The following is a 144,179-nucleotide window of genomic DNA, read 5'->3' as shown; positions in this document are numbered from 1 at the left end:
GACGAAGGCATACTCCCATCACAAGCGGAGAGCAAATGAAGAACTGCAAATTAATGGTGTAACACTTGAATGGGTTGACCACTATCGGTACCTTGGCGTCACTGTCGACTCTAACAAGGGAAAGAAAGAGGAGCTCAATCAACTCATAGGAACATGCAAAAGTCGACTCAGGGCACTGAAAGCTATGACCTGGAATGGACATGGAGCCTCTATTGCCGTGCTCAAAATGATGTACACAGCCTATGTGCGCTCCGTCATAGACTATGCCGCACCAGTACTGTGCACCTAATCCCAAAGCGATATGAAAAGGCTTGAAAGCATTCAAAATGAAGCCATGACAATCATTCTTGGAGTCCCAAGAACTGCCAAAACGTCTAATCTACGAGAGGAGTTGTCCCTTCCCAGTATTAAAAGCAGAATTCAGGAGCTGAATGCTAAGCTTGCAATTAGGATAGCCAGAGATCCCCATTACAATGACATTGCCAAGAAAAAACTGAGCTCTGTGCTACTTTCAGGGGGAAACAGGAGAAGCAAAAAATGGCATCACAGAGCAGTCTGCTACCTTGAAGAGCTTCACCTGCTTGAGCAAGCCCGTGAGCTCCTGCCTGTAGAGAGGTTACCTCCCTGGGAGGATGACTCATGCAAGATCATCATCAATGAAATGGCAATGAAAAAATCCAACATGATACCACAAGAAATGAGGCACAAGTATCTCGAGGACATTTATAAAGAAGCCGGAGATGAACTAGATCAAATCTACACTGACGGGTCATCTAATCCTATCAATGGCAGGGCTGGTGCAGCATACACGGTAATCAAGGATAATACCTTCCAACGCAGAAATGAAGAAAAAGCACGTATTGAGAACTATGCCTCTTCAACGCAAGCAGAGCTAACTGCCATTGTTATGGCGTTAAGGTTTCTTGAACGGAACACTAATGGTGCAGTGATTTGCACCGATTCAAAAGCAGCACTGCAAAGCCTAAGTAAAAATCAGGCAGAAAATCTTGCAATAGTCGCTGAAATCAAGAGAGCTGTGAGAGTACTTACCAACCAGGGAAGAGTCATCAAGTTTCTGTGGATCCCCTCCCATGTTGGAATATGTGGAAATGAACGAGCAGATGTGCTGGCTGCTGAAGGCGCTGAAGGAGACCATATTGAATACTTCATACCCAAGACTCAACTACAAATTAGAGGTATTATCAGGCAACATCACCGTGATAAGGTAACTGAGGAAAGGAGGATAGAAGCACAAACCAGTGAATCTGTACGATGGTACAACATGGTTGCAGCTGGCAATCCCAATCATTATGGACGAAGAGGAGGAGGACGAGGGAGAGAATCAATAATAGCGAGAATCCGTCTTGGATGCATATATCCATGGAGATTTGGAGTGGAAACAACAGTTGAGCAGCGGAGTTGAGGAATCTGTGATGAGAGTGACAATTCAATTTCTTTCTTTATTATGCACCCCATACCCATCCCGTGGGCGGTGGTGTAAAGGGTTACAGAGGCACATAATCGGTTCAGGAACTGAACCCTCTAGTTCGTTTAGCTAAGCAAATAACAATCTTTTGACGCACATTACACAATGAGAGTGACGGACACCGCCTTAACCACTTCCTGAGAGAATGTGAACACCTGAGGGTCATTAGAACTATATGTAGAATAATAAAGCTCACATTGTTTGAGTTAGGAAAACACTATTTGTCAAATATTGATACTGTTCTTAAAAGATTCCCCCATTTTGTACCCGCATGATAACGTAAGCTATTAAAGGTTGACAGATGTTAATCTTCTTGTTTGAGGAGCTGTTCACTTGAGACAGTTAAGCAAGTCCCAGCTGTGTCTGGGTACATGTGACAGGATGAACAACCCAGCGGGTTTTCTTCCTATTGGGGAGTGTTGTACATGTTGCTATGGCGGTGTCCACTCACAGGATGAGTGGCGCTGCCCAATACTGTCACAATGGCGGTGTGTCCATTCACAGGATAAGTGACGCTGCCCAATACTGTCACTATGGCGGTGTGTCCACTCACAGGATGAGTGGCGCTGCCCAATACTGTCACTATGGCGGTGTGTCCACTCACAGGATGAGTGACGCTGCCCAATACTGTCACTATGGCGGTGTGTCCACTCACAGGATGAGTGGCGCTGCCCAATACTGTCACTATGGCGGTGTGTCCACTCACAGGATGAGTGGCGCTGCCCAATACTGTCACTATGGCGGTGTGTCCACTCACAGGATGAGTGACGCTGCCCAATACTGTCACTATGGCGGTGTGTCCACTCACAGGATGAGTGGCGCTGCCCAATACTGTCACTATGGCGGTGTGTCCACTCACAGGATGAGTGGCGCTGCCCAATACTGTCACTATGGCAGTGTGTCCACTCACAGGATGAGTGACGCTGCCCAATACTGTCACTATGGCGGTGTGTCCACTCACAGGATGAGTGACGCTGCCCAATACTGTCACTATGGCGGTGTGTCCACTCACAGGATGAGTGACGCTGCCCAATACTGTCACTATGGCAGTGTGTCCACTCACAGGATGAGTGACGCTGCCCAATACTGTCACTATGGCGGTATGTCCACTCACAGGATGAGTGGCGCTGCCCAATACTGTCACTATGGCGGTGTGTCCACTCACAGGATGAGTAACGCTGCCCAATACTGTCACTATGGCGGTGTGTCCACTCACAGGATGAGTGATCTATAGTGACCAGTGCGGCACGTGGTGGTGCAGTGACCAGGGCGGCACGTGGTGGTACAGTGACCAGGGCTGCACGTGGTGGTACAGTGACCAGGGCGGCACGTGGTGGTACAGTGACCAGGGCTGCACGTGGTGGTACAGTGACCAGGGCTGCACGTGGTGGTACAGTGACCAGGGCGGCACGTGGTGGTACAGTGACCAGGGCTGCACGTGGTGGTACAGTGAACAGGGCGGCACGTGGGGGTACAGTGACCAGGGCTGCACGTGCTGGTACAGTGACCAGGGCTGCACGTGGTGGTACAGTGACCAGGGCTGCACGTGGTGGCACAGTGGCCATGGCGGCACGTGGTGGTACAGTGACCAGGGCGGCACGTGGTTTTACAGTAACCAGTGCGGCACGTGGTGGTACAGTGACCAGTGCGGCACGTGGTGGTACAGTGACCAGTGCGGCACGTGGTGGTACAGCAACCAGTGCGGCACGTGGTGGTACAGTGACCAGGGCGGCACGTGGTGGTACAGTGACCAGGGCGGCACGTGGTGGTACAGTGACCAGGGCGGCACGTGGTGGTACAGTGACCAGGGCGGCACGTGGTGGTACAGTGACCAGGGCGGCACGTGGTGGTACAGCAACCAGTGCGGCACGTGGTGGTACAGTGACCAGGGCGGCACGTGGTGGTACAGTAACCAGTGCGGCACGTGGTGGTACAGTGACCAGTGCGGCACGTGGTGGTACAGTGACCAGTGCGGCACGTGGTGGTACAGTGACCAGGGCGGCACGTGGTGGTACAGTGACCAGGGCGGCACGTGGTGGTACAGTGACCAGGGCGGCACGTGGTGGTACAGTGACCAGGGCGGCACGTGGTGGTACAGTGACCAGGGCAGGAGGAGTGTGGACCATAAGGCAGGCAGGAGCTACACTCTTGAGCGGTGAAAGCAGCAGCGGCCAACAAAAAGAGAGAGAGAGAGAGAGGGGCTGGAGCGGTCAACTGACCGGAGGGTGGCCGCGTGTGCTGCTCCAGTCAGCCCCTTCAACTGCAGCTCCGGATGGTCAGCGGCGCTGGTCAATGATGCTGCCCGCGCCTGCATTGTCGGCCACGCGACTCCTGCTTAATCTACCCATGCCCGCTCGTGCCCAGTGGGCATGGGCAGGTGGTGGCGGGGACCATGCTTGGCCAGTGGTGGACGAGCTACCATGCTACCACCTTCACGATCCCCTTAAGTGGTTTATGTCTCTGTCATATGTCCCCTTTCTCCCTCCTTTCTAGCGTCGCCAGGTGTAGTTTCTTCAGTCTCCCTTCGTCCCTCATCCTTCCCAGTTCCGGGGCGACACTTGTTCAAACCTTCTTGAGTTTCCTTATGTGTGTTTCTTTACATGGGGGTTATGTGATGGTGGTAGGTACTGCTATACTGCAGGTACTGCTATACTGCAGGTACTGCTATACTGCAGGTACTGCTATACTGCAGGTACTGCTATACTGCAGGTACTGCTATACTGCTACTGCAGGTACTGTTATACTGCAGGTACTGCTATACTGCAGGTACTGCTATACTGCTACTGCAGGTACTGTTATACTGCAGGTACTGCTATACTGCAGGTACTGCTATACTGCAGGTACTGCTATACTGCAGGTACTGCTATACTGCAGGTACTGCTATACTGCAGGTACTGCTATACTGCTACTGCAGGTACTGTTATACTGCAGGTACTGCTATACTGCAGGTACTGCTATACTGCAGGTACTGCTATACTGCAGGTACTGCTATACTGCAGGTACTGTTATACTGCAGGTACTGTTATACTGCAGGTACTGCTATACTGCAGGTACTGCTATACTGCAGGTACTGCTATACTGCAGGTACTGTTATACTGCAGGTACTGTTATACTGCAGGTACTGCTATACTGCAGGTACTGCTATACTGCAGGTACTGCTATACTGCAGGTACTGCTATACTGCAGGTACTGCTATACTGCAGGTACTGCTATACTGCTACTGCAGGTACTGTTATACTGCAGGTACTGCTATACTGCAGGTACTGCTATACTGCAGGTACTGCTATACTGCAGGTACTGCAATACTGCAGGTACTGTTATACTGCAGGTACTGTTATACTGCAGGTACTGCTATACTGCAGGTACTGCTATACTGCAGGTACTGCTATACTGCAGGTACTGCTATACTGCAGGTACTGCTATACTGCTACTGCAGGTACTGTTATACTGCAGGTACTGCTATACTGCAGGTACTGCTATACTGCAGGTACTGCTATACTGCAGGTACTGCTATACTGCAGGTACTGTTATACTGCAGGTACTGCTATACTGCTACTGCAGGTACTGTTATACTGCAGGTACTGTTATACTGCAGGTACTGCTATACTGCTACTGCAGGTACTGTTATACTGCAGGTACTGTTATACTGCTACTGCAGGTACTGTTATACTGCAGGTACTGCTATACTGCAGGTACTGCTATACTGCAGGTACTGCTATACTGCAGGTACTGTTATACTGCAGGTACTGCTATACTGCTACTGCAGGTACTGTTATACTGCAGGTACTGTTATACTGCAGGTACTGCTATACTGCTACTGCAGGTACTGTTATACTGCAGGTACTGTTATACTGCTACTGCAGGTACTGTTATACTGCAGGTACTGTTATACTGCAGGTACTGTTATACTGCAGGTACTGTTATACTGCAGGTACTGTTATACTGCTACAGGTACTGTTATACTGCTACTGCAGGTACTGTTATACTGCAGGTACTGTTATACTGCAGGTACTGTTATACTGCAGGTACTGTTATACTGCAGGTACTGTTATACTGCAGGTACTGTTATACTGCAGGTACTGTTATACTGCAGGTACTGTTATACTGCAGGTACTGCTATACTGCAGGTACTGTTATACTGCAGGTACTGTTATACTGCAGGTACTGTTATACTGCAGGTACTGCTATACTGCAGGTACTGTTATACTGCAGGTACTGTTATACTGCAGGTACTGTTATACTGCAGGTACTGTTATACTGCAGGTACTGTTATACTGCAGGTACTGTTATACTGCAGGTACTGTTAGGTACTGTTATACTGCAGGTACTGTTATACTGCAGGTACTGTTATACTGGCAGGTACTGTTATACTGCTTATACTGCAGGTACTGTTATACTGCAGGTACTGTTATACTGCAGGTACTGTTATACTGCAGGTACTGTTATACTGCAGGTACTGTTATACTGCAGGTACTGTTATACTGCTACTGCAGGTACTGTTATACTGCAGGTACTGTTATACTGCAGGTACTGCTATACTGCAGGTACTGTTATACTGCTACTGCAGGTACTGTTATACTGCAGGTACTGTTATACTGCAGGTACTGTTATACTGCAGGTACTGTTATACTGCTACTGCAGGTACTGTTATACTGCTACTGCAGGTACTGTTATACTGCTACTGCAGGTACTGTTATACTGCAGGTACTGTTATACTGCAGGTACTGTTATACTGCTACTGCAGGTACTGTTATACTGCAGGTACTGTTATACTGCAGGTACTGTTATACTGCAGGTACTGTTATACTGCTACTGCAGGTACTGTTATACTGCTACTGCAGGTACTGTTATACTGCAGGTACTGTTATACTGCAGGTACTGTTATACTGCTACTGCAGGTACTGTTATACTGCAGGTACTGTTATACTGCAGGTACTGTTATACTGCTACTGCAGGTACTGTTATACTGCTACTGCAGGTACTGCTATACTGCTACTGCAGGTACTGTTATACTGCAGGTACTGTTATACTGCAGGTACTGTTATACTGCTACTGCAGGTACTGTTATACTGCAGGTACTGTTATACTGCTACTGCAGGTACTGTTATACTGCAGGTACTGTTATACTGCAGGTACTGTTATACTGCAGGTACTGTTATACTGCAGGTACTGTTATACTGCAGGTACTGTTATACTGCAGGTACTGTTATACTGCAGGTACTGCTATACTGCAGGTACTGTTATACTGCAGGTACTGTTATACTGCAGGTACTGTTATACTGCAGGTACTGCTATACTGCAGGTACTGTTATACTGCAGGTACTGTTATACTGCAGGTACTGTTATACTGCAGGTACTGTTATACTGCAGGTACTGTTATACTGCAGGTACTGTTATACTGCAGGTACTGTTATACTGCAGGTACTGTTATACTGCAGGTACTGTTATACTGCAGGTACTGCTATACTGCAGGTACTGTTATACTGCAGGTACTGTTATACTGCAGGTACTGTTATACTGCAGGTACTGTTATACTGCAGGTACTGTTATACTGCAGGTACTGTTATACTGCAGGTACTGTTATACTGCAGGTACTGTTATACTGCAGGTACTGTTATACTGCAGGTACTGTTATACTGCAGGTACTGTTATACTGCAGGTACTGTTATACTGCAGGTACTGTTATACTGCAGGTACTGTTATACTGCAGGTACTGTTATACTGCAGGTACTGTTATACTGCAGGTACTGTTATACTGCTACTGCAGGTACTGTTATACTGCAGGTACTGTTATACTGCAGGTACTGTTATACTGCTACTGCAGGTACTGTTATACTGCAGGTACTGTTATACTGCTACTGCAGGTACTGTTATACTGCAGGTACTGTTATACTGCAGGTACTGTTATACTGCAGGTACTGTTATACTACTGCAGGTACTGTTATACTGCAGGTACTGTTATACTGCAGGTACTGTTATACTGCAGGTACTGTTATACTGCAGGTACTGTTATACTGCAGGTACTGTTATACTGCAGGTACTGTTATACTGCAGGTACTGCTATAACTGGCAGGTACTGTTATACTGCAGGTACTGCTATACTGCAGGTACTGTTTAGACTGCAGGTACTGTGTTATACTGCAGGGTACTGCGATACTGCAGGTACTGTATACTGCAGGTACGTTACTGCATATCTGCAGGTACTGTTATACTGCAGGTACTGCTATACTGCATGGTACTGCTATACTGCAGGTACTGTTATACTGCAGGTACTGTTATACTGCTACTGCAGGTACTGCTATACTGCAGGTACTGTTATACTGCAGGTACTGCTATACTGCAGGTACTTGCTATACTCAGGTACTGTTATACTGCTACTGCAGGTACTGCTATACTGCAGGTACGGTTATACTGCAGGATACTGCTATACTGCAGGTCCGTGTTATTACTTGCAGGTACGGTCTATACTGGCAGGGTACTGTTGATACTGCAGGTACTGCATTACTACTGCAGGTACTGCTATACTGCAGGTACTGTTATACTGCACGGTACTGTTATACTGCAGTGGTACTGTTTATACTGCAGGTACTGTTATACTGCAGGTACTAGCTATACTGCAGGTACTGTTATACTGCAGGTACTGTTATACTGCAGGTACTGTTATACTGCAGGTACTGTTATACTGCAGGTACTGCTATACTGCAGGTACTGCTATACTGCAGGTACTGTTATACTGCAGGTACTGTTATACTGCAGGTACTGTTATACTGCAGGTACTGCTATACTGCAGGTACTGTTATACTGCAGGTACTGTTATACTGCTACTGCAGGTACTGTTTACTACTGCAGGTACTGTTATACTGCAGGTACTGCTTATACTGCAGGTACTGCTATACTGCAGGTACTGTATACTGCAGGTACTGTTATACTGCAGGTACTGTTATACTGCAGGTACTGCTATACTGCAGGTACTGTTATACTGCAGGTACTGTTATACTGCTACTGCAGGTACTGTTATACTGCAGGTACTGCTATACTGCAGGTACTGTTATACTGCAGGTACTGTTATACTGCAGGTACTGTTATACTGCAGGTACTGTTATACTGCAGGTACTGTTATACTGCAGGTACTGTTATACTGCAGGTACTGTTATACTGCAGGTACTGTTATACTGCAGGTACTGTTATACTGCAGGTACTGTTATACTGCAGGTACTGTTATACTGCAGGTACTGCTTATACTGCAGGTACTGCTATACTGCAGGTACTGTTATACTGCAGGTACTGTTATACTGCTACTGCAGGTACTGCTATACTGCAGGTACTGTTATACTGCAGGTACTGCTATACTGCAGGTACTGTTATACTGCAGGTACTGTTATACTGCAGGTACTGCTATACTGCAGGTACTGTTATACTGCTACTGCAGGTACTGTTATACTGCAGGTACTGTTATACTGCAGGTACTGCTATACTGCAGGTACTGTTATACTGCAGGTACTGTTATACTGCAGGTACTGCTATACTGCAGGTACTGTTATACTGCAGGTACTGTTATACTGCAGGTACTGTTATACTGCAGGTACTGTTATACTGCAGGTACTGTTATACTGCAGGTACTGCTATACTGCAGGTACTGTTATACTGCAGGTACTGTTATACTGCAGGTACTGTTATACTGCAGGTACTGTTATACTGCAGGTACTGCTATACTGCAGGTACTGCTATACTGCAGGTACTGTTATACTGCAGGTACTGTTATACTGCAGGTACTGTTATACTGCAGGTACTGTTATACTGCTACTGCAGGTACTGTTATACTGCAGGTACTGTTATACTGCAGGTACTGTTATACTGCTACTGCAGGTACTGTTATACTGCAGGTACTGTTATACTGCAGGTACTGTTATACTGCAGGTACTGTTATACTGCAGGTACTGTTATACTGCAGGTACTGTTATACTGCAGGTACTGTTATACTGCTACTGCAGGTACTGTTATACTGCAGGTACTGTTATACTGCAGGTACTGTTATACTGCAGGTACTGTTATACTGCAGGTACTGTTATACTGCAGGTACTGTTATACTGCAGGTACTGTTATACTGCAGGTACTGTTATACTGCAGGTACTGTTATACTGCAGGTACTGTTATACTGCAGGTACTGTTATACTGCAGGTACTGCTATACTGCAGGTACTGTTATACTGCAGGTACTGCTATACTGCAGGTACTGTTATACTGCAGGTACTGTTATACTGCAGGTACTGTTATACTGCAGGTACTGTTATACTGCAGGTACTGTTATACTGCAGGTACTGTTATACTGCAGGTACTGCTATACTGCAGGTACTGTTATACTGCAGGTACTGCTATACTGCAGGTACTGTTATACTGCTACTGCAGGTACTGTTATACTGCAGGTACTGTTATACTGCAGGTACTGCTATACTGCAGGTACTGTTATACTGCAGGTACTGTTATACTGCAGGTACTGTTATACTGCAGGTACTGCTATACTGCTACTGCAGGTACTGTTATACTGCAGGTACTGTTATACTGCAGGTACTGTTATACTGCAGGTACTGTTATACTGCAGGTACTGTTATACTGCAGGTACTGTTATACTGCTACTGCAGGTACTGTTATACTGCAGGTACTGTTATACTGCAGGTACTGTTATACTGCTACTGCAGGTACTGTTATACTGCAGGTACTGTTATACTGCAGGTACTGTTATACTGCTACTGCAGGTACTGTTATACTGCAGGTACTGCTATACTGCTACTGCAGGTACTGTTATACTGCTACTGCAGGTACTGTTATACTGCAGGTACTGTTATACTGCTACTGCAGGTACTGTTATACTGCAGGTACTGTTATACTGCAGGTACTGTTATACTGCTACTGCAGGTACTGTTATACTGCAGGTACTGTTATACTGCAGGTACTGCTATACTGCAGGTACTGCTATACTGCAGGTACTGTTATACTGCAGGTACTGTTATACTGCAGGTACTGTTATACTGCAGGTACTGTTATACTGCAGGTACTGTTATACTGCAGGTACTGTTATACTGCAGGTACTGTTATACTGCAGGTACTGTTATACTGCAGGTACTGTTATACTGCAGGTACTGCTATACTGCAGGTACTGCTATACTGCAGGTACTGCTATACTGCAGGTACTGTTATACTGCAGGTACTGTTATACTGCAGGTACTGCTATACTGCAGGTACTGTTATACTGCAGGTACTGTTATACTGCTACTGCAGGTACTGTTATACTGCAGGTACTGCTATACTGCAGGTACTGCTATACTGCAGGTACTGTTATACTGCAGGTACTGTTATACTGCTACTGCAGGTACTGCTATACTGCAGGTACTGTTATACTGCAGGTACTGCTATACTGCAGGTACTGCTATACTGCAGGTACTGTTATACTGCAGGTACTGCTATACTGCAGGTACTGTTATACTGCAGGTACTGCTATACTGCAGGTACTGTTATTCTGCAGGTACTGTTATACTGCAGGTACTGTTATACTGCAGGTACTGTTATACTGCAGGTACTGCTATACTGCAGGTACTGTTATACTGCAGGTACTGTTATACTGCAGGTACTGTTATACTGCAGGTACTGTTATACTGCAGGTACTGCTATACTGCAGGTACTGTTATACTGCAGGTACTGCTATACTGCAGGTACTGTTATACTGCAGGTACTGCTATACTGCAGGTACTGTTATACTGCAGGTACTGTTATACTGCTACTGCAGGTACTGCTATACTGCAGGTACTGCTATACTGCAGGTACTGCTATACTGCAGGTACTGCTATACTGCAGGTACTGTTATACTGCAGGTACTGTTATACTGCTACTGCAGGTACTGTTATACTGCAGGTACTGTTATACTGCAGGTACTGCTATACTGCAGGTACTGCTATACTGCAGGTACTGTTATACTGCAGGTACTGTTATACTGCAGGTACTGTTATACTGCAGGTACTGCTATACTGCAGGTACTGTTATACTGCTACTGCAGGTACTGTTATACTGCAGGTACTGTTATACTGCAGGTACTGCTATACTGCAGGTACTGTTATACTGCAGGTACTGCTATACTGCAGGTACTGTTATACTGCAGGTACTGCTATACTGCTACTGCAGGTACTGTTATACTGCAGGTACTGTTATACTGCTACTGCAGGTACTGTTATACTGCTACTGCAGGTACTGCTATACTGCTACTGCAGGTACTGTTATACTGCAGGTACTGTTATACTGCAGGTACTGTTATACTGCTACTGCAGGTACTGTTATACTGCAGGTACTGTTATACTGCAGGTACTGCTATACTGCAGGTACTGTTATACTGCAGGTACTGCTATACTGCAGGTACTGTTATACTGCAGGTACTGCTATACTGCTACTGCAGGTACTGTTATACTGCAGGTACTGTTATACTGCTACTGCAGGTACTGTTATACTGCTACTGCAGGTACTGTTATACTGCTACTGCAGGTACTGCTATACTGCTACTGCAGGTACTGTTATACTGCAGGTACTGTTATACTGCAGGTACTGTTATACTGCAGGTACTGCTATACTGCAGGTACTGCTATACTGCAGGTACTGTTATACTGCTACTGCAGGTACTGTTATACTGCAGGTACTGTTATACTGCAGGTACTGTTATACTGCAGGTACTGTTATACTGCAGGTACTGTTATACTGCAGGTACTGTTATACTGCAGGTACTGTTATACTGCAGGTACTGCTATACTGCAGGTACTGTTATACTGCAGGTACTGTTATACTGCAGGTACTGCTATACTGCAGGTACTGTTATACTGCAGGTACTGCTATACTGCAGGTACTGTTATACTGCAGGTACTGTTATACCGCCATAGTGACAGTATTGGGCAGCGCCACTCATCTTGTGAGTGGACACACCGCCATAGCAGCATGTACAACACTCCCCAATAGGAAGAAAACCCGCTGGGTTGTTCATCCTGTCACTTGTACCCAGGCACAGCTGGGACTTGCTTAACTGTCTCAAGTGAACAGCTCCTCAAACAAAAAGATTAACATCTGTCAACCCTTAAAATCTTTCGTTATCTTGCGGGTGCAAAATGGGGGAATCTTTTAAGAACAGTATCAATATTTGACAAATAGTGTTTTCCTAACTCAAACAATGTGGGGTTTATTATTATACACATATTTCTAATGTCTCTCAGGTGTTCACATTCACGTAGATAGTGGTCAAGGCGGTGTCCATCACTCTCACCACAGATTCTGCAACTTCGCTGATCAACTGTTGTTTCCATTCCGTATCTCCATGGATATTTGTATCCAAGACGGATTCTCGCTATTACTGATTCTCTCCCTCGTCGTCCTCCTCTTCGGCCATAATGATTGGGATTGCCAGCTGCAACCATGTTGTACCATCGTACAGATTCACTGGTTTGTGCTTCCTCCTTTCCTCAGTTACCTTGTCACGGTGATGTTGCCTGACAATACCTCTAATTTGTAGCAGAGTCTTGGGTATGAAGTCAAGAAACAATATTGTTTAAAATAGCAAGACATGGGTTGACATTTAGGGGTAAGGAAGGTTATATGGAGTATATTAGGTAGTATTTAGTTTTCATCTTAAACTGGTTGAGAGAGGTACAGCCTTTGACATGATTGCGAAGGTCATTCCAAATTCTGAATCCCTTGATTTGCAGAGCATGTCTAGTTTGGATCAAATAGGTATTTGTTTCTGGTGTGGTGCCCATGGGTTCTGGTACAACCTTCTAGGAAGCGTTGAAGGTCAGGACTGACCTTACAGTTCAGATGGTTCAAATTCCTCCAACCCCTCTGTGCTGACCCCCACCCGGACCCCTCTGTGCTGACCCCCACCCTGACCCCTCTGTGCTGACCCCCACCGTGACCCCTCTGTGCTGACCCCCGCCCTGACCCCTCTGTGCTGACCCCCACCCAGACCCCTCTGTGCTGACCCCCACCCGGACCCCTCTGTGCTGACCCCCACCCGGACCCCTCTGTGCTGACCCCCACCCGGACCCCTCTGTGCTGACCCCCACCCTGACCCCTCTGTGCTGACCCCCACCCGGACCCCTCTGTGCTCACCCCCGCCCTGACCCCTCTGTGCTCACCCCCACCCTGACCCCTCTGTGCTGACCCCCACCCTGACCCCTCTGTGCTGACCCCCACCCTGACCCCTCTGTGCTCACCCCCGCCCTGACCCCTCTGTGCTGACCCCCACCCTGACCCCTCTGTGATGACCCCCACCCTGACCCCTCTGTGCTGACCCCCACCCTGACCCCTCTGTGCTCACCCCCACCCTGACCCCTCTGTGCTCACCCCCGCCCTGACCCCTCTGTGCTCACCCCCACCCTGACCCCTCTGTGCTGACCCCCACCCTGACCCCTCTGTGCTGACCCCCACCCTGACCCCTCTGTGATGACCCCCACCCTGACCCCTCTGTGCTGACCCCCACCCTGACCCCTCTGTGATGACCCCCACCCTGACCCCTCTGTGCTGACCCCCACCCTGACCCCTCTGTGCTCACCCCCACCCTGACCCCTCTGTGCTCACCCCCGCCCTGACCCCTCTGTGCTGACCCCCACCCTGACCGCTCTGTGCTGACCCCCACCCTGACCCCTCTGTGCTGACCCCCACCCTGACCCCTCTGTGCTGACCCCCACCCTGACCCCTCTGTGATGACCCCCACCCTGACCCCTCTGTGCTGACCCCTCTGTGATGACCCCCACCCTGACCCCTCTGTGCTGACCCCCACCCTGACCCCTCTGTGATGACCCCCACCCTGACCCCTCTGTGCTGACCCCCACCCTTACGCCAGGTCCTCGCCTGCAACCATTATCTGGTCACACTCCGCCCTCTCCACCGGTCACTTGCATTGGTGGAGGTGAATGCAGGCGCGGGGCGGCGGGCAGGACAATGGTGGCGCGAGGCCAGGGGGCGCCGACCCCAGCCAGCGGCGCCCCGGGACCCGTCCCCCGCCCCTCTGGTTCCCCTGACGTCTGTGGAGGTGGGGGGGAGGGGGGAGGGGGAGGGGGGAGGGGGAGGGGGAGGGGGAAGGGACACACTATAGTGTATGCGTGTGGACACCTGCTGGGGGAGTGGGAAGGGTGCGGTGGGGGTGGGGGGGGGGGGGGGGGACGGAGGTGCACAGTCAGTGAACAAACGGCAGTACTCACCTAGTTGTGCTTGCGGGGGTTGAGCTTTGGCTCTTTGGTCCCGCCTCTCAACTGTCAATCAACTGGTGTACAGGTTCCTGAGCCTACTGGGCTCTATCATATCTACATTTGAAGCTGTGTATGGAGTCAGCCTCCACCACATCACTGCCTAATGCATTCCATCCATTAACTACTCTGACACTGAAAAAGTTCTTTCTAACGTCCCTGTGGCTCATTTGGGTACTCAGTTTCCACCTGTTTCCCCTTGTTCGCGTACCACCCGTGTTAAACAGTTTATCTTTATCTACCCTGTTAATTCCTTTGAGAATTTTATAGGTAGTGGTCATGTCTCCCCTAACTCTTCTCTCTTCCAGTTTCGTGAGGTTTAGTTCCAGTAATCATTCCTTGTAGCTCGGGGACTAGTCTGGTGGCACATCTCTGATCCTTTTCTAACTAAGTTTTGTGTTTGACTAGATGTGGACTTCACGCTGAAGCCGCATATTCCAGTGTTGATCTGACATATGACGTATACCAGGTTCTAAATAATTCCTTATACAGGTTTCTGAAGGCAGTTCTTATGTTCGCCAGCCCTTCATATGCCGCTGATGTTATCCTTTTGATGTGGGCTTCAGAGGACAGGTCTGGTGTGATATCAACCCTCAGATTTTTCTCTCTTCCTGATTCATGAAGGATTTCCTCTCCCAGCTCGTACCTTGTGTTTGGCCTTCTGCTCCCTACGCCTATCGTCATCACTTTGCACTTGCTTGAATTTAACTCTAGTAGCCATTTGTTGGATCATTCCTTCAGTCTAACCAGGTCATCTTGAAGCCTCTTGCTGTCCGCCTGTCTTAATCCTTCGCATAATCTTAGCATCATCAGCAAACATTGAGAGGAATGAGTCTATACCCTCTGGAAGATCATTCACCTATATCAGAAACAGGATAGGTCCGAGTACAGAGCCCTGTGGGACTCCTTTGGTGACATCACGCCATTCCGAGGTCCCCCCGCACCCCTCACAGTTTTAAATTTAAATTTAAATTTTGCCCCGAGGGGCGAGTTTATTGGGCAGCGCCACTCATCTTGTGAGTGAACATACCGCCATAGTGACAGTATTGGGCAGCGCCACTCATCTTGTGAGTGAACATACCGCCATAGTGACAGTATTGGGCAGCGCCACTCATCTTGTGAGTGAACATACCGCCATAGTGACAGTATTGGGCAGCGCCACTCATCTTGTGAGTGAACATACCGCCATAGCAGAATGTCACAGTAACTCTCTACTTCCTGTTGCTTAGGTACTCCCTTATCCACAGGAGCACCTTACCAGTTACTGCAGTTTGTTTCTCCAACTAATACAACAGTTTCTTCTGGGGGACTTTTGTCAAAAGCTTTCTGACAGTCTCAAAAAATGGCAGAGCTCGCAGTGTTCAGAAACCTGACTGGCAGGATATGTACAGCACCTGCAATATGACAGTATATAAGGAACTGCAGTAATGGCATGACTTACAGTGTACACAAACATGAAATGTGACAAGTCCTGCACTGTGGCAGAGCTTAAAGTGTACACAGACCTGCAGGGTAACTACAGTGTACAGGAATTTATATTATAGGTAATTACAGTATAGAGTGATCTGCAATGTGGGTACCTGCAGTGTACAGGGACTGGTTATGTGAGTACCTGCAGTGTACAGGGACTGGTTATGTGAGTACCTGTAGTGTACTGGGACTGGTTATGTGAGTACCTGTAGTGTACTGGGACTGGTTATGTGAGAACCTGTAGTGTACTGGGACTGGTTATGTGAGTACCTGCAGTGTACTGGGACTGGTTATGTGAGTACCTGTAGTGTACTGGGACTGGTTATGTGAGTACCTGTAGTGTACTGGGACTGGTTATGTGAGAACCTGTAGTGTACTGGGACTGGTTATGTGAGTACCTGCAGTGTACTGGGACTGGTTATGTGAGTACCTGCAGTGTACAGGGACTGGTTATGTGAGTACCTGTAGTGTACTGGGACTGGTTATGTGAGTACCTGTAGTGTACTGGGACTGGTTATGTGAGTACCTGTAGTGTACTGGGACTGGTTATGTGAGTACCTGTAGTGTACTGGGACTGGTTATGTGAGTACCTGCAGTGTACTGGGACTGGTTATGTGAGTACCTGCAGTGTACTGGGACTGGTTATGTGAGTACCTGCAGTGTACTGGGACTGGTTATGTGAGTACCTGCAGTGTACTGGGACTGGTTATGTGAGTACCTGTAGTGTACTGGGACTGGTTATGTGAGAACCTGTAGTGTACTGGGACTGGTTATGTGAGTACCTGCAGTGTACTGGGACTGGTTATGTGAGTACCTGCAGTGTACAGGGACTGGTTATGTGAGTACCTGCAGTGTACTGGGACTGGTTATGTGAGTACCTGTAGTGTACTGGGACTGGTTATGTGAGTACCTGTAGTGTACTGGGACTGGTTATGTGAGTACCTGCAGTGTACTGGGACTGGTTATGTGAGTACAACATGTAACCACAGTCAACATGTAACACAGTCAACATGTAACCACAGTCAACATGTAACCACAGTCAACATGTAACACAGTCAACATGTAACACAGTCAACATGTAACCACAGTCAACATGTAACACAGTCAACATGTAACACAGTCAACATGTAACCACAGTCAACATGTAACACAGTCAACATGTAACCACAGTCAACATGTAACACAGCCAACATGTAACCACAGTCAACATGTAACCACAGTCAACATGTAACCACAGTCAACATGTAACCACAGTCAACATGTAACCACAGTCAACATGTAACACAGTCAACATGTAACCACAGTCAACATGTAACCACAGTCAACATGTAACCACAGTCAACATGTAACCACAGTCAACATGTAACCACAGTCAACATGTAACCACAGTCAACATGTAACCACAGTCAACATGTAACCACAGTCAACATGTAACCACAGTCAACATGTAACACAGTCAACATGTAACCACAGCCAAGTGTGGGGCAGTGACTGGTTCACGGAATACCAAATCCCAGAAGACATTGATACATATGTTGGTGACCTTAATTAATAACGAAATTGAGATGTCTCAGAGTTGCGCGCCGTATGACTGGGCGCAGTAACCCTTAGAACAATACACTAGAATGGAATGAGAACTGTTACATAAAGATGCTCAATGCAAATGTAAGGGACATGAGTAGAGAGTACCGGAGACATCCCACTGAAAGTAACCAAGAGTTGTTTAAAACTGTGTGTCAAGTAGCCAGGGAAGAGAAGATTGAAGAGCGGGAAAGACAATGGCTTGAGTTCACTAGCTCTATTGGACGGGAAACATCTGCAAGACAAGTGTGGGCAAAAATTCAGATAGCTAAGGGGGGCAGAGCCCGGCCTGCGGCTCACAACGACCCCCAGGGTAAGGCTGAGGAACTAATTCACAAGTGGAGTGATGCAGCATCCTCCTCCTCCCTCCCTGCAGGCGTAAGCAGGGAACAGCTCCTGCGACATGATGACACAAGAATTAGGATAACAAGAGCACTGTCTAGTGAGGACGAATATGGGGAACTGATCACAGCCCAAGAAGTAAGGGGCGGTATGAAAAAGGGTAAAAGTACAGCACCTGGTGAAGATGGCGTCACCTACGACATAATGCACTGTGTGAAGTGTCTGGGAATCCACTACTCCACCTGTTTAACAAGTCATTCCTAAGTGGAGTGTTGCCCACACAATGGAAACACGCAATAATTGTTCCCATACCGAAGCCTAATGACCCTGGTAATTACAGACCTATCAGTCTCATGTCATGCACTTGCAAGATGCTTGAATGGATCATCCTAAACCGACTGTTGCACAAAGTAGGCAGACTAGGGGGGGGGGGGGGTCAATGGACTTGTTAAAGGACGGAGCACTGCAAATTGTATAGTTAATTACTTGGCTAATGACACGGCTAGGTACTCTGTATTTGTTGACATCAAAGGAGCCTTCGACAAAGCACAGGGGATTGCGATCCTGGACGAGCTTGCATGCATGGGTGTCGAGGGGAGACTCATGAAATGGGTTGAAGACTACCTCACAGGGAGGAAGGCCAAGGTCTGCTTCAATGGAGCAGTCTCCAGAACAATGAATATGGAACTCGGGAATATGGAACTCGGGACCCCTCAAGGCGGAGTCTTTTAAGCCCTACACTATTCAATGTACTTATGAATGCCATTGCAAATATTGATTTTCCGGAAGGAACACGACAAGTGGGATATGCAGATGATGTCTTAATACAAGCTCCCATCTTGGGAAAAATTGAACAGTCCATTGAACTCCTTGGAAAGAACAGTGTTGAGCTCGGTTTCACTCTCTCCACAAACCAGACAAAAGCATACTCTCATCACAAGCGGAGGACAAATGAAGAACTACAAATTAATGGTGTAACATTTGAATGGGTTGACCATTATCGGTACCTTGGCGTCACTGTCGGCTCTAACAAGGGGAAGAAAGAGGAGCTCAACAAACTCCCAAAGCGATATGAAAAGGCTCGAAAGCTTACAAAATGAAGCCATGACAATCATTCTTGGAGTCTCAAGAACTGCCAAAACGTCTAATCTACGAGAGGAGTTGTCCCTCCCCAGTGTTAAAAGCCGAATTAAAAAACTGAATGCTAAGCTTGCAATTAAGATAGCCAGAGATCCCCATTACAATGTTATTGTCAAGAAAAAAATGAGTTCTGTGCTACTTTCAGGGGGAAACAGGAGAAGCAAAAAATGGCATCACAGGTCAGTCTGCTACCTCGAAGAGCTTCACCTGCTTGAGCAAGCCCGTGAGCTGCTGCCTGTAGAGAGGTTACCTCCCTGGGAGGATGACTCATGCAAGATTATCATCAATGAAAAGGCAACGAAAAAGTCCAACATGTTACCACAAGAAATGAGGCACAAGTATCTCGAGGAAATTTATAAAGAAGCCGGAGATGAACTAGATCAAATCTACACTGACGGGTCATCTAATCCTGTCAATGGCAGCGCTGGTGCAGCATACACGGTAATTAAGAATAATGTCTTTCAGCGCAGAAATGAAGAAAAGCACGTATTGAGAACTATGCCTCTTCAACACAAGTGGAGCTAACTGTCATTGTTATGGCGTTAAGATTCCTTGAACGAAGCATTAACGGTGCAGTGATCTGCACTGACTCTAAAGCAGCACTGCAAAGCCTAAGTGAAAATCGGGCAGAAAATCTTGCGATAGTCAAAGAAATTAAGAGAGCTGTGAGGGTACTAACCAACCAGGGAAGAGTCGTCAAGTTTCTGTGGATCCCCTCCCATGTTGGAATATGTGGGAATGAACGAGCAGATGTGCTGGCTGCTGAAGGCGCTGAAGGAGACCATATTGAATACTTCATACACAAGACTCTGCTACAAATTAGAGGTATTGTCAGGCAACATCACCGTGACAAGGTAACTGAGGAAAGGAGGATAGAAGCACACACCAGTGAATGTGTACGATGGTACAACATGGTTGCGGCTGGCAATCCCAATCATTATGGCCGAAGAGGAGGTGGACGCGGGAGAGAATCAGTAATAGCGAGAATCCGTCTTGGATACAAATATCCATGGAGATATGGAATGGAAACAACAGTTGATCAGCGGAGTTGCAGAATCTGTGGTGAGAGTGACGGACACCGCCTTGACCACTATCTACGTGAATGGAAACACCTGAGAGACATTAGATATATGTGTAGAATAATAAACCCCACATTGTTTGAGTTAGGAAAACACTATTTGTCAAATATTGATACTGTTCTTAAAAGATTCCCCCATTTTGTACCCGCAAGATAACATAAGCTTTTAAGGGTTGACAGATGTTAATCTTCTTGTTTGAGGAGCTGTTCACTTGAGACAGTTAAGCAAGTCCTAGCTGTGTCTGGGTACAAGTGACAGGATGAACAACCCAGCGGGTTTTCTTCCAATTGGGGAATGTTGTACATGCTGCTATGGCGGTGTGTCCACTCACAAGATGAGTGGCGCTGCCCAATAAACTCGCCCCTCGGGGCAAAATTAAAAACAAAAAAAACTCTGAGGGGGGGAGTCAGGTTAACAGTAATTCTGTATTCATCTACTTGTGCTTGTGGTGAGTTGAGCTTTCGGCCCGCCTCTCAACTGTCAATCAACGATCAATTTTTTTATTTTTTTTTATTTTTTTTCACCCACACACACACACACAGGAAGCAGCCCGTATCAGCTGTCTACCTCCCAAGTACCTATTTACTGCAAGGTGAACAGGCGCATCAGGGTTAAAGAAACTCTGCCTATTCGTATTCCCCAGGATTACGAGTGCTGAGTGCTGTTCACTCAGCCACCAGGCGCCCCCTGTGTGGGGGAGAGTAGGGGTGATGGGAGGGTAAAGAGGCCGGTAACTTTGTGTGTGAAGGGGATGGAAGGGGAGGGGGAAGGGGGGCGGGTATGGAGCGAAAAAGGTAGGGACATTGTGTGTTGATGATGGTGAGAGGGGGGGGGGACCGCTGGGTGTGGGGACAGGAAGGGCATGAATAACGGTCGTAAAAGAATATCTGAATTGTATGGGTCGTCAACGGGGTCTGGGGGAGGGGTTGGGGGAGGAGGGGCATGGGGTGGGGGAAGCTGTGGGGGCAGCGGGCGAAGTGGGGGGGGGGGGGGAGGGAGTGGGGGGCACGGGACACTGTAAACCAGATATAACAACCTTCTACAACTCATAACACAACACGGGTGGACGGATGAGCGCAAAAGACTACAAAGGGAACTACAAGATGAGCTGCAAGATCTATGCAAAACAGAGTACACCAAACAATGGGATGACCTAATAAGCAATATCCAAGTCGACTACAGAAACCCGGGAAAGTTCTGAAAAAAGTAAAGACCCTGATGGAAACTTCAGCTTAGGAAACACCCTACATCATAGACGCCTCAGGAAATAAACTCTACGAGGAGAGAGAACAAGAACAGGAATTCAGGAAGTTCTGGGAAAAAAATATTTAGGATAAACCCGGAAGAAAGTTTAAACTTTTGCCCCATTAATGAAAGGGAAATTACAACTCAAGCCGATAACAGAGCTGCAGCACTACTCCCGACGCAAACAATAGACCTTAACAACATACGCGATGACTGCCACCTTATGAAACACATAACCATTGCAGAGGTCCATAAAACAATAATGGGTTTCAAGAACAAGGCGCCGGGCAACAGCAAGATAAATAAGATGGTATTATCCAACCTACCAGTGATTGCACTCCATCAATACACATGTATAATAAATGCAGCTCTTGCATCTGGACTATTCCCCACATACTTCAAGAATGCCACAATAAGATTACTCCCCAAGCCAGGTAAACCCTCAACCCAAACTGAAAACTACAGGCCAATTTCCCTCCTCGAAGTACCAGGCAAAATATTCGAAAAAAATAATCAACCAGAGACATGTGAAGTACATGGAGGAGGACGAGAAGTATAACACCAGGCAGCATGGGTTTAGACACCGCAGAGGGGACCATACAGCTATAGCCCTGATCTACCAGCATATAGCAGAGGGGCCCATACAGCTATAGCCCTGATCTACCAGCATATAGCAGAGGGGCCCATACAGCTATAGCCCTGATCTACCAGCATATAGCAGAGGGGCCCATACAGCTATAGCCCTGATCTACCAGCATATAGCAGAGGGGCCCATACAGCTATAGCCCTGATCTACCAGCATATAGCAGAGGGGCCCATACAGCTATAGCCCTGATCTACCAGCATATAGCAGAGGGGCCCATACAGCTATAGCCCTGATCTACCAGCATATGGCAGAGGGGCCCATACAGCTATAGCCCTGATCTACCAGCATATAGCAGAGGGGCCCATACAGCTATAGCCCTGATCTACCAGCATATAGCAGAGGGGCCCATACAGCTATAGCCCTGATCTACCAGCATATAGCAGAGGGGCCCATACAGCTATAGCCCTGATCTACCAGCATATAGCCAACGCAGTGTCGGAAAAGATACATAGAGAATACATCACATACGCTGACGTTGTCACCCAAATAATATGCCAACCAGATCAAAGCCGCTACTAGCCAACAACACCAAGGTTGCAATTGAATTCATAAAAAAACTGAGAAGCAATGGAAAATTAGCAGAGAAACCCAGACCCCATCATCCTTGACAATATCCGATCCAATATGCGGAGGTAGGCACTATACTGAAGCAGCCTTAGGAAAACTGAGGAGATTCCGAAGCCTCAGTACAAACATTCAGATCCACCTATACAAGGCTCTAGTTCAGCCGCATCTAGAGTATCCCCCAGTACCACTACACTCCATAGAGAAAACTAACATGCAGAAACTGCAAGCAGTGCAAAATAAGGCGCTAAGGAGAGCAGCAAAACACCGTCCACCATATGATCAGACAATCCAGGAGCTCCATGAACTCCTGAACATACAGCCACTAAACATCAGACTGCAGCACCAAGCCATCAGGGTGAGGAACACCATCGTTATGTTAGAGGACCCAATGTTAGAAAGATTACTCCAAGATGAGAAGCCCCACTCCCACAGCTGGTGGCCCAAGATGAGAAGCCCCACTCCCACAGCTGGTGGCCCAAGATGAGAAGCCCCACTCCTACAGCTGGTGGCCCAAGATAAGACGCCCCACTCCCACAGCTGGTGGCCCAAGATGAGACGCCCCACTCCCACAGCTGGTGGCCCAAGATGAGACGCCCCACTCCCACAGCTGGTGGCCCAAGACGAGACGCCCCACTCCCAAAGCTGGTGACCCAAGATCAGACGCCCCACTCCCACAGCTGGTGGCCCAAGATCAGACGCCCCACTCCTAATAAAATAAAGATCCTTAAACAGAACAACATGTGTGGAAGCATCGGAGTGTGAATATATGAATGCTACACAGTATTCATCTATAGACATCCATATATGGTGAAACACATGTGAAGAACCTCTCACACACTCACAGCTCCCTGATAAGAGGGAGCCAGCTTAGCTTAGCTGCCAACACCCACACATGGTGTCAGCAAGGCGGACAGCCCGCCTGCTTTCATACCTCTCACTGTATTTCCCACTTCTATACTTCCCTTCACCTATGCCTCTCCTTCCTCTTTACTCCCCCCCCCCCACAAAAAAGGACACGTGGAGGGTGGTGGGGGCAGATGGCGTGGGCAGGGGGGGGTGGAGGGCAGGGGGCAATGGGCAAGGGGGGGGGGTAGGGGGGGGTCGAGGCAGGGGGCGATATGGGGGGTGGAGGGGGGAAGGGGGAGAGAAAAACGGGTGCAACTATGCAAATTAGCAGTACTGTGATTATGCTAACCTGACTGGTCCATAGGTCTGCTGGTCCATAGACCTACTGGTCCATAGGTCTGCTGGTCCATAGGTCTGCTGGTCCATAGACCTACTGGTCCATAGGTCTGCTGGTCCATAGGTCTGCTGGTCCATAGACCTACTGGTCCATAGGTCTGCTGGTCCATAGACCTACTGGTCCATAGGTCTGCTGGTCCATAGACCTACTGGTCCATAGGTCTGCTGGTCCATAGACCTACTGGTCCATTGGTCTGCTGGTCCATAGGTCTGCTGGTCCATAGACCTACTGGTCCATAGGTCTGCTGGTCCATAGGTCTGCTGGTCCATAGACCTACTGGTCCATAGGTCTGCTGGTCCATAGGTCTGCTAGTCCATAGGTCTACTAGTCCATAGGTCTGCTGGTCCATAGGTCTGCTGGTCCATAGGTCTGCTGGTTCATAGACCTACTGGTCCATAGGTCTACTGGTCCATAGGTCTGCTGGTCCATAGGTCTACTGGTCCATAGGTCTGCTGGTCCATAGGTCTAATGGTCCATAGGTCTGCTGGTCCGTAGGTCTGCTGGTCCGTAGGTCTGCTGGTCCATAGGTCTGCGGGTCCATAGGTCTGCTGGTCCATAGGTCTGCTGGTCCGTAGGTCTGCTGGTCCATAGGTCTGTTGGTCCATAGGTCTGCTGGTCCATAGGTCTGCTGGTCCATAGGTCTGTTGGTCCATAGGTCTGCTGGTCCATAGGTCTACTGGTCCATAGGTCTGCGGGTCCATAGGCCTGCTGGTCCATAGGTCTGCTGGTCCATAGGTCTACTGGTCCATAGGTCTGCTGGTCCATAGGTCTGCTGGTCCATAGGTCTGCTGGTCTATAGGTCTACTGATCCATAGGTCTGCTGGTCCATAGGTCTGCTGGTTCATAGGTCTACTGGTCCATAGGTCTACTGGTCCATAGGTCTACTGGTCCATAGGTCTACTGGTCCATAGCTCTGCGGGTCCATAGGTCTGCTGGTCCATAGCTCTGCTGGTCCATAGGTCTGCTGGTCCATAGGTCTGCTGGTCCATAGGTCTTATAGTATTGGGCAGCGCCACTCATCCTGTGAGTGGACACACCGCCATAGTGACAGTATTGGGCAGCGCCACTCATCCTGTGAGTGGACACACCGTCATAGTGACAGTATTGGGCAGCGCCACTCATCCTGTGAGTGAACACACCACCATAGTGACAGTATTGGGCAGCGTCACTCATCCTGTGAGTGGACACACCGCCATAGTGACAGTATTGGGCAGCGCCACTCATCCTGTGAGTGGACACGCCGCCATAATGACAGTATTGGGCAGCACCACTCATCCTGTGAGTAAACACACCGTCATAGTGACAGTATTGGGCAGCACCACTCATCCTGTGAGTGGACACACCGCCATAGTGACAGTATTGGACAGCGCCTCTCATCCTGTGAGTGGACACACCGTCATATTGACAGTATTGGGCAGCGCCGCTCATTCTGTGAGTGGACACACCGCCATAGTGACAATATTGGGCAGCGCCACTCATCCTGTGAGTGGACACACCGCCATAGTGACAGTATTGGGCAGCGCCACTCTTCCTGTGAGTGGACACACCGCCATAGTGACAGTATTGACCAGCGTCACTCATCCTGTGAGTGGACACACCGCCATAGTGACAGTATTGGGCAGCACCACTCATCCTGTGAGTGGACTCACCGCCATAGTGACAGTATTGGGCAGCGCCGCTCATCCTGTGAGTGGACACACCGCCATAGTGACAGTATTGGGCAGCGCCACTCATCCTGCGAGTGGACACACCGCCATAGTGACAGTATTGACCAGCGTCACTCATCCTGTGAGTGGACACACCGCCATAGTGACAGTATTGGGCAGCGCCACTCATCCTGTGAGTGGACACAATGCCATAGGAACAGTATTGGCCAGCGCCACTCATCCTGTGAGTGAACACACCGCCATAGTGACAGTATTGGGCAGCGCCACTCATCCTGTGAGTGAACACACCGCCATAGTGACAGTATTGGGCAGCGCCACTCATCCTGTGAGGGGACACACCGCCATAGTGACAGTATTGGGCAGCGCCACTCATCCTGTGAGTGGACACACCGCCATAGTGACAGTATTGGGCAGCGCCACTCATCCTGTGAGTGGACACCGCCATAGTGACAGTATTGGGCAGCGCCACTCATCCTGTGAGTGGACACACCGCCATAATGACAGTATTGGGCAGCGCCACTCATCCTGTGAGTGGACACACCGCCATAGTGACAGTATTGGGCAGCGCCACTCATCCTGTGAGGGGACACACCGCCATAGTGACAGTATTGGGCAGCGCCACTCATCCTGTGAGTGGACACACCGCCATAGTGACAGTATTGGGCAGCGCCACTCATCCTGTGAGTGGACACACCGCCATAGTGACAGTATTGGGCAGCGCCACTCATCCTGTAAGTGGACACACCGCCATAGTGACAGTATTGGGCAGCGTCACTCATCCTGTGAGTGGACACACCGCCATAGTGACAGTATTGGGCAGCGTCACTCATCCTGTGAGTGGACACACCGTCATAGTGACAGTATTGGGCAGCGTCACTCATCCTGTGAGTGGACACACCGCCATAGTGACAGTATTGGGCAGCGTCACTCATCCTGTGAGTGGACACACCGCCATAGTGATAGTATTGGGCAGCGTCACTCATCCTGTGAGTGGACACACCGCCATAGTGACAGTATTGGGCAGCGTCACTCATCCTGTGAGTGGACACACCGCCATAGTGACAGTATTGGGCAGCGTCACTCATCCTGTGAGTGGACACACCGCATAAACACATGAATGATCTCCTAGGTTTACAAATTTGGATGAGAATTTTGTAGGTTGTGATCATATCTTCCCTAACTCTTTTCTCTTCCTTGGCGTGAGGTTTAATTCCCGTAGCCTTTCCCCGTAACTCATACCTCTCAGTTCTTGGAGTAGTCTGGTGGCATACCACTGAATCTTCTCTAACTTTGTCCTGTGTTTAACTAGGTATAGACTCTAGGATGGAGCTGCATGCGCCAGGATTGGTCTGACATAGGTGGTATACAAGGTTCTGAATTATTCCTATTGTTAAGTGAAGTAGGTACTCTGAGAGAGTACCTACTCTCCACATCAGAGAGTACTGGATAGTGATGTGGATAGCACTATCCAGATAGCACCTACTATCAACATCAGAGGCCCGAGACTGTTCAACACGCTTCCACTACACATAAGGGACATAACTGGCCGACCCCTCACAGTGTTCAAGACAGAACTCGATAAGCACCTTCAAAGAATTCCTGATCAACCAGGCTGTGATTCATACGTCAGGCTGCGAGCAGCCGCGTCCAACAGCCTGGTTAACCAGTCCAACCTGATCATGGATGGTGTGACGGTACGCCATCAGTTGTGTGACGGTACACCATCAGTAGTGTGACGGTACACCACCATCAGTAGTGTGACGGTACGCCATCAGTTGTGTGACGGTACACCATCAGTAGTGTGACGGTACACCACCATCAGTAGTGTGACGGTACGCCATCAGTTGTGTGACGGTACACCATCAGTAGTGTGACGGTACACCACCATCAGTAGTGTGACGGTACACCATCAGCAGTGTGACGGTACACCACCATCAGCAGTGTGACGGTACACCACCATCAGCAGTGTGACGGTACACCACCATCAGTAGTGTGACGGTACACCACCATCAGTAGTGTGACGGTACACCACCATCAGTGGTGTGACGGTACACGATCAGTTGTGTGACGGTACACCACCATCAGTAGTGTGACGGTACACCATCAGCAGTGTGACGGTACACCACCATCAGTAGTGTGACGGTACACCACCATCAGCAGTGTGACGGTACACCACCATCAGTAGTGTGACAGTACACCACCATCAGTAGTGTCACGGTACACCACCATCAGTGGTGTGACGGTACACCATCAGTTGTGTGACGGTACACCACCATCAGTAGTGTGACGGTACACCATCAGCAGTGTGACGGTACATCACCATCAGTAGTGTGACGGTACACCACCATCAGTAGTGTGACGGTACACCATCAGCAGTGTGACGGTACACCACCAGTAGTGTGACGGTACACCACCAATAGTGTGACGGTACACCATCAGTAGTGTGACGGTACACCACCAAGTGTGACGGTACACCATCAGTAGTGTGACGGTACACCATCAATAGTGTGACGGTACACCACCATCAGTAGTGTGACGGTATACCACCATGAGTAGTGTGCCGGTACACCATCAGTAGTGTGACGGTACACCACCAGTAGTGTGACGCTACACCACCAGTAGTGTGACGGTACACCATCAGTAGTGTGACGGTACACCATCAATAGTGTGACGGTACACCATCAGTAATGTGACGGTACACCATCAATAGTGTGACGGTACACCACCAGTAGTGTGACGGTACACCATCAGTAGTGTGACGGTACACCACCACCAGTAGTGTGATGGTACACCATCAGTAGTGTAACGGTACACCACCAATAGTGTGACGGTACACCACCAATAGTGTGACGGTACACCACCAGTAGTGTGACGGTACACCACCAATAGTGTGACGGTACACCACCATCAATAGTGTGACGGTACACCACCAATAGTGTGACGGTACACCATCAGTAGTGTGACGGTACACCACCAGTAGTGTAACGGTACACCATCAGTAGTGTGACGGTACACAACCATCAATAGTGTGACGGTACACCACCAATAGTGTGACGGTACACCATCAGTAGTGTGACGGTATACCACCAATAGTGTGACGGTACACCACCATCAATAGTGTGACGGTACACCACCAGTAGTGTGACGGTACACCATCAGTAGTGTGACGGTACACCACCAATAGTGTGACGGTACACCACCAATAGTGTGACGGTACACCACCAATAGTGTGACGGTACACCATCAGTAGTGTGACGGTACACCACCAGTAGTGTGACGGTACACCATCAGTAGTGTGACGGTACACCACCATCAATAGTGTGACGGTACACCACCAGTAGTGTGACGGTACACCACCAGTAGTGTGACGGTACACCACCAGTAGTGTGACGGTACACCATCAATAGTGTGACGGTACACCACCAGTAGTGTGACGGTACACCATCAATAGTGTGACGGTACACCACCAGTAGTGTGACGGTACACCACCAGTAGTGTGATGGTACACCATCAGTAGTGTGACGGTACACCACCATCAATAGTGTGACGGTACACCACCAACAGTGTGACGGTACACCATCAGTAGTGTGACGGTACACCACCAATAGTGTGACGGTACACCACCAATAGTGTGACGGTACACCACCAATAGTGTGACGGTACACCATCAGTAGTGTGACGGTACACCACCAGTAGTGTGACGGTACACCATCAGTAGTGTGACGGTACACCACCATCAATAGTGTGACGGTACACCACCAGTAGTGTGACGGTACACCACCAGTAGTGTGACGGTACACCACCAGTAGTGTGACGGTACACCATCAATAGTGTGACGGTACACCACCAGTAGTGTGACGGTACACCATCAATAGTGTGACGGTACACCACCAGTAGTGTGACGGTACACCACCAGTAGTGTGACGGTACACCATCAGTAGTGTGACGGTACACCACCATCAATAGTGTGACGGTACACCACCAATAGTGTGACGGTACACCATCAGTAGTGTGACGGTACACCACCAATAGTGTGACGGTACACCACCAATAGTGTGACGGTACACCATCAGTAGTGTGACGGTACACCACCAGTAGTGTGACGGTACACCATCAGTAGTGTGACAGTACACCATCAGTAGTGTGACGGTACACCATCAATAGTGTGACGGTACACCACCATCAGTAGTGTGACGGTACACCACCATCAGTAGTGTGACGGTACACCACCAGTAGTGTGACGGTACACCACCAATAGTGTGACGGTACACCATCAGTAGTGTGACGGTACACCACCATCAGTAGTGTGACGGTACACCACCATCAGTAGTGTGACGGTACACCACCAATAGTGTGACGGTACACCACCATCAGTAGTGTGACGGTACACCACCAATAGTGTGACGGTACACCATCAGTAGTGTGACGGTACACCACCATCAGTAGTGTGACGGTACACCATCAGTAGTGTGACGGTACACCACCATCAGTAGTGTGACGGTACACCATCAATAGTGTGACGGTACACCCCCACCAGTAGTGTGACGGTACACCCCCACCAGTAGTGTGACGGTACACCACCAGTAGTGTGACGGTACACCACCATCAGTAGTGTGACGGTACACCCCCACCAGTAGTGTGACGGTACACCATCAGTTGTGTGACGGTACACCACCATCAGTAGTGTGACGGTACACCACCATCAGTAGTGTGACGGTACACCACCATCAGTAGTGTGACGGTACACCACCATCAGTAGTGTGACGGTACACCAACATCAGTAGTGTGACGGTACACCACCATCAGTAGTGTGACGGTACACCAACATCAGTAGTGTGACGGTACACCACCATCAGTAGTGTGACGGTACACCACCATCAGTAGTGTGACGGTACACCAACATCAGTAGTGTGACGGTACACCAACATCAGTAGTGTGACGGTACACCACCATCAGTAGTGTGACGGTACACCAACATCAGTAGTGTGACGGTACACCACCATCAGTAGTGTGACGGTACACCAACATCAGTAGTGTGACGGTACTCCACCAGTAGTGTGATGGTACACCACCATCAGTAGTGTGACGGTACACCATCAGTAGTGTGACGGTACACCACCATCAGTAGTGTGACGGTACACCACCATCAGTAGTGTGACGGTACACCAACATCAGTAGTGTGACGGTACTCCACCAGTAGTGTGACGGTACACCACCACCAGTAGTGTGACGGTACACCACCACCAGTAGTGTGACGGTACACCACCACCAGTAGTGTGACGGTACACCATCAGTAGTGTGACGGTACACCACCATCAGTAGTGTGACGGTACACCTTTAGATAACGGGCCTAGCACAATAGACCTATCCTGGTGGTAGGCGCCCCACTACCCTCCCTAGGGTATGGCTACCCTAAGCGGGTACATGTACCCTATTTACCCTCCCTACATGACTGTGTGGGCACTGGGCACGTGGTATGAGGCTCCGGGCACGCCACCATGGGCATCTCCCAGGACCGCCATAGCTGCATTGCTGCCCCAAACACGCCCATCAAAATCGTGGTTGGTGTGGCGTGGGCAAGTGGGTATGGGGCACGGGGCAAGAGTCCTGAGGAAGGCGGTGAGGGTGGGATATCAGGGTACTTGTGCCCCCTCACACGTGCCCCACATGCCCCCTCTCCTCTCACTCTCACCGCCCCGCAGGAAAAATGGAGGAGGTGCAGTGTGGGCACGTCGTGAGTGGGTATTGGTGTGGGCATCACGCTCCCTGGTGGTGTGATCCCGCCGTGGCCCAGCCTGATGCCCACCCGGACTCCCCACAGTGCCCTGTGCCCCAAACATGTCACCTTGGGCCTGGCCGACGGGTATTATCGTGTCAAGATTGTTATTTTCTTGAACCTCCATTTTGTTTTGGGTTGCAAGACGGTGGTGTTGCATGTGCGGGTGCAGTGAGGCGGCCGGGAGGTTGCAGACGAGCGGCCAATCACAGCCCGTCTCGCGCCGCCACCCGCCCCACACCGACCTCGATAATGCAACCAACCAACCTCACTGCCACCTTATCTCCTCCCTAACCAAGACTCGTCTGGTATTTTCCCTCTCAACAGTAACACTCAGCTGTTCACTGCACGGGACGTAACAGCCAGCAGTGCAATGCAATCAAAGACCCAGAGAGCAGTGCCTACAACCCGATGCAGCGCTGCTCCCAGCCGACCAGCTGGACTATAGACAGTGACGTAATCAAGTGGGCGGAGTTAATGCACTTTCTGACCAATAGTGTGTCCGGAGGACCTTTGATAGCCGAGGCCGTTGGCAAGTTCAGCCAATCACAGCGCCCAATCACCCATCAACTGCATGTGATAGCAAGCAATGCCCACGTCAACAACAGTTAGCTGACATTTGACTTTCTGTTAAATAAACGGGAAGCAAAATTAACCTAAAAGATTTTAGGTACATTGTCCAGCAGTCACCAGGTGGAGAAGCTGGTGGAGGACCTTCCTTGTTTATATAATATTTATAATTTTAATCCACAGGAAATTATTAATATTAATCACAAATTAAGTGATGTTATGGTACACCTGGAGTGTGGTTATGGTACACCTGGAGTGTGGTTATGGTACACCTGGAGTGTGGTTATGGTACACCTGGAGTGTGGTTATGGTACACCTGGAGTGTGGTTATTGTACACCTGGAGTGTGGTTATGGTACACCTGGAGTGTGTGGTTATGGTACACCTGGAGTGTAGTAATGGTACACCTGGAGTGTGGTAATGGTACACCTGGAGTGTGGTTATGGTACACCTGGAGTGTGGTTATGGTACACCTGGAGTGTGGTTATTGTACACCTGGAGTGTGGTTATGGTACACCTGGAGTGTAGTAATGGTACACCTGGAGTGTGGTAATGGTACACCTGGAGTGTGGTAATGGTACACCTGGAGTGTGGTTATGGTACACCTGGAGTGTGGTTATGGTACACCTGGAGTGTGGTTATTGTACACCTGGAGTGTGGTTATGGTACACCTGGAGTGTGGTAATGGTACACCTGGAGTGTGGTTATGGTACACCTGGAGTGTGGTTATGGTACACCTGGAGTGTGGTTATGGTACACCTGGAGTGTGGTTATGGTACACCTGGAGTGTGGTTATGGTACACCTGGAGTGTGGTTATGGTACACCTGGAGTGTGGTTATGGTACACCTGGAGTGTGGTTATGGTACACCTGGAGTGTGGTTATTGTACACCTGGAGTGTGGTTATGGTACACCTGGAGTGTGTGGTTATGGTACACCTGGAGTGTAGTAATGGTACACCTGGAGTGTAGTTATGGTACACCTGGAGTGTGGTAATGGTACACCTGGAGTGTGGTTATGGTACACCTGGAGTGTGGTTATGGTACACCTGGAGTGTGGTTATGGTACACCTGGAGTGTGGTTATGGTACACCTGGAGTGTGGTTATGGTACACCTGGAGTGTGGTTATGGTACACCTGGAGTGTGTGGTTATGGAACACCTGGAGTGTGGTTATGGTACACCTGGAGTGTGTGGTTATGGTACCCTGGAGTGTGGTTATGGTACACCTGGAGTGTGTGGTTATGGTACACCTGGAGTGTGGTTATAATACACCTGGAGTGTGTGGTTATGGTACACCTGGAGTGTGTGGTTATGGTACACCTGGAGTGTGGTTATAATACACCTGGAGTGTGTGGTTATGGTACACCTGGAGTGTGTGGTTATGGTACACCTGGAGTGTGTGGTTATGGTACACCTGGAGTGTGTGGTTATGGTACACCTGGAGTGTGGTTATGGTACACCTGGAGTGTGGTTATGGTACATCTGTAGTGTGGTTATGGTACACCTGGAGTGTGGTTATGGTACACCTGGAGTGTGTGGTTATGGTACACCTGGAGTGTGTGGTTATGGTACACCTGGAGTGTGGTTATGGTACACCTGGAGTGTGGTTATGGTACACCTGGAGTGTGGTTATGGTACACCTGGAGTGTGTTGTTATGGTACCCTGGAGTGTGGTTATGGTACACCTGGAGTGTGTGGTTATGGAACACCTGGAGTGTGGTTATGGTACACCTGGAGTGTGGTTATGGTACACCTGGAGTGTATGATTATGGTACACCTAGAGTGTGGTTATGGTACACCTGGAGTGTGTGGTTATGGTACACCTGAAGTGTTTGGTTATGGTACACCTGGAGTGTGGTTATGGTACACCTGGAGTGTGGTTATGGTCCACCTGGAGTGTGGTTATGGTACACGTGGAGTGTAGTTATGGTACACCTGGAGTGTGTGGTTATGGTACACCTGGAGTGTGGATATGGTAAACCTGGAGTGTGGATATGGTACACCTGGAGTGTGGATATGGTACACCTGGAGTGTGTTGTTATGGTACCCTGGAGTGTGGTTATGGTACACCTGGAGTGTGGTTATTATACACCTGGAGTGTGTGGGTATGGTACACCTGGAGTGTGTGGTTATGGTACACCTGGTGTGTGGTTATGGTACACCTGGAGTGTGGTTATGGTACACCTGGAGTGTGTGGTTATGGTACACCTGGAGTGTGGGTATGGTACACCTGGAGTGTTGTTATGGTACACCTGGAGTGTGGTTATGGTACACCTGGAGTGTGTGGTTATGGTACACCTGGAGTGTGGTTATAATACACCTGGAGTGTGTGGTTATGGTACACCTGGAGTGTGTGGTTATGGTACACCTGGAATGTAGTTATGGAACACCTGGAGTGTGGTTATGGTACACCTGGAGTGTGGTTATGGTACACCTGGAGTGTGTGGTTATGGAACACCTGGAGTGTGGTTATGGTACACCTGGAGTGTGGTTATGGTACACCTGGAGTGTGTGGTTATGATACACACTGAGTGTGTGGTTATGGTACACCTGGAGTGTGTGGTTATGGTACACCTGGAGTGTGTGGTTATGGTACACCTGGAGTGTGTGGTTATGGTACACCTGGAGTGTTTGGTTATGGTACACCTGGAGTGTGGTTATGGTACACCTTGAGTGTGGTTATGGTACACCTGTAGTGTGGTTATGGTACACCTGGAGTGTGGTTATGGTACACCTGGAGTGTGTGGTTATGGTACACCTGGAGTGTGATTATGGTACACCTGGAGTGTGGTTATGGTACACCTGGAGTGTGGTTATGGTACACCTGGAGTGTGTTGTTATGGTACCCTGGAGTGTGGTTATGGTACACCTGGAGTGTATGGTTATGGAACACCTGGAGTGTGGTTATGGTGCACCTGGAGTGTGGTTATGGTACACCTGGAGTGTGGTTATGGTACACCTGGAGTGGGTTATGGTACACCTGGAGTGTTGTTATGGTGATTCCCCCATCTTGCGGGTGCAAAATGGGGGAATCTTTTAAGAACAGTATCAATATTTGACAAATAGTGTTTTCCTAACTCAAACAATGTGGGGTTTATTATTCTACACATATTCCTAATGTCTCTCAGGTGTTCACATTCACGTAGATAGTGGTCAAGGTGGTGTCCATCACTCTCATCACAGATTCTGCAACTTCGCTGATCAACTGTTGTTTCCATTCCGTATCTCCATGGATATTTGTATCCAAGACGGATTCTCGCTATTACTGATTCTCTTCCGTGTTCTCCTTCTCTTCGTCCATAATGAATGGGATTGCCAGCAGCAACCATGTTGTACCATCGTACAGATTCACTGGTGTGTGCTTCTATCCTCCTTTCCTCAGTTACCTTGTCACGGTGATGTTGCCTGACAATACCTCTAATTTGTTCATTTGCTCGTTCATTCCCACATATTCCAACATGGGAGGGGATCCACAGAAACTTGATGACTCTTCCCTGATTGGTAAATACTTTCACAACTCTCTTGATTTCAGCGACTATTGCAAGATTTTCTGCCCGATTTTTACTTAGGCTTTGTAGCGCTGCTTTTGAATCAGTGCAAATCACTGCACCATTGGTGTTCCGCTTAAGAAACCTTAACGCCATAACAATAGCAGTTAGCTATGCTTGCGTTGAAGCGGCATAGTTCTCAATACGCAAATTTTCTTCATTTCTGCGTTGGAGAGCATTATCCTTAATTACCGTGTATGCTGAACCAGCTCTGCCATTGACAGGATTAGATGACCCGTCAGTGTAGATTTGATCTAGTTCATCTCCGGCTTACTTCTGGGGTGTGAGTTTTTAGTTGCATATAGTCCTGGGGGACCATTCAGGCTTGTTCGCATTTATGTTCCTCACGTGTTCCCCAGAGAATGAGGTGATTTGATAAAATATCATGGCCATGATTACCAACCGAGTGCCGTCGGGGGGATGGAAATAGCCTCGGCTACCATCCTCTTTTGTCCGGTCGTGTTGGTCGAGCGGTTAAGGGATCCTGTACGCCAGCAGAGTGCTCCTGGCAGAGTGCTCCTGGCATAACAGGTACGCCTTTAACTCACTGCACCAAACTCTTTGGTGCAGGGATCTTTGGGGGTTTAAATACCCCGTAATTACCATCTCTTTTAAGGGTCTGAGTTTGGTGCAGTGGGTTAAAGGCGTACCTGTTATGCCAGTTGCTGTTAGGCTTCTGTGCTGGCTAGGGTTCGAGTCTCCTGGTGGGAAAGTGTTCTAAAGTTTATATATATATATATATATATATATATATATATATATATATATATATATATATATATATATATATATATATATATATATATATATATATATATAATATATATATATATATATATATATATATATATATATAATAGATATTATATATATATAAATATATATCACCCCAGGATCACCCCTAAACGTACACAATACCGTGACCACTGCACCAATAATCCCGAATTGTATTGGGAACTATGTACTGTGGGGCTGGGTTTTCATCTAGTAAATTGATGATGGTGGCTCTTGGGCCACCAGCTGTGGGAGTGGGGCGTCTCATCTTGGGCCACCAGCTGTGGGAGCGGGGCGTCTCATCTTGGGCCACCAGCTGTGGGAGCGGGGCGTCTCATCTTGGGCCACCAACTGTGGGAGTGGGGCGTCTCATCTTGGGCCACCAACTGTGGGAGTGGGGCGTCTCATCTTGGGCCACCAGCTGTGGGAGTGGGGCGTATCATCTTGGGCCACCAACTGTGGGAGTGGGGCGTCTCATCTTGGGCCACCAGCTGTGGGAGCGGGGCGTCTCATCTTGGGCCACCAGCTGTGGGAGCGGGGCGTCTCATCTTGGGCCACCAGCTGTGGGAGCGGGGCGTCTCATCTTGGGCCACCAGCTGTGGGAGTGGGGCGTCTCATCTTGGGCCACCAGCTGTGGGAGTGGGGCGTCTCATCTTGGGCCACCAGCTGTGGGAGCGGGACGTCTCATCTTGGGCCACCAGCTGTGGGAGCGGGGCGTCTCATCTTGGGCCACCAGCTGTGGGAGCGGGGCGTCTCATCTTGGGCCACCAGCTGTGGGAGCGGGGCGTCTCATCTTGGGCCACCAGCTGTGGGAGCGGGGCGTCTCATCTTGGGCCACCAGCTGTGGGAGCGGGGCATCTCATCTTGGGCCACCAGCTGTGGGAGTGGGGGGTCTCATCTTGGGCCACCAGCTGTGGGAGCGGGGCATCTCATCTTGGGCCACCAGCTGTGGGAGCGGGGCGTCTCATCTTGGGCCACCAGCTGTGGGAGCGGGGCGTCTCATCTTGGGCCACCAGCTGTGAGAGTGGGTCGTCTCATCTTGGGCCACCAGCTGTGGGAGCGGGACGTCTCATCTTGGGCCACCAGCTGTAGGAGCGGGGCGTCTCATCTTGGGCCACCAGCTGTGGGAGTGGGGCGTCTCATCTTGGAGTAATCTTTCTAACATTGGGTCCTCTAACATAACGATGGTGTTCCACACCCTGATGGCTTGGTGCTGCAGTCTGATGTTTAGTGGCTGTGTGTTCAGTTCATGGAGCTCCTGGATTGTCTCCCCCTTTCCCTCCCTCCCTCCTCCCATCTCTCCCAGTACCATCCATCCCCCAGCCACCCAAAACTCCCCTATACCCTACCTACCTCCGTCCCTTCTCCCGCCTCCCAACTCTCTATAGGCCTATGGTCTGTCGCAGAAATATAGGCCTACCTGATAACAGGAGCCTGGAGAACAGCAGAGCATAAGCTACTGTTTCTGTCGAGGAATGCAGTCACTGGCGACATCTGAGGTTGGCCTTCCACATTACATTCCACTGGGTACAAGTGGGAGAGATGAACAACCCAGCGGGCATTCTTCCTATTGGGGAGTGTTGTACATGCTGCTATGGCGGTGTGTCCACTCACAGGATGAGTGGCGCTGCCCAATACTGTCACTATGGTGGTGTGTCCACTCACAGGATGAGTGGCGCTGCCCAATACTGTCACTATGGCGGGGTGTCCACTCACAGGATGAGTGGCGCTGCCCAATACTGTCACTATGGTGGTGTGTCCACTCACAGGATGAGTAGCGCTGCCCAATACTGTCACTATGGCGGGGTGTCCACTCACAGGATGAGTGGTGCTGCCCAATACTGTCACTATGGCGGTGTGTCCACTCACAGGATGAGTGGCGCTGCCCAATATTGTCACTATGGCGGTGTGTCCACTCACAGGATGAGTGGCGCTGCCCAATACTGTCACTATGGTGGTGTGTCCACTCACAGGATGAGTGGCGATGCCCAATACTGTCACTATGGCGGTGTGTCCACTCACAGGATGAGTGGCGCTGCCCAATACTGTCACTATGGCGGTGTGTACACTCACAGGATGAGTGACGCTGCCCAATACTGTCACTATGGCGGTGTGTCCACTCACAGGATGAGTGGCGCTGCCCAATACTGTCACTATGGCGGTGTGTACACTCACAGGATGAGTGGCGCTGCCCAATACTGTCACTATGGCGATGTGTCCACTCACAGGATGAGTGGCGCTGCCCAATACTGTCACTATGGCACACAGCTACATTTGAAACTGTGTATGGAGTCAGCCTCCACCACATCACTGCCTAATGCATTTCATCTGGTAACTACTCTTACACTGAAAAAGTTCTTTTTAACGTCCCTGTGGCTCATTTGGGTACTAAGTTTCCACCTGTGTCCCCTTGTTCGTGTCCCTCCAGTGTTAAACAGTTTATCTTTATCTATCCTGTTAATTCCTCTGAGAATTGTATACGTGTCACGCCAGACATATCCTGTATGTTTGGTGAACTATGGCTGGTATGTCTATGTAACATATTCTGCATGTGTGTGTGAATGCATGCGTGCGTTCGTGCGTGCGTGAGGGAGTTCGTGTGTGTGCGCTCTTTGGTCCTGCATCTCAACTGTCAATCAACTGATATACAGGTCCCTGAGCCTACTGAGCTCTATCATATCTACACTTGAAACTGTGCATGGAGTCAGCCTCCACCACATTACTTCCTAATGCATGCCATTTGTCAACCACTCTGACACTAAAAAAAGTTCATTCTAATATCATTGTGGCTCATTTGGGCACTCAATTTCCACCTGTGTCACCTAATGCGTGTGCCCCTTGTGTTAAATAGCCTTTCAATTCCTTTGAATTGTGTGTGTGTGAGTTCGTGCGTGTGTGAGTGTGGGCGTGTGTGAGTGAGTGAGTGCGTGTCGGAGAGGCCGAGGCAGGCCGGTGCCTCCCCCCCCCCCCTCACATAGGCCTGGGAAACTCCCCGGATGCCACACACAACCACACAAAATAATCCCAAGTACAATATTTGGTAGTTGAAGAAGAACACAACCAGAGCACACAACACAGTGTTCCCCCCCCCCCCACCCACCTCCCCACCACAAACAACCCACCAAGTCCCTTGTAACACAACACAAACCCAGCGAAATATCCCTCAGCTGGAGAAGGCCTATAGAGATTTAGGCCGGAGTGATGGGCCTATAATCGCCCCCACCTTATGGAGCGCTGTGTGAAGGCAATGGAAAAAAATTCTAGGCCTACCTACCGTCTGTGTGTCGAGCTCAGGTATGTTGTTATATGTGTTGTGAAGCTTGAATGATGTCTTTATAATTAATAACACCTGCCGGAGGTCAGGTGTTGACGTGTAGGCCTACGCGGGAAACACTGATAGATTGGTTACTAAATGAGGTATCTGTTGCCTGCTTAGCGGCATGATAACTGGCTGACTAGGCTGTCTTCCCAGCTGGGTGGCTTGTACGGCAGGCTGGGTGGGTTGTACGACAGGCTGGTGGCTTGTACGGCAGGCTGGGTGGCTTGTACTGCAGGCTGGGTGGCTTGTACTGCAGGCTGGTGGCTTGTACGGCAGGCTGGTGGTTTGTACGGCAGGCTGGTGGCTTGTACGGCAGGCTGGTGGTTTGTAATGCAGGCTGGTGGCTTGTACGGCAGGTTGGGTGGCTTGTACGGCAGGCTGGTGGCTTGTACGGCAGGCTGGTGATTTGTACGGCAGGCTGGTGGCTTCTACGGCAGGCTGGGTGGCTTGTACTGCAGGCTGGTGGCTTGTACTGCAGGCTGGGTGGCTTGTACTGCAGGCTGGTGGCTTGTACGGCAGGCTGGTGGTTTGTACGGCAGGCTGGTGGCTTGTACGGCAGGCTGGTGGTTTGTAATGCAGGCTGGTGGCTTGTACGGCAGGCTGGGTGGCTTCTACGGCAGGCTGGTGGCTTGTACGGCAGGCTGGTGGTTTGTACGGCAGACTGGTGGCTTGTACGGCAGGCTGGTGGCTTGTACGGCAGGCTGGTGGCTTGTACGGCAGGCTGGTGGCTTGTACGGCAGGCTGGTGGCTTGTACGGCAGGCTGGTGGCTTGTACGGCAGGCTGGTGGCTTGTACGGCAGGCTTAGTGGCTTGAACGGCAGGCTGGTGGCTTGTACGGCAGGCTGGGTGGCTTGTACTGCAGGCTGGTGGCTTGTACGGCAGGCTGGTGGCTTGTACGGCAGGCTGGGTGTCTTGTACGGCAGGCTGGGTGGCTTGTACGGCAGGCTGGGTGGCTTGTACGGCAGGCTGGTGGCTTGTACCGCAGGCTGGTGGCTTGTACGGCAGGCTGGTGGCTTGTACGGCAGGCTGGGTGTCTTGTATGGCAGGCTGGTGGCTTGTACCGCAGGCTGGTGGCTTGTACGGCAGGCTGGGTGGCTTGTACGGCAGGCTGGTGGCTTGTACCGCAGGCTGGTGGCTTGTACGGCAGGCTGGTGGCTTGTACGGCAGGCTGGGTGGCTTGTACGGCAGGCTGGTGGCTTGTACGGCAGACAGGTGGCTTGTACCGCAGGCTGGGTGGCTTGTACGGCAGGCTGGTGGCTTGTACGGCAGGCTGGTGGCTTGTACGGCAGGCTGGTGGCTTGTACGGCAGGCTGGTGGCTTGTACGGCAGGCTGGTGGCTTGTACGGCAGGCTGGTGGCTTGTACGGCAGGCTGGTGGCTTGTACGGCAGGCTTAGTGGCTTGTACGGCAGGCTGGTGGCTTGTACGGCAGGCTGGGTGGCTTGTCCGGCAGGCTGGTGGCTTGTACGGCAGGCTGGGTGGCTTGTACGGCAGGCTGGTGGCTTGTACGGCAGGCTGGGTGGCTTGTACTGCAGGCTGGTGGCTTGTACGGCAGGCTGGTGGCTTGTACGGCAGGCTGGGTGTCTTGTACGGCAGGCTGGGTGGCTTGTACGGCAGGCTGGGTGGCTTGTACGGCAGGCTGGTGGCTTGTACCGCAGGCTGGTGGCTTGTACGGCAGGCTGGTGGCTTGTACGGCAGGCTGGGTGTCTTGTATGGCAGGCTGGTGGCTTGTACCGCAGGCTGGTGGCTTGTACGGCAGGCTGGGTGGCTTGTACGGCAGGCTGGTGGCTTGTACCGCAGGCTGGTGGCTTGTACGGCAGGCTGGTGGCTTGTACGGCAGGCTGGGTGGCTTGTACGGCAGGCTGGTGGCTTGTACGGCAGACAGGTGGCTTGTACCGCAGGCTGGGTGGCTTGTACGGCAGGCTGGTGGCTTGTACGGCAGGCTGGTGGCTTGTACGGCAGGCTGGTGGCTTGTACGGCAGGCTGGTGGCTTGTACGGCAGGCTGGTGGCTTGTACGGCAGGCTGGTGGCTTGTACGGCAGGCTGGTGGCTTGTACGGCAGGCTTAGTGGCTTGTACGGCAGGCTGGTGGCTTGTACGGCAGGCTGGGTGGCTTGTCCGGCAGGCTGGTGGCTTGTACGGCAGGCTGGGTGGCTTGTACGGCAGGCTGGTGGCTTGTACGGCAGGCTGGGTGGCTTGTACTGCAGGCTGGTGGCTTGTACGGCAGGCTGGTGGCTTGTACGGCAGGCTGGGTGTCTTGTACGGCAGGCTGGGTGGCTTGTACGGCAGGCTGGGTGGCTTGTACGGCAGGCTGGTGGCTTGTACCGCAGGCTGGTGGCTTGTACGGCAGGCTGGTGGCTTGTACGGCAGGCTGGGTGTCTTGTATGGCAGGCTGGTGGCTTGTACCGCAGGCTGGTGGCTTGTACGGCAGGCTGGGTGGCTTGTACGGCAGGCTGGTGGCTTGTACCGCAGGCTGGTGGCTTGTACGGCAGGCTGGTGGCTTGTACGGCAGGCTGGGTGGCTTGTACGGCAGGCTGGTGGCTTGTACGGCAGACAGGTGGCTTGTACCGCAGGCTGGGTGGCTTGTACGGCAGGCTGGTGGCTTGTACGGCAGGCTGGTGGCTTGTACGGCAGGCTGGTGGCTTGTACGGCAGGCTGGTGGCTTGTACGGCAGGCTGGTGGCTTGTACGGCAGGCTGGTGGCTTGTACGGCAGGCTGGTGGCTTGTACGGCAGGCTTAGTGGCTTGTACGGCAGGCTGGTGGCTTGTACGGCAGGCTGGGTGGCTTGTACGGCAGGCTGGTGGCTTGTACGGCAGGCTGGGTGGCTTGTACGGCAGGCTGGTGGCTTGTACGGCAGGCTGGGTGGCTTGTACTGCAGGCTGGTGGCTTGTACGGCAGGCTGGTGGCTTGTACGGCAGGCTGGGTGTCTTGTACGGCAGGCTGGGTGGCTTGTACGGCAGGCTGGGTGGCTTGTACGGCAGGCTGGTGGCTTGTACCGCAGGCTGGTGGCTTGTACGGCAGGCTGGTGGCTTGTACGGCAGGCTGGGTGTCTTGTATGGCAGGCTGGTGGCTTGTACCGCAGGCTGGTGGCTTGTACGGCAGGCTTGGTGGCTTGTACGGCAGGCTGGTGGCTTGTACCGCAGGCTGGTGGCTTGTACGGCAGGCTGGTGGCTTGTACGGCAGGCTGGGTGGCTTGTACGGCAGGCTGGTGGCTTGTACGGCAGACAGGTGGCTTGTACCGCAGGCTGGGTGGCTTGTACGGCAGGCTGGTGGCTTGTACGGCAGGCTGGTGGCTTGTACCGCAGGCTGGTGGCTTGTACGGCAGGCTGGGTGGCTTGTACGGCAGGCTGGTGGCTTGTGCCGCAGGCTGGTGGCTTGTACGGCAGGCTGGTGGCTTGTACGGCAGGCTGGGTGGCTTGTACGGCAGGCTGGTGGCTTGTACGGCAGGCTGGGTGGCTTGTACGGCAGGCTGGTGGCTTGTACGGCAGGCTGGGTGGCTTGTACGGCAGGCTGGTGGCTTGTACGGCAGGCTGGTGGCTTGTACCGCAGGCTGGTGGCTTGTACGGCAGGCTGGGTGGCTTGTACGGCAAGTTGGTGGCTTGTACCGCAGGCTGGTGGCTTGTACGGCAGGCTGGTGGCTTGTACGGCAGGCTGGGTGGCTTGTACGGCAGGCTGGTGGCTTGTACGGCAGGCTGGGTGGCTTGTACGGCAGGCTGGAGGCTTGTACGGCAGGCTGGGTGGCTTGTACGGCAGGCTGGTGGCTTGTACGGCAGGCTGGGTGGCTTGTACGGCAGGCTGGTGGCTTGTACGACAGGCTGGTGGCTTGTACGGCAGGCTGGTGGCTTGTACGGCAGGCTGGTGGCTTGTACGGCAGGCTGGGTGGCTTGTACGGCAGGCTGGTGGCTTGTACGGCAGGCTGGTGGCTTGTACGGCAGGCTGGGTGGCTTGTACGGCAGGCTGGTGGCTTGTACGGCAGGCTGGGTGGCTTGTACGGCAGGCTGGTGGCTTGTACGGCAGGCTGGGTGGCTTGTACGGCAGGCTGGTGGCTTGTACGGCAAGCTGGTGGCTTGTACGGCAGGCTGGTGGCTTGTACGGCAGGCTGGGTGGCTTGTACGGCAGGCTGGTGGCTTGTACGGCAGACAGGTGGCTTGTACCGCAGGCTGGGTGGCTTGTACGGCAGGCTGGTGGCTTGTACGGCAGGCTGGGTGGCTTGTACGGCAGGCTGGTGGCTTGTACGGCAGACTGGTGGCTTGTACCGCAGGCTGGGTGGCTTGTACGGCAGACTGGTGGCTTGTACCGCAGGCTGGGTGGCTTGTGTAATAATTATTTATTAGTGAAAATATATGTTTAAATAATTTGGTGAAGGGAAGTATAGAAGTGGGAAATACAGTGAGAGGTATGAAAGCAGGCGGGCTGTCCGCCTTGCTGACACCATGTGTGAGTGTTGGCAGCTAAGCTAAGCGGGCTCCCTCTTGTCAGGGAGCTGTGAGTGTGTGAGAGGTTCTTCACATGTGTTTCACCATATATGGATGTCTATACATGAATACTGTGTAGCATTCATATATACACACTGATGCTTCCACACATGTTGTTCTGTTTAAGGCTCTTTATTATTATTATTTATTGAGTTATTCATACATGCACTTATACATATATACTCGTATACATATGCATACACACACATACATACTCAATTTTTCCAATTATTGGGGGAAGGATTTCTGGTCAGTATTTCATCTGGGAATTATGTACTGTGGGGCGGGGTTAGCATCTAGTAAATCGCGGCTCTTGGGCCACCAGCTGTGGGAGCGGGGCGCCTCATCTTGGGCCACCAGCTGTGGGAGTGGGGCGTATTATCTTGGGCCACCAGCTGTGGGAGTGGGGCGTCTCATCTTGGGCCACCAGCTGTGGGAGTGGGGCGTCTGATCTTGGGTCACCAGCTGTGGGAGTGGGGCGTCTCATCTTGGGTCACCAGCTGTGGGAGCGGGGCGTCTCATCTTGGGCCACCAGCTGTGGGAGTGGGGCGTCTCATCTTGGGCCACCAGCTGTGGGAGCGGGGCGTCTCATCTTGGGCCACCAGCTGTGGGAATGGGGCGTCTCATCTTGGGCCACCAGCTGTGGGAGTGGGGCGTCTCATCTTGGGCCACCAGCTGTGGGAGCGGGGCGCCTCATCCTGGGCCACCAGCTGTGGGAGTGGGGCGTCTCATCTTGGGCCACCAGCTGTGGGAGCGGGGCGTCTCATCTTGGAGTAATCTTTCTAACATTGGGTCCTCTAACATAACGATGGTGTTCCACACCCTGATGGCTTGGTGCTGCAGTCTGATGTTTAGTGGCTGTATGTTCAGGAGTTCATGGAGCTCCTGGATTGTCTGATCATATGGTGGACGGTGTTTTGCTGCTCTCCTTAGCGCCTTATTTTGTACTGCTTGCAGTTTCTGCATGTTAGTTTTCTTTATGGTGTGTAGTGGTATTGGGGGATATTCTAGATGCGGCCGAACTAGAGCCTTTTATAGGTGGATCTGAATGTTAGTACTGAGGCTTCGGAATCTCCTCAGTTTTACTAAGGCAGCTTCAGTATTCTGCCGACCTCCGCATATTAGATCGGATGTTGTCAAGGATGATGGGGTCCGGGTTTCTTTTCGCAATGTGAATTATCTGAAACTTTTGTTTGTTGGTGCTAATTTTCCATTGCTTCTCAAAGTTGTTTATGAGTTCAATTGTTGCCTTGCTCTTGTCGGCTAGTAGCGGCTTTGATGGTCCCGGTTGGCATATTATTTGGGTGACATCGTCAGCGTATGTGATGTATTCTCCATGTTGGGGTTGGGGTAGGTCAGCTGTATATATGTTGAATAGAGTGGGGGAGAGGCAGCTTCCTTGTGGTACTCCACTTTTCAGTTCTATTAAGTCACCCAAGTAGCTGCTGATATTAAGCCTAGCAGTTCTGTTGTCTATAAAGCTGCAGAGAGTAGCAGTAAATCTCTCGGGAAGTCCTAGCTCAGATATCTTATATTTTAGGCCTGTGTGCCAAACTTTGTCGAAGGCTTTCGAAACGTCTCTAAGCTCTATATTACACTGAACTTTTTTCGACACTGCGTTGGCTATATGCTGGTAGATCAGGGCTATAGCTGTATGGGCCCCTCTGCTATATGCTGGTAGATCAGGGCTATAGCTGTATGGGCCCCTCTGCTATATGCTGGTAGATCAGGGCTATAGCTGTATGGGCCCCTCTGCTATATGCTGGTAGATCAGGGCTATAGCTGTATGGGCCCCTCTGCTATATGCTGGTAGATCAGGGCTATAGCTGTATGGGCCCCTCTGCTATATGCTGGTAGATCAGGGCTATAGCTGTATGGGCCCCTCTGCTATATGCTGGTAGATCAGGGCTATAGCTCTATGGGCCCCTCTGCTATATGCTGGTAGATCAGGGCTATAGCTGTATGGGCCCCTCTGCTATATGCTGGTAGATCAGGGCTATAGCTGTATGGGCCCCTCTGCTATATGCTGGTAGATCAGGTCTATAGCTGTATGGGCCCCTCTGATATATGCTGGTAGATCAGGGCTATAGCTGTATGGGCCCCTCTGCTATATGCTGGTAGATCAGGGCTATAGCTCTATGGGCCCCTCTGCTATATGCTGGTAGATCAGGGCTATAGCTCTATGGGCCCCTCTGCTATATGCTGGTAGATCAGGGCTATAGCTGTATGGGCCCCTCTGCTATATGCTGGTAGATCAGGGCTATAGCTGTATGGGCCCCTCTGCTATATGCTGGTAGATCAGGGCTATAGCTGTATGGGCCCCTCTGCTATATGCTGGTAGATCAGGGCTATAGCTGTATGGGCCCCTCTGCTATATGCTGGTAGATCAGGGCTATAGCTGTATGGGCCCCTCTGCTATATGCTGGTAGATCAGGGCTATAGCTGTATGGGCCCCTCTGCTATATGCTGGTAGATCAGGGCTATAGCTGTATGGGCCCCTCTGCTATATGCTGGTAGATCAGGGCTATAGCTGTATGGGCCCCTCTGCTATATGCTGGTAGATCAGGGCTATAGCTGTATGGGCCCCTCTGCTATATGCTGGTAGATCAGGGCTATAGCTGTATGGGCCCCTCTGATATATGCTGGTAGATCAGGGCTATAGCTGTATGGGCCCCTCTGCTATATGCTGGTAGATCAGGGCTATAGCTCTATGGGCCCCTCTGCTATATGCTGGTAGATCAGGGCTATAGCTGTATGGGCCCCTCTGCTATATGCTGGTAGATCAGGGCTATAGCTGTATGGGCCCCTCTGCTATATGCTGGTAGATCAGGGCTATAGCTGTATGGGCCCCTCTGCTATATGCTGGTAGATCAGGGCTATAGCTGTATGGGCCCCTCTGCTATATGCTGGTAGATCAGGGCTATAGCTGTATGGGCCCCTCTGCTATATGCTGGTAGATCAGGGCTATAGCTGTATGGGCCCCTCTGCTATATGCTGGTAGATCAGGGCTATAGCTGTATGGGCCCCTCTGCTATATGCTGGTAGATCAGGGCTATAGCTGTATGGGCCCCTCTGCTATATGCTGGTAGATCAGGGCTATAGCTGTATGGGCCCCTCTGCTATATGCTGGTAGATCAGGGCTATAGCTGTGTGGGCCCCTCTGCTATATGCTGGTAGATCAGGGCTATAGCTGTATGGGCCCCTCTGCTATATGCTGGTAGATCAGGGCTATAGCTGTATGGGCCCCTCTGCTATATGCTGGTAGATCAGGGCTATAGCTGTATGGGCCCCTCTGCGGTGTCTAAACCCATGCTGCCTGGTGTTATACTTCCCTTCCTCCTCCATGCACTTCACAAGTCTCTGATTGATTATTTTTTTCGAATACTTTGCCTGGTACTTCGAGGAGGGAAATTGGCCTGTAGTTTTCAGTTTGGGTTGAGGGTTTACCTGGCTTGGGGAGTAATCTTATTGTGGCATTCTTGAAGTATGTGGGGAATAGTCCAGATGCAAGAGCTGCATTTATTATATATGTGTATTGATGGAGTGCAATCACTGGTAGGTTGGATAATACCATCTTATTTATCTTGCTGTTGCCCGGCGCCTTGTTCTTGAAACCCATAATTGTTTTATGGACCTCTGCAATGGTTATGTGTTTCATAAGGTGGCAGTCATCGCGTATGTTGTTAAGGTCTATTGTTTGCGTCGGGAGTAGTGCTGCAGCTCTGTTATCGGCCTGAGTTGTAATTTCCCTTTCATTAATGGGGCAAAAGTTTAAACTTTCTTCCGGGTTTATCCTGAATATTTTTTCCCAGAACTTCCTGAATTCCTGTTCTTGTTCTCTCTCCTCATAGAGTTTATTTCCTGAGGCGTCTATGATGTAGGGTGTTTCCTAGGCTGAAGTTTCCATCAGGGTCTTTACTTTTTTCAGAACTTTCCCGGGTTTCTGTAGTCGACTTGGATATTGCTTATTAGGTCATCCCATTGTTTGGTGTACTCTGTTTTGCATAGATCTTGCAGCTCATCTTGTAGTTCCCTTTGTAGTCTTTTGCGCTCATCCGTCCACCCGTGTTGTGTTATGAGTTGTAGAAGAATGTTATATCTGGTTTGCAGTGTCCTGAGCGCCTCCGTGGCTGGGGGGTGTGGGAGCGTTATGTGGTGAGCTACGGGGATGTGATCAGTCATGCATTTTTCTATGGTGTTAATCCATGTATTTTGTTCAGTGTTTATGCATGATGTTTCCTTTCCATTAAAATCTGTGACACTGATTTCCTGTGCATTTTCCCCAGCCCCCCCTACCATCCCTCAGCCCCCCAACCATTCCCCAGCCCCCCAACCATCCCCCAGCCACCCAACCATCCCCCAGCCACCCAACCATCCCCCAGCCACCCAACCATCCCCCAGCCCCTCAACCATCCCCCAGCCACCCAACCATCCCCCAGCCACCCAACCATCCCCCAGCCACCCAACCATCCCCCAGCCACCCAACCATCCCCCAGCCACCCAACCATCCCCCAGCCACCCAACCATCCCCCAGCCACCCAACCATCCCCCAGCCACCCAACCATCCCCCAGCCACCCAACCATCCCCCAGCCACCCAACCATCCCCCAGCCACCCAACCATCCCCCAGCCACCCAACCATCCCCCAGCCCCTCAACCATCCCCCAGCCACCCAACCATCCCCCAGCCACCCAACCATCCCCCAGCCACCCAACCATCCCCCAGCCCCTCAACCATCCCCCAGCCCCTCAACCATCCCCCAGCCACCTAACCATCCCCCAGCCACCCAACCATCCCCCAGCCACCCAACCATCCCCCAGCCACCCAACCATCCCCCAGCCACCCAACCATCCCCCAGCCTCCCAACCATCCCCCAGCCACCCAACCATCCCCCAGCCACCCAACCATCCCCCAGCCACCCAACCATCCCCCAGCCACCCAACCATCCCCCAGCCACCCAACCATCCCCCAGCCACCCAACCATCCCCCAGCCCCTCAACCATCCCCCAGCCACCCAACCATCCCCCAGCCACCCAACCATCCCCCAGCCCCTCAACCATCCCCCAGCCACCCAACCATCCCCCAGCCCCTCAACCATCCCCCAGCCCCTCAACCATCCCCCAGCCACCTAACCATCCCCCAGCCACCCAACCATCCCCCAGCCACCCAACCATCCCCCAGCCACCCAACCATCCCCCAGCCACCCAACCATCCCCCAGCCTCCCAACCATCCCCCAGCCACCCAACCATCCCCCAGCCACCCAACCATCCCCCAGCCACCCAACCATCCCCCAGCCACCCATCCATCCCCCAGCCACCCAACCATCCCCCAGCCACCCAACCATCCCCCCAGCCCCTCAACCATCCCCCAGCCACCCAACCATCCCCCAGCCACCCAACCATCCCCCAGCCCCTCAACCATCCCCCAGCCACCCAACCATCCCCCAGCCACCCAACCATCCCCCAGCCACCCAACCATCCCCCAGCCCCTCAACCATCCCCCAACCCCTCAACCATCCCCCAGCCACCCAACCATCCCCCAGCCACCCAACCATCCCCCAGCCACCCAACCATCCCCCAGCCCCTCAACCATCCCCCAGCCACCCAACCATCCCCCAGCCACCCAACCATCCCCCAGCCCCTCAACCATCCCCCAGCCACCCAACCATCCCCCAGCCACCCAACCATCCCCCAGGTCCCCCGCCATCCCCCACCATGACCCTCCCCCCCCCCCCACTAAACAAGGCCACCCCGCTGTGCGGTCGAACACTTGGGACAAATTCCTTCCCTGTTCTGCCTCCCTGACACCCCGGCCTCTACCCGGTGAACCCCTGCTCTCTCACTCTCCCTCACTCTCTCTCACACCTCCCTCACTCTCTCTCACACCTCCCTCACTCTCTCTCACACCTCCCTCACTCTCTCTCACACTCTCTCTCACACCTCCCTCACTCTCTCTCACTCTCCCTCACTCTCTCTCACACCTCCCTCACTCTCTCACACCTTCCTCACCCTCTCTCACTCTCTCTCACTCTCCCTCACTCTCACACCTCCCACACTCTCTCTCACACCTCCCACACTCTCTCTCACACCTCCCTCACTCTCTCTCACACCTCCCTCACCCTCCCTCACTCTCTCTCACACTTCCCTCACCCTCCCTCACTCTCTCTCACACCTCCCTCACCCTCCCTCACTCTCTCTCACACCTCCCTCACCCTCCCTCACTCTCTCTCACACCTCCCTCACCCTCCCTCACTCTCTCTCACACCTCCCTCACTCTCTCTCACACCTCCCGAACCCTCCCACACTCTCACACCTCCCTCACCCTCCCTCACTCTCACACCTCCCTCACCCTCCCTCACTCTCACACCTCCCTCACCCTCCCACACTCTCACACCTCCCTCACCCTCCCTCACTCTCACACCTCCCTCACTCTCTCTCACTCTCCCTCACTCTCTCTCACACCTCCCTCACTCTCTCACACCTTCCTCACCCTCTCTCACTCTCTCTCACTCTCCCTCACTCTCACACCTCCCACACTCTCTCTCACACCTCCCACACTCTCTCTCACACCTCCCTCACTCTCTCTCACACCTCCCTCACCCTCCCTCACTCTCTCTCACACTTCCCTCACCCTCCCTCACTCTCTCTCACACCTCCCTCACCCTCCCTCACTCTCTCTCACACCTCCCTCACCCTCCCTCACTCTCTCTCACACCTCCCTCACCCTCCCTCACTCTCTCTCACACCTCCCTCACTCTCTCTCACACCTCCCGAACCCTCCCACACTCTCACACCTCCCTCACCCTCCCTCACTCTCACACCTCCCTCACCCTCCCTCACTCTCACACCTCCCTCACCCTCCCACACTCTCACACCTCCCTCACCCTCCCTCACTCTCACACCTCCCTCACCCTCCCACACTCTCACACCTCCCTCACCCTCCCTCACTCTCACACCTCCCTCACCCTCCCACACACTCTCACACCTCCCTCACTCTCTCTCACACCTCCCTCACCCTCCCACACACTCTCACACCTCCCTCACTCTCTCTCACACCTCCCTCACCCTCCCTCACTCTCACACCTCCCTCACCCTCCCACACTCTCACACCTCCCTCACCCTCCCTCACTCTCACACCTCCCTCACCCTCCCACACTCTCACACCTCCCTCACCCTCCCTCACACTCACACCTCCCTCACCCTCCCACACTCTCACACCTCCCTCACCCTCCCTCACTCTCACACCTCCCTCACCCTCCCACACTCTCACACCTCCCTCACCCTCCCTCACACTCACACCTCCCTCACCCTCCCACACTCTCACACCTCCCTCACCCTCCCACACACTCTCACACCTCCCTCACTCTCACACCTTCCTCACCCTCCCACACTCTCACACCTCCCTCACCCTCCCTCACACTCACACCTCCCTCACCCTCCCACACACTCTCACACCTCCCTCACTCTCACACCTTCCTCACCCTCCCACACTCTCACACCTCCTTCACCCTCCCTCACACTCACACCTCCCTCACCCTCCCTCACACTCACACCTCCCTCACCCTCCCACACTCTCACACCTCCCTCACCCTCCCACACTCTCACACCTCCCTCACCCTCCCACACACTCTCACACCTCCCTCACTCTCACACCTTCCTCACCCTCCCACACTCTCACACCTCCCTCACCCTCCCTCACACTCACACCTCCCTCACCCTCCCACACTCTCACACCTCCCTCACCCTCCCTCACACTCACACCTCCCTCACCCTCCCACACTCTCACACCTCCCTCACCCTCCCACACACTCTCACACCTCCCTCACTCTCACACCTTCCTCACCCTCCCACACACTCTCACACCTCCCTCACCCTCCCTCACACTCACACCTCCCTCACCCTCCCACACTCTCACACCTCCCTCACCCTCCCACACACTCTCACACCTCCCTCACCCTCCCACACTCTCACACCTCCCTCACCCTCCCACACTCTCACACCTCCCTCACCCTCCCTCACACTCACACCTCCCTCACCCTCCCTCACACTCACACCTCCCTCACACTCACACCTCCCTCACACTCACACCTCCCTCACACTCACACCTCCCTCACACTCACACCTCCCTCACCCTCCCTCACCCACACACCTCCCTCACCCTCCCTCACTCACTCACCTTATAATATAAACCTTTGGCACCCCCAAACATCTTCCACTTATACCCTCCTCTTGGGTGACCTAATCTTCATCAATCAATCCATACACAACTCCACTTACAGGGCCGGTGGCTGTGTGGACAGCACGCTTGATATCTAGTCATGCGGACCGGGGTTCGATTCCCGGGGCCGGCAGAAACAAATGGGCAGAGTTTCTTTCACCCTGATGTCCCTGTTACCTAGCAGTAAATAAGTACCTGGAAGCTAGACAGCTGTTACGGGCTGCTTCCTGGGGTGTGTGGGAGTGTGGAAAAAAAAGTAGTAGTTAGTAACAGTTGGTTGATTGACAGTTGAGAGGCGGGCCGAAAGAGCAAAGCTCAACCCCAGCAAGCACAACTAGGTGAGTACTATTCTGACAAAATGATTTCACAGGATAAAGGGAAGGGAACTATCGGGAGAAAGCACCACTTGGACCATCGGGGATTGAACGCCGACCAGCATGAAGCGAGATCGAGATCGTCGCTTCAATCTCTCGTCGCTTCAATCTCGCTTCGATCTCGAGATCTTCGATCTCGAGATCGTCGCTCTGCCGTCCAGTCCAAATTGTTGGAGAGTAGCACTCGCGTAGTTGAATTTACGGGGGTTGAGCTCTGGTTCTTTGGTCCCGCCTCTCAACTGTCAATCAACCGGTCCGTCTAATTACCACAAGCTACCACAAACTACACAAACTTCAGAAAGCTTCCTGACAATACGTTAGTAATGAATAAATATGATATATTTACTCATTATAATGTTGGTGCTGAATGTACAACACGAAAAAACATAATTTTAATCTGAAAAAGTATCTTTTTATAAAGAAATTAGACGAAAATAAAAAACTGGTGACGCCAAATCAAGTCGACGATCCAAGCTTCGGTTAGGTTAGGTTAGGTTTGGTTAAGTTAGGTTAGGTTAGGTTAGGATAGGTTAGGATAGGTTAGGATAGGTTAGGATAGGTTAGGTTAGGTTAGGTTAGGTTAGGTTAGGTCAGCCTAACTTAATATATCATATTTATTCATTACTAACGTATTGCCAGGAAGCTTTCTGAAGTTTGTGTAGTTTGTGGTAGCTTGTGGTAATTAGACGGACCCTCAATCAACTGGTGTACAGGTTCCTGAACCTACTGGGCTCTATCATATCTACATTTGAAACTGTGTATGGAGTCAGCCTCCACCACATCACTGCCTAATGTATTCCATCCGTTAACTACTCTGACACTGAAAACATTCTAATGGCTCATTTGGGTACTAAGTTTCTACCTGTGTCCCCTTGTTCCTGTTCCACCCGTGGTAGTTAGTGTTGGTGGAGCCATGAGGGCAGTGGTAGTTAGTGTGGGTAGAGCCATGAGTGGCAGTGGTAGTTAGTGTGGGTAGAGCCAGGAGGGAGTTACCAAGACAGAGGGTATGGGGCGCCACCACATGAGAGGCAGGTAGCCAGGCGTCCCAGGAAGAAGCGACCATCATGGCCGCCTGCGCTGATGCCACAGATAGCGGCTGCGCATCTTATTTAGGTTTACCGTTATCGTGCTTACTTGCAGTACTCCAATACCACTATGTTTGGCAAGTGTTTTTGCTATATAGTTTAATAAATACTATTTACAGATGTTGCGAAAATACGTGACAAATAGATTTTAAGACTAAAATGGCATTATTTTTAAGGCTGGGCGTTGCCCCAGGCCTGCTTGGCCGGCTGCCTGAGGCCTGATGATCTGCACTTTACGGTAACAAGCAATGTTATGCAAATTACTCGAATGTGTGAACATTTTCCTTATGTGGCCACTTACATATAGTTATTTTTAATCACGTATATCGAGCAGCAATTGGTATAGAGTGCTGAAGCTGGCTCCAGCATTGTCTGGAGCCAGCTTGAGGCTATTTTCTGCTCTTGTCTGGCAGCTTTCAAAGTACGTTACTACTTACAATAATTAGTTTTAAGGACATGTTTATTACATTTAACAAAGGTTAACTGAGATTGAGGTTAATTCACCATATATCCCGAAATTTGTTGATGGGACCTCTCCTCCCTCTCTCGTTCCCCAACGAGAGGTTCCCAATAGAGGGAACCTCTCTATTGTATCCTCTATTGATACCTCCCAGTATCCTCTGACTGGGATACACTGACTTCCTTATCTACCTGCAGAATGGTACACTGACTATGGTACATTACTGAATAAGACGCAGGTGATAAAGGACAATGGTGGAAGAGGGTGATGGAGCACAGCTTTGCGAGCTATGGCAGCTGTGATACACTAACCCCGGGGTCGCTGCCACGCATAAATAAACACATATTAACAGCAAAACATCGCCCAGGGGCCTGCTATGCCTAACCCATGCATCTCTATAGGTCACATATTACACTACATATTAACATATATTATTTGCTCAAAATGTAATACTTTAAAATTGCAGAGGTTTAGTTGATAGTTAAAAGACAATAATTAGAGTTCAGTGCGATAGAGGTAAAATAGAGGATAGTGTGGTGGCAGGCTCGCCATGGATCATGTTACACCCTTCCCCAGCTCGACCCCCCCCTTCCCTCACCCAATGCCCAAGCTCACATCTACCCCCTATGGCCTAGCCTCACCCATGCCCAATTCTCGCTCTTACCCACTTACCCACATGTCCTTACCAACTAAACAAAGCCAAAGCAGCCAGATTCCGAAGCCTCAGTAGAAACATTCAGATCCACCTATATAAGGCTCTAGTTCGGCCGCATCTAGAGTATCCCCCAGTACCACTACACACCTTAAAGAAAACTAACATGCAAGAACTGCAAGCAGTGCAAAATAAGGCACTAAGGAGAGCAGCAAAACACCGTCCACCATATGATCAGACAATCCAGGAGCTCCATGAACTCCTGAACATACAGCCACTAAACATCAGACTGCAGCACCAAGCCATCAGGGTGAGGAACACCATCGTTATGTTAGAGGACCCAATGTTAGAAAGATTGCTCCAAGACGAGACGCCCCGTTCCCATAGCTGGTGGCCCAAGATGAGACGCCCCACTCCCACAGCTGGTGGCCCAAGATGAGACGCCCCACTCCCACAGCTGGTGGCCCAAGATGAGACGCCCCGCTCCCACAGCTGGTGGCTCAAGAGCCTCGATTTACTGGATGAAAACTCAGGCCCACAGTACAGAATTGCAATACTAACCAGAAATCCCTCACTCATTATCTGGAATTATTTTTTTTATTTAATAAATAAAAAAACAAATATACATATATATACAGTATATATATATATATATATATATATATATATATATATATATATATATATATATATATATATATATATATATATATTTGCGATTCAGAGGGGAAATGCCTGTTGCGTCTTGGGCACTAGTCCAACTTCAGAGGAATTCGAAGAAGTGTTTGACTTGCAACAATGATCGAACCCGTCTGTGACATTCATAAATGTTTCCCATTGTTGTGTTCTTCCAGAGATCCATAACCTTTAAGCACCTTTTTGCATTATTATTTTTGTATCAACCCATGTATATCTTGTAACCATCAAATGCATAATAAAGCACAAAAAATATTCAAGGAAGGGGGTGGTAGGAGAAAAGCACACAGAAACTGTATTGGAGGGATCTAAACATTCCCTCTAATGCGTTATGCGTGGTTTCCTCCGAGGCTATGGGTCCCCCTTCTTCCAGCTAGAGGTGGTACTCCCTTCCAATATTAAATATATATATATATATATATATATATATATATATATATATATATATATATATATATATATATATATATATATATATATATATATATATATATATATATATAAATATATAAATCAATAAATAATAATGATAAAATAAAGAGCCTTAAACAGAACAACATGTGTGGAAGCATCGGAGTGTGTATATATGAATGCTACACAGAATTCATCTATAGACATCCATATATGGTGAAACACATGTGAAGAACCTCTCACACACTCACAGCTCCCTGACAAGAGGGAGCCAGCTTAGCTTAGCTGCCAACTAAGTGTATTATGGATTTTTAATCACATTTTGGATGAATTAAGGACGTGCCCGAACCGCTATGAGTGCTAGTGGCTGTACAAGAATGTAACAACTCCTGTATATATAAATAATAAAACATTATGGCCGAAGAGGAGGAGGACGAGGGAGAGAATCAGTAATAGCGAGAATCCGTCTTGGATACAAATATCCATGGAGATTCGGAATGGAAACAACAGTTGATCAGCGAAGTTGCAGAATCTGTGGTGAGAGTGATGGACACCACCTTGACCACTATCTACGTGAATGTGAACACCTGAGAGACATTAGGAATATGTGTAGAATAATAAACCCCACATTGTTTGAGTTAGGAAAACACTATTTGTCAAATATTGATACTGTTCTTAAAAGATTCCCCCATTTTGCACCCGCAAGATAACGTAAGCTATTAAAGGTTGACAGATGTTAATCTTCTTGTTTGAGGAGCTGTTCACTTGAGACAGTTAAGCAAGTCCCAGCTGTGTCTGGGTACAAGTGACAGGATGAACAACCCAGCGGGTTTTCTTCCTATTGGAGAGTGTTGTACATGCTGCTATGGCGGTGTGTCCACTCACAGGATGAGTGGCGCTGCCCAATAAACTCGCCCCTCGGGGCAAAATTTAAAAAAAAAATTTTTTTTACAAGAATGTAAAACTTCAAGTCTCTGTACTCTCATAAACCCAATGTACCTTCCTGTATATACAGATAAATAATATAATGCTAGAATGCCCAAAACGCTACGCGTACTAGTGGCTGTACAAGAATGTAAGAACTCTTGTATATATAAATAAATAAAATATGTAAATAAATATGCGTGCACAAGACATCATTATACAATAGTATATGCTTTGAAAGCTTAAAGAGAATGATTCATGCGAACATAAATAGAAAACGATGTGACGTTGGAATGTGAATAGGGTACACTACAGCAAACATGATGGATATAGGATCAACAACAAGTCACAGGATGTGTATGGGGTCCACTAATACCTGTAGCATCGGTATTGTTATAATTCAGCAGGAAGAGAAACGAACGTGCGCTCCACATGGCGTTTATTACAACAACAAAACAATGGCGTCACCGGGTGTAGGTTACATGACTTACTGTTTACAATGCTTATAAAACAGAAGAGCATTTGCCCGAAACATTATGCATCTAACCTATATGGTACTTAATCCTACAAAATACCTTAATCCTAAAATTCCTCACTTTTTAATTAAACTCTACCCCTACAGGTTAAGTCTATCAGGCGGTCGTATGACTCTTCCTGATTTTCTCAACTGGGGGTTGAGTTACTTGTTATTTATGGGAAACATTCTTCTGAACTACTCCTTGTAGAGTCCATAGGGTTAACTGTATCCCCATTACCCTCTGCTGCCCCTTGCTCTGCCTCCCTGTCTCCTGCAGGTGCTTCTGCCCCTTCATTATTAGGATGGGTATCACTAGTTGCCCCACCCCCACCTGAAGGGTCTTCAAAATTCCCCGTGAACCTTGGCATGAACTGATCTGCATGTCTTTCCCAATTAATGTTCCCAAAACTCTGCACTTGCACAGTGAAATTCCTGCGGCCTAAGACTTCCATAATTTTCCCTACTACCCAAGGCTTACTCAATACAAAATTCCTTCCATATACTGCATCCCCCTCGTTAAATAACACTTCATCTCCCTGAGCCAACTGACTGGTCAAGCTTGTTACAGATTTTTCTTTATCTGGATCTGTCTTTACTGCTTCCATGTGCACTTTGAAGTGCTTATTAAACAGTAATTCAGAAGGAATTTCCCCAGCGGTAGAATGAACAGTTTTTCTTTGATTATACAAAAACCTACAAAGCCTTGTATTAATAGTTCCTTCCGTAAACCACTGTGACTCTCTTTTAAGGATCTCACTGCTCTCTTCGCCAGGCCATTTGAAGGATTATAAGGGGCAGGTGTTACATGTTTAATACCATTCTTTCTAAAAAAAAAAAATCCACTATTTCCCTAGAAACAAAATAAGGAGCATTGTCTGACACCATCATGTCTGCCAATCAAAAATTACAAAATGTTTTCCTGAGCAGTTCAAAAGTTACAGATGATGTGGTGGAATTACACACATGAGCATCCAAAAATTTTGTGTATGAATCCACCATCACCAGGTAATATTTGTTATCCATAGGCCCAACATATTCTGTATGACGTCTAGACCTGGATTTCCCAGTTCATGGCCAGGAATGTACTGGGGCCTGGGGTTTCTGATAATTTTTAAAGCAAATGTGACAATTTTTAGTTACTTCAGCAATAGGTCCATTTTTGGCCACCAAACCCAACTTCTAGCTTCTGCTTTCATAGCATTTATGCCATTATTGCCTTGCCCGAAACGCATTGCGTAATAGTGGCTTTAGGCATTGTATGTACTAGCTCTATCTATATATCAATCCATTAATGTAACATCACTTGTATGTATGTATGTACCTTACCTGAATAAACATATTTATTTTATTTATTTATTTTATTATGGCCTACATGCAGCTGTTCCAAAATCTTACATCTCAGTTCTCCAGGCACCACCATTCTATTCCTATACAAGAGTACATCCTGATGAATACTTAAAGTCAGCCTTTACTGTAGCATACCCCTGACAACTCTGACAACTCAATTTATCATACTCTGATAAATTATCATTCCAACCATATTTGACATATTTTATCAACAGATTTAATTTGGGATCTCTACCAGTTGCCTTCCTAATAATCTGGAATGAAATATCCTCAAAAGGCATAGATTCCACCAGGTTAACATACTCTACTGGAATACTGGAATTTAATTCTTCTCTCACAGGAAATCTACTTAATGCATCAGCTACTACATTATCCTTGCCTGGCTTAAACTCTAAATCATACTCAAACTGCGAGAGTAGTAATGCCCATCTTTGAAGCAGAAGTAAAAGCCCATTTAAATTGTAAATCCAAGTTTTCTGCCACCAGGTTAGGGAGAAATATCTCATTTTCTACTGCCTTGAACAACTGGTCCCTCAACCGGTAGTCAAACTCTGAGGGACCAGTTGTTCATGACAACTTGTTCCAAAGTTTCAGTTGCAAGCCAACGTCTTCAAATCCGCATATAAATCCTGTAAGGATTCCTGTTGCCTTTTCGCCCTCTTGTGGAAATCCGTCAAACTCCTGTGATATAAAGGTTTCACTATATAATTTATTACTATAGAAAGGTAATCAGGTCTTCGTAGGTCTTCATAGGTCATAGGTCATTTCTGTCCCGCCCGGGATTCGAACCCGGAATTTTCGATTGTGGGTCGATCGTACTACCGGGACGGTGGAGCCCTATTTTAAATGGACCCCATATTAATCTTGTGAGCGGTAGTGCACCCCATACCCATCCTATGGGTTGGAATGGACCCCATACCCATCCTGTGGGTGGGAGTGGACCCCGTACCCATCTTGTTTGCCAGAGTATACCCTATAGACATTCAATCGTCACGTAGTTTTCTGTAGGCATTCGTACGAAGCATGCATGAAGTTTTTCAAACCATAAACTATTGTATAATGTTGTTTGGCGCAAACGTCATTATTGTATTCAATATTTTATAGAGTACTTATTATAATTTATTGAGAAGCCCCAAGATTCTCCTAAGTGCTAGCCTTTAATAGGATGCACCGTAGAATAGTGGTTAAAATTATGGGTTGAAACATGAGTTGACACAGAATGGAAACATTATAACTATTTTAACTATTTCCATTTTTAGTAAAGAGAACATTCAGCTGTCAACAGATGTCAACATCGCTGACGAGTTCACAAAAATCTTAATTATTAAGCCTTAAAATCATCAAAAATACTGAAATAAGGAGCCATAGGAGGTAGTAGCTATGTGTACCACAGTTGAACTATGAATGTAGTTTCATTTCCAGAACTCATTGAGGCAACGATAGAGAAACTATTAGGCAAGGTGGAGGGTGGTAGAAATAGCCTAAGCTACTCTATCCCTTTGAGATGTATTTATTGCTTATCTCAATAAACATACTTGAACTTGAACTAGGCAAGGTGGAGGAATTAAATATAACAAAGGTTGAGAGGATAGGTAGGCCTGAAGGAAATTTGGTATGAATAACCACTGCAAAATTTTAACACAAAAGGTTTACACTCAGCAGGGCCAGGGGAGGGTTGATCGGGCGCCAATCATTAACTGTAGCCACTGTTCACCCTGCAGTGAATGGGTATGTGGTTGTTAAACGATTTGGCGGGTCATATTCAGGGGGAAAATTAGTTTTGAAGACTTGCCAGAAACGCTACGTATGGTAGTGGCTTTACAAGAATGTAAAAACCCTTGTATATAAAAAAAAAAAATCCAAATGCTTGGGAGAACCAAGTGCCTTTTTTCGAATCTCCCTCATGGCTCCTACTGATTTTCTCATGCTGTTATTCCTTTGCTCTAGCTTAAAATACCATATAAAGTGTATTGAGTGTGTGTGTAGATACTATACTAGGGATACATGCTAGAGATATTTACCTCTAATTCCTCAGGATCATATTTAGCTAGATAACCCCTGATCATTTAGTGACCACTGAGTGCTTATTAACTAGTTGCAGTATATTTTAATCAAGCGAGTTCTGAATTAATTAATAACACTTTAACGCAACCGGACCGTTGCGAAAATGGAGGAAATTATTATTTTTACTTTGTGCTTCCACAATTTCCCTGATAACTATGAATTATGACTTAAAAGTGTATGGGTAAGTGAAGACTTCTCAGAGGATACATAAACATCTTTACATTAAAAACATTTCTGTATTAATTAAAATACAATAACATTTATAGTGTCAATGAGTGAACAGCAACATTATATGTAGATATAACTGTCCAGTAAGTTCTATAATAATTCTAGTTATTGTGAGTGAACAGTAACATTATATATAGAGATATCTGTCCAGTAAGATATATTATAATACTAGTTACTGTGAATGAACAGTAACTTTATATGTAGAGCTATCTGTCCAGAAAGATATATAATAATACTAGTTACTGTGATTGAAGTTACATTTTACCTTGCACGTAATGAGAACTATCAGTTACATTCTATATAAAAATAAACAGGGGATAGTGCCTAAGAGTAAATTGTTACTCCTTATTCTAAATATAATGTATATAAATAAATACCAAATAATTAATGAACTATAACTCCACATTGTTCACATCCATCAAAACAATAAATTAAACTACCAGTCAAATTAATATAAATGCCTTGTATATCTGGCAACAAAGAGTTCTATACTAATCATACTAAATAAACAATACAGTATTTAAACTTAGACCTGTGGATAAAAATTATTACCATTTTAATTAATGTCACTCTCTCAAGTAAGTTATAAATAAGTAAATTAATAATTGCAGAAACTATGCCTAGCCTAGATTAACCACCACAAATGAAATGCTCACAAAATAATGTTAACTCTGCTGTTAAGCTAATATCAATGCTAAAGTCTGACAAAATGAAATGCAAGAATAAAGTGGAAATTAATGACTAAAACCAATATAATTCCCAGATGCAAGCTAATAAAAATTCAAGAGTAAATGAACAAATCCACAAGGGCCTTGATGAGGGTTTGATCCTATGCACGGGATTTTACCAGATGCGCTTTAGTCAACTGTGCCACGACATGGTCAAAAGAATTGCAACCTGGAGTGCTACTGCCCTGACAAGAATCCCGAAGCTTCTCCGAAGTCTAACCAGGGTTTCACACAATTCCCCCATGCACCCGGACTGTCAACCAGATGTTCTACCACTACGCTCCTACTTTAATACAAACAGAAATCACATTAATGTGATATATCAAATGAACAAATCCACAAGGGGCCTAGATGAGGATTCGAACCTTCGCACAGGATGTTTCCAGATATGTGTGAAACCCTGGTTAGGCTTCGGAGAAGCTTTGGGATCCTCGTGAGGGCAGTAGCACTCTAGGTTACAATTATTTTGACTATGTTGGTGTACAGTTGACTAAAGCGCATCTGGGTACATCCTGTGTGTAGGTTCGAACCCTCATCAAGGCCCTTGTGGATTTGTTCATTTGATATATCACGTTATTGTGATTTGTGTGTACTGAAGTAGGAGTGTACAATATTCTTAAACAAAGATATTGTAAACAAGGTAACAATAAAGATATTGTAATGATATTTGTTTACACATTGAATATTTTAAGTCCTTCTTCTTTCAAGCAGCTTCCTTGGTGAGGTTCATATAAATTTGACTAAAATGGAGAAGCTTAAATACCACTTTCTGCCAAGCTTTGCCTAACATGATCAAGTATATTTCTCACACACACACACACACACACACACACACACACACACACACACACACACACACAACTTTGTTGATTGACGGTTGAGAGGCGGGACCAAAGAGCCAGAGCTCAACCCCCGCAAACACAACTAGGTGAGTACAACTAGGTGAGTACACACACACACACACACACACACACACACACACACACACACACACACACACACACACACACACACACACACACACACACACACAGAAATAAAATGTAGGACATCCATGTGAAAAGGTTATATTAGCAGAATTTTTATATAAGAACTCACAATTTCCTTAACCCTTTGTAGGATGCCCAGCTGACACAGTAATAGCATGGTATTCTAAATATGAAGCTCAGTTTCCTAATAGAATATTGAACAAGTCTGAAGTTAATGTCCCAGTATGTATCTGAAATAGTTGGACAACTTAACTGAATGACACTTTAAATTTAACTTGGTTACTAAGATTTTTTTCTCACTAATCTTAGTGAGGTTAGTCACCAGGATGCAGTAATATGTGACGTATTATATTTTTACGGTGCTTAAATTTTTTTCCACACACGGCACATTCGTGCATTTTAGCACCAGTATGGACTAACATATGCCTCTTTATATTCTGAAGCTGGCTGAATCTTTTCCCACATTCTGGACATTCGTGCAATTTATCACCAGTATGAACTAACATATGAGTCTTCATATTACCAAGACGACTGAAGTTTTTCCCACACTGTGGACATTTATGAGATTTACCACCCTTATGCACCAACATGTGAGCTTTCATAGAACCAAGACGGCCGAAGCTTTTCCCACACTCAGGACACATGTGAGTTTTATCACCCGTATGCACCAACATGTGAGTCTTCAAATTTCCCAAATGTCTAAAACTTTTCCCACAATCTGGACACACGTGAGGTTTATCACCCGTATGCACTAACATGTGAGCCTTCATATTATCAAGACGTCTGAAATTCTTCCCACACTCTGAACATTTGTGAGGTTTATCACCCGTATGCACCAACATGTGAGTCTTCATAGATCCAAGTCGGCTGAAGTTTTTCCCACACACTGTACATTGATGGGGCTTGTCACCTGTGTGCACCATCATATGAGTTTTCAAAGATCCAAGTTGACAGAATTTTTTCCCACATTCTGAACACTTATGCAATTTATCATCTGTATGAACCATCATATGACTCTTCAAGTGTCCAAGTTGAGTGAAGCTTTTACCACACTCTTGGCATTTGTGAGGTTTAACACCTGTATGCACCAACAGGTGAGTCTTCATATTTCCATGAAGACTAAATCTTTTCCCACACTCTGGACACTCGTGAGGTTTCATCTTAATGATTCATACACCTTTTCTGAAGGTTATCTCTTCCTAACAAGAGTATTTTTGCAATGTGGGGCGTCTCCTGGAGACACAACACTCCTGATGGGAAGGATAATTAGGCCTTGGTGTTGTCTGCCAATATTTCTATACTACATGCAGCTTGCGTTTCTTTCCTCCTCCCATTGACTGCATCAGTGGCAATATATGGAGATGCGTCACAGTGGCGCGTCAATGTTCATTATTTTGGCAAGGCTTGAGTGAGGTTGTTGTTGTTGGTGCATTAAATGGCGACGACGAAATTAGACTTGTTTTAGAGTTAGACTTGTATTTGGCTGAGGAGATTGTAACGATCTGTGATGCTGCTGTTGTTGTGTAGGGCAGGGTTGCCAGACCCGAATTGCTGAAAGTAGCGAGCTGACGGTCTAAAAGTAGCGAGTTTGTAACTAAAGTAGCCCAAAATTTTGTTCAGCATCTGATACGGTTTGCAGAGCAATATATTTTAATACATAAAGTAACACTGCATGAGTGTATTAATACTATCACTGCATGTATATAATAAAAAAACGTGATAATTGGATAACATAAATATTTGCTGCATGAAGCACAATTTACCTGGTAAATTATATTTTATGCATCAAATTTATCTGAGGGCCACTAATACTTGTGGCCTCGATGAGGACTGGAAGCCGGCAGCTTGTCAAAGGTCCCCCCATTTCCCCCTTCCCCCGTAGTCCCCCAGGACTACGTATCCATGCTGGATAAGTAGTCCTGTGGTCCGGGGTTCAATTCCTGATTGTAACCTATCCACCGCTGCCCACTGGATGGGGGACGGTGTGCAGGACAAACATATAAATTTTGACACTAGCTCTCCACATATGTCAGTTGCTTAATTTAGAACCTGTACTTGAGGTCGATCTCGAACCCATTGTTGATGTGATGACTTATATTGAATTTTGTAACTAGCTCATCAAGATTGTAACTTGCTTAGCTAAATGAATTGTGGGGTTCAGTCCCTGAGCCCATTATGTGCCTCTGTAACCCTTTCCACTACCGCCCACAAGATGGGTATGGGGTGCATAATAAATGAACTAAACTAAACTAACTTTCTTTCACCTTGATGTTCCTGTTACCCAACAGTAAATAGGTACCTGGAAGTTAGAGAGCTGTTATGGGCAGCTTCCTGTGTGTGTGTGTGTGTGTGTGTGTGTGTGTGTGTGTGTGTGTGTGTGTGTGTGTGTGTGTGTGTGTGTGTGTGTGTGTGTGTGTATATGTGTGTGTGTATTCACCTATTTGTACTCACCAATTTGAGCCTGTAGGATCGAGCATTGACTCTTAGATCCCGCCTTTCTAGCCATCGGTTGTTTACAGCAATGACTCCCACCGGTCCTATTTCCCTATCATATCTAGTTTTAAAATTATGAATAGAGTTTGCTTCCACAACTTGTTCCCCAAGTGCATTCCATTTTCCACTACTCTCACGCTAAAAGAAAACTTCCTAACATCCCTGTGACTCATCTGAGTTTCCAGCTTCCACCCATATGTCCCCTCGTTCTGTTAATATTACGTGAGAACATTTCATCTATTTCCACTTTGTCAATTCCCCAGAGTATTTTATATGTTCCTATCATATCCCCTCTCCCCCTTCTTTTTTCTAGTGTCATAAGGTTCAGTTCCTTCAGGCGCTCTTCATATCCCATCCCTAGTAACTCTGGGACGAGCCTCGTCGCAAACTTCTGAATCTTGTTCAGTTTCCTGTAACCGGAACCTTGTAACCCAGGTCCCGTTTGCCGTCGATCACTATAGACTTCTTCGGTCGTTCATCACTGTCAGTATCACTTAAGTTTCTGCACACAGATTTCCGTTTATTTCTCTTGGTCATTGCTACGTGAACAGTCCTGGAATCGTCTTGTTCATCCTCCATCAAAGTCACTGGTTCACAAGTTCACAACTTTCAAGAGCGATCCAAGATGCACCCTTCCTCCTCCACGACTGGGCTAGGGACCTGTAATGGCAACTAAGGTGAGGAAATCTATCGCCCCTGGGAGGATTACCTTACTCTGTGGCTACTTTTTCTTACAAAGGTTCCAAGGATCAACGTCCCCCAGGGCCCGGTCTCTGACCAGGCCACCTTTCGTGGTCTGGTCAACCAGGCAGTTGGACGCAGCTGTGATTTACACACATTATATTATAAATGCATAAATAATGTCACTAACATTATTAACACTGGTAGCCCAAATTAGCCCAACTGATGTTCAAATTAGGCAAAAAGTAGCATGTAGCAAAAAAAAAAAAAAAATCGGAGCACAGAGCTGCCAAAAGTAGCCCAATTCGCTACTTTTAATCTAATTTGGCAACACTGGTGATGGTGTTGGTCGCTTACTTGTCCGTCCTATTTTTTTGTTTTCTTTATTTAGAAGTTTGGATAAACTACAATATAATTAATAATCATAATTTATGGTATAATAAATATCCTTCTAAATAATTCCTTGGTGCCTTCTTTCGATACGTAGTTACTTATTTGTAAGTAATTCATAATATAATAAAACTTCTAATATAGATCCAAATTGTACGAATATAATGCTAATATCTTCATGTATAGAATTACTGAAACGACTGCCTCTATTCGTGACCACATCTGGACTAACATAACCTCTCCACTTACCTCAGGAATAATCACTGATAGGACCACAGACCATTACCTAACATTTCTTCTAACCAACATTAATAAACCACTTCTAGATACAACGAAGATAAGCATTAGGCTGCACAATGAAACTTCTATAAGCAACTTTATTGATGCTGCTGTTGCTAATATCAATTTTGATTGGGACTCTGAAATAGGTAATTGTTACTGGAACAATAGGCATAGTTTGTTACTTTTGTGGGGATCTCGTCCAAGGCTGTCAGTCGTAGGCGAAACAGTTTTCCTGCTAGCCTCCCCTATCTAATGAGACGCGAGAGTGTGTAACGATGCCATTCCTGGAAAACCTGAACCTGATGCGCAGGAGGAGAACCTGAACGCCACCACACGGAGTGATCCCCAAGTAAGGTGTAAACACCGAGCGCCGGCGATCCACACCCGACACAGCTCCCCTGGCACTTTACAGTGAAGTGCTCCTATACTCGGTGATAACACAGTGCTCCCTAGACCTCACGGTGAAGTGCCCACAGGTTCCCCCCTTACACAGTGCTCCCAGGACTCCCCCCCCCATGTGGCAGATGACAGTCCAGGAACACATACTCCAGCGACGTCGGGTTAAACTACCCAGTCCTATGTAGACATGCCACTCGCGGGGCTCCGAGATGCAGCACCCCTGGACCTGTCTGGCAAATGCAACTTCTCCAGGTAATAGCCCCGTCTTAGTAAAACCTTGGGACGGTGCCCCCGGCGCACCTAACCTACTCAGGTCCTCGGGACAGTTGAGGTGTCAGGTAAGTGAGGGACGATCAGGGGGAGTGAGGCCCCACACTTGAAAACCTATCCACCGCTGCCCACTGGATGGGGGGCACTGTAACCTATCCACCGCTGCCCACTGGATGGGGGGCACTGTAACCTATCCACCGCTGCCCATTGGATGGGGGGCACTGTAACCTATCCACCGCTGCCCACTAGATGGGGGGCGGTGTAACCTATCCACCGCTGCCCACTGGATGGGGGGCGGTGTAACCTATCCACCGCTGCCCACTGAATGGGGGCGGTGTAACCTATCCACCGCTGCCCAGTGGATGGGGGCACTGTAACCTATCCACCGCTGCCCAGTGGATGGGGGGCACTGTAACCTATCCACCGCTGCCCAGTGGATGGGGGGCACTGTAACCTATCCACCGCTGCCCAGTGGATGGGGGGCACTGTAACCTATCCACCGCTGCCCACTGGATGGGGGGCGGTGTGCAGGACAAACATATCAATTGTAACACATTGATAAAGTACATTGTAGCAAGGTTTTATATCGACAATATAAACTGACAGAGGTGCATACACTGGTAAAGATTAAGTACTTAGTATGAAGTACTAATATTGCGGAAGTGAGTAGTAAAAGATAGTGTGAATTTGAAGCACACGGTAGGAAACTGACGATGAAATTTGGTACTTTTTGGTTTTAGTTTTGAGCAGGACATAGGTTGGCCAATTTTTTTTTTAATTAATCTGGGAGAGTGTTCTCATCACTTGGGAAATATTTTTTTTTTGAGATATATACAAGAGTTGTTACATTCTTGTAGAGCCACTAGTACGCGTAGCGTTTCGGGCAGGTCCCTGGAATATGATCCCCTACCGCGAAGAATCGTTGTTACAACCAAGTACACATTTTACTGTTGAGTTAAACAGAGGCTACAGTTAAGGATTTGCGCCCAGTAAATCCTCCCCGGCCAGGATACGAACCCTTGACATAGCGCTCGCGGAACGCCAGGCGAGCGTCTTACCACTACACCACGGAGACTGTAAGATATGATGATGATGAGATATAATGCCCCTAATCATAGGCTACCGCCTATAAAGGCTGCATTCGAATGTGTGCAGCCTTGTCATGAGTCTCGGCCTCACTGTCATGAGTCTCGACCTCACCGTCATGGCACTATACTCATTTCTTTGTTAAAACGATCATTGGACCCGAGCCTATTCTCTCTGCATGAAGGCTTCAGGCGGGCTGGTGAAAATAATGCTCAAACACCTGTCACCCCCCACCCCCCGTTCTCTAGAGTTCTTTATAGCCTGGATGTGGAGTCCTAGAACACTAGAATTCCTCGAATTTTCCGAATTGATCAAACGGCACAACCCGTCGGAGGACGCGTAGTCTCTTTGGTCTGGATCGTCACACTACATCGACTCGTCATTAAATAAGGAACGTCTTTCAATACGGCTATCCTCTTCAAACTCCTGTAGCAAGTATAATATACTTGCTCCATACTCTCATTAGCTAATGTGCAGATAATGAAGGGGGTTGTTAATCCTACGTAACCCATCTCTATTACATTTCCAAAAGTATCCCTTCTTGCCCTCTTCATGTCAGTCCCCCCCCCCCTCTGTCCCTTATTTATCCGCTATAAGAGACGATATATTAGCGCCAAAGTTCATTCATTTGTTAACGAGATTAGTTGTGTGGCTTCCGGTAACGGAGGGTCCCGGTAGTACAGTCGGCTTCGTTGTCTAAGCACAATCAAGAATTCTGGCTTCGAATCCCCAGGCGGGACAGAAATTGTTAGGCACATTTCCTATCACCTAATGCCTCTGTTCACCTAACAGTAAGTAGGTACTCGTGAGTCAGTCAGTCAGTTTGTTGTGGGGTTGCATACCGGGCGGGGTCAGTAATTCGACCCTGATTTGGGGAGGGGGGGGGGCACCTCCATAAAAGCCTAACATGTGTGAATACACGCTGGCTTCCTGTCCCTCCAACACTGAATTAATATAAAACATACCATGGCAACCACAGGTGTTGCCATTTGCAGGCTTCTCAAAGATTAATATTAACAGGTGTGGAGCATGGGATACTCGACGAAACATGCCAGGTGTGATGGCACTCTCCTGCCCCTACAACACGTGTGCCACAGCTGTGCCAGATGTGACGCAATTGCCAAATGTTGCTATCTTAAGCACTTTTCACTGCTACAAAATGATAAACTAAAACATTCGTTTTGTACATTTTTGGGAATGTCTCATGACAAACTGGCCAGAAGTGTTAATGGTGTGGGGCGCTTGGAGAGGAGAGGAGAGGCGAGGACGCCAGAGGACGCCCCAATTCTCGCAGTCGTCCCCGTGTGACAGAACACCTCACACGCTGCTGCTGCTGCTCACCCAGTAAGTGATGGTCTTAAGTAATACAAGTTGAAGGAAGTCGCATGTCACTTGTGAATGGGACCAGCTAGTGTGTTTGCACACTTCCTCGGGGGTAAAGCATGACTTGTTCTGACCACCTGTTGAGGGAAGCCTTGTCATATGACCCACTGGTGAAGCAAGCCACGTAGGCTAGTCAGTCACGCTTGTCTGGTGTGCACATTCTCAGGGTAAAGTGACTCTGATGGCCGGTCAGCCATGCTGTTTATAAACATCTGGATATTTATATAGATATATGTGGTGGTGTGAAAGCATATTACGGTTCCAGTAAGAATCTACATGTAATCTGGTAAGTGAACCTTCGTCCTAAACAAATAATATTCTCAAGATATAACTTTCTTGTGTTATAAATAGTTTAAAATATTAAAAATCTATGCTTAACTCATTTTCTTTGAAACGTTCTGAAGAATTGTGTTGGTCCGTACATGAGAATCTAGGGATTACCCAAATAATTTTCGAATTTCATATTTTACATACTACATATTGAGAATAATACACCTTATTAACGTAACCAAACCTAACAAAAAACATAACCATGAATAGGGTGTAGAGAAGTGCACTAATTACATACTGGTTTTGATGTGATTACCTCCAGGATATGTCCTCTCTGAAGACAGTTTAGAACTCTTCCTCCTAGAATGATCACCGTGAACCAAAGCTGAATGTAAGTTTTAAATCTTGCAAACAAACGTGCAAATTCTAAATTATGAAAGTTGACACTCTGGGTAATTTGCATTTTCTTTCAGATCCTGAGATAAGGTGAATGACTTCGTCGCCGGGCACTTTGGGAATGACATCAATGCCGGGCACTTGACGGCTGTGCCTTGATAAGTGAGCCTGGAACTTGGTACATGATCCTGGAACTCGTTAAGCGAGTCTGGAACTTGATAGTCGAGTCTTGACCTTTTAACAAGTAAATTTACGACTTGATGAATGTAGTGACGGGATCAGTACGGCCCTTGGCACCAGAGCCACAACTCGGCGGGCAAGGCCAACACTGACAATTGAAGCCGGGACTTAAAAGGTGTCACCTGGAGCTGAGAGCCGAGGGCGTGCCTTGGAGCTAAGAGCCAAGGGCGTGCCTTGGAGCTAAGAGCCAAGGGCGTGCCTTGGAGCTAAGAGCCAAGGGCGTGCCTTGGAGCTAAGAGCCAAGGGCGTGCCTTGGAGCTGAAGGCGTGTCTTGGAGCTGAGAGCAGAGGGCGTGACTTTACAGTACAGACAAGGAACTGAGACAGGGTTAATCAAAGCTACCATGGCGGAGTCGACACGCCTCTCCGAGCTGACCAAGGCCGATCCTCCTCTTACTAACTACAACACCTTGAAGGATGAAGAGGAACCACAAGGTAAATGGTTTTTGTTTTTAATAATAATAATAAATAATAAATGTTTATTCAGGTAAGGTACATACATACAAGAGATTTTACAAAAATTGATAGATTTATAGATAGAGCTAGTACATACAATGCCTAAAGCCACTATTACGCAAAGCGTTTCGGGCAGGAAAAACATTAAAGACTATAACTTAATACTAATTGAGTTTAAAGTATAAAATGTGTTGAGAACAAGTAAAAATATAAAAGGGGGGAACATGGCTGAAAAAGCAACACAAATACAATTAGGTCGACAAACAGCGTTGCTTAAAAAAGCAGACATGGGTTGACAATATAGGGGTAAGGTTACAGGGAATTTATTAGGTAGTGCTTCGTTTTTATACTACACTGGTTGAGAGGGGTACAGTCTTTTAACATGATGGGGAAGGTCATTCCACATTCTGGGTCCCTTGATTTGTAGAGCATTTCTAGTTTAAGTCGTACTTTTGGACTATCAAAACTGTATTTGTTTCTGGTGTGGTGCTCATGGGTTCTGTTACAACCTTCAATGAAGCTTTTGAGGTCAGGATTGGCATTACAGTTCAGCGTTTTATATAAGTATAATACACATGAGAGAATGTACAGTGACTTAATGTCCAACATATTCAGAGATTTGAGTAGGGGTACCGAGTGATGTCTGGGGCCAGAGTTGGATATTGTCCTAATAGCAGATTTAGATTTTCGATATCTATAGATGATAGTCGTGGATGGTTGGTGTGTATTAACTATTTGTGCTTGCAGGGTTGGGGCTATTAGCTCTTGGAACCCGCCTTTCTAACCGTCGCTTGATTAATGTGCTGACTTACGATCTATTTTTCTTTTATTATATCTACTACATATTTTAATAATAATAATATAGCAGCATCTTCAGAAGGACATAGCTGCCTGGGAGAAAGTTCAGCTCATTATGGCATATTCTGAACGTACAGTGGAACCATTATGGAGCATCTTGAACGTAGAGTGGAATCTCTATGGCACATCTGATGAGATCCTCATCGGATCACTAGGGCACATCCCGATGGGATCCTTATGGCACATCTGATGGGATCCTTATGACACATCCCGATGGGATCCCTATGGCACATCCCGATGGGATCCCTATGGCACATCCCGATGGGATCCTTATAGCACACCTCGATGGGATGCTTACGGCAAATCCCGATATGATTCTTGGGAGGCGGTGATCCCCCCAGCTCCAGGTGCTGGGGGGTGGCCTGGAGTCATCGTCCCACAGATGGCGCCAGCGGTGTGTTTACCCTGGGAGGAGCAGCATCGTCTGCTAGGAGTGTCAGAGGCGGCCTTCCTGCTGCCCCGGCGCTATGGTGGTCCTGCTTCAGTAGCCCCCAGCGTGTGACAAGATTAGCGTGCAGCTGAGGCTAGGAGGGCCCGGCCCCAGGGGCGCTGCCTTTTCTCGAGATAGCACCATGAGCGACCATGATGTGGACGATATTGCCTTCCTCACAGGTGAGACCAGTTCCTTAATTCTTCTGGTCCAGCTCCCTTGGGCCTCTTTGGTTCAAGTCCCTGGCCACTTTGGCCCAGTCTACTCCCTACCCACCCTCCCTTCCTCTGGACCAGTACCCTGCCGCTGCCCCCCTCTTCTCTGTACCTGCATCCTGCCCCGTCCCCTGCCCCCTGTGGTCTAGCCCCTCTCCCTCTAGTGTAGCTCTCTGCCCCATCTTCATCACTGGTCCAGTTGGCCGCTGTCGTCACTGGTCCAGCTGGCCGCTGTCGTCACTGGTCCAGTTGGCCGCTGTCGTCACTGGTCCAGTTGGCCGCTGTCGTCACTGGTCCAGTTGGCCGCTGTCGTCACTGGTCCAGTTGGCCGCTGTCGTCACTGGTCCAGTTGGCCGCTGTCGTCACTGGTCCAGTTGGCCGCTGTCGTCACTGGTCCAGTTGGCCGCTGTCGTCACTGGTCCAGTTGGCCGCTGTCGTCACTGGTCCAGTTGGCCGCTGTCGTCACTGGTCCAGTTGGCCGCTGTCGTCACTGGTCCAGTTGGCCGCTGTCGTCACTGGTCCAGTTGGCCGCTGTCGTCACTGGTCCAGTTGGCCGCTGTCGTCACTGGTCCAGTTGGCCGCTGTCGTCACTGGTCCAGTTGGCCGCTGTCGTCACTGGTCCAGTTGGCCGCTGTCGTCACTGGTCCAGTTGGCCGCTGTCGTCACTGGTCCAGTTGGCCGCTGTCGTCACTGGTCCAGTTGGCCGCTGTCGTCACTGGTCCAGTTGGCCGCTGTCGTCACTGGTCCAGTTGGCCGCTGTCGTCACTGGTCCAGTTGGCCGCTGTCGTCACTGGTCCAGTTGGCCGCTGTCGTCACTGGTCCAGTTGGCCGCTGTCGTCACTGGTCCAGTTGGCCGCTGTCGTCACTGGTCCAGTTGGCCGCTGTCGTCACTGGTCCAGTTGGCCGCTGTCGTCACTGGTCCAGTTGGCCGCTGTCGTCACTGGTCCAGTTGGCCGCTGTCGTCACTGGTCCAGTTGGCCGCTGTCGTCACTGGTCCAGTTGGCCGCTGTCGTCACTGGTCCAGTTGGCCGCTGTCGTCACTGGTCCAGTTGGCCGCTGTCGTCACTGGTCCAGTTGGCCGCTGTCGTCACTGGTCCAGTTGGCCGCTGTCGTCACTGGTCCAGTTGGCCGCTGTCGTCACTGGTCCAGTTGCCCGCTGTCGTCACTGGGTCCAGTTGGCCGCTGTCGTCACTGGTCCGGTTCCCCGCCGTCACTACTGGTCCGGTTCCCCGCCGTCACTACTGGTCCGGTTCCCCGCCGTCACTACTGGTCCGGTTCCCCGCCGTCACTACTGGTCCGGTTCCCCGCCGTCACTACTGGTCCGGTTCCCCGCCGTCACTACTGGTCCGGTTCCCCGCCGTCACTACTGGTCCGGTTCTCCGCCGTCACTACTGGTCCGGTTCTCCGCCGTCACTACTGGTCCAGTTCCCCACCCCCACTACTGGTCCGGTTCCCCACCGCCACTACTGGTCCGGTTCCCTGCCGTCACTACTGGTCCAGTTCCCCACCCCCACTACTGGTCTGGTTCCCCACCCCCACTACTGGTCCAGTTCCCCACCGCCACTACTGGTCCGGTTCCCCACCGCCACTACTGGTCCAGTTCCCCACCCCCACTACTGGTGCGGTTCCCCACCGCCACTACTGGTCCGGTTCCCTGCCGTCACTACTGGTCCAGTTCCCCACCCCCACTACTGGTCTGGTTCCCCACCCCCACTACTGGTCCAGTTCCCCACCGCCACTACTGGTCCGGTTCCCTGCCGTCACTACTGGTCCAGTTCCCCACCGCCACTACTGGTCCGGTTCCCTGCCGTCACTACTGGTCCAGTTCCCCACCCCCACTACTGGTCTGGTTCCCCACCCCCACTACTGGTCCAGTTCCCCACCGCCACTACTGGTCCAGTTCCCCACCCCCACTACTGGTGCGGTTCCCCACCGCCACTACTGGTCCGGTTCCCCACCGCCACTACTGGTCCGGTTCCCCACCGCCACTACTGGTCCGGTTCCCCACCCCCACTACTGGTCCGGTTCCCCACCGCCACTACTGGTCCGGTTCCCCACCCCCACTACTGGTCCGGTTCTCTACCCCCACTACTGGTCCGGTTCCCCACCGCCACTACTGGTCCGGTTCCCCACCCCCACTACTGGTCCGGTTCCCCACCCCCACTACTGGTCCGGTTCCCCACCGCCACTACTGGTCCGGTTCCCCACCCCCACTACTGGTCCGGTTCCCCACCCCCACTACTGGTCCGGTTCCCCACCCCCACTACTGGTCCGGTTCCCCACCCCCACTACTGGTCCGGTTCCCCACCCCCACTACTGGTCCGGTTCCCCACTGCCACTACTGGTCCAATCGCCCCACCACTGATTCCACCCTCATCCCCCTGGCCCCACCCACTGGGCCCCACCCACCGGGCCCCACCCACCGGGCCCCACCCACCGGGCCCCACCCACCGGGCCCCATTTACCCCCCTGACCAAACTCTCTGGTCCAGCTTCCTTTGGCCCCCATTGGGCCCATGTAACCTGCCCACTACACAGTATATCAGTCAGCATACTCCTGTTCTATATATGATATTACAGTGTAACCTCGAATGTCTGGACTATTGTTCTGGATTTCGAATTGGCTAATTTAACTCTCTTTGTTTCAGCCAAAATTATGTTAAGACAACCCAATCCACACATGTGAAAGGAAAGTGGTGATGTTTTGGTCCATCCTGGAAGTTACGACTTTAATGTCATGTGTGTGTGATTTGGGTTATTTGTTTCCAACCTTGTTAATGCGACTTATTTTATGCGTATTAAATATTTGTATATTTAGACACAATACAGTAAGGTATATATATATATTATACATACTGGTAGTGAGTTTTTAATGATATATTATTAGTCTTCTTTATAATAAACATGATTTACCTGGAGCATGCTTGGAGAGGGTTTTGGGTGTTCTTTTTCCTGAGCCCGGCCTGAGGCCAGGCTTGACTTGTGATAACTTGGTCCAACAGGCTGTTGCTTGGAGTGGCCTGCAGGCCCACATATCTACTGCAGCGTGATTGGTCTGGCACTTTTTTCCAAGAACCTGTCCAAGTGCCTCTTAAATGCATATTATCTTTGTTCAGCATTAAATGTGTATAACAGCCAACAAAGTTGTTAAAAATATAATTTTGACTTATTGTTGTTCAGTTTATCCTTAATATCCACTAGCAGCAATATTATGGTAAAACAACATGGATTTTCGTCCAAATTCAAAATAAGAGATGCTTTGGAGAGTAAGCCGGCTAAATGCCATATCCTTGGCCCACAACCAAGGGTTCCAAGTTCCATCCCTGGGTAGGGACAGATAGTTGGACTAGTTTCCTTTCACCTATTGCATCTGTTCACCTAGTTGCAAATAGGTTGCCAGTTGTTTGGCAACTGTTATGGGTTGCATCCTGGGCCACTTGGGGTGGACGGTAGAGCGACGGTCTCACGTCATACAGGTCGGCGTTTAATCCCTGACTGTCCAAGTGATTGGGCACCATTCTTTTCCCCCGTCCCAAATCCTTATCCTGACTCCTTCCAAGTGCTATATAGTCGTAATGGCTTTTTGCTTTCCCCCTGATAGTTCCCTTCCCTTCATCCTGGGAAAGGTCAGTATTTGGCCTGATCTGCACAATGTGATCATTGCAGCAGCAGAAACCCAGGCTCTTATAATGGAGGGAGACAAAAGACTGGATGATTCTGACATTTCAAGCAGAACACTTTCTTGACCTGGTACGGGACACACTAATTTTTTTTCCTCACATAGCTTAAGCCCACTTGAGGTAACAACATTCTAGGTCTTGCATTAACGTCAGAAGTGAACATTATGAATCAAATACAGGTAGGGGGAGAATCTTCCCTCTGTGTGATCACAATATGTAAGATGGACCTCAAAAATAGAAACCCTAATAAAAATCTTGGTTGATGACTTTCTAGACTACCCTCGAGAAGGAATGAGAGAGGAATTGCAAAACACCTTCTTGAAGGAAACTAATAGAAGATCAAAATGGGGTGAGAATAGCTTGAGCTACCTCATCCCGTTGTGTGTATTTTACCTCAATAAACTTATTTCAATTTCAATTTCAATAGAAGATCAAGGTACGGAAGTATCGTAGGGAAAACTTACAAAATGTCATTACTGAACTTGTTCAAAAATATGTGCCAAGTAAGAGAAAGAAAAGAAAGAGTACTGTATATATAAACAAAATTAATAACCAAGCTTAAACTCTGGAGCAGATATCAAACTGCAAAGAACAACATAGATTATGCACCCCATCGTTCTGTTTAAATGGTACTTTTTTAACTATGTGGACCATCATACAGAGACAAAATGGACAATCAGAATAATTTTGTACTACAGTATTCACTTTATAGAGTTCGAAAAAATAAAGCTGAAAACCAAACTTAAATATTCCTGGGCCTAGTGCTGCAGCACATACATGTACTATACTAGACCTCAAATAGCGTGTATTAGGCCTATGAAGGTTAGGTTAGGTTAATTTTTCTTTGCAACATCATTACAAAAACTTTTCCACTTTGTTCATATAAATACAGTAGCACCAATTTCTCCTTTCTAATTGCTTTTTACGTCAGTATATGTACGATGGTCCTCATCGTTACTATAAGTACTACCTAGACAGGAGGATAGGATGGATTATGAGATATACAGAAGGGGCCTTAAATTTAACCACCCAAGAAATCAGATTTGTCAAAAGAAACTATGAAAGAAACCTTGCTTAAAACAAAGGAAGATCGAAAGTCTATCTATGCCTATATAAAAAGCAAAACCAAAGCACAAGACTAAGTTCTCCCTCCGGTTCTCTCCTTTCTGTTCTCCCTCCCTCTTTCCCATTCCCTCTCCCTCCTGTTCTGTCTATTGTGTTCTTCCTGTTCTCTCTCTCCATCCCTCCCAGTAACATTATCCATACATTGTGTGTGTGTGATGAACAGGTGTAAATCTGCTGGAAAACTCTGAAAAACTAAATTCCCATTTCAGACCATGAATTGTCGGTTGTAGAAAGCCAATCCTACTTAGAGGCGCAAGCATCAGGCCTCCAACCTCGGACAAACATACTCTTCTTTTATAGATATTGTGTTTATGTATTACATAGAGACATCCTGCTAGGAATATTATGTTAAGACAGATGTGAAAATGTTCAGAAACAAACTGCCTACCAATAAATGAACAGTTCATCACTGGCCATCCTCGGTATACAAGAAACATCGAGAAGTGCTTTTGCCAAGAGACTTTCTAGATTAAACCCACTAACGTAAATACTTCTTTGAAGGCAAGAGAAACAACATATATGTGTCTGTTACACTGTTTTAATTTACATTATAAACAACATTGATATATTGACCAGACCACACACTAGAAGGTGAAGGGACGACGACGTTTCGGTCCGTCCTGGACCATTCTCACAATCGACTTGAGAATGGTCCAGGACGGACCGAAACGTCGTCGTCCCTTCACCTTCTAGTGTGTGGTCTGGTCAACATACTTTAGCCACGTTATTGTGACTCATCGCCTGAACATTGATATATGGAACAAAATTTTCAGTCTCATTTGTATGGATGTCATCTCTCATAATTGTTGTCCAGCATGATAATACAGAGAAGGCAGCTAAAACTGCATGTGATTAGCCCTAAATTGAACTAGACTTGGGTATTTCAATCTTACTACAGTATTTCAGGAAATGAGGGCTAATAGAGGTGTAATCGCCGACACTAAAGGCATAATGGACTAGAATAAAGATTTATATGTTTAGAACCAACAACTATATGCAGAAACAGTACAAAACATCCATTAGACAGTACTCACTTTAATTGTATTCGCCTAGTTGTGCTTGCGGGGGTTGAGCTTTGGCTCTTTGGTTCCGCCTCTCGACCGTCAATCAACAGGTGTACAGGTTCCTGAGCCTATTGGGCTCTATCATACCTACACTTGGAAGTGATGTGTATGGAGTCTGCCTCCACCACATCACTTCCTAATGCATTCCATTTATTAACTACTGTACTGCACTCTGACACTAACAAAATTCTTTCTAATGTCTGGCTCATTTGGGCACTCACTTTCCACCTGTGTCCCCTAGTGCATATGCCCCTTGTGTTAAATAAACTGTCTTTGTCTACCCTATCAATTCCTTTGAGAATCTTGAATGTGGTGATCATGTCTCCCCCCTCCCAACTCTCCTGTCTTCCAGCGACGTGAGGTTTAATTCCCGTAGTCTTTCCTCGTAGCTCATGCCCCTCAGATCGGGCACTAGTCTGGTGGCATACTTCTGAACCTTCTCCAATTTAGTTTTATGCTTGACAAGATATGGACTCCACGCTGGAGCTGCATACTCCAAGATTGGTCTGACATATGTAGTACACAAGGTTCTGAATGATACCTTACACAAGTTTCTAAAGGCTGTTCTTATGTTGGCCAACCTGTCATATGCCGCTGATGTTATCCTCTTGATGTAGGCTTCGGGGAACAGGTGACATTGTAATTGCCAGATTTAGGATGGGATATGGATACTTATGGCAGGTGGCTGCAGGTAATGAATTGCCCACCAGTGAGCATTCAGTTGTAAATATATGAACAAGAGCTAGGATACACGCTGCTATGGGCTGCTTCCTGGATGTGTGTGTGTGTGGGGGGGGGGGTGGAATTATTTAGTGGTTAGTAACAGTTAATTGATTGACAGCTGAGAGGCGGACTGAAAGAGCAGAGCTCAACCCCTGCAATCACAACTAGGTGAATACTCTCCAACACTTAATAATAATAATAATAATAATAATAATAATAATAATAATAATAATAATAATAATAATAATAATAGTAATAATAATTATAATTGTATTATTATTACAGTATTATTATTATTATTATATGTGAATGCCCTGTTCTCAGTGATTTATGACCAAAGGGTATGAGAGAGTTCACGCTCTGCAACTACTTCATACTCTCAAATATTGTCCGATATTCTTGTGCTCTACCCAAAGTTTGCTAGTGAAGGGTAGTAGACTAGTCTCACATCTCATGTTTTCTCCTTATTTTGAGTATGACTAACCATTTTGTGAGATGGGGGATATTAGATAAACTCATAGCTAGCTCTTGATCTATACTCTGTAACCCTTCATATATATAATAAGGTAGCAGTATACTGCTGTGTGTGTATACCTATGTTTCTTAAAAACAAAAACAAAAGTTGCAACACCATTGTAACTGTTGCATGTATCTGATTATCTTGCAGGACATGTGCCCAAGTGGAGCGTCTGTCATTCTGTTTTTTTTTTTCTTTACCCCACTACCCACATACTCACCCTGAAACACACGCACACCTCGCTCTCTCTCTCTCTCTCTCAGCATCACACTAAATCCAAGTTTTGTGTGTGATCTGAGAGCAAAATTGGGCTTTATTTAGATATTTCATTTATTTTGGTGGTGCAGATTTTTGAGGTTACACTGTATAATATTATGTACCGGCACCATCTGTTTGTATAGTATTGATCTCTGCATGCTGCCCTGGCCCAGACATCTGGCCACATGATTTTGACTTTAGTTCCCCCCTCTTGAATTTTTGTCCTTTTTACCCCATGTGATAGTAATCAGCTTGTGTGTGATGGCTTAAACACTGATGTCATTGATTATTGCAGTACAGGTTACCAATTTTAATTGGTAAAATTGCCTTATTTTAATTGGCCCTTAAGATACTGGCAGTTGCTTTTCATGCAGAACATTCGTTTGTTATTGTGATTGACTATCAGTGTTTTCATAGCCTTTGTGTCTTTTTTTTTTTTTTTTATAACCCAATATATTCCATAGTGATCAAAATCCGAAGCTGGCTTTTTCTCATCTTTAGCAGATATCGGTCAAATTTTAATTAGTTTTGTCGGGGACAGGCAACCTGTGTTTATATATATATACAGTATATATATATACAGTACTGTACTGTATATGGTACACCTATATCGAGGTTCTTCCAAGGTTGAACTACTGGCTTTCTCCAGAATGCAGTCCCACAACAGTTGATTATCTCCCAAGTACATACTGTGTTTACTGCTAGGTGAACGGAAGTATTAGGTGAAAGGAAACGTGCTCGACCATTTCTGTCCCACCCAAGATTTGAACCCAAGATTCCAGATTGTGAGTTGAGAACAAACCCAACTGTACTAGTTGTTACCATCCACATTGGTGTTGCTTCTTAATTAACGACCCTCACAGACGCCACTGCTAAAGAAGCCATTCGTACATATCCAATCTCTCTGAAATTAATTTTCTACTTGGATTTCAACCCTGTCATTCATGATGCAACCACCGGCCATTAGAGAGAAAGATGGTTGCCTATTACTAATAACAAATTATGTACAGTACATGTACTATAATAAGTGACCTATTCCTGTGAACTTCCTCCTGCCACCGTAAGAGGAAGTGGGGAAATGTCTGGCGAGAGATTACGTACTTGCCACACATTAAGTCATGGGCATATGATGGAGCAGAGACCTATACTGTATCTTATTGTTAGAACTGCATTTTTCTGCCAACAGTTGCTCAATCCCATGTAGAATTTCCTGATTTTTAGAATCGGAAATTTTGCTTTCCGAGTGTTCCTTTTGAGTCTAAATATTTTTTGGAGTTACAGTTGAGCTTTCCATAATCTGCTGCCTTGGTTTTTATATTACAGTCTGTGCTCTGTAATTTGGTTTATATGGGGTCCACCCCCATTTGAGTTAGCAAATTTTTTTACCAGGAAAGTCCAAACATTAACATTGCAATTTATTCGGGTTTTTGTTCTGCACAAATCTTAGCAACACAAATTTCTGTTAGAGTTCAGAAGTCAGTGATTTGAACTCAAATTTACTCGGGTTTCTCTTGGTACAGCCCATCCTCCTGATGTGATAGTACTGTACTTATAGTAACTATATGGTCAAACTTTAAAATAATTACTGTTGAACCCCCCAAAAGTTGATATTTTATATTATTTAATTACTGTAGCCCAAATGGCATTCTAGAAAACTGGAACCGCAACTAAAGAACCTAAAACTTGTCTAACGCTGTCCAAGTAATCGTAGGCCTAGTATAGCAGTACATGTACAAGTACTAGTACAAGTACAAGTACTACATAGTATAGCAGTACATGTACTGTACAAGCTGTACTATGCCCAAGAATGTTTACATTTGGGTTTAGCTTTTTACTTGGCCTTTACAAAATTAATATTGTAATACAAAACATAAACATTTTGTGGAGTCCAACAGTACATATTGGTACATTTGGCCAAATAGTTGCTATAAGTACTATCATTTTTAGGATAATTGGTTGTTCGGTATAACATTTTAAACTGAATATCTATTTGGGATAAAGGTAAAAAAAAAAAAAGGTTAAAAATTCGAACGTGAATTAATTCGGATTACTCAGATATTCAGGGTACTGGAATCCAAATTACCGAGATCTTGCAGAATTTGTATTATTAAACTTGCATTCCCTACAGAAAAAAAAATTGCTCTTGATTATTGTTATCATATTTTGAAAAGTCAGTTGTGATTTCCTAATATTATTGCCTGTACCTGTATGAGTGTTTGTACAGGAGTGGCATGCGGGACGTTTATAGTGAAACAAGTAATCGGAGGATATCATTAGTGTTTGTGATGTTGAAGAGGTCAAGAGTTAAATTAGTTTCTACAGCATAGAGATCTTTGATGAGAGTTGCCAGACAAGTCAAGGTGCAGTGAGTTATTACTATAAAAATGTTTTTTTTTTTTTCCCATTTAGGATATTATTAAAATTACAGCCAGTGGCTGATCACTAATCTGTTGAATGTTGGCCCTTCCTCATGCCATTATTTGCTGTAGCAAATAGTCCAAGCCACAAATATGAAATAAAAGTGGTGACATTTTGTTCCATGATATACATGTATTAGGTTTATTTTTTATTTTTTTATTTATACAAGACAGTACATTGGGTTTGAGAGTACATAGCATTGATGATTTTACACTCTTGCAAAGCCACTAACACGCACAGCATTTCGGGCAGGTCCTGAATCTTACAGATAATTTTAAGTAGGTAATTTGTACCAAAATTTGACGATTTTGGCCATGACGTACCTATCTTCATGTCTGATAACTAACGTTATTTTTTGCATAACATGAAAGAAGATGCAGTAGTTTTATGCAGCTTCCTTATTATTAGAATGTAATGGGTAGAATAAGTGCCCCTAAGGTTAGTAGTTAAGATGAAGCATACAGCAGTTGCTGTTTGTGTATGGCATACTCTGTACCTATTGCTGTGTTCATTGTAATATGTATGTGCCATGACCTCCACCACTGATACTGTACTGACAGTTGTACAGTGTAGAGTAAGACATCTGGAGCTTGTGGTGAACTTGTGACCTACAGGGTGTGACGGCCATGACCTACAGGTTGTGACGGCTGTGACTTACAGGGCATGGCGGTCGTGACCTACAGGGGGGTGACGGCTGTGACCTACAGGGGGTGACGACCGTGACCTACAGGGGGTGACGACTGTGACCTACAGGGGGTGACAACTGTGACCTACAGGGGGTGACAACTGTGACCTACAAGGGGTGACAATTTTAACCTACAGGGGGCGTGACGACCGTGACCTCAAGGGGGGGGGGCGACGACCGTGACCTACGGGGGGGTGACGACCGTGACCTACAGGGGGGGGGGGGTGACGACCGTGACCTACGGGGGGGGTTGCGACCGTGATCTACAGGGGGGTGACGACCGTGACCCACAGGGGGAGGTGACGACCACGACATACGGGGTGGGGGGGTGACGACTGTGACCTACAGGGGGGTGACGAACGTGACCTACGGGGGGGTGACGAACGTGACCTACAGGGGGGTGACGAACGTGACCTACAGGGGGGTGACGACCGTGACCTACAGGGGGGTGACGACCGTGACCTACAGGGGGATGACGACCGTGACCTACATTGAGTGACAACAAGCTTGTGCTCATATCCCTACTATGGTTCACAGTAAACATTTTGGTTTCAAAATTTATCAATGTAATGTTCAAGCCATATAGCAAATAAGCAATTTCTTGGTCTTGTTCACTATTTCATTTTCATTTAATCCTTTTTTTTATTGAAAGTGACTGCATAGTATCCTGATAGTTCAAGTAAGGGTAAGTTTATCTCAATACAAGGTTATTAAACTTAGTTCTCTTTATTATAACCATACCTAATAAAATATCCCCAAATCTGCATAACATTTGATCATAAAATGCCCAGTAAAGTACTAAAGCATGAAAAATTCTGTTCCTCCTTTGTTTTTTTCCATAATTAGCCACTGATGCCACCATAGGACTCACGTGTGAGTAAATATGTACGGTAGTGACTTTAGAAGCACCACGCTTGTTTTTACCTCAGCCACTCACAGCAGTTTCTAACATAGGCATCTGATCATTTCGCGGTGTCGGCTGGATAGCATCCCTATAATTTTATTCCTATTGCATTTTTACTTTCAAAATGAATGATAACATTAGTATAGTATTGGCCTTTATAAATGTGATCTTTGTGTCCTGCCAAATTCTTTTAAGTCATTTGAATAAGGTGATGTGCAATTTGTTCACCTGTTTATATTAAACAAGTTGTACTCGGGCCAATATCTATCCCCCCTGAGAATATTATTGCTTAGAAAACTCTTTAGTTAAGTGAACTTAAAGTAGCTAGATTTCCCTATTCTATAGTCCTCATTTTCTAATACCTTTTCAACCTATCTCTTCGCGGTTTGCTATTTCCAATTTAAATTTAATATTAGCTTGTTACAAAATTACTATAAGCAAGCTTGCATTGTATTTCAGTTGAATTATTAAGCAAAATTTGAATCAGTAATTCTTCAAGTACAGTACAAGGCATATAAGGCTATGCTATAAAAAAATGCTTTTCCACCCTTTTGCCAGAAAAAGTTATATTCTAGAGATTTTAACCTTTTTTGGATACAGAACTATTATCAATAAAAAAAATATAAAAAATCTTTCATGTGGACTCTCTCTTGCAGGGTCGCCCAACGAGAGCGGCTTCATGGTTAACAAGCGTGCTATGTATGAGCCTGGGGCGGTGATGGTGTGCTCGCAGAAACGCGCATGTTGTGTCGTTACATTAGGCTTCATTGCCATCATTGCTGTTGCTCTTATTGTTGCTTTTACCAAACCAGGTATGTAATTAAGTGTTTGTCAGGAATACTGTACTTTGATTTCAATGAGTGTTAAGTATATTTCAAACAAATTTACTTCCATTCTTTTCTAGTATATTTTAAGCAAGTGTTAGTTAAAAGGATTGCGATGTTTTGTAACTTGACTTCAGCAAAGCTTTTGATACTGTGCCTTGTGAAAGATTAAAAAGGTAGGGGCTCATGGTATTGAGGGAGCTGTCTTAAGTTGCATAAAGGCATGGTTATTTGTAAGGAAAAAAGAGAGTTAGTATGAATGGAGTAAAGTTGGAGTGGGAAACCTTTGTAAATGTAGTGCCCCAGGGCTCTGTCTCGGGACTCCAGTTGTTTGATGACCAACCACATGTCAGAAAATGAAGAAATGACGATGTTTTGGTCCATCCTGGACCATTATCAAATTGGTTCTTTATTTTCTGATGTGTGGTTTGGTTTTCATATTTTCAGTCACGTTATTGTGATTCTGTTGTTTACTATTATGCATACGGTAAATCATTGAGATAAAGGTTTGATGAGCAATATTTGCAAATTTGCAGATGATACAAAAATTGGGTGGGAAATAAGTTCAGAAAATTCAAAATCACTTCCAGATAATTTAGATGGACAAAATGGACAAAAGATTAGTTGATGTTGTTTAATGCTGACAAAATGTAGGGTCCTGAGGCAAGGTAATGAGGATAGTTACCAGGTTCTGTATATGCTGGATAGTGTTGAAATTGTGAAGTCTAAATGCACAAAAAAAAACTGGGAGTCATGATTAGTCAGGAGTTGAAGCCCCCCAAAATCGATGCTTAAATGTTCGGAATAAGGCAAATAGGATACAAGGTTTTATTTCTAGAAGCATTAGCAGTTGGACAACTAATGTTATTTTTTCAGCTTTACCTTGCTCTTGTTAGTCCATATTTAGATTATGGAATTCGGTTTTTGTAGCCATATTATAGAATTTACAGTACATAAATTCACTTCAACGAGTTCACAGAAGGATGACGAAAGTTATCTCGTGAATTGGAAATGTTTTGTATGACAAGATTAAATAGTTAACTTTACATTCTCTAGAAAGGCAGAGAGTAAGGGGTGACATGATGGAAGTATACTAATGAATGAAAGGGTATAATAATGTGTTAAATATATCGACACAAAATAAAACACAAAACGGTGGATATAAATTTTATGTTTAAATTCAGGAAAGACATGGGTAAATACTGGTTTGGAATAAGGTGGTTGATGTATGGAACAAATTATCAGGTACCATAAAATATGTGGGATCACTTGTTTTGTGCCTGTGGTCTGGATGAGAGTTTGGGTAGACATAAATTAGAGCTTCCTTCTATAGGCCCAATAGGCCCTCTGCAGTTTCCTTTATTCTAAGGTTCTCGCTTTAACCACTGAAAATTCACAACTAAAACTTATTTAATCATATTTTGTTTAAGGATGCCCAGAAGCAACATACACCGGGGAACCCATGCCAGGATTAAGCAGCCATCCAACAGTCTCGCCACCGAGCACGCCCCCAACAGCAACCAATGGAGAAGAGTTTCCTTGGACAGATGTTCGGCTGCCTTTTCACGTGCGACCTCTGCATTACGACATTCGTATCCATCCTAATTTAACAACTAGACATGTTCAAGGTGTGGTGTTATTAAACATTTCTGAGGTATCTTATTTGGTTGCATCCTAAATTAAGTTTCTACTGTCTCACTGTGAACTGTAATATTAGGTTGGGTGGCATTCTGGTACTGATGCAATGGGCAACTTTTCAAGCATTCTCCACGGTGATAGGAAGCACTGGAGGAAGCCATCCAGTTTGATTGGTGTAGGAAGCACAACCTGAGCAAATTCAAGTCCTTCGGAGCCTTCTTTGGCATCGAAGAGAAGTGGTTATAGAAACACTTAGGGTTGGGAGGGAATTATCAGGGCAGAGGTGCCAAGCCATTATGACTATATAGCACTTGAAAGGGGTCTGGATAAGGAGTTGGAATGGGACGGTGGGGAAGGAATGGTGCCCAACCACTTGGATGGTCGGGAATTGAACCCGACCTGCATGAAGTGAGACTGTCATTCTACTTGTCTCGCCACTCTACCGTCCAACCCAAGTGGTTGGACTTAGGGTTGGGATGTATCTTATTTGCAGGCAAATACAATGCGTTGTTATAGCATTAAGTTTAAAGTTCTATGTTGTGGCTTACACAAATGAAAATGGTAATACTGTAGAGAAGCTGGGCTTCAAAGTCACTTGTAATAAATGTATAAAACATGTTAATATAGTTTTCCCAGAAGATATCCTTTTAAATAAATTAGGGGGTGCATCTTCATCTTGTACACAATGTAATCGAATTAGTCATTAGATTACCTTATCATAATTTAATTACCTCATCTTAATTTAATTTAGCCAAATAGGAACAAACATTAACTTAATTAAGCTAAATAGGAACATCTTACAATGATTCAAAATTTTCCTTGACGTCCTCCAATGCAACTCCGATGATCTGAAAAAAAACTAAAAAAAAAAAAAACTTGGCAAATGTTACGTAGATAGTATTGATTATAAATTGGCTATAATAGTGGTTGATGCATGTCTTTCCTTTCCAGGAGAAATGACAATCAAGCTTACCACTATTGAGGAAACTACAGCCATTATCATCCATGGAAATGAACTAAATGTTTCCCAGTATTCACTAGAAAACAAGTATGGGAAACCTATTGAAATTCTGAAATTCCTTGTATATCCTCCACACCAACAGGCAAGTTAAAGTTTGTGCAGTCTGTAGGAACTAGAGCGGAGTTTACACAGTCAGTGGGAACTAGAGCGGAGTTTACACAGTCGGTGGGAACTAGAGCGGAGTTTATACAGTCGGTGGGAACTAGAGCGGGGTTTATACAGTCGGTGGGAACTAGAGCGGAGTTTACACAGTCAGTGGGAACTAGAGCGGGGTTTATACAGTCGGTGGGAACTAGAGCGGGGTTTATACAGTCGGTGGGAACTGGAGCGGGGTTTATACAGTCGGTGGGAACTAGAGCGGAGTTTATACAGTCGGTGGGAACTAGAGCGAGGTTTATACAGTCGGTGGGAACTAGAGCGGGGTTTATACAGTCGGTGGGAACTAGAGCGGGGTTTATACAGTCGGTGGGAACTAGAGCGGAGTTTACACAGTCGGTGGGAACTAGAGCGGAGTTTACACAGTCAGTGGGAACTAGAGCGGGGTTTATACAGTCGGTGGGAACTAGAGCGGGGTTTATACAGTCGGTGGGAACTAGAGCGGGGTTTATACAGTCGGTGGGAACTAGAGCGGGGTTTATACAGTTGGTGGGAACTAGAGCGGGGTTTATACAGTCGGTGGGAACTAGAGCGGGGTTTATACAGTCGGTGGGAACTAGAGCGGAGTTTACACAGTCGGTGGGAACTGGAGCGGGGTTTATACAGTCGGTGGGAACTAGAGCGGGGTTTACACAGTCGGTAGGAACTAGTGGGGTTTATACAGTCAATAGGAATTAGCTACCATTGTAGGGTTTATACAGTCAGTAAGAACTAGGTACCATTGTGAGGTTCATGCAGTCAATAGGATTTGGCTACTGGCATGTGATTTATTCAGTACAGTTGGAATGACTTTACTATAAGGTTGTTCCTGAATTACCTTGCTGTTGTCTGTTGTCAAAATAAAGCCTAAAAACCATGCAGTTCTTTCTCCATACACACTTTGGTTTTCCATGTAAACTTTACTGCACCCCTAGTATCAGTGTAGTGTACACTTGAATGAGGAATAGCGCTCACATCAGGTGAGGATGTATGTTATGATGTGACCGAGGTTCATAACACCAGCAAACATAAACATGTCCACAAGGGTCGTCACGAGGCTGTGATCCTCGTCACGGCCCTTGTGGATTTGTTCATTTGATGCATCACGTTAGTGTGATCTCTGTGTGTAGCAAACATAAAACAAATATATGTACTCATACAAAACAAATACAAAAAAAAAAAAAGTTGTTCAAATATTTTAGAGATGTTCTGGCTCCCCAAAACTACAATGGTGACCTGATTTCATCTGATAATGGTTGTCATAACAGCTAGTTGCTAACTAGTACTAGTATCAGTCATAATTAGCTTTCCTTTTGGAGTCCTCTAATTTATTTACAGGGGTATTGAGAGTGTTGTTCTGTTGTGGCTCAGTGGTGGATTCTTCTGTACTCTTCAATGTCTCCCTGCCCCAACTATGTGACAAGACCATTTGAAAAGTTGTTGTTTTTTTTGCTTACAGTTGTATTTGGGGTTGTCGGAAATCCTGCGCCGTGGAAGTAATTACACGCTCAAGATGAGCTTCGAAACAACACTGAAAGAGGCACTTGAAGGATTCTATCTATCATCATATGTGGACAGCGATGGAGAGAAAAGGTAATTGAAACTGGGGTGCTATGAAGATGTATAGGCAACTGCTTGTTTTATTGCATAATAAAGATTGAACCTTTATGAAATGTAAATAAAACACTAACCAGTTGACAATGTTACACATTTCAAAATATTAGACTGGTAAAATACACAGAGAAATCACATTATCGTGACATATTAATGCCGAGAGCGTGCCTGGGAACACCCAACACACAGGTTAGAACCCTCGTCACGGATGGGCTCACCATAGCCCGTACTACTTGGAACTTTTTGTTCCCAGTAGCTGAATCTTAAACAACATAAACAACAACCTCGTCACGTTTCCTGTGGATTTGTTTCTTAGAGTGGTAAAATATAATGCTTGGCTGTGTTTTTTTATTTTTAAATTCTGCCCTAACATTGGGGGGGGGGTACTAGTGTTCATATTAGTTTACTAGCTATTTCCTTAATGATTACATCATTATTTCAGTACTATAATATGACACTGTAGCACTACAGCAGGGCAGCTTGAGTAAGTCTGTCACCATATGTGCTAGACAGTTTTTTTTTATTATTACTTCATGTGGAATCATTTATAATTTGTTCAATTATTTTCCTGTGGGCCCTAAGTCTGTGGTTGGCCCTATTATGAGTTATTGATGTCAGTATTACCCAGTTGATCAATGAGTTTTCATGATTGTGTGTTAGTTTCAGTATGGTTGTATTCCGTGTGTTTTAAGAGTGTATACTGTAGTAGTGTGAAGATAAGCTATAGTTGATATTTTTCTAGTGTTTATTAGAGTTGGAATGGTGGGGGGCAATATTTCCCTGTACAGTATGTGATTTTTTTAAAGATAAATTCCCCTGTTCTGTTCAACAGTGCTTCTTTTCCCGCCAAACACGTGACGAAACTATGACGTTGCTACAACGTGCAAACAAAGTTTAACACCTAACAATTGTAACAACCAATATAGCAAGTTGTAACAACATTCTAATATGTCATAAAAGCATTATAATAAGATGTAACAACTTTATTACAAATTGTAACAAGGGAATCATAGGGACCGTTATGTTGTGTGTTTGCAGGGTCTCGACCTGCTAATTTTGACAGATTAAATTATGGTATGAAATCTGTAATCATCTTGTATACATGGTACCTTGGTGTTAGACACATCACCTCTACTGCCAAACATGATAGAGATGGGCATTAAATATTTATGAATGAGCTTCTGTTGTGACATATTTAGCATGATGATCTATTGCAATGGAGGACACTGCTGCGTTTGTATCTGTGATAACTTTATCTCGCTTGTAACAAGACCGCACAAATTAAACATTATATGGGGCCTGAAGCCAATATGGCTTCAGGCCCCATAAAAGCACCAATCATCCTCTTATAAATATGCTTAACCTAATTGGAGCTCTTGGACAAAAATGAGTGCCCCATAGGTCTGTTTGTTGACCTACATAAGGCTTTTGACACTGTTAACCACAATAACCTTCTCAAACTCTTAACACTATGGGGTCAGAGGTCACTCCCTTCAGTACTTGCAGTCTTACCTTGGTGACAAGCAGCAGTACTCACCTAGTTGTACTCACCTAGTTGTGTTTGCGGGGGTTGAGCTCTGGCTCTTTGGTCCCGCCTCTCAACCGTCAATCAACTGATGTACAGATTCCTGACCAGTATGTTTCAGTGAACGATGCTGCTTCTCCCACTCTACCCCATTAACATTGGCATTCAGCAGAGTAGTATACTTGGTCCACTCCTCTTTTTTCATGTACTGTATATTAAAGATCTTCCAAGTACCACACATTTGGGAAACCCATTCTATTTGCTGATAATACAACTTTCATTTTCTCACATGCTAAACCATTTACAGTATTTTAAATGACTTGGTAAATACTGAACTCGAGTCCATTTGTAGCTGACTGCTAACAAACATACCCTTAACATCAACAAGATGTTTTACATTTTGTTTAGTAACAAGTCAAACCATGAAATTAATCTTAAGAAATAACAATACCCAAATCAATTTTTAACTTTTTGTAACGGGTGATTCACCTCAGTAGTAGGGTAATCTTTGATTCCCCATTTCTTTCAAGATAGGCAAGATAGTAAAAAAAAAAAAATAATGTTCATCTCCAATGACTCGAGGGAAGTGCTAGGCATGTTTTAGTGACTTAGGTGGTGTGGATGCTGGCAGCGAGATGGTGTAGGCTTGCTGTAGTGTCGCTTAGCATCTCTCTCCAGTTCCACTGTATCTTTATCCTAATACTTAAAACTTTTTGGCCCTCTTCCTGATGGGCGGGAATTGGGTCAGTAGTGGTGATGGTGGTGAAGAAATTTGGCTACTAATGCACTCCATCTCCAATGAAATACAGTACTATATATTTTTCTCTCTCTGCTTTCTTCAGCTATTGAACTACTGTATAAAGCTTGAGCAGTCCGTGATACATATTATTTATATACATATCACACCCATGTGCTAACCTGGTGTTTTCATCCAAAAATAACAAAACTTATTTTTCCTTGTCATTCCTTTTAAATATTGACCTAAATATGGGAATTCATCCGTCATTGATTCTTTTCACTTTTGGCTGGGAAATTCTAAAAAAAGTCAAAATTTGGTTAGTAAGGTATTTTGAGCTTAAACTTGAATAGTAATATATATTTTCTAGGTATATTGCCACCACTCATTTTGAGCCTACGTCTGCGCGCTCTGCATTTCCGTGCTTTGATGAGCCTCACCTGAAGGCCAAATTCCACCTGAGTATTTACCGAGATCCTCAGTACTTCACACTCTTCAACATGCCTAAACAGACAACCAAACCTGTTGAAGATTCACACTTGGTAAGCAACTAGTATTTTTATTTTGCACAATTAGGTTCTTGTCTTGCAGTCAATGAGCTTTCTTCTTCTTAATAATTGAATAATGCTAATTGTGGTTAATTGTTATAATAAAGATGAAATAGTTTGGCTTGTCCAGTTTAGTAATGTCATCATTTTATTTCAAACATAAATTCTGTGCAATACTTTGCATTATAAAAGATAGTCGTTCTGAGTTTCTTTAAAAGTGTATTTTTTTTCATATTCTAGCTGCTTGATGAGTTTCAAGAAAGTGTGGAAATGAGCACTTATTTGGTTGCATTTGTTGTGTGTGATTATGCGAGGGTATCTGTTTTGACGAAGCACAATGTCAATGTGTCGGTGTACGCCCCACCAAACATGATCAGCCAAGCCAAATATGCACTGCGAATAGCATCTCACATCCTCGACTTTTATGACATGTTCTTTGGTGTGTCATACCCATTGCCAAAACAAGGTACAGTAAGCACAAGAAATCACAATAGCGTGATATATCAAATGAACAAATCCACACGGGCCGTGATGAGGGTGCAATTCTTTTAACCATGTAGTGGCGCAATCGACTGAGATGCGTCTGGGATCATCCTGGATGTAAGTTCGAACCCTCGTCATGGCCCTTGTGGATTTGTTCAAGGTACACTAAGTTCTGTACTTCATATTGTTATCAATTATTTAATACAGTGATTTTGTTTTGTGTATATTATTTTACGAATAAAAATGCTCTTCCTATTTGAAATACCATTTTTACTTTTGTGAACAATATAATGAAATTTTATTAACAAATACCTGTATTTTTTTTTAAATATTGATACCTTGCTGACAAATATTTACTAGTGTTTGTATCTTAGTTTTTTTCCTACAATATTTGTAGAGCTTAACCTGTAGTACTGTTGGCTTCATTCTCGACTTAAAATCAGGGATCATGGTTTCAATTACCCAATGGGAAAAAAATGATCGGACATGTTTCCTTTCTCCTAATATGACTTTTCTGGGGGAGCTCCGGGGAGCCTCCAGGACTCGCCCAGAAAATGGCGTTTCATTACATTCAACGCTGGTTTTTTTCACCAAACAGTAAATAGGTACACTGGAGTTAGGCAACTGTTATGGAGTTGCATCCTGGGAAAGATCAGTAGTTCGACCTTCAGAGGGCCTCGATACAAACCTCAAGTATATGTTATTATTTACACGGGCTTCCTGTCCACGACAACAGGAATTAATAAATTATTTATTTTATTGTTGGCCAGTGTCTTGCAGCCATAGTGAATACAGGAGGCCAGTGTATCTAGAGGTCATGGTGGGTACTGGTCAATGGATTGTAAAAGCTCCCTCATGTTTCCTGTTAAAATATTCAAGTGTAATCAGATTTGCAGCTTTACAGTTTCAGTGGTGGACTGGTCTGTCGAAGTAAAAGTGTGTCCAGTCTCTTCTGCATAATATGTTTACAAGCTTATAGTTGTTGCCTCTTGTGTATGTCTTCAATCCTTAAAACTAAATGGCATTTTGTTGTCTAAGTACACGATGGTACATATTATTTATTAAGTTTGGTTGGCTTGTTTGACTATTGTGCTACATCTGCCAAAATGCTCTCAGTGGTTGTGTTTATCATATAAAGACCCATTTTTAACAGTAGGAAGACCTTTATTAGCATGGTAATGGTAGGAATACAATGTTATCAGTATGGTTATGGATGGGGTAAGTAAAATTGTATTTGTTAAAGCAATTTTATTTTAGATTTTGTTAACTTGCAGAAATAGCAGTACTCATTAATTATCCATACTGTATATACATATTATATATTTGTTTTCAGATTTGATTGCCATCCCAGACTTCGGAGCAGGAGCGATGGAAAACTGGGGCTTAATCACGTACAGAGAAACGGCTCTCATGTTTGACAAAAATCACACGTCATCACGGGCACAGCAAGGGGTGGCAGTGGTGATAGCTCACGAACTTGCTCATCAGTGGTTCGGCAATCTTGTCACAATGTCATGGTTAGTCAGCTTTCTCCCCCACACCAAGCAGTCACTCAATAATACCTTTACTTACTACGATGTGCAATTGTGGGAAAAGCAAGCTTATGACACCACTGGCAGCATAGTAGCAGTTGGGTTCATGATGTCACTCGGACCATATTGGGATGTGGACTTATGACACCACTGACAGCATAGTGACAGGTGGGTTTATGTCACCACTAGCTGCATGGTCCTGAACCGTGTAGGCCCACAGCTTTTTCAGCCATGCTAGCAAGTCGTCTCCTCTCTTCTGTCTGTTACCATGGTGGTTGTGCCAAGCTCTGTTGTCTCGGCTGATTTCTACCAGGTGCTTTAATGGGAGGGCTCCTAATGGTGGCTCCTCCTTGCTTGCTTGCTTGCTACCTGGCAAAGCTCCATCCAATTCAATACACACCAGATCCATGAAAATCATTTAAACTTATTGGGGACCAGAGGCCAAAACTTGGTCTCCCTATAAAGAGAGTGCAAGAAATGGGGCACCATAGATTACCCTAACCAAGAAAAGGCTACCAGAAAGGTGGGCAAGCAGCAAGGCAATCAAATAATAGAAAATGGGACAGCAAAACCCCAATACACATGACCCACCTGTTCATTAAGGAGTTCTCTTGTTAGTTCCACCTGCACACCACCAGGGGATTGTACACCTTCCTCCCTGCTTCACGAACTTTGAACCTCGGTCATATTGCCTGAAGCTTACTTCACTGATACACTTCCTGCCCTACTGCCCTTTGGGGTACCATTTTTTTCAGGTTAGTGCTGGCCATCATGGACTTTGTTTTTGTCTTGCAGAGGTCATTTGCTTGTGTATTTGTTCTGTATTTTAGTGTTTTATAACATGCGTATATTTATGCCTCGCTTGTTGCATGGACTCTGTTCATCTTAATTTGTCTCTGGCTAGAGTTCTCATCTCTAGGTGTTTGCTGGTGTTGCCCATGCCAGGCCAGAGTTTCTTTCTCTGGGGAGATTCGTGTGGCTGTCTCCGAGAGCAGCTTCCAGTTGTGAGGTGCCTTGCCCTTAACAGTGCATAGGTGTTTGACTTTATAGATTGCGGCAATTTGATTTTTGACGTAAGATCGCATATGTTGTTTGCGTACTTGTTGTACTGTGTCACACTGGCACCTTCTGCAGCTGCATTTGCCCATAGGTTATCTTTGGCATCTGTAAACCTTGGCAAGCAGTACCTGTGCCTGGTGTACCTACTTTGTCTACCCTTCTAGACCATTTGCAGTTTTCAGAGTTTATTATGTACCAGACCTCTGATTCTGTCCTCGCTGGGTGTGAGTTTGAAGGAAATGCCTCAATTTTCATGTATTCTGATAGCTCTTACTGCCTCCATCATGCCACCTGTTGGGTAGGGAATATGTTCCACCTGGAGACCTGTGATGTTTGTGGTCATTGGGTCTCTGATTTAGCCAAGCTTCCTTCTAGGGACTTGGCTTAACAGGTGGCTGCTGCTTTATAGGCCAGGTTTGTCCTTATACATTGGTTGTGGCTGAATGTTGATGTGGTTGCCCCAGGGTTAGCCATTTTATCGTTTCATGATCCGATCTTGGAGCAGTTGTTTTGTTTCAAGTTTGCTCCTTCATCTCCTCCTCTGGGTTCAGCTGGTGCCTCCCTCTTGGTAACTTGGTAACCAATCCTAGTTGCTGACCACTCCCAACAGAATTTAACCTAAGTGAACAATCCATGCATACATTAACTGGAATCCAGAATCCCGAGTTTGAATACTGGGCAGACAGAATGTTTTCTTTCACCTAATGTCTCTGCTCACCTAGTACTAAATGGATACCTAGGAGGTAGTCAATTGTTGTCGAGTTGCATTCTGGGGAGGATCTATAGTTCGACTTTGTGGGGGACCTTGATACCAGCCTAAAGTATATACCGGTACATACACAGGCTGCCTGTCCCCCAACGAAATGAAGAATGCAATACTATGTATCGGCAACACAGAACCTGAGATCAGAGTTGACACTTTTCATATTATGCAGCACAATACAGTATACTGTGACAACCTTCACTTATTATTGCTTTTGTGTGATCAGAACTATATTAAAGATCAGATAGGGCAAACATCTTATAATTCATGAGGTTTTTTGACAAAATTGGAGTAAGAATTAGATTTAAGTTTTTAGTTTTTCCTAAATCATTTCCATCGTTAACATGAGGAAAGTTATGTATGATTGGCAAGTAAAAGGAAGGATGGTAATAAACTAAATTCTTTATTTCAATAGGTGGAGTGACTTGTGGCTGAATGAAGGATTTGCCAGCTTCATGGAGAATATTGGTACTGGGGTGGCAGAGCCGGGGTGGGCCATGCAGGAGCAGTTCCTCGTGGAGAAGATGCATCCTGCTCTTGAGTTAGATGCCCTTCTGGCCTCTCACCCCATATCTACACCAGTGACAGACCCTGCTCAAATTGAATCAATATTTGATACAATTTCATATAAAAAGGTTTGAACTGGACGCTTTTCGTTCATTTATCCTAGTTAATGTGGCAAGATGATGTTATGAGTAGTCAGTTAAGGATATCTTGGATCCAAAGTAAATGTTTCTAGTTTGATTTGTATGAAGTCAGTCACTGCCTGTATTGATCTAACTTTCCTAGGAGGGTTTTCCTTGGTGGCTTCCAGAGCTAACTGCTTGCTAGCTCCACACTTATCATTCCACATCAGACCTTTTAAAAGTCATAAAAACCTACCACAGACTACAAGCAGAATTTTGTTCACTAGGTAGAAGCAAAGGGAGTGTGGGGATACATAAATCAACCCAAGCCAAAAGGATAAGCTGCTAGAAAGGTAGAGTATCCCAAAACATGCATCTGCTTGCAGACAAATTAGCAACCATATTAACTAAGTACATACTCATTAGCTGGTTATCACTGCTAGTTACACTTCCCCATCACCAGATGGCAGCCTGGAAGCCAGCCAGCCATGTCAGCCATTCATCCGGTGTGGTGGTTTTCACAGCTCCATCATGCAACTGTCCTTCCTGGCCCATTTTTTTCAGATAAGTGTTGGCTATCCTTTTGGATGTAGTCCTTCAGGGGCCCGTATTTGTGTCTGTTATATTTTCTGGGGAGGTGAGCCCCTTGTGGCTCCCTCAAGTTACCATCTCTGATGTAGGTACCATCTATTAGACGCCATCAGTCGCAGAGTTCTCTGGTCTACTGGGTACCCGGAGCTAGAACCTGGTTCCCTCTCAAGGGTTTGGGAGCTATGGCATTTATGTATTAAGTTATTTATTTATGCCACCACCAAGGAAGGCACTCGGAGGAAATGGGTGCCTGCTATGGCTGAAGAAATGGCCATAGTACTCCCCAAACTATGTAAACAAATGATTGAAAATGTTTAAAATTAGTGGCCACTTGTTCGCCCCACTCCTCCTGGTTTAGGGGGTAGGAGAGCAGCAGGCAAACCCTTGCACTGCCAGTGTTTTCTTCCCTGGAGTGTTTGGGGGAAGGCTCCTTTAGAGCTCCACCTTGCTTGTGGTGACCATCATCTTTTGGTAAGTCTGGGGGTTTTAGCTTCCATCTTTTTCCTGATTGGAGCATCTAGGCTGGTGGGGTTCGTTGGGTTTCACACAAGCTGCACTTCAGCACACCAAGGTGGGTTTTTTAGCCATCTTCAGGCCCGGGTGGCCATGGATGTTCTCCTGAACCCACGCTCGCTATTAGCGAACTTGTTGAGTGCCCATCATCAGTGCCATGTGATAATGTTCATTCATTCTGCCTCTGCCATGTTGCCTGTTTGGTCAGTGACACCTTCAACCCTGAGTCGTGCGGAGAGTGCTCCCATCACGTTACTCTTCTTACTAGCTCTCCTGATGATGTTCGAGCTCTTCCTTCCCCATTGGGCATGATTTGCTCTCCTTCTGGTCCTTCTGTTTCCAGCACCAAATTTTCTGAAGGTTTTGGGTTCGGAGTTCAGGGTTTAGCTCAGGATGTGGCTTGGGTGACTTCAAGGGTCGCCCTTTCTGATTTGGGTATGGAGGCAGTTGAGCCTCTCGGTCCCGCCAAGGTTTCTGGGCCTTTTTTACCAGCCGGCCAGTTCTTTTTAGGCCTTTCCCCCTGTACTCTGCCAGTTTTTCCCTGATAATGTGCATGGATGATGGCTCTGCCCTGGGAGTCTTGACTGCAATTTTTGGGGCTTAGTGGTTGTCAGAATTGAGGCTGTGTGTCCCCTTTGACCCTTTGTGGTTCCTAGCATCTTCTGCAGAGGGTCTTTGGTTGTAGGGTGTGAGTTTTCCAGAGAATTCCTTCCTCATGGGTTTTCCCTTCAGGGACTCGCAAGCCCCTGAAGATGCACGAATGAAGATGCATTCATCAAATTTAACATGCTGTTCATTCAATATAGGAATTGTCTCAAGTATATATTAATATGGCTATATATGATTCAGCATAATGTGCATATTTAGGCATTGATTAGGTTTGGTGAGGTGTTTAGGTTCTGTTGGCCATTATTTGTATTTGTAGTACATGGGTAAAGTATTTACAGTTTTGTGGTTCGAACAAAAGTTGTCAGCGAAGAACTTGTTCTGGAAGTGTTCGAACGTCATCAGTTGTGTCGTGTATAAACTGTTTTTCATTCATAAACAGGGTTTGGTGGGTGCATGGAATGGACTTTGGTCTTTGTTTATGGAGACGAGCTGGTTCATTCCTTGCCCATCTGTCCAAATGACCACTCTGTCCCAGGTCCCCTCTTGCTCTTGAGCTGGATGCTAGTGTGTACCTCCGGGACACTTTCTGGTGCGTCCCTATCCATCCAAGGTTTAGGGCTTGGTTAGGGTTGTTGTGAGGCATCAGGCTTACCAATTTTGGGTCCACCCATCTTTATCTTATAGTTGTTCAGGGTTTGGCTTACCTCGACAATTGGCTGGTATGGGCTCTCGGCTGATCCATGTGTATGCTAGCCACGGATCTGGTTCTTTCACAGCTTGCCTGATTTGGGTTCCTAGTGGGTTCGTGGCAGTCTCGGTTGGTTCTGACCTGGGTTTGAACTTGGTTGGGCTTCGTTTGGGACTCGAGGTCAACATCGTTTTCCCAGCCTGCCGTGGCCTTGTCCCGGCTGCAGTGCCCCTTTTGTGGTTTTGAGTTAGCCCTAGGTGCCTCAGAGATTGCTTGAGCAAATGTGCTAGAGCTTTAACTTTGTCTTTTATAGATTTCTCGTGAACAAAGCTTGGCTTTGGAGGATGTACTGGTTCCTCCTTTGCACACCGTGTCACTGCTTCCACAATAGGTGGAAAAGGTTGCAGACTCTGTTGGCCCTGTGCATTGATGGAATGTGCAAAACATTCCATCTACAGTTGCTGTAGGACTATCATTTTTGGAGGCATTTATGCATGATGTAGTGAAAGCAAGCACTGTAGTGAAGGCTGGAGAACATCTAAAGCACACAGTTAAAGCAAATTGTTTGCTCTGGCAAGTAACTGCTAGCATTTTACATTTTTTAGTGGGTAATATCTTAGCTATTGCTCTATTTTATGTTTCACTTCATTGTTTATGTAATATAATCATTTATTTTCCTGTGTAGGGGGCATCCATTATCAGCATGCTGGAGTCTTTCATTGGTCGCAACATGCTACAAGAGGGCCTCAGGCTGTACTTAGATTTACACAGATATGGTAATGCAGCCACAGATGATTTATGGAAAGCTCTGTCGGAAATCTCCAAGAAAAGTGGCAACGAGTTAGATATCAAGGTGTGTATTTTCTTAATGATTTTAACTTTGATTTTAAATTATGAGAGGGATCTATTACTGAATTATTATTAATCATTATTCATGTTACCATGGATGAAATTTTGTCAAGCTTATAACGATGAGGGCAGTAATTCGAGGCAATGTATCTGGCTGGAGGAGTGTTACTAGTGAATTCACTAGTAACACTACACTACAAGATTCAGTTCTTGCGCCATTAATGCTCATCGTCTACATAAATGCATCTTCATTTGCTACCAGAAGGAATACAGAATTATATGACCATGTTTTACTGATGATGCTAAGCTACTAAGGAAGATAGGAAACCTAGAAGATTGTCATGCCCTTCAAATTGACCTATATAAAATAAGTGGTTGGGGCACCATGTGGCAAATGGAATTAAATGTCAATAAATGCCGTGTTATGGAATGTGGAACAGGATCTTACGTAGTCATCATATCTGCCATTTCTTTTCTCTAAGGCTGAGGGTGAGTTCCCTCAACATGTCCTTATAGCTGATGCCTCTCAATTCTGGTACTAATCTAGTTGCAAACCTCTGAACTTTAGAGAGTTTGTTTCATGGTGTGGGCTGCATGCTGATGCTGCATACTCAAGTAATGGTCTCACATAGGCAGTTTCTTTGGGCTTGAAAACCTGTTTAGGTTCTTAATGAGATTCTCATGTTTGCTAATACCCTATATACTGCTGATGTTATCCTGTTCACATAAGCTTCTGATGATAGTGTTAGGATTATGTCTACTCCCAGGTCTTTTTCTCTTATTGTTTCTGGTAATTGCCTTTCCCTTATGGGCTTAATACAGGGTTCCTATCTTCCTTACCCATTTTAATTACTTCACCCTTATTTGGATTTTCATCAGTCATTTATCTGCCCACTCCTGAAGTTTGTCAAGGTTTTCTTCCATTCTTTCTTCCTTCTCCTCCTTTGTCCTCCTACAAAGAATGTTGCTTTTCAATCGTATGCGTAACATAAGGTCAAAAACTTGTCGTACTAGAAAATGGAAGTGGCTCACAAAAGTGACGTACTGTCCCATTTTTTGCTTTCAGTCCTCTGGTAGGTTAGGAGAGGACACTTTAAATTGACCGTTTTCTTGACAAAGGGAAACCTTAGGAGGACGGGCTGGTGAGGATCCTTTGTTGACCAGTCTATTTCCCTGTGGTTAAAATCCCCAAGTGATAGGATCTTTATTCTAGCTCTCCTTGCCACTGTGACCAGCAATTCTATTATCTTCAGGTAGGTTTTGTTGCATTTATTGTATTTCCCCCTTGACCTTCCTGTAGTTAATGGAGGTTGCAAATAACACCTACCCCTGTCTTTATAGTTCTCGTGTTTCATAGTATGAAATCCTGCTGGTTGGTTACCTCCTGAATATCTCTCTCCAATGTTGTAGGTTGTGTGCATGTGTATGTATATCTAATTGCTAGGTCAACTGTCAACCATTCCTAGGCTGCAACTCCCCAGAAACTAACTGCCAGGTACCTATTTACAGCTAGGTGAACAGCAGCATGAGGTGAAAGGAAATGATGCCAGTTTGTTTCTGCTTCAGCTAAAACTTTAACCCAGAACATTTGGCTAAGAATCAGTTATTCACTGCTTAACCATGTAAATGATGCAGTGTATAAGAACAGTCGGGTCACACTTGACAGGTTTTGGGTTCAGTTCCTATGGTAGGATGGAAGTGTTTGTGCAATGTTTCCTCTTTACCTAATGCCTCTATTCACTGAGCAGTAAATAGGTATCCGGGAGTTAGGTAACTGTTGCAGGTTGCGTCCTGGGGAAGGTCATTAGTTGGCCTAAGGGAGACCTCAATAAGCCTTCTAGGCTTATTGGTGAATAATGTGAGGTGAATATTGTGAACCAAAAGCATTTTTCCACCTCTAAATAATAATACTCACTAGTGTTACAAATACTATTACAAATCTGTATTACAAATACTATAGCAACTGGGGAAAACCAAAAAGGTGTTGATCATTGTTTAGTGTGATAGTTTTCTCCTTAAATAGCCAAATTAACCACAAAGAACCCGTGAAGAGCAGAGGTGCCATAGGCACAATTAGAGAACACTGTTCAATCATCAGAGGTCCACGGTTGTTCAACATCCTCCCAGCGAGTATAAGAAATATTGCCGGAGCAACCGTGGACATCTTCAAAAGAAAACTAGAAGGTTTTCTTCAAGAAGTGCTGGACCAACCGGGCTGTGGTGGATATGTGGGCCTGCAGGCCGCTCCAAGCAACAGCCTGGTGGACCAAGCTCTCACAAGTCAAGCCTGGCCTCGGGCCAGGCTTGGGGAGTAGAACTCCTCCCAGAACGCCATCAAGCAGGTATCAAAATCTTGTGTTTAATATGCTGGTCTTATTTTCAAGGACAGTGCTTGAATTTAAAAAGTTTGCTTGTGACATTTTTTTATAATAAATCTGATAACAATTTTATATTTAAGTTTGTGTTGGATTGCTTTGAATCAGTAATGTAAATCTCATCAATTATGATTGCTTTACTTTGTATCTTAATTTAATTTATACATTAGTACACTGAAATACATGCAGTAGTTTACTGAAATGCAAAAATTATTAATTATTTCAACAAAAATACATACTTTACCGTTCAACAGGCACCACTTTCATTACTTTTCAACAATACGTCATCTTCATTCATGTTAGCAATATACTATTGACCATATTACTAAGTAATGTATATATTTACTCCTTGATTGCTGAACAGTAATTGTGTGTGGTATTTTGTGTTGACCTAAAGTTGGATATAGTCGGTAGACCCCTAACGCTGTGTGTATTGACCTTCACTTCAGGGCATAATGGACACTTGGACACTGCAGGCTGGCTTTCCTCTCATTTCTGTTAGCCTGCAAGATGGTCATGTGACAGCCAGCCAGTCAAGGTTTTTGGTGTGTGAAGAGAATGTCACTGATCCAAATGAACCCTTTAACACCACATTGGGGTACAGGTGGCATGTGCCACTGACCTATGTTACTAGTGACAGTCCTCATAACCAGACAATGTACTGGATGAACCTGACTGATGGTAGGCCATTTATTGTCTCCTCACTTATAAAGAAGCGTGTCATTTTAGACTGGTGTTGCAATGTTAGTCGCACTCTTTTGCTTGGTTTGGCTTTGCTTGGTTTAGCTTAAATTTTAAGTCCAAGGATAATACTTTTATATTAGATAGCAAATATATATACCCTGTGCTGGAATGATAACATGGCTCTCTCCTTAGCATGCAGTTTGTATTGGGAGAGTTGCTATGTATAAAGTGCCAGTACTTGGCCTTGGGCCTAAATGCCACCATCTCTTCCTACCTCACTGCTGTATGTGTTGACATTATCAGAGATCTGTGTTGCATGGCAGTTTACTTAGTAGCTAGACAAGGAAACTACCTCACCGTTGTATTTCTAAAGCTTCGCTATCATCACAATGTAGTGTTTCTTTTTCAACTCGTGCTATTGCAGAAGAAATTACTGTACCATGAGTTTTTTATTTTTTAATTTGTATAAACTACTTGTTTCTTTACTCTGTTATAGATAATGAGTTTAATAGCTTCAGGTACGAGCATCACTGTACAGATACTGTACTTGTAAACTTGCTCAAAAAGTAATATTTTTCTTTAGCTATTCAGTATTTATTCCTTGTTGTTTCCAGTAAAACAGATAATGTGTTTCTCTCCACTGCAAAACTGTAAGGGCACGAGCTTGTTTCTACTCGTCCTTACTAAATGCGTAGGTAAATCTGATGGAATCTTTGAGGAAATAGAACAATACCGCCATACCCAATGGCGGTATTGACGTCCTGGACCGTTATCAAGTCGTTACATTATCAAATAATTCATCTAGGATGGACAGAAAAGTTTCCATTTCTTCACTTTCTGATGTGTGGCTTGGACATTGTCTTCAGCCATGTTACTGAGACTCAGCCTCTGCACATGGAGGTATTGTGATCTCCAGCAATTTCCTGTATAGTAAACATTTATTGAAACTACCTTGTCAAGAGTATTCATCCTGCCTCCCACTGGAGCAGCAGTGCTACTTTCTCTGGAGGCAAAAGGTTAGGTGGGGAGGGGGAGGGGAGTTTAAATAATAGTTTCTGAAATTACAATGGGTTTATTTCTGTAGCCTTAATCTTTAGATGTGCAAAATATATGTAAACCATGGCTGTAATCACTATTGAATGATAACTTTACTAAGTATTAATTCTTCCACAACACTTTGACTAAATCAACAGGTTGATATATTATAGAACTCAACGTTCTAACACTGGAATTTAACACACTTGAAGAATACCCTCATCTGGGACTAGTCCACTGTTATCTCTACACTTAAAGTTACCAATTGTGGACAACCAAAATTAACGGACCATGTGATACAGAAGGATAGGAAACACAAGTTTACCATAATGTGCACAAAAGACGAGAATCCTACATTATTGTCAGCTGCCACTGGGACATGTTAATAATCAATCCTCTAGCTAACATAGATAATAGCACCATAAATACAACAATTTATTCAGTGCACTTTAGGTACCAGGTGGGATGACCGTCCAACCCGTCACACTGCCTAGAGAGAAGTGGACAAGCATCAGCTTGTGTTTACTTTCCTTTGTCAAGCGTTCCAATGTTTTCTGGTTCTACATCTTATTTCTGTTTATTTAGTTTATTTAAAACTTGTTTTCCACATTTAACACTAATTTTTCAACACGTTTTCCAGTCACAGAATGTACTTGACAAAAATTTTCTTATATAATAACACACAATTACTGTATGCCCTTTTGAAGCCTTCCCATGCAAAGTTCACTACTGTGCCTGTGCGGAGGTGGCCGCTGCTCTAGCAGGGGGCAAGACGAATACTCCGGGTGAAGTATGTTTTGGTCAATGTTTACTCTATAGGAAATTGTTGGAATCACAATACTGTACCTCTGTGGAGGACTTTTTTTTTCTCAAAGACTCCATTACATGTATGTTTACCCACTCCTTTAGTAAGGACGAGAAAAAAATGAGCTCATGCCCTTACAAATCCTTGTCTAAGTACTGTATACATTTCCAGTACAATTTCCAGTACTGTGTTTTATGTTAATTTAAACTTTCAGTTATTATTATTCACACTCAGGAATCACATTAACGTGATACATATCGATGGGAAAATCCACTAGGGCTATGAGGTGGACACAAACCTACAACCCCATCATTGCCAGTCGTGTACTCTACCACTAGACCACCGTTGACTTGTAAAAGTCATACAACCAGATTTCTACTGAAATAACAGGAAATCTGGAGGTCCCTACTGAAGCCCGTCCAAATTTTTACGCATGACCCTTGGTCGTGTGCTTTCCCACATAACCAGGGAATGTATTTGAACAGTATTAGAAAAACTTAAATCTTTTTTTTGTGTTCACCACAGAGTTGGTCATATGAAAGAGGTGTGCATTGTAGGGGTTAAGGGAGCCCCTCCCAGAATTCAAGCATTGAATGTAATAAAACCTGCTTTTCTGGTGAACCTTCAGTGTTCCTTACCCACCCTCTTACCTTCTTCCCCCCCACCCTTCTCCCCTATGCATTGAAGGGGGTTCAGTGTGGGCAGCTCATGACTGAATGGGCAGGGTGGCTGGAGCCTTGTGGGACTTAGGCTGTCGCTTGGGACTGGTCATGGCACCACATTATAGTTTAGGTGTTTACCCCAGAGTAAAGTGTGTGTCTCTTATTACATCTAGGTACCTAATTATTTTCAAGCAGTTACTTTCATTGTGCTTATATTTTAAGGAGGGTTTTTGTTCTCACTGTTGAGTGTTTCCTAATTGTCAAGCTAACCTTGTCTTCAAGAGCCAGATCCTGGTTCTGGGTCCCAGCAGGCTTGGGTTGATCTCCGAGGCCTGGTGCATCTTCGTAAAGCATGGCTGTATTAGCAGTTAGATCAGGCAGCTACTGAAGGCCCACCAGAAAAGGGCATTTCATTACTTTCAACACTTGATTTCTACCAAGTAGGGCTTGAAGTTTGCTTATAATCCTGAAAATATTAACCGCCACAAAAAATAAGTTCTAGTTCAGGAAGTTTCTCTTTGTGAAGTATCCTAATAGTCATCTCTGATGTATATCCCAAATGTCATTTTCAATTTACAGTTGAATTTGACGTGGCTAAAGATGTAAAGTGGATCAAGTTCAATGTTGGGCAGAGAGGTTTCTACCGCGTGGGCTATGACACAGCCGGGTGGGAAGCCATCATCCACGCCCTGCTGACAGATCACAATACATTTTCGCCTGCAGACCGAGCCTCTCTAATTGATGATGTATTTACGCTGGTCAAGTAAGTGCTCAGTGCTGGTTGTATCGTTTCACTAAACTTGGTCATAGTTAACAATAGTATGGAAGTAATTAGGTGATAATTAACTTTAGCCTGGAAGAAATGATAGTTGACAGTAGCTTTGAAGGAAAGCTTGATCATTTCCTGAGGGAAGCAGTTACTGGAAGTGTAAATTGTATAGCATGTTTGTTTTAGCTTAGCTAATCAGGTAGTGAATATATTACTATAAAATATAACTTAGTTTAATAACCTTTTTGAAGTTTTTGATTTAGATTAATTTTGATTTTAAAGGTTATAGATTTTGACTTGCTTAACAGTGAAAGTATGGATGCAATCATATACAAGTAATTAAAATAAACCTGCAAACAATTTTAAGTTACCAGAGTCCCATATAGTCAATGGAGCCTCTGTGTTATAAAATCTATACAATTTGTATACAGTAGCTAGTCTAAGGATATAAAACACTTACTGTTCTCCAAAACTGCAATAAAAGTTTTTGTCTTCGATAGATACATGTTACTTCTTAAAAGTAAGAACAGCAATCTATTAAATTATTTGGGTGTCATCAAGAAATTGCCAGTTAGAGAAGGTAATTGAAATGGGTGGTTAAGTAAAGGCTCCACAACTGTTGGAATGATTTACAAAGTGGTTGGCCGACCAGATGCAGATGAGGGGACGTGGTGTCGTGCAGTAGAGAATGGGGCATAATACGCCAACAATACACCCAGAGTGTTGTAAGAATTACTTGTTGAATGCTTCTGATGCTCGGGAGAAAAATGAGAAAAAGTTATTAAACGAAATGAGCATTGGGATTTTAGTGGAATTTCTGTCATTTTCTTAATCGAATTTCATGTGTTATCCAAAATCTAAGAGTATGTTTGGTCTGGCATGTGCCTTATTTTCGTCATATATTGGTCATTTTCCACCTTATCTTTCCTTTTGTGGTGGACCCCACGTTCTTACTCCTCTTGTGGGGAGAGTATGGGAAAAATTATTTATTGAGACAACATATAAATATATAAATCTCATTGACTTAATGAAGGTTACCCCTGAAGGAAGGCAGGAATTGGGAGTATATCCCCCCCCCCAGACAAAAAAATTATAGTAATCTGGGATCCGGCAAAATGGAACATAAAAGCCAACCAAATACAGTAAATCAACAGAGGAAGTTGGAGACTTTCAGTTCGAGGTGATGATCACATGGTGGTGTGTTGGACTGTCTTCAGTGTCACTAGCCACTGTAGATGACTCGGTTTTGAGCATTGTCTCTGATAATACAATGGCATCTCCAAAACTCAGTCTCTGCAAAAATTAATGAGTTATCCCTTAATTAAGGAAAATTATTAGAAACTTGTTTAGAGAAAGATACACCAAGATACTCTTGGTAGCCATCTTCTCGGAGCAGTTGATTGTCAATGCCTTCCATACTAGGGTAATGTGTCACCTTCTTTGGTGCTGGTGCATCACAAATACTTTTCCTTTTCTTATCAGCTTTAGTTAATAGTATTTTTCTTGATAAACATATGAATTAGAGCTCTGCAGAAAACTCAGTGGGTTCACACTGGGCACGAGAATACTGCCGACATGCGGTAGTATCGACTCGTGCCGACATGCGACTGCGGCATGGGTCAGTTGCATGGCACCCTAGGTCAGATGGTTTTTGTAGTACTCTACCCAGCTATTTAACAATGCAGATATGAAAGTAGCCCTTCATATTACTGAGGATGATGGAGTTGGTTTTCTATTGCATATCCAGATGTCAAAACAGGGACTTGTGTAGATGATTGTAGGATCAGGTGTTCATAAGTTGAGCACCTCTGTATAGCTGGAAACACTAGATATTGTCATATAGGCAGAAACAAACTGGAGGAGACATGCCACTCTAAATGAGGTGTTATTTGCAAGGGGGTTATTCATCCTTGAGAAATAGAAAGAATAGAAATGATGGAAGTGTTGTGGTAATAGTGAGGAAATGCTGCATTTAATCATGAAAGAATAACCCTCAAGTTGTAAACAAAATTTAATAATGGCTTAAGATAGGATATGAGAAATCCAACATTACGTATTGAAGGAAGGGGCTCAAATAACATAAGCAAATCACCTAAGGCCATAGAAACACAACAAAATTTACCCAGAGTGCTATTGAAGGAAGCAAACTTGGAATGCAGCTATGCAGTGGAAGGTTCTTGAAGGCAACTGAACATACATCTCAAAGTCCACCACAAGCAAAGCGTGGAAGAAAATTAGAATCTGTAACCAGTAGCTACCATAATATGTCTTCAGAGGTATAGTAGGAGCAAGAAGATGTCTGGTGAGGAAGTCAGACCAATATAAAAACACCTGATGTACAGAGGAGATCTCCTTGCACCTGAAGATTTAAGTCTGGCACAAAAACTTGTATTTCTCAAGGAATAGATTGGACTGCCTGCAAGGTAAAGGCAGACAATGCAAAACTCTAAAATAGCAAGGTTCAATTTAAACAAAAGGAAATGAAATGGGAGAAATCTGTGAAAGCTTGGAATGCCTGGACCCTCATCCGGTATATCAAACTAAACCCGAGTTGGAGTTGCCAAGGCAACAAACCCCAACCCGAACAGACAATACAACACATCTCCAACAAGGCTAAACCGGACTCCAGACCATGTCAAGAAAGTCAACATATGGTCAAATGTAACTAGCAGGTTCTACAAGAACTACCACCAACTGGAAATTTACCACCTATAGGGAGGAAGGACAACCAGCCACAGAGACATGTGTAAATAATCCCAACCCATATCTTGGATGGTAGTTGAGGATTCCTCACAGGGATTGCCAACTCTTCCTGGGAAGGCACAACTGGCCTCGAGAAACAAATTACAGTATGACTTCTGAGCCAGGATAAACATGTGTGATAACGATCAGCTGGTGACAGTAGTAGACTACATCAAGAAAAATTGTGGACCTACAGGCCACTTCAAGCGACAGTCTGTTAGACCAAGTTATCACAAGCCAAGCCTCTCCAAAGTTGGGCTTGGGGAGTAGACCTCCCAAAACCCTCTCCAGGTATGATCCAGGGACAGTATATAATTATTTCTGTCCATAGTGCTGCAGACATAATTAATATGAAAATGTACAGCGATCATGCAAAAGTTTTAAAGTTAATAAATTTAGTATTGGATTTTTGATGCAGGTGAGAATCAGTGTGTAGAGATGTACTGTTAGTAACTAAATTAGAAAGCTTTAAGTGATTCCTGTGTAGTAGGCTTGGCAACGATCATACTTAGGTTAGAACATTTATAAACGGAAGAATAAGTTTATTTTTAGGGTTAAAATACTGAAGACATAAATAAGGCACACCAGATGAAACCAGACCTTAGACAAAGCAAATAAATACTTTACTGAATTTTACGAATTTCTCCGTTTATGTTTATTTCAAGATACAGTACAATAATGTTATGTTGTATGAGACTTGTATATCTTAGTGATATTATTACCAGTCTTTTGTTCTCGTGTAATTTATTGATAAGTTGTGAGGTAAAACATATTCTGGATTTCATTAAGTTAGTAAAGTACCCAGTGTTTGTTGGTATGTATTTGTGATTAAAGATAATAGTTGCCAATTTAAAAAAAAAAAATACAAAAATTCATTATATTTTATCATTTGTCATAAATAGTTACTTATAATGGCTGCTTATGATACCAAATGCGTTTCCACACAACTCTTTAATCCAGCCAATCATGTACGGGTATAAGCACATACACAATATATCACAGTAAATTTACAAGTATAGTATATCAATTTCAGTGAAGCTGAATATTGATATGTTTAATGTATGGCATATGAAACAATGTACTGTATTCCCCCAGTTTTTTATTATCCAAGTCTATGTAACCATGTGTTGTATTCCTCCCTAGCCTTGGGCTCCTCCATGCTACCTCTGCCCTATGTAACCAGGTTGGAGTCCTCTCTCACTAACCTCAGGTTTCTCTTCACCTACCTCTGCCCTATACAACCAGATTGTATTCCTCCCTCCCTAACCTGAGACTTCTCTACATTGCTCCTCCAGTGCCTTGTTTCGGTGTGTTCCTGAAAGAATTTAAGAATCTGGTACCCTCTCGACCTACCACAGTAACACTGAAATCATTTGTTTCTCAGATTTGCCTAATCAAATTTTGTCAGGACCTTCTACACTATAATGTTCTACTTATTGAAATTTTGTCCAAATTTTTTTTTTACTTTATTAATGACCAAGACAAAATACAGGAATATGATTACCACATCTTACTGAGCCTGCTTCTGTTTAATGTACCTGCATTGAAACCTTCCCAGTCTTAATTCCCATCCCAGCCTTTCTCCGACCAAGTTGACCCACCCTGGCCTACCCTAGGTGGTACCGGATTCATAACTTCTGCTGTTTTCCACCTTTAGGGGCCGTCTTTATGACAGTCCTACCCTCGTGCAGTAAGATTTTTCCCGCTCCTGCCATATTTTGAGTTGAATTTTCCTCTTATCCAGCATTTACAGAGATCCCAGAAGGTTCCTTGACATGTTCACAGATATGCTTTGCTTACCAATTGTTTATTTGATTGCATGACAAGCACATTGACCTTTGATATGCTGTTATGTTTAAAAGAGAAATGGATTCCAAATTTTGACAAGCGTTTTCCGACATTTTGTTCTTTAAATAGTTTGCGTTTTACAGTTAAATGATCATATCACTGATATTGGGTATACGTTTGGTCTTGTTTATACATTACAAAAATGTTTAATCTGAATAATGTATGTAGTTGGAAAGAGAGTGCCATCTCCAGCCATCAAAGATAAATGAATATTGAATTGAATTAGATATATTAGGTTTATGAATAAAATATATATACAGTACAGGTACTACTATCACCACCCCCTCCCCCATCAGTGTCATTAACATCACTATTAACATTACTACTCATCATCACTATCATCACCATCATTAAATATCACCACCACAGTCATTATTAGTATTACTATCAGTGTCATCACCACCATAGCTGTTGTTACCACTATCACCACCACCACCATTATTACTAACCCTTATTATTACCACCAATATCATTATCACCATCAATATAAATCACCATCACTGTTGCAGCCATCACTATTATCACTATCATCATCACCTCTGCTATCACCACTAGGATAGTAGTGGTGATCATCATCATCATCACTTGCATCATATCGTCAAACAAAAAAATCGCTGTCACTATACCATCACTATCACCACCACTGTTGCCATCATCATTATTATTACTGTCATCACCACTATCACCACCACTCACAACCACTATCATCATCATCACTCGCCCAACCACTTGGGCTGGACGGTAGAGCGACGGTCTCGCGTTATGCAGGTCGGCGTTCAATCGTTTGTTCAATTCAACTGTCCAAGTGGTTGGGCACATCCCCTGTTCCACCCCCAAATTCTTACCACTGATCCCTTCCATGTGCTATATTGTCGTAATGACTTCACGTCTTCTCCTGATAGTTCCCTTCCGTATCGTCATCACTATCACCACAACCATTATTCTCACTATTATAACCACTATCTTCATAAAGTTAATGGGTAGGGAATGCAGTTTCCCAGAGCGCATAGAGATAATCTCTGTATGAGAAAATATATTAAGATATTAGATTCTGTATTCCAAGTGACACGTCATCTTTCATATCTGTGGGTATACAATACCAGTTCCTATCCTTTCTTGTAGTAGTGTGGGGTATATGCAGTACTGTATTGTTGTAGTAGTGTGGGGTATATGCAGTACTGTATTGTTGTAGTAGTGTGGGGTATATGCAGTACTGTATTGTTGTAGCAGTGTGGGGTATATGCAACACTGTATTATTGTAGCAGTGTGGGGTATATGCAACACTGTATTATTGTTGCAGTGTGGGGTATATGCAATACTGTATTCTGGTAGCAGTGTGGGGTATATGCAATACTGTATTCTGGTAGCAGTGTGGGGTATATGCAATACTGTATTCTTGTAGCAGTGTGGGGTATATGCAGTATGGTATTCTTGTAGTAGTGTGGGGCATATGCAGTACTTGTAGTAGTATGTGTTTATACAGTACTGTATTTATGTAGCAGTGTGGGGTATATATTCAGTAATGTATTCTTGTAGCACTGTGTGCATATACAGTACTGTATTCTTGCAGCAGTGTTGGTATATACAGTACTGTATTCTTGCAGTAATGTTCGTATATACAGTACTGTATTATTGCAGAAATGTTGGTGTATACAGTACTGTATTTTTGCAGCTGTGGTGGTATATGCAATATCATATTCTTGAAGCAGTGTTGATATACAGTACTGTAGTCTTGTAGCAGTGTGGGTATACAGTATTGTATTCTTTTAACAAGATTAGTTTCAGAACTGGGAGGCCTCAGCTGTGAGGATAGGTTAATGGAACTCACCCTCACATCCTTAAGAGGAGGGAAAAGACAGTGAGGGGATGTGATCACTATATACAAGATCCTAAAGGGGGCACATAAAAAAAGTGGACAAAGGAATCTTGCTTAAATGAAAAACATTTTGGGCATGGTATATAAAATCAGTGGAAGCTGGATGCACAATTGAGTTGGATATGTAAGGAAGTATTTTATATAATATTTGAGTCAACTGTAACTGAAAAACAGGTCCATAATAACTACCAATTTAAATGAATTATGATTTATAATTGGGGGGAAAAGCTATAAGCGAGAGCAGCTTGAGAATTATTTTGAAAAGTCGAGGGAGCCGGTCGGCTGAGCGGACAGCACGCTGGACTTGTGATCCTGTGGTCCTGGGTTCGATCCCAGGCACCGGCGAGAAACAATGGGCAGAGTTTCTTTCACCCTATGCCCCTGTTACCTAGCAGTAAAATAGGTACCTGGATGTTAGTCAGCTATCACGGGCTGCTTCCTGGGGGTGGAGGCCTGGTCGAGGACCGGGCCGCGGGGACACTAAAGCCCCGAAATCATCTCAAGATAACCTCAAGATAACGCACGTCTTGTAAGAAAAATGAACACTTTCTAGTTACTGTATACAGTATAACATTTTCAATTTGGATTTTTTTTTTTAATTTATAAATAAGATGCAGACAATATTTCTGTTGTTTATAGTGTTGACTTAGTTGACAGCTTATTCTTTTTTTTTTCCAAGATTTAGAAATAGGCTGAGGTAAATGTATAGGCTCTTATATAAAAAAAAAAGTTATGGTAAATTTAATGTTACTTTTGCAATTTGTTTCTTTCTTTGCAAATTTTATAGAATTAAAAATTACTGCATTTTTGTGTTAAAAAAAAAAAATCTATATAAAATCTTCTGGGTTCTTTGAGGCCTTCTCTGCAGTTATTGAACTTATTTCAGAACCAAAAATTACCATGTGAGAATGCTTGCTTGGCTTATTCCAGATCCATATACTGTATTTACATTGGTCCCCAAGTGTAAGCCTTCTACCTTTTTTTTCCCAGTCCATTCTGCACTACCATTCAGAACTGGTGAGAAGTTAATCCATTCATTTATCCCATATGTATTCTATTCATATTTTGCTTTGTTTTTTTTTTAATTTTATTCCCCCCCCCCTCTCCATGGTTATGATATAAACATGATTAATAAAGTCACTTGTGCATGTTGTGAACATAATACAGTACTCGCTCTTGTCAGCATTCTGGTTTGCTGATAATGATGGGAGATCATTAGCAAGCATAGTTTTCAGTAGAGGGAACTATGTAAGTCATTCATGTTGAGTGAGGATGTGTTCTAATAGTTCTGAGCCTATGCAATCTAGGCTCCAGCCTCAGAGGTCCTAATGCACCACATGGCTAATTTACAGGTGCTATACATACAGTAACCAGACAGTTTATAATATGCCAATTGGCTGTTTTACAGGTCAGTTTGTAATATGCCAATTGGCTGTTTTACAGGTCAGTTTGTAATATGCCAATTGGCTGTTTTACAGGTCAGTTTGTAATATGCCAATTGGCTGTTTTACAGGTCAGTTTGTAATATGCCAATTGGCTGTTTTACAGGTCAGTTTGTAATATGCCAATTGGCTGTTTTACAGGTCAGTTTGTAATATGCCAATTGGCTGTTTTACAGGTCAGTTTGTAATATGCCAATTGGCTGTTTTACAGGTCAGTTTGTAATATGCCAATTGGCTGTTTTACAGGTCAGTTTGTAATATGCCAATTGGCTGTTTTACAGGTCAGTTTGTAATATGCCAATTGGCTGTTTACAGGTCAGTTTGTAATATGCCAATTGGCTGTTTACAGGTCAGTTTGTAATATGCCAATTGGCTGTTTTACAGATGCTGACCATAGCCTCAAGAGTTTATAATACACCACTTGGCTATTATACACATCAGTTGTTATAATTACTTCATGTTATTATAATAAACATCAGATGCTCCAGGAAATTCATATTCCACTCATTTAATAATGAATAAAACAATGTGTGTGTACAATACATTGTATACAACAGTGTGTATATTGTATACAACAGTGTGTACAACAGTATACAACAGTGTGTACAACAGTGCCATTTAGTTTGATTCTTAGGTTTTGAAGCCTGGGTTTTATAGAAGAAATTCTTACTGTTCCATACATTTCAGAATTTTTGTTAAAAGCATACAATGTGCTTAAAGCCTTGAGCCTGCTGTGCTGTACTGAACATATGTTATTAGGAATGGAGCGAATTTGATATACTCTACTGGTACTTGCGTACTCCCGTTTGAATGGACCAAATGGTACTGACCCCTCTCCTTTCCATCCCAAATTGTGTTGCGTCCGACTTCAAACTTGATGGAGAATTACCACAATTCTGCCCACAAAATTCAAAGAACAACACACTCAAAGCACAGTGAAACAAATACATTAGTACACTAATCTTAGTCATGGGCAATAGCCAAGTGTAGGTATTTACAAATCGGCTATCAGCCCTTCCCTCTCTCCAACCTAACCATCCCTCCAACCCTTTCCATCCCTTCAAATTCTTGCTACATGGTGATTGCATGGAAAGGCCAATGTCATAATAATATGAGAACAAATGCCACTCGTTGAACAAAACTTACTTTGACTCGTATCACTGGTCATAACGACTTATGACACTTAGTAGTTTGGCACTGTATTGGCATTGTAGCTTAATGGAGGCACTGCGGCTCATCCAGAAATTGCCGTTTCGTTACATTCAATGTTGGTTTTTGGTTTTATCTTTCCAAAGTTTTGTATGCATCCTCCTCACTCTAATACATTAATGTGCCTGATAACCACAAAATTGAAGGATAGTTTTATAATAATTGCTATTTTGTTATTAAAATTTTTGTCTGAATTGAAAGTAAATTTGCTATTTCTGTTAATACTTGAAAATTATTACCTCTTGATTTTTGCTTGGTTGAAACATTAATCATATATTTAATAACATCCAGTGTTAATTTAATACTTAAGGAAACCGTGTGCAAATGTTCGTCTTAATATATTTGATTTTGTAAAGGGTTCCAAGCTGTGATTAACCCCCCCCTCCATCTCCCAGGCAAATCTGGACAAATGAAATTGATATGACAATGAATCATTAGTGAAAACAGTGATCCAGCGTTGGGAAAAAAATGAACACGTTTGTCCACTTTAAATATGAATATTGTATGTACAGCAAGCTGTATGGTCACTCAGAACAATACTGTGCGGCATAGTGGGCTGTATGGTCACTCAGAACAATACTGTGCGGCATAGTGGGCTGTATGGTCACTCAGAACAATACTGTGCGGCATAGTGGGCTGTATGGTCACTCAGAACAATACTGTGCGGCATAGCGGGCTGTATGGTCACTCAGAACAATACTGGACAGCATAGTGAGCTGTATGGTCACTCACAACAATACTGGACAGCATAGTGGGCTGTATGGTCACTCAGAACAATACTGGACAGCATAGTGAGCTGTATGGTCACTCACAACAATACTGGACAGCATAGTGGGCTGTATGGTCACTCAGAACAATACTGTACAGCATAGTGGACTGTATGGTCACTCAGAACAATACTGTACAGCATAGCAGGCTGTATGGGCACTAAGAACAATACTGAACAGCATAGCAGGCTGTATGGTCACTCACAACAATACTGGACAGCATAGTGAGCTGTATGGTCACTCGCAACAATACTGGACAGCATAGCGGGCTGTATGGTCACTCACAACAATACTGGACAGCATAGCGGGCTGTATGGTCACTCACAACAATACTGGACAGCATAGCGGGCTGTATGGTCACTCACAACAATACTGGACAGCATAGCAGGCTGTATGGTCACTCAGAACAATACTGGACAGCATAGTGGGCTGTATGGTCACTCACAACAATACTGGACAGCATAGCGGGCTGTATGGTCACTCAGAACAATACTGGACAGCATAGTGGGCTGTATGGTCACTCACAACAATACTGGACAGCATAGCGGGCTGTATGGTCACTCACAACAATACTGGACAGCATAGCGGGCTGTATGGTCACTCAGAACAATACTGGACAGCATAGTGGGCTGTATGGTCACTCACAACAATACTGGACAGCATAGCGGGCTGTATGGTCACTCACAACAATACTGGACAGCATAGCGGGCTGTATGGTCACTCAGAACAATACTGGACAGCATAGTGGGCTGTATGGTCACTCACAACAATACTGGACAGCATAGCGGGCTGTATGGTCACTCACAACAATACTGGACAGCATAGCGGGCTGTATGGTCACTTATAACAATACTGGACAGCATAGCAGGCTGTATGGTCACTCACAACAATACTGGACAGCATAGCGGGCTGTATGGTCACTTATAACAATACTGGACAGCATAGCGGGCTGTATGGTCACTCACAACAATACTGGACAGCATAGCGGGCTGTATGGTCACTTATAACAATACTGGACGGCACAGCGGGCTGTATGGTCACTCACAACAATACTGGACAGCATAGCAGGCTGTATGGTCAATCAGAATAACAATTGTATGAAAATCTTTACCTTTATTTTCATTATATGCTGCTACAAGAATCATCTTCTATTTTGTCACTGCAACTTTTGATCTTTTCATTTAGAGTGCATGTAGGAAATCAGATTTTTATCATATATTTTGATTTTTGCTTATGTATATCGATTTGCTTTTTTTTTTAATAATAGAGTTGGTGGCTCTGACTTGTACTGTACATAAAAGGCTTGGTGCAAAGTCAACCTTGGTCAGTATCACCACACTGTACATTGATCTCTTCATCTGCATGCTCCTCTTCGTCATTTATTTTACATCTGCATAATTATTTTTGAAATTCTTATTTTCATACTATTTAGTCTTTTTGTTTTCATTTCTTAAAGTAGAAATATTGTTTACTGAATTACTATCGGTGTTCAATTTAGAATTGCAAAGTTTTTAAAATTCACTTTTGTCAAGTTTTATATTGGTACTTTAAATTTTTATTATTGTAAGAATATAAGTTAATTACAATGTTTGTGCCATTACAACTACATCAATATATGATTTTGTATTTGCCATTTTACAAGAGATGATGACGACGGTGTTATTTATTAGGGCTGGGACCATCAGTGCCGCAGTGGCACTAGACCTGAGTGTGTACCTGAAGGAGGAGACCAAGTACATTCCCTGGCACACAGCTCTGAGCCACTTGTTCCAGTGGGTACAACTCATCTTCAATTACCCAGCCCATACACTAATGCTGGACTATATACACACACTTGTTCAGCCACATTATGAAAGGATTGGCTGGAATGATACTGGAACTCATATAGAGAGGTAAGGTTGTTTAAAGTTTTCTTTTGGTTAAATTATGCACGCGGTGGAATATATTTAAGCACTCTTTCTTGGTTGTTCCGCAAGGTGAGATCCCTCTAGGGTTCTGTCGACTTTCGAAGCAAGTTAATTTCTGCATTGGCACTGCAGGAAGCTTTTCAGTTGTCGCTGTGGTGCTAAGTGCTAGGAGCTCTGGCAAATGTCAGTCCAGCCTTGAATGACTTCTAAATAATTCATACAGTAACAACTTAGGATGGTTAAATCACACACCAAAAGATGAAGAAATGGCGACGTTTCGATCCATCTTGGTCCATTATCAAGTCAATTGTGACAACTTGAATGGTCCAGGATGGAGCAAAACGTCGTCTTCTCTTCATCTTCTGGTGGGTGGTTTGGTCGGCATATCTTCAGCCGCATTATTGTGACTCATCATCTGCAGTAACAAAATACCACTAAGCTCTCCTTGGCATCATAACCCTGCCAGCCAAGATAGTTTTTGTAATTATCTAAAACTCTAGAATGGTGTCATGTACCTATGTTCCTAAATATATTAATACAAATAATTATACCGTCATACATATTTATACAGAAAGTGGACAGAAAGGTGTAAATTGTGGAGCAGCGATGAGAAAGCTTAAAATATTTTTTGTTTACACTGGGTAAAATCAGGAACAAAAAGGCATCAGCATCTGCATGTAATTGTATACTGTAATTTGGTTGTCATGAAATGAACGACTATGATGACCGAGATAATTCTTTAATCTATTGAATACAAAAGTCATAAATATTTTGTATAAAAACAATATGAATTAATATCATGCATATGAATACTGTAATTTAATCAAGAGATTGAAGAGCAAGGCCACAATGAATACGAGTGCTTGCAGAGGTTCGTCAAGGTAGAGCTTGCTCACGTGGCAGTATACACAGTAATTTATTTTGCTATCTACGTAAAGGTAAATCCCATCACATAACCGTGGATTTTTATTTTAAGGTTGCTGCGTTCAGAAGTGCTGTGGGCAGCAGTGCAATGTGGGAATACACATGCCATACAAGAAGCTCAGAAATGGTTCTCAGCATGGCGCTCAAACTCTTACACAATACCCCCTAATCTTCGATCTGTTGTCTACAGCACTGGAGTGAGGTGTGTAAATATGTAATCATATACTTATTTTATAGACCTTCTCGTGTTTAAAATAATAATTACCCGTTTGTGGGAGGGCCAAACGGTAACTCCCTCAATCTTGACTCTGCTACCGCTAAGCCTTAACCTACGACACCAGGCCTGTGAGGCTTGACTTTTGTCAACTAGGAGCCAGATCCAGAGTCTGGCTCATTCTGTGAAGTGAGGGTATCAGAGGTCATCCAAAAAATACAGAAGAAAACTCCCCAGAAAGTGCAGATGCAACAAAATGAATGGGTTCTAGAATTCAAATTTTGTATTCAGGAAAAGTACATGCTGTACATAGATAATTTGCAAACATAAAGTTGGATTTATAGATAGAGCTAGTACATACAATATTTAAAGCCACTAATACGCATAGCATTTCAGGCAAGCCATGCACAAGCCGTTTCGGGCAAGTGAAGTAAAATGGCCACCCCTAGGTAAAAAAAGGAAAATGATCATTGACTTGGGATAAATGCTCGGGTAAACAATTCAGCATCAAAGTTACACATACAGTACTGTATAGTGCAACTTTGATTCAGAGGACTATTTGTGACCAGATCCAATTCACTGGAGTCTAGGATTCATTGCAACCAGAATCGTTCATCAGAGCAAGAAGCATAACAAAGCAATGACCCCTTGGTGGAATGAATATTCCAGGGAGAGCAAATACAATATAGCTCTAGCATAAAATAATAGGATGAGACCAGGCCGATTCTTGGGCAATCTATGCAAGACCAAGCGAATACACGGAGGTGCGTTCTGATGGAGTTCCACGGGTGACCTGGGCTGTCACCTGGTGGTGGACAGGTGCAGCAAACTCGGTATGTTTGTTCACCTCGTGATAACAGTTGTTTGCCTTGTTACCTTGGATACCTACTTATGTTTTGCTTTGTTCCGCATATGCAAATTTGCCAATTTTGCCAATTTTCTAGGACTTGGGAAAATTGGGACTTGTCAATTTTTTAAATAGTTAAATTTTTTTTTTTTTATTAACTATTTAGTTATTATCCACTTTTATTTATGCTGAAGTTGTCTGGGTATTGATTTCACATTTATTATTTTTAGTTATGGTACTGAGATAAATAATATGTATGCTTTATGTATTGTGGCATTGCAGATATGGTACCGAGGAAGACTGGAGACACTGTTGGCACGTGTACAATACATCATCCGTACCAAGCGAGAAGGGACTCATGCTGCAGGCTATGGCTCAAACACGCGACCCATGGCTGATGCAACAGTACGTGTGCTTTATGCTTTATCGCTCTTACATCTAAAGTATTAGGACTCATGCCTGAACAATACTAAGGGATAAAAGGGTGTTAACAAGGGAGATATTAATGGGAGGCTAAATATGTAAACACAAAACAAGCGTGATTCGGTGTTCTTGGATCTTGACATTCACTCTCGCTGCCTCTGTCATGCTGCCGGTTAGGTGCAGGAGTCTTTTCTCCAACAGGTTGTCAGGGCTGGACTTATGACACCCCTTTAGAACAGGGCTCAACCATCATATCAGGTTTGGGTTGCATTGCAGGAGAATGGTTTTACACGACTCGATAATGGTCCAGACCGGACCAAAACATCGTTATTTCTTCATTTTCTGATGTGTGGTTTGGTCATCGTGCTTTGTAGTTATGGTGTCTGCAGACTCTGGATGTTTTAAAAGTAGGATGTTGTGCATATTGTTTTTGACAGCTGTGCCAAATTTATGCTGGCCTCGTGTTGTTCTCAACTTTGTCCCTTGGTACTGACTTCTAAATGGCCTCAGGCCAAGGGGTCTGCAGGCACTGACAGACAGTGGTTTTGACAGAGATGAAAAGCTTTCTGTTCCCTCCTCATTCTCACTATTTCTTTTGCATGCACCTCAGAGTTGGGGGCTACTCTTACTGATGCTCCGTCTACTGTTGTGCTCAGGGACCAGGAAGGAAGGAAGGAAGGAAGATGTTGGGGGTAGGGTAAGGGATGGTCCCAGGGATATAGTGCTGCTAGAGGAAGGTCCATGGTTGCCCTGCAACTCTAAAGAGAGTTTGGTGCCTTGTCTGGAAGATTTGTTGCTCTATATGGATGTGTTTTCTTAAACCCCCCCATTTCAGTATAAGCTAGATTCGACCTTTGCTTCTTTGCTGATTTTCATATATGAGTTAGCAGCCTAGACATGCCTCTCTTTGTGCAGGTTTCCATCGTCTTGTGTTCTCTTGGAATTGGTCCTGGTGGACTTGCTTCAACTCTTGCTGTGATATTATTTTGGGTTGGGAAAGAGACACTTATGTCTAGAGCTTTCAAGATGACAGACAGCTTCATCGTGTGATTTTCCCCAAACAAATTATAAATTAGAGATTCTGATATTTTTAAATGTGATTTTAATGCAGCATATTGAACTAGTCCCTTAATTTACTGTACTGTATAAGTAACACTAATGAAATTTCATATATGGCATTATCATTCAGTATAACAAAGATTGTCTGTATACTGTAATAAAAATAAGTGTATTACACCACAGACTAGTGAACCTGATTATTTTTTCTCTCAAGAGGAAGGTGTTGATATTTTAGTCATATTAAGCTCATGTTTCGTGGAAATTAAATAGTGGAGACTTTTCTTGTTAAAACAATGCACCTGAAACAATAGAAAGTTGACATGCAATACCTTTTCCTGCAGATACTTGGAGTATACACTAGATGATGTCAAGATCAGACCCCAAGATGTCATGACAGTGCTTAAGGAAGTCAGCAAAAATCCCGGAGGAATATTACCAGCATGGCGAATGGTTCGTCAACATTGGCAAAAAATCTCTCGGCTCTTTGGTCATGGATCCTTTACCATGGGAGCAATTATCAAAGCTGTTACATCTCCTTTCACCTCTTCATTTGATTTAGGAGAGGTTGGTATGAATTGTTAAGATAGGTGACCTAGTAAGCACCTCCTTTGAGTATGTCATAATCTAATCTTTTAAAAATTTCAGTTCTGAGACCACTTTACCTATGATAATTTCATCATGTAAGCAAAAAAATTATTACTGTACACTTTTTTAAGAGTATAGATCTACTGAATATACAAGAGTATTGAAAATACTCTGTGTATCATACACAATGTCTTCATATTTGTCTGGTCAATCATATGGTAATGGGAGACCAGGAGTTAAATAACATTTATCTAAGGCATTTTGTGGCCTCCAATGACTCCTGGGAGTGAATAGTTTAGATAACACCTTAGTAAATGCAGCAGAGTCCACCACTCGTGAAACCCATGCACCTCACAGTCAGGAAGCCATCTACTCCTGCACAGGAAGAAAAGAAGCCCTCTCTGCCATCCTAGTACAGGCTATACTGTATTATCAACTGTAATCAAGGATAAACAAGGAACGTAGATGTGGAACTAGTAAGACGCCATATAACTGAACAATGCAGGAGAAAGTGACATCCTAATAAGATTCAAAGGATGCCTCCAATAAGAACACACTGAAAATCAAGATGATGACTCCACAGTTTGAGTGTGTGACAAATATTTGCCAGCTATCAATAAAAAATACTGTAATTTATTATCTGCTAGACAGTAGTAGGCTGTGACCGCACAAGGTAATTAGGAAGAGGGAGGCCACACACCCAAACTCAAAAACACTCAGATTCACCTTAGATGCACAGTTCTAGCTTCACAGCAGGAACCTCAACAATTCCCACTGAGCTTGACCCAATGTTAAGTGATATTGTGACAACCTCGTTAGCACACAAATTCAAGTCAACAAATGTGACTCGGATATCTACCCGAGGGTGGGTCAAGGAGTAATCCAGCACAAATTGAGGTGGAAACAGCAAAGCATTCACCTGGACGAACATACCTTCTACCCTGGAAAAAAACCAGATAGGTCAGACAGCATTTGAGGCCCTTCGTTGAAATTGCCTGAAACTCTGCCCATTTGTTTCCGCCTCCACTACGGATCGAACCCGGAACCTCAGGACTATGAATCCCGAGCGCTGTCCACTCAGCTGTCAGAGCCCCAGCTGACAGTGCTTACCAGCAAGTTAGCACTGCAGAGCTACCGAGAGCCAATCCAAACAGTTTTTCATTACATTCAACACTTTATTTTTGTAACCTAACCTATTCATTTATTACTTGATATTCCTTTTCAGGTGGAGTCCTTCTTCAAGGATGTTGATGTTGGTCCAGGGGAGAGGGCGCTGGCACAAGCACTGGAGACCATACGCTTGCACATTCAGTGGCACCAACACAACCTTGAGGATCTGACACAGTGGCTACACCAGCATCTCTCACGTCCTGGCATGCAAACGCCTGCTCAGGAATAGAAGTCTCTCTCCCTCTTTGATTAACCAAGTAGGAGTATTTAAGACGTAGGCTGTTTGGAAATCTCGGTGCATATGGTACATAGTTAATGTAATCCCTATTTTGGAAAACCAATTAAGCTCATGGGTTTGGTTTATGTATGTAATAATGCATTTGTTATTGAGAAGATAATTCAGTTAAACAGTTAAAAGTACTATTAATCCTTGGACAGCAGCTATGGAAAAATGGTCATGTCCTCCCAGCGAAAAAAAAATTATTATACAATTATTAATTTATATGCAAAATGCAAGTAAAACATAAAATTAAGTGAATATTTATCTTTTTACTGGGTGGAGGGACTCTGAAATGTTTGCACGGTGGCTATGTGGTCTAGCATCTGTCAAAACACAATGCCGATTTTGCTGACGCTAAGGTATGCGAGACACGACTCTTGTGTTCTACTTGGATGTTTCATTAATTATAACTTGTTCTTCTATATTTATGAGAGTATGTGTGTTGAATAACTTGATCAATCACATAATTCACATGATGCATGATAATGTTACAATTAACGATTGCTTTACCTGGTATAGCTATAGGCGATGATGTAGGGCCCAATGGGCACCATATGGTCAACAGTATAAATTGAAACAGAGGCATAAGCCATCAATGCACCAACACACAGATGACGACAGGTTCCTTGTACACATATGATAATGGTTCAATTGATGATTTGTTTACCTGGTATACCTCATTTCAAACATATTAAGTTGTGAAAACCATGTGAACATCATTGGTATACATTTCATGTATTTATGGATAAATTGTATACAATGACCACATTCCCCTAGTAACATTCATGATAAGCGCATTCATATAGTAACGTAACCATGAAACGACAGCAGGATTTTTTCATGGGTCAAGGTAAACTCCATTACATCCATATACTGTAGAGCTGTTATTGATGTTTTTCTCCATATTTTCATCACACATGTAAAACCCAGGCAATAATTCTTAAATCATCATATAAGGATTACTGCATTACCCCTGCAAATCAACACATGACGATAACCGCTGTCTGAGAGTTAATAGGTTATCGTTGAATGTATACAAATGTGATACTGAATAGAACAGTTTGACAACAGACTTGAAACTGCACTTAATAAGCTAACATTTAAATAACAGCTGAAGGAGTAAAGTGAAATCTATATTTTTGAATAAAGTACTGTAGTTGTTGAGTCTTTTAAAATCGTCAGATATATATTTTGTGTTCGTGTAGTTTGGAAATGGTAACGGTTGAGTGGGGTTATTAAGTTTTAGAGATGGACGGAGTCTTGCTTCCTGCCATGAGAGTGAAAGGCTTAATTACATTTATTAAATCTTAGAGAAACTTAAGAATATTGCTTTTCCCACTGTCATTTTAATGATTGAGTACATTCACTAAGCTTAAGAGGAGGGGTAGAATACTGCTGTCTGGAAACTACAGACAGTGTGTGTGTGTGTGTATATATTATATATATATTATATAATAAAATATGCATGCACAATGAAATCACATTAATGTGATGTATCAATAAGAACATCAGTTGGAGCCATGTTGATGATTGGAACTCACTCACTTGGTACTCCCAAGTTATAACACCCTATACCACTACATCACGACACGGTCGAAAGCAATGCAACCTGGGATTCGGCTGAATCCACTAGGGGTTCCTGAAGCTTCCAACTGGAGCCCAAACCAGTGGTTTCATACTGGTTTGGGCTCCAGGGAGTTTCACATACATCTTCATAAGGAGAAAATTAGTAGGAGCCGTTTGGAGGATTCGAGCCTATGCCCTGGGAACTCCCAGGCAACTCGTAGGTTCTTCAGGTTGCAATGCTTTTGACCGCTACACCACGTCACGCTCAAAAGCATTGCAACCTGGGATTCGTCTGAATCCTCTAAGGTTCCCGAGGCTTCCACTGAAGCCTAATCAGGGTCCTCATTATTCTTCATCACTTCACATTTATAAATAGAGTTCTGTATTTCCCACCCAACTTTTAAAATTCAAAGAAGGCATTCATGAAAATATCAAAAGCCATGAATTTTCTATAACAAATGATCCATCAGTGCTCTAGAAGTTATTCTGTGTCACAGTAGTCTACATCATCGGCTCACAACCAAGAGATGGTTGGGCACATTTCCTTTCACCTGATGCCACTATTCATCTTGCAGTAAATAAGTACAGTACCCAGGAGCTTGACAACTGTTGTGGATTGTACCCTTGGAAAGATCAGTAGGTGTCCTAGGTTTGATATCGATAAGGCCAAGTACAGGCTTCTTGTCCCTGACAAGGGTGGTTGATCAGTCCAGAAACGAGGAGGCCTGGTCGACGACCAGACCGCGGGAACGCTAAACCCCGGAAACACCTCAAGGTAAAGGTAAACCATATTTTTACGACTATTTAGTGAACGTGTAGATTGGTGGAAGTGCATTTATAGCCACAAACTGTACATACATTCCTAATAAATTATTCTCTTGTGTCAGGAAAATACAAATTTAAATACAAAACTAAAAAAAAAAAAAAATTGGCCTAGGAATAATCATCAAAATTATTTTATATTACTTTAATCTAAAACATGTGTGTCACTGTAGTTGCATTATACCTTAGTATGAAGTAGAATTTAGCGTGAAAATCTTTAAATTTACATTCTGTATAGGACAGTTTCTGTTAGTGCTGCTGCCATCTTCAAATGTTAACATCTTCTCGTGCACCCTTTCTCATACCTGGATGTTAGCTTATGGCTCGATAGAGAAATATGATTAGGCAATGGAGTTTAATTTTCTCTCAATAATTTAAGGCAAAATATCCCACTAATTTTAATTTTTCCCTGAAGGGCTAGTTTATTGGACACTATAACAGCCAAAACCACCAATAGGAAGAAGACCCACTGAGTTGTTTAACCAACCACTTGTACCCCAGACACAGCTGGGACTCTCTTAACTGTCTGAAGTGAACACAAACTCTCTCAAATATGAAAGGGATTAATGTCTTACAACCCTTAAGTTGACATTGATCGCTAGGCTTAATATTAGGTTATATTTTCCATAGCAACAAGAGAAACGCATAGTGTCATATCAGAATTAACTTTCAATGCCTGATTTATTTGCTCTCAACCAACTACAGTGTTACCATACTAACATCAGTTTATCAAGTACTGCCACACTGACAACACTTGTTGGTTACCTCATCACAATGGGCTTCAGTTTGATATAATGAACCTGTACATCAGATAACTGGCTTGCTTTAAGAGAATGTATAATTTCTCAATAAATGTTTAATGTATTCCAGCAAGAGATATGTGAAGGTACCTGAAATGTCTCAGAAATATTGTATATAAATTATACAATTTGTGTGAGCCATTGAAAAACTAGTATTAAATGCAATGAAATGCCTCTTTTTTTTTTTTTTTGGTATAGCCCCACTGGCTTCCTGTAGCTGTCTCGCTGAAATTGCTTCAATCTTCCAGTCAAAGAACATTAAGAACATTGTGCGAGGAGCCTATGCTACACTTTCTAACGTCAGAATTGCTTTTAAATACATGGATGGAGAAATACTAAAGAAATTGGTCACAACTTTTGTTAGACCAAAGCTGGAATATGCAGCAGTTGTGTGGTGCCCATATCTTAAGAAGCACATCAACAAATTGGAAAAGGTGCAAAGATGTGCCACTAAGTGGCTCCCAGAACTGAAGAACAAGAGCTACAAGGAGAGGTTAGAGGCATTAAATATGCAAAAACTAGAAGGTAGAAGAAAATGAGGTGATATGATCACTACGTACAAAATAGTAACAGGAATCGATAAAATTGATAGGGAAGAATTCCCGAGACCCAGAACTTAAAGAACAAGAGGTCAAAGCGTTATATGACAGAGTGCTGGGGAGACGAGACACCACGAGCGTAGCTCTCATCCTGTAACTACACTTAGGTAATTACTCATCCTGTGGATGGGGGGGGGGAACTTTTTTCCTAGTACTGTATATACTGTAGTTCCATTATAGTATGTGCTTCATGTTCATTGATCCTCCTGACTGGAAGTGTGTTACTAGCAGAGCACCACAGGGTTTGGTTTTTGCACCAGTAATGTTCATCGTCTACATAAACAGGATCTACATGACCCACCAGAAGGAATACAATTATATGAACATGGTTGCGGATGATGCTAAAATACTAGGGAAGATAAGAGATGGAGACAATTGCAATGCCTTTCAAATGGATCTTGATAAAATAAGTGCTTGGAGCAACATGTAACAAATGGAATTCAATATAAATAAATGTCTTGTTATGGAATGTGACATCGGAGAAAATAGACAACACAAAACTTATAAATTTATGTGGAAGGGAATTAAAGGACTCTAATACAGAAAGAGATCTAGTGGGGTTTTTGGATAGTAAACTGTCACTAGAGGAACACACAAATAACATTGTGCGAGGAGCGTATGCAACGCTTTCCAACTTCAGATCAAAATTGGAATATGCAGCAGATATATGGTGCCCATATCTCAAGCACATCATCAAACTGGAAAAGGTGCAAAGGCATGCTACAAAATGGCTTCCTGAACTGAAAAACTAGAGCCACAAGGAGAGGCTAGAGACGTTAAATATGCCAAAGTTAGAAAATAGAAGAAAAAGAGGTGATATGATCACCACTTACAAAATAGTAACAGGAATCAACCAAAATTACAAAGAGGAATTCCTGAAACCAGCAGCTTCAAGAACAAGAGGATACAGAGGCAAGCTAAGGAAATAAAAGTGCCCCAAAAAATATTAGACAGTTTTCTTTTGCAAACATGGTGGTAGATGGTTGGAACAAGTTGAGTGAGAAGGTAGTGGAGGCCAAAATCATCAGTAGTTTCAAAGTGTTATATGACAAAGAGTACTAGGAAGATGGGACACCACAAGCGTAGCTCTCATCCTGTAACTACACTTGGGTAATTACTTGCACTACAGTACCTACCTTGGTCTACACTCACACTACAGAACCTCTTCGTGTGTCTGGATGTGTGAGGAAGCTCCCTCCCTGGAAGGGATAAGAAGCTCTGTGGATGTGCATGAAAGTTTTTTTGTTAACATGCTATAGTTTGCATGAGAGAGCTGAATTTAAGGGTTCATAATGGCTACTGTCGAATCTGTACTAATACACTCTCAAAAAGTGTAATTCATCACAACACAAGTTACTGACTTAACAAATTAATATTTTTTTTTTTGTCAAAAGGTTGATCACTCCAAATGGTCATAAATGTTTTCCATATTTCCTATTTTGTAGGATACAACTAGTTGATCTATGGAAGATGGTTATCATTTGGCGTGTGTCCTGATGTGGTTGTCAGAGCAGCTAGGGACAGCAATCGAGCTTTAGTTTGGTTTAGATGAGTTGAAGGACCTTGTTCTATTCAACACTTACTTTGACTGGGATCTAGTTCAGATGGTTATAATAGACAGTCTTGGGCATTACTGTGTTTAGAAGAAATGACATTTCTAAAAAAATTGATCTTGTTTAAATTTTATAATAAGTTCTACTTGATAATGACCTGTGTATAAATTTTAGTCCAATGAATGTTGTGGGTATTGTGATGTGCTGCAATGATTTTTTTTATTATATGTAAATGATGTTTAAATGTAATATTGAGTACATCTGGCTATTAAAACACCAATATTAATATACACAATGAAATCACACTAACGTGATATATATCGATGAGAAAATCCACTGGAGCTCTGAGGTGACTGGAACCTGCGACCAAGGCACACCCAGCCACTCTAGGTGGTACAGTGGTAAGGTGAGCAGCTGGGAGTGCCATGTATGTGGGTTCGACTCGCCTCGGAGTTCCAGTTGACTTTCTCACCAATATTAATTGTAAAATTTATTCATTCGAGAGTTTTACAAGGTCTGTGTTCAAATGGCATTGCAATGGCAAATATATTGTAATGTACTATACCTAGATTATGTTTAAAATGCATATTGTGATATGTTGTCATATTTTTCTTGCCTAAAAGGCTGAGCTTACTACAGGCTCAACACAAGTGTTTTATGCTAAGCCCATGTAATTTTGTGGAATAAATCTTTATTCTTTATACCTTTTCTTAATCATTGCAAACTAATGATGCAGCCCATCCTCTCGATTTGTCATAAAAATTATATGCTAAATTCCGAGGACCCCTGAATAGAAAAATGGGACAGCCGGTGAATTTTGCAAGCCACTGTGATTTTTAGTACGGATACTTATTTTTGGCCATTTGGGATTTATACATAAAATTGTGATGTACTATTTGAGAGGACAGGTTGGGTGATGAGACATTAATTCAAATAATTTTTTTGTGATAGTTTGATCACTAGGCATTGCTACCCCCTCCATGGTGTCGCCTTGTTGTAGCGAGGGGCTCACGTAAACCTCCCAGGGACCGGTGAGGGTTGCCTTCGCCCCCTCTCCTGCCCCTATTTGGGTGTTTTAACATAACACCCACTCTCCAATGCTAACGAAACAGGTCACGGCTTAAAGGTTAAACAATCTATGGCTTACAAAGGGTATACTTAAATCTATTAATAAAAAACATGACCATGAGAAGAGGTTAGGAATTGTCTCCAAAAGAATTTTCAAAGATGTGATGTCCATGGGTTCTGTTACAACCTTCTAAGAAGCATTTAAGGTCAGGATCTGTATTATAGTTCTAATTTTATTTATCTATTTAATACAGTGGCACCTCGGCATACGATTGCCTCTACTTAAGATAATTTCTAGTTACGATGTAAATTTCATCGAAAAATGCAACTCAACATCCGATGGTGTCGTCGACTTCCGATATTTGTTGGTACACGTTCGGGTCGACCGAGCGCGTGGTTCCCGGTCACGCGGCCGACCTGCCTCAGTTTACTACAGCTGCTCGCTTAGTGACGATTGCGCCTATAAGAAATTCCGCTTTTGTGGTGATTTTTTGCATTTTGAACATTAAATTAATTATTATATATCATGCCATGAGTCCCAGGAAAGTCAGTGGTAAGGCTCAACATATGAAAACCCATGTAAGGATGACCATAGAGCAGAAACAAGAGTACAGAATGTCTTTTCCTCAACAATTAAGAAAATGTGTGCAGCATGGGAAGAATTGCAAACCTTTGCTGAAACGACTCGCCCAAATCAAGCTGCAGTAGGTCGTTGCCTTAACCTATTCAATGACACTGTGATGCATCATTACAGACAAATGTTAAAATGAAGGAAAAAACAAATGCCTCTTGACAAATTTGTAGTGAGACAAACAAGCACTGAACCACAACCAGGTCTTAGTGGTATTCACGCAAAACGTAGGAGAGAGAGTACCCCAGAGAAAACATCACTGCCTGATGTGGTAATGGAAGGGGACTCCCCTTCCAGACAGGAACAACTCTTTTCCTCCCCCCCCTCATCCCCATCTTCCATACGCCATCAAGAGCCCTCCATAAAGGTAATAGACACTTTGATATTGTATTGTAGTTAGAAAAAACATTGTATTCAGTATAAAATGTATTTGTATGTTAATATTTTGGAGGGTGGAACGGATTAATTCAATTTCCTTTATTTCTTATGGGAAAAATCACTTCGACTTACGATCCGTCTCTGGGAACGGATTAGCATCGTAAGTCGAGGCCCCTCGACCCCATTGTATATATATATATATTTATATATATATTATAATTACATTACACTTTAAAGAATGTGCAGTGACTTAATGTCTAACATATTCAAAGATTTAATTAATTATCAAAAAAGGTGCCAGCCAAGGAAGAAGGAAGAACCACCGCCTCGGCAAAATCTTCCTTTTTCGTAAAACTCAAAATCAAAACCAGCCATAGAATGGTTCAACCCACCAAGCTTGCATTCGCTATTTGCAAGTTTGAGGGTTACTAGTTGGTTTTGCTATGAACCAATGGTCAATTTTACTGTCTCCTACCACCTGTTGGGTGGGTAGAAGGAGAATCCACCATCTACAGTCTGTGACATTTGGGTTTGCTGGTCTATTAATTTAATTCAAGCTTTGTCTTTTGGATTTTACAGTATTTACTGTTGAAATAATGATGGCTCCACAAGCAGCGGCCACTTTCGGTTCATCTGCCCTTTTGTTATGTGCGACTTGATGTTTCTGTGATTGCCAAGGAGTTGGCCCATTTCATTTTTGGATTCAAGTGGCTGATGTCCTCTGCTGATGCACTTTTTTGCTGCTCCTCGTACCACTGTTCCCCTGGTTTCTTTGTGGACCCCTTCCTCACTCTAAGCTAGGGCACCAGTTCGAAACTCGTGTAAGGACACGAGCTTACTTGTCACTCATGCTTACTGTATACAAGAATAGTTTATATGTATGAATTTCAAGTCCTCCTTGGATGTACCACTAAATGCACTCAGTTGTAACAGGTACTGTATCTACAGAGTCAACTATGGACGTGTAAATCATCTTATAAAGTATGTTCATTTTGACAAGTCAAAATACTTAGGGCCTGCTGAATTGCTATTCGGGTATTGCGAAGTTTTGCCGGAAAAAATATCTGGCTGCTATTTTTACTGGATAACCCAAATACCGTACTTTATTCGGATCAGTGGGCTTTGAATAAGCGAGCTCAAAGTATATTTTAAATCTCAATACTGTATCTGAATACACAAATAATAATAAGTGCGCTGAACACCCCAGGTGCCGGAACTGGGGGTGGGGAGTTACCTTGATTAGCCTACTTGATGGGCTTCTAGTTGTTCTACTCAACCCTGCTTGACTTGTGAGAGCTTGGTCCAACAGGCTGTTGCTTGAAGTGGGCCACAGGCCTACATATCCACCACAGCCCGGTTGCTCCGGCACTTCTTTTAGAAGACTTAGTTTTCTCTTGAACACCTTGCCCGAGTATGGCATGGTGCGGTGTGGGGCGTGCAGGGCTGGCAGTCACTCATGCTAATACAGAGCTACCTCAAACTAATGGTAGCCTATGGACTCGTGGATTCACATTAACCTGCTTTGTGAAGGGGTGCTTTGGGGTAAACCATGCCCCCTCCCCAGCCCTGATTGACCAGATCAGGTTGATCCCCAGAACCAACACAATGTAACTACAAGGTAATCCTGGTCGGGCACACTTAACCATCTTTTGCGTCTCTTGGGTAAGAGGGCACATCAAAGTCAAGTCAAGATGTATATACAGTACCTGTATGTTTGGAGAGAAAATAAGTCACTCCTAAATAATTTATTTCCCATGTCTTTTTACATATCTACAAACTACTTGCATCAAAGATCATAATAAACAATCATTACACTGTATAACATGCAAATGAGTCTTAAGTGTCCATGCCAGAAAACAATCCAACATGAACTCTTCCACAACCTAAACTATAATTCATATTCAGAATTACATTTTCTTTACCTTGATAAATAAAATATTAAATAGAGAACTCGGTGTGATAATTTTGAACTTTTAAACATCTTCATCCCTTGTTATGCCTTTGTAGGGCGGCTAAAATCTGGCAGGCTTATCTTTGGATGACAAGAGGTTCATGCAAATGCTTTGATGTATGTTAAATGTGTGCTTGGTACCTGTTTGAAGCCCAATAGTCGGTCTTACACTCTTAAAAAGTCAAACCGTATCATGTTGTACACAATTTTAACTCCAATCCTAAATTCATAATACTCCACATACTCCTAAGGGAGATCAAAGTCTCCAACTTTGGGAAATATTTCTCATTTTGGGGCTTATGTTCTTTACTATACAGCCAATATTTCCCTAATTTACCTGAGGACCACTAACTCTAGTGGCCTCGACAAGGACAGGAAGCCGCCAGCTTGTTGAAGGCACCCCCTTCCCCCCCTATTTGTCTTTATCTTTGTTTCAATGTTATCATAGTTCACCGATTCAAGTTGTCAGTCATGAATTCTTGTACCAATCAGTAAATATATTAACTCAATTTCTGCTAGTCGTTTGTTATATTATTGGAAATTATATACTTGTGTAACCTCTCAACATGTTTGGTTTGTAGGAAATATTTACATGGAGAAGCAAAACATTTGAATAAACTATACTAATTGATGGACCCTTACTAATAATCTATACCAATTCTCTAACTTTAGTTCACATTTATCACTTTAAGCCAGTCCAAAAATGTGCCAAACTGCAAAATATCAAAGACTTTGAATACTACCATAGTTGGAGGGTAGGTTATCTTTAGATGATTTCGGGGCTTTAGTGTCCCCGCGGCCCTGTCCTCGACCAGGCCTCCACCCCCAGGAAGCAGCCTGTGACAGCTGACTAACACCCAGGTACCTATTTTACTCCTAGGTAACAGGGGCATAGGGTGAAAGAAGTAATTATCAAAAGAAGGCACCAAACTGGGAAATAGGGTGAAAAACTCTGCCTATTGTTTCTTGCCAGCGCCCGGGATCGAACCCAGGATCACAAGTCCAGTGTCCTGTCCGCTCGGCTGACCGGCTCCCTCGAGCCGGTCATGTAGCCGGTACATGATACTATTGCACGAGCTCTCTTCCTCGGCACACAATATTGCAGCGTCTAGCCTCACTGTGTAGTGTAACACCACACTGCACCCTCCCCTGTATGGGCTTCACTCAAGCACCCTTGACTTAGCCATCATGGCACCAGATTATTATACCAATATTATTTTGTTATGACAGTTTTATGTTACTTATAATGAGAGAACTCCCAGATTTGCACATTACCTGGAGTCTAGGTTCACTTGTATATTTAAGCACGAGTCGGTGGCATTTGTCTAGTTTGCTTTATGTCCAAATCACCATGTAAATTCATTTCAATAGATAAATACAAAAATTAAAATTCTGATTAATCATGCATCATATTATTGTGCTTTGTGAAGATATGCAGAATGAATGACTAACTGGACCCAACTTAAGGACCTGCCCGAAATGTCATGAATGCCAGTGTCTTTGCTCAAGAATGTCTTATTTTGAAAGATGTTTGAGAACATGATTTTTAATATTAGATTTAATGTTTTAAGATCAGAGTTTCAAGTATTTCTATTCGGTTAAAATTTACAGTTTGTGTATGGTGGCAATAGTTACTTTTATATAATGTTATATTGTGTTCAAGTTATCGTCCAAATAGTTGGCGAGAAAACAAATTGCCATACGCAAGAGTTGGCGTCCTTAACCAGTATTCAAATGAATTTTTTTTCTTCAAAAGAATGTGTACAAAGAATATAAGAGTAATATACAATTGCCGGAAAAGGCGTTACAGAAACTAATAAAGCCAATATTACTCAAATTGTTTCGGGCAAAACCATTTTTATTTTGGCTGGTTGATTGAACAGCAAGATTGCTACTCTACTGCCAGGGAATGAATGATAGATTCGAACACCGAGAGGTTTTGTTTGCAGTACAATGTTTTTTCTATATGCTGTGCGCAGCTGTCCGAATGGTGTAGGTTTTTTTTTTTGTAGCAGGCGCCGGCATATGAGGCTGTGTCCTAGGATGGCCGAACGGAAAATTAGAGATCAAGTACCTTTCCTGCTATATATAGTAGCCACCTGTTCCACTATATATTTTACCCGTGCAGTTTACTTGCTGAAACCTGGTCGTGCCGGTCATTTTAGTAAGATTATGTCATCTTTATCTCTCAAAGAAAGTGTGCCCGAGTCTGTCAAAAGTAGAATATTAGACGCTTGCAGGTAGCCTCGCCGAACATTGCCAAGTTTCTGGCAAAGTTGAGATTTCTGTAAAAGTATAACATGTACACGTGCCCATAAACGCATACGTGAAAATGCGTAAATGCCCACAAACTCCTACATGCTCACACTCAAATCCAAGATTAAAACTTGAACACTAGCTGACGATAAAGTGATAAATATACAATAATAACTGTGCAGGCAGCTTTATAACCACAACGGAAACTATTTAATTGTGTTTTATTCTAAAGGCCACTTTGAAGATAGACAGGTCGAGACGACATCATTTCCAGCTGTTCAAAAGGTTTGGTCGGGGACAGAGAAGAGGTCGGGACCACCACAGTGTCCGGAGTGGAGGAGAAGGCCGGGACCACCACTGTGTCCGGAGTGGAGGAGGAGGAGGCCGGGACCACCACTGTGTCCGGAGTGGAGGAGGAGGAGGCCGGGACCACCACTGTGTCCGGAGTGGAGGAGGAGGAGGAGGAGGCCGGGACCACCACAGTGTCCGGAGTGGCGGAGGAGGCCGGGACCACCACTGTGTCCGGAGTGGAGGAGGAGGAGGAGGCCGGGACCACCACTGTGTCCGGAGTGGAAGAGGAGGAGGAGGAGGCCGGGACCACCACAGTGTCCGGAGTGGAGGAGGAGGCCGGGACCACCATTGTGTCCGGAGTGGAGGAGGAGGCCGGGACCACCACTGTGTCCGGAGTGGAGGAGGAGGAGGCCGGGACCACCACAGTGTCCGGAGTGGAGGAGGAGGAGGCCGGGACCACCACTGTGTCCGGAGTGGAGGAGGAGGAGGAGGCCGGGACCACCACTGTGTCCGGAGTGGTGAAGGAGGCCGGGACCACCACTGTGTCCGGAGTGGAGGAGGAGGAGGAGGAGGAGGAGGCCGGGACCACCACTGTGTCCAGGGTGGAGGAGGAGGCCGGGACCACCACTGTGTCCGGAGTGGAGGAGGAGGAGGAGGAGGCCGGGACGACCACAGTGTCCGGAGTGGAGGAGGAGGAGGCCGGGACCACCACAGTGTCCAGAGTGGAGGAGGAGGAGGCCGGGACCACCACTGTGTCCAGAGTGGAGGAGGAGGAGGCCGGGACCACCACTGTGTCCGGAGTGGAGGAGGAGGCCGGAACCACCACTGTGTCCGGAGTAGAGGAGGAGGAGGTCGGGACCATTAGTCTCTCCAGAGTGGTCACAGCCGGAGAGGCCCCAGCGACAGAAGCGTCCGTCCCAACGCCAATGTTTAGATTAAGTCCTACACCAAGAGTGGTCATCAGGCTTGAGGGCTGGCCAGTGTGAAGACTGGCATCAGGATTTCCCAACTTATCTGTATAAATAAAGTTAAGAGATGTCACCGACAATTGACCAAAATTTACATTGTAAAATTTTCAATACTTTTGACATCTTTGTATTTAAATTAAGTGATTAAGTAGACACTATGAATATAAATGAAACATTTATTAGAATAACAAATTCAACTTTTCTATATTTTTAATAATATAATTCCATTATGTAAAATGAAACTAATTAAAAACTTTTAATTATTGCAAATTAGAGCCAATAATCATAACTGGCTCTAATTTTCCAAGGAACTACCGTACTAAAGTGCCCTTACCCTAACCTAACTGACCTTATCCTAAGAGGACCCAGAATAAAACGGGACAGTATGTCAATTTCGCAAGCCGCTACCTATTTCTAGTACAATCATTTTTGGCCGTAGGTAGAGTGTACGTCTAAATCCAACGTTCAATTAAGAGGGCAGGGAATCGCTCTAGCCTCGCAAAACCTGTTTTACCTCAGTCAATCCAGCAAGTACGTACGTTTCCCCAAGGAGCTTGGAGCAATTAAAGCATAATATAATTGCTCAAAATTTTCAGACGTTTCAGTGTAGGTAATTAGAGGTGCCTATTAATTCCACAATCTATTCCTAAAAATATAAAAAACCCACTAAACTCCGTCTTGTCACCCAATCTCGTATACGTAAATATAAGTTACAAGCTCCAGTCACCGAATAGGCTGAACCTTGAGATGAAGGGAAACCAATATAATTTGTCTGTACACAGCCCGCACGAGCGGCAGAACCGCAGACAGCTGTGGTCTCCTACCCCAGCAGAGGCCTGAAGGAACTCTGCGACAAAGTCTGCCGGCTCTAACACAGCACTCAAGGACCACCACTGCAGCGAGGTAGCTGCCATAGCGGGGACTGAACACAGAAAAGGACTTGTTATATTGAACTGGAAAAATATCTGACCAAATTCACCTTCAAATAAGCATTATAAACATTGAGAGTGAAGCTTGGAAGGTTACTAAGAGAGTACACTGACAAGCAACTTTATAAATGTTTAATCAGTTGGCGTACTTTAAAATAAATAAATATGCCCCCACAGTTCTCTTTTATCATTGTACTACGATTCCATGTTCAATCTCTAACATGGAATCTGTACACAAAGTTCAACCACTACAAACTACCTCAAGCGCATCATCACCCAGCTATCAAAACTAAAATTCTGCCTTCAGAGAGCTGCTCTGTTCAAGTCCCTATAAACATGCGACGCGCACACTGGCTCTATACATTCAAGAGTTATATATACTCTTGCAAAGCTTTATTCTTCAATGCTAACTCAGACTTGAAACTTATCCTGGATGCATGCAACAATTTATGAACATTAATGCTAGAAATAAACAACTTTGATATTCCCAGTCAAACAATATATGCAAATTCGTTATACAATTATAAGGCCTCTAAAAAAAGAACCATTTATGCAGTAGAGTTTCTCAAATTACAATTTATTCAAAATAAATCAAGAACCAAATATCCTACAATTATAAAAAAAGGAAGGAGGCCTTTAGGAAGAACCTGTAAGAGCAGGAGGTACTGACCGGAGACTCCGAGTTTGTCCATATAACTCTCCAGCGTTTTGTTGAGAGGCTTCATGCGTAGACCTTGGCTGTGGGCTGGCACTGTGGACAAGAACATAAGAACAAAGGTAACTGCAGAAGGCCTATTGACCCATACGAGGTAGCTCCTATTTATAACCCCCCCAAACCAAGGGTTTGTGTGTGATCCCCCCCCCCCCCCCACACACACGTTATATATCAATTGTGTAAAACATTTTAACCTGCGTAGTTACTGAGCTTTTATCGTTATGAATGTGTTAAGAGGTGCCCCACACGGTAGCGATTTAGTTTATGCTAATCTCAAGTAAGTAATTACTAAAAGGCACAAAGTCTATGCTTTTCTTTAGGCTATAGGCTAAACAAAATAATCACAAAAGATAATAAACTAATATGCTGTCAGGAAAAAATAAATTTAATACACATTTATCATAAAAAATAGAACCGTTTTTACTCTTACCAAGAAGATGTAACCACGAAGCCAGCAGGGAAGTAGCCCTGTCAGGACTGATAAGGTGTGGAACCATTTCTTCTTAAACCAAGACCTGTGGGTTGGTTTCTCTAGTCCACTGCGGATACTTTACCCTACGCTACCGCGTTAGTTGGTCTCCTCCAGCAGTCCGTCCTCTTAAGGTTTCCCCAATGTCAAGAAACTGTTGTATTAAATTGCCCTTATCCTAATCTACCAGAGGACCCAAAACAGAAAACGGGACAGTACGTCACTTTCGCCAGCCGCTGCCATTGTCTAGTACGACGATTTTTGCACTTGGGGTACAGTATACGTCAAAATGAGACGTTCTATCAGGAGAACGGGTTCACTACCCCTCCAACTACTGTGTTGGTTACTCTCCACCACTGCGGTTACTTACCCTCCACCACAATAATGGTGATGGCCGATGCAACCAGGAGTAGTAAGCCAGTTATCACCAAGCACCAGCCTAAGCGCTTCCGTCTGACCTCGCTCCTCTTGTAAACTTTGTGAGAGTTTACCCCCTTGGTCTTGCTTTTGTTCCTCCATGGTGACACTGCCAGCGACATACTTTGTCCTGCAGGAAGGGAAGGAGTTAAGAGAAAGCGCTAAGCCAGTGCGACTAGGTTAAGTAATAATTGTAATTAAGAAGCAATAAAATGCTTATCTTAACATACTAAGGTGGTTAGGCGAGGTCGGTGTTTTCTATGAAGCCTTTCAAGGTAAACTAAAATATTTACAATCCATTAGTATGTCACATATGCACTTACTAAATAAGCCAATATTGACTTTAAGCAAGTGCGAGAACGGGTTGCGCGACTATATAGCACTTGGAAGGGGTCAGGATAACTATTAGGAATGGGACGGGCCGGGGGGGGGGGGGAAGGAATGGTGCCCAACCACTTTGACGATCGGGGATTGAACGCCGACCTGCACGAAGCGTGACCGTCGCTCTACCATCCAGCGCAAGTGGTCGGGGCCAAGGGAATGACCAATGAAGTTAATTTCTTGCCAGTGGCTAAACAAGCGCTGATATTGTGACAACTAAAGGATAGCACGGTCGAGAGGCGGGACCAAGGAGCCAAAGCTCAACCCCCCGCAAGCACAACTAGGCGAGTATAGCTGCTCTTTACGTTATAACGTCTCACAGTAATCTTATATCCTCTTGTATATATAAATACAAAATTAGAGAAAGACAAGAGTTCTTACATTACTGTACAACCCCTAGCACGCAACGCATTTCGGGCAACGCTAGGTGAACAGGTGCATCAGAGTGAAAGAAACTCTTTCCCCCATTTGCTTCCGCCTCCGCCGGGGATCGAACCCGGACGCTTAGTACTACGAACACCGAGCGCTGTCCACTCAGCCGTCAGACCCCCCCCCCCCAGGTAGTGGACTTACCTGGCACAGGAGCGGTTATGTATTTACGTATGTAGGTTAGCTTAGAATTTTGAAAGCACCGAATCACCTTCTGTGGCTGATTGTTCAATAAACCCTTGAACTATATGTTTAACACATCTCTAACCCTGTCCATGGAGGACGGAAGAAAATGTATATATGCTGGTTAGCATTGTAAATGTCTGGCCACGTCTGTGGTAGAAAAAAAAACAGGAGCGGGACTGTAACTGGCCGTCATGCACTCAGTGTGACGTGCACTCAGTGTGACGTGCACTCAGTGTGACGTGCACTCAGTGACAATGGCAGGTGCTGGGATGAAGAGACAAGAGCAGTTCTCAAGATTAAGTTGATTATTATGCGTCAAAATAAACCACAGAAAACGGTAGAATGATTAGGTAAGACTTTAGGAAAAAACATTGAGCCGCAGTAACTAAATTTATGTACATGTATTTTAAGTACATTTTATTTTGAATTTTAGGTACCTGAATTACAAGAAGACCGTGTTGCAAGTGTATCACACTCCAACCCAAATGTATGCACTTTCTCAACCCAATATACATTTTTTGATATACAATTAAGTTCTTTATTATAATTATTACCCAGTCATAAGTACGAGCCAAGTACTACACTTTATCCAATCTACTTTATTAGTGAATTATTTATAACTATTAAACTAAACCAATGACGGCTTAAATAAATTTATTTAACCTAAAATGTACCAAATAAATCAATAATGTACAGGATAAGATACCCATTGAGCGAGTCTTTAAGTGGGGACAGCTGAAGAGAAGTCAGAGGAAGTGCTGAAGTTGTAAAGAAAAAACCAGGGCTGAATCCAGCTGCATGTCTGGAATATCTGCTGGAACAACCCCACACCTGGCTAGGCTTTGAGTCGGGTCAGGAAGGGCGCAGCTGTGACAGTGCCGCTTCATTTTAAGAGGAGACAGTGTCTTCCGTCTTGACTCTTCCTCCTTCCGTCTTCATTTTTATTCTTCTTTCATAACTGCACGTGATGAGTTTTGACTTCCTGGCAGTCTGAAGGGAAGAGCTTTAGGTAGGAGAGTGACTTCGTCACATTCATTTAGAAAGTCAAGTGCAAGAGCTTTGGCCAAATGTGCATTTCCCGTATTTCCAGCTTGGTATTCTTCATATTTCAGGTTGGAGATTCGGCTGGTAATTTTTCTATATTCAGGAGATCCATAAGCGGTGTTATCACGTATTAGATCCAGGTCTTCTATCTTCTTCATTCTTGAAGGGTGAGTGAGCTACAACATCGTCAGAGGCAGCAGAATCATCATCAGATGATAAGCATAGGTCTGCTGAAGCTTCTCCTGACGGTGACGAAGGAGCCGTAGCCTGTACTGGTTCTCCTGGAGGTGCTGGCCTTGGGTCAGGAGAGCCTTCATGTTGAGGTGGTGGAATAGGTTGCCGAGGCTGGGCGTCCCCCCGTCAACAGACACGAGATCAGCAAGTGCAGTTGGAGACAGTGATGCCAGAAGCTAGAGCTGGAGCTGAAGTGGGAGCAGTGGCTGAAGTAGTGAGAAGTTCCTCGGGGAACAATGAATGTTGGGAGGCCATTTAAATACAATGAAGTTATATTAATTTACTTGGAGGGAAAATGTTGCCATTATGAGAGAACTTTACGAAAGTACACAGCCAGTGTCATGGTCGTATTGTGAAGCTTCGTCACTAATTATTGAAGAGGAAATCTAGTAATTAGGAAGAGCGGATGTCCAGAAACTGTGGAAATGGGAAAAGAAAGGGGGGGGGGGGGGGTCCAGGAAAGGGGAGAAGAGAGCGTGGAGCAGATGTGAAGAGAGAGAGAGAGAGAGGAAGGAATCAGAAGAACCCTTGGGAAGGAGCACTAGGCTAGGACACGTACCGCGCTCAGTAGGAGGTGGCGAGAGGTTGTACTGTACCTGAGTAGGAGAATGGTGTGGCGAGGGCGTACTGGGTGACGCTGGCCTCCTCCGGGGGGTAGCTGAGGGTGCCCACTGCGTCCTGGTAGTCTCCAACGCTCCCGCCACGCCACGAGCTCGCCAATCAAAGTTGACTCTTAAATGATTTGCTTTAGAATAAGACTTTCAGCGTAATGTTTCTCATACAGATACTGTAGCTGACTAAGTACACCCAGTCAACAGGCCTTTACTTTACTTACCTTTTTAGTAAACAGTTTTACCTTTTACCTTTTTAAACACTTACCTTTTTAGTTCCAACAGTTTACTTACCTTAAATACCTCCCGGGGTCTTTAGAGTAAGGCTTCAACCGTCATTGATCGAATAAGCTTCCACAAGAAGGGTTACCATGCACGACAACTGAAGTATTACATTTAGACAGCCGCAAGGTTACGAGTTTGAATGCATCGGTCAAGAGAAGAGTCAAAGGCAAAGAATCTCACTATACTGTTGCTCGAAGCCAATAAGCCTAACCACACACATGAAAAAAAGAAAAGTGACGATGTTGCGGCCCATTCTGGACGCTTACGAAGGCGCAATCGAGACGTAGATGAAAGAAAGCCAATATAAGGCTGTCAGGAGAGTCGAGGCCCCTTCCTCGTCAGCAACTAGTCAACTGTACCTTAAGTTAAACACTGTTTACTCTGAAATAATTTAAGATCTTTTAATCTTTTTAAAGATTAACCTTAATTTTTAAGATCTTTACTAACCTGTCCTCCGAGCTTCGCCGTGACATGTTTTCAAAGTTAAGAGCGACAGGATTGAGAGGGCGGACAGCATGGGGCATGCCGTACACGCTACTGTCTCCCGAGTACCTGGAAAGACCACACGAGGGGAAGTGTCACTAATGATGAAAGTGTCTCCCATCCAATCCGAGATTGGAGTCCTAATCATCCCTCTCCCCCACCCACACACCGACTACTCTCCTCCCTACAAACTTTCCCCCCCTCTAAAAGCCGCCCGTTTCCACCCAGTTTCCTCCCCTTTGTCTACTGGCCAAGCAGGACCTGCAAACACTCACCGCTTGGTATCTAAGAGAGCACTCTTATTGATGGTCAAGTTCCTGCAGGATGGGGAGTCCAGAAGCTCGTGTCCGACGGGCTCGCCTCCGTCAGTGGGTATTGTGTGCGTGAGGAAGGGATCTTGTACAGCCGCCGGTACGGTGTCGACCGGAGTGACCTTCTCTGAAGCACGAAGGGAAGTTTGATTGCTGCGGCTCAAGCTTGGGGACGGAGGTGTCGCGCTCCTCCTGAGAAAAAGGAAAAACGTATATATATATATATATATATATATATATATATATATATATATATATATATATATATATATATATATATATATATATATATATATATATATATATATATATAATATTATATATATATATATATATATATATATATATATATATATATATATATATATATATATATATATATATATATATATATATATATATATATATATATATATATATAGTTTAGTTCATTCATTATGCACCCCATACCCATCCTGTGGGCGGTAGGGTAAACGGTTACAGAGGCACAATGGATTCAGGGATCGAACCCCTAAAATTTATTTAGGTACGCAAATTATACAGTCTTGATAAACTACTTACACAGTTTATTATATAAGTAAGTAAGTATCAAAAGAAGGCACCAAACCGGGAAGGCTATGTAGCACCATCAAATGTGCGGAATAATCAGAGGGCGCTAAATATCACCAAGAATGCCAATACGAGAACAAAAACGCACAAGGCGAACGATATCAAAAGTATCCGAGGCACCAAGAATTCTATTGAGGGACAGGTGACCGCGAGGGACGGTCGGAAAGCAAGTTTATTATATGAACAATTGGTTCGAGAACAACCACAAGTACAATGTCTAAGCCAAGTAACTTACGGATGCTGTGAGGAAGTTTCATAATTTTATTTGTTTTTCTTACACACTGCCCAACCGCTCTTCACCCAGTCAATGGGCGGAGGTGGAAACACCGTAACAACCCACATTTACTACCAATAATTACCAAACTGGCATTATTTGGCTAAAATTTTCCGGTAGATAATTTTGAATGAAATATATCCAAATTTCTTGTACATTTGTTTTCGAGCTATCTCAAAATTCAATTATCTTTTCACAAGCATTCTTCACCGTCATAAAAAATCATCCCAGAACGACGCCACCTCAGGGCTATCAATGCAAGCCAGGCACGACAGGGCGGATCTCATTGAAACTTAAAAATACAGAACAATTTGGGTGAGTATGTTGATCTTGAGGTTATCTCGAGATGATTTCGGGGCTTAGCGTCCTCACGGCCCGGTCCTCAACCAGGCCTCCTTTTTGTTACACACCCCCAGGAAGCATCCCGTAGCAGCT

The 144,179-nt window shown here is 44.9% G+C and overlaps 4 protein-coding genes across 6 annotated transcripts in view; 1 reads left to right on the top strand and 3 right to left on the bottom strand.

Moving 5' to 3' along the window:
- Window positions 1-41,113: 41,113 nt before the first annotated feature.
- On the bottom strand, window positions 41,114-58,135 carry LOC138364687 (uncharacterized). The gene is made up of 2 exons (XM_069324666.1): window positions 58,009-58,135; window positions 41,114-44,022 (listed from the first exon to the last, which is right to left on the bottom strand). The coding sequence occupies exons 1-2, from the start codon at window positions 58,133-58,135 to the stop codon at window positions 41,114-41,116; spliced, it is 3,036 nt and encodes a 1,011-aa protein (XP_069180767.1).
- Window positions 58,136-61,163: 3,028 nt separating this feature from the next.
- On the bottom strand, window positions 61,164-64,448 carry LOC123771174 (gastrula zinc finger protein XlCGF57.1-like). The gene has a single exon (XM_069324362.1). It carries the CDS (start codon window positions 64,044-64,046, stop codon window positions 63,201-63,203), a length of 846 nt encoding a protein of 281 aa, XP_069180463.1. The 5' UTR covers window positions 64,047-64,448; the 3' UTR covers window positions 61,164-63,200.
- Window positions 64,449-67,098: 2,650 nt separating this feature from the next.
- On the top strand, window positions 67,099-129,525 carry LOC123771183 (endoplasmic reticulum aminopeptidase 1). Of its 3 annotated transcripts, XM_045763635.2 has the most exons (19): window positions 67,099-67,383; window positions 69,508-69,831; window positions 70,614-71,210; window positions 84,764-84,919; window positions 86,362-86,559; window positions 87,521-87,672; window positions 89,185-89,318; window positions 91,971-92,142; window positions 92,389-92,614; window positions 93,965-94,148; window positions 96,401-96,620; window positions 99,698-99,865; window positions 102,686-102,917; window positions 106,002-106,185; window positions 117,746-117,967; window positions 118,959-119,108; window positions 120,250-120,372; window positions 121,791-122,013; window positions 123,260-129,525. In XM_045763635.2, exons 3-19 carry the CDS (start codon window positions 71,120-71,122, stop codon window positions 123,431-123,433), a joined length of 3,009 nt encoding a protein of 1,002 aa, XP_045619591.1. In that variant the 5' UTR covers window positions 67,099-67,383; window positions 69,508-69,831; window positions 70,614-71,119; the 3' UTR covers window positions 123,434-129,525. The 3 variants fall into 3 exon arrangements, with proteins under 3 accessions (XP_045619591.1, XP_069180462.1, XP_045619599.1); XM_069324361.1 differs by lacking the exons at window positions 67,099-67,383; window positions 69,508-69,831; window positions 70,614-71,210 and adding exons at window positions 72,469-72,701; window positions 83,856-83,888; XM_045763643.2 differs by lacking the exons at window positions 67,099-67,383; window positions 69,508-69,831; window positions 70,614-71,210 and adding an exon at window positions 72,469-72,701.
- Window positions 129,526-134,689: 5,164 nt separating this feature from the next.
- LOC123771197 (sialidase) overlaps window positions 134,690-144,179 on the bottom strand; it is a 15,177-nt gene continuing 5,687 nt past the window's right edge. The window contains exons 7-12 of the mRNA XM_045763652.2: window positions 142,826-143,053; window positions 142,515-142,619; window positions 141,768-141,883; window positions 138,851-139,027; window positions 137,967-138,047; window positions 134,690-136,413 (exon numbers count right to left, since the gene is read on the bottom strand). Of these exons, the coding sequence (XP_045619608.2) occupies window positions 135,335-136,413; window positions 137,967-138,047; window positions 138,851-139,027; window positions 141,768-141,883; window positions 142,515-142,619; window positions 142,826-143,053 (1,786 nt within the window). The 3' untranslated portion in view covers window positions 134,690-135,334. The remainder of the gene's footprint in view (window positions 136,414-137,966; window positions 138,048-138,850; window positions 139,028-141,767; window positions 141,884-142,514; window positions 142,620-142,825; window positions 143,054-144,179) is intronic.

This window comes from Procambarus clarkii, chromosome 14 (genome assembly GCF_040958095.1).
Source record: "Procambarus clarkii isolate CNS0578487 chromosome 14, FALCON_Pclarkii_2.0, whole genome shotgun sequence".
Classification (NCBI taxonomy): Eukaryota; Metazoa; Arthropoda; class Malacostraca; order Decapoda; family Cambaridae; genus Procambarus; species Procambarus clarkii.
Note: the sequence above shows the minus strand (reverse complement) of the source record. Positions and strands in the feature narration are given on the sequence as shown.

Excerpts from the sequence above, each read along its gene's own strand:
- LOC123771174 (XM_069324362.1), bottom strand. The coding sequence starts at position 64,046 with ATGAAACCTCACGAGTGTCCAGAGTGTGGGAAAAGATTTAGTCTTCAT.
- LOC138364687 (XM_069324666.1), bottom strand. The coding sequence starts at position 58,135 with ATGGAAGCAGTAAAGACAGATCCAGATAAAGAAAAATCTGTAACAAGC. Across the intron at positions 44,023-58,008 it reads TGGAAGGAATTTTGTATTGA|CCTGCGGTACAAGCCACCAG; the intron begins GTAAGCCTTGGG and ends CAAGCCACCCAG.
- LOC123771183 (XM_045763635.2), top strand. The coding sequence starts at position 71,120 with ATGGCGGAGTCGACACGCCTCTCCGAGCTGACCAAGGCCGATCCTCCT. Across the intron at positions 71,211-84,763 it reads GGATGAAGAGGAACCACAAG|GGTCGCCCAACGAGAGCGGC; the intron begins GTAAATGGTTTT and ends TCTCTCTTGCAG. Across the intron at positions 99,866-102,685 it reads GCAACGAGTTAGATATCAAG|GGCATAATGGACACTTGGAC; the intron begins GTGTGTATTTTC and ends CCTTCACTTCAG.